This window comes from Scomber japonicus, chromosome 2, assembly GCF_027409825.1.
Source record: "Scomber japonicus isolate fScoJap1 chromosome 2, fScoJap1.pri, whole genome shotgun sequence".
Classification (NCBI taxonomy): Eukaryota; Metazoa; Chordata; class Actinopteri; order Scombriformes; family Scombridae; genus Scomber; species Scomber japonicus.
In genome coordinates, this window is record NC_070579.1 from 22,206,401 (window position 1) to 22,350,579 (window position 144,179).

General features: G+C 39.7%; 1 protein-coding gene across 1 annotated transcript; it reads right to left on the bottom strand.

Moving 5' to 3' along the window:
- Positions 1-28,695: 28,695 nt before the first annotated feature.
- On the bottom strand, positions 28,696-114,447 carry adgrl3.1 (adhesion G protein-coupled receptor L3.1). Its single transcript, XM_053326573.1, has 24 exons — positions 114,393-114,447; positions 108,010-108,223; positions 93,131-93,240; positions 84,280-84,294; positions 82,389-83,177; positions 67,126-67,545; positions 65,311-65,414; positions 64,044-64,229; positions 62,432-62,470; positions 56,732-56,915; positions 52,228-52,350; positions 51,824-52,029; positions 50,035-50,211; positions 48,854-49,063; positions 44,341-44,561; positions 41,495-41,561; positions 40,263-40,354; positions 37,338-37,506; positions 35,514-35,642; positions 34,783-34,876; positions 32,253-32,381; positions 31,465-31,482; positions 30,507-30,794; positions 28,696-29,297 (listed from the first exon to the last, which is right to left on the bottom strand). Exons 1-24 carry the CDS (start codon positions 114,445-114,447, stop codon positions 28,696-28,698), a joined length of 4,641 nt encoding a protein of 1,546 aa, XP_053182548.1.
- Between the last annotated feature and the right edge of the window lie 29,732 nt (positions 114,448-144,179).

Below are 144,179 nucleotides of genomic sequence, written 5' to 3' on the forward strand. Positions count from 1 at the left end.
TAGGCTACTACCTTACATTAACATAATTGCACGGAGCTTATTTGGGACCCTAGCAACTAGCTTGTGAACATAATCATGCATTTAGCATGTTAAAAAGCCCAATCCCTCAGCAGTCAGTAGAAACCAAAAACAGAGCTAAAAGAATATTGGACTCAGTCTATATTCATCAAATGGGTAACTGCCGTAACTGCTGGATGTGTAAATAAGCAATATAGTAGTTTCGATATATTAAATACTATTCTTCACACAAGTATTCCTGTCACTTTTCTTATGTACAATATCTTTTTCTTTTTGTAACATGGCGGCGCAGACATTTGTGGCGGCCTCTCCTAGCAAAAATTCAGTGCTGTCACATGTTCGTGGAATGAAAAGAAAGTGTAGTCCCTAGGAAATCCCGGCTGCATCTGGAGTAACACTGGTGAGGAAAAACTGAAAGTGGTGTGACAAGACTAGCAAGCGCAGAGGCTTTCATGCTAGGCTAACCCCTAATCCCAACATGCCGGCATTGCCTACACTCATGCTGGCAAATAATGACTCCCTTGGCCTTGACACCAACTTGGACAACATCAAAATGTGGAGAGCTACTCAATGCAGACTGTGGGACTGCTGTGTCTCTGTTTTCACGAAGACTTGGCTAAATGAGAATATTAGGACGCAGTGGTTCAACACAGTGGCTTCGCTGGCCGGCAAGCTAAGGTGATGTGACCTGGTCATGTAGATTGGCATAACGTGGTACCAGGATGCCGTGGTGGTTTCCACTCACTGCACACCACACGAAAAACTGATGACTGTAAGGTGCTGATCCTTCTACATGCTACCTCAACAGTGCTGGTCACTAGTCACAAGTACAAAAAAATGACAATAAACTCAATCTTAATCCTACATTTGGTGGACACATTTTACTGTTAGATGTAGGTGGATGACACTTTGCACCAACTAGTTAATTTCCAGCATACCTCCACTTTGACTCCCACTAGATCTTGTATGGAGGAAAAGCACTGCACTGATTCCTGTGGGCTGAAAGGTGTAGTCTGTTGAACCTCTGAACCTCTCATCACAGGTGGAACACTCACTGCTGTCGAAAGAGCATGTAATAAAGATTTTTGGTGGGCGTGCAGGTGGGCGAGTGGTTAAGAGCGCATGCCACATACACAGCAGACCCCGGTTCGAATCCCAGCCGGCGGACCTTTGCTGCATGTCTCTCTACACCTAATAAAGGTGTCTATGCCAGAAAAGAAAAAAAAGATAGTTGGTAGCACATGCAAGATTATTAGTCTAGGTGCAGTTTTACATGCAATATCTCTTCAGTTACTTAAAAACTACAAAATAGTTTTAATCAGTTTTAGAAGTCCCCCATACTACCTAGTGTTTTCATGTGCTAATAGGACATGATATAATCTATTTGTCCAGGTAAAGAAAAAAAGTTAAATGAACCTTTGGTGTATCTGATGGACCAGCAGGTGAAAGTAGCAACGCTTGTTAAACCCTAGCTAGTTAATTCTTTCTCTATATATAGAAATTAAACTTTCGATTTGTTTTTTTAAATGCACATGTGCCTGCTGAGATGCATGGTGTCTGTAGGCGTGTCTGTAGGCCTTAGGTGTTGTTTTGTAAGTGCTTGTGGACTGAATAAAGAATGAACGAATATGTGGGTAGGTGTTCGCAAAAAAAAATATATATATATTGAAAGGCCTTTTAGATTGTACTGGCCACCTGGGTCGATAGCCCACTTATGCTACACATGTAGTATAGATATAGCGACATGTTTGGTTACAGTGCTTAAACCTCCTGCTATGGTTTCAAGTATGTCAAAAGTGTAAATGCACAGTTTGCTTTTACAAAGTCGAAAAAATTGTTCTAATTTCATCCAGTACATTTTTCTTTATAGGCGTCAGTGTTTTGAGGCTAATCCTCAAACAATTTCCCTTTTAAGAGAGTAGGAGACCTGGCCCTATTTTACATGATTTCACTTCAGTCAAAGAAAAAAAAACCTTGTTTATTTTTGCTTGGCGTGTCTTTGATAGAGCATCTCCTCCATCCAAGGTCGTATCATTAAGTGGAATCAAGAAAATAACATTTCAGTATGTAAAGGGGTTAAGGTTAGTGGCAACAAGATAAAAGGATAACACACAATGCCATTAAAAGATGTAAGTAAATGAAATAATGACTTTTCCAGAAAAAGTATGTTATTTTTCAGATATGGAATGATGATAAGACAGCCAGCTGACCAGTGGCCAGATGGATGCTAGAGTATTAGTTTGGAGTGACACTTTCTTTGGCTCAAAGCTGCAACCAAGCTCAGACTGTGTTTTGAATTTTCAAATTCAAAATAGATTGAAACATTATTTTCCAAAGATGTTGTGCTTAATATAATCCTAAAGGAAACACAAAAGCCAACATTAAAAAAAATCATGTTTAAAATCTGTGCCTTCTGCTTGATTTGTACTTGTAAGAGCATACATTGCAAGCGCAAAAGGTGGCAGGGATCAAAAGAGTTTTGTTATTTCATATATATTTCTCACGTGATAGCTGTATATAGGGCTTGCCTACAATTTTACTTTTTACTATTCTAAGTGGTTTCCTTGACAGTTTTGTTGTAGCAAATGTAAATCTAGAGCAATGTCAAAAAGCACTGATAGCATTTACACTGAAGTACCTCTTTGAGTGTAGAAATCTTCTAATATTCATAGACAATTGACTCACATACACTCACCTGATGAACACTACAAGTGCTAGAGTTAAATAGACAAGTGCAAATTACCTGAACATTATTTTTATTTTTATTATTTATTTATTATTGTGTTACTTATCTGTGCATTATTTATTACTTTAACCTTTATTTATGCCCCCTTTTATGCTGATTTTTGGTGGTGCAAACAAAATTTCGTTGTGTTTTTATATGCAATTGACAATAAATATCTATCTAAAAAATTAAGAGCCATTAAAGCCCATCTACAAATACTTATTACATCCATTTGTTAGGTCATTTGCTCTCAGTAATTTTTGATGGAGTTTTTATTTTTAAATGCAATGCCCCACACCTATGATAACATTAGGAGAGCACATGTTCCGTATCCCCTAAGGGATAGGGATATGGGGAAGAAGAGATAAGGACAAGAGGAGTTGAGAAGAAGTGCAGGGGTGTGAGTGGATGGAAGATGAGAGAAGTTTGCTGGAGTGGGCTGCAAGTCTCTCAACAGCAGTGAGCAGATGTTGGGCCCACAGGCCTCCAACAGTATGGAGCCCCTAAAGCTGGTAATGTAGCAAACACACCAAATACATTAACACAGTACATACACTGTGTGTACAATTATTCTGCAAATTGTATTCCTCAGAATGAATTTGTATTGTTGAACAAATACAATGCTCTCAGTCAATGCTCTGTTAATGAACCTCAAACTTGAATGATTAAGTATAACACCAATTAGTAACATAAAATGATAAATAGCATTTTTGACCTTTCAAAAATATTCAGTGACTGGTATAGCCACCCTTCTTTTCCACAACTGTTGTGAGCCTTACACCTATGAAGTCTGTCAGTTTCTTGATCTTTTCATGAACAACTTTTGCTGAAGCAGCAACCATAGCCTCCCAAATGCTGTTTAAACGTTTGTCTGGTGGTCACACATCAATAGATTAGCTATTGCATTGTTGCATCTGTCTGAAAGGCGTTTTACAATGTTTGACTTTTCAGTGTCAGTTAAATTTTATTTTTTGGCCTGAGTTTTTTCACGAGTCCCTGACTTACTGCAGCAGTGTTGGAGTTTTACCTGCAGAATTAGAGGGTGGCCTTCTTGCAACTTCATGCTGCTGGGAGGAAGACTCTGACTGTTGTGTGTGCGCATGCACCAAAAAGTTCAGAGTATCCAGCCTTCTTGGACTCTCTGGATAGGGCCCTGGAGGGGGCACAGTCTGGCGAGTCCATAGTTCTGCAGAGGGACTTCAACGCCCATGTGGGCAATGACGGAGAAACCTGGAGAGGGGTGATTAGGAGGAATGGCCTGCCCAATCTGAACCTGGGTATTGTTATAGGACTTCTGTGCTAGCCATGGGCTGTGGTGAAGGCCCCCATCCACAAGATCTTCAATTCCCACTTCTGGAGGAATTTCTACTGCATCCAAGGGAAGGTTGGAAACATGGAATCCGAGTGGACCATGTTCAGGACCTCAGAGTTGCAGCCAGAAGGTCATTTCTGCCTGAAAACCCGCTGGTGGACACCAGCAGTCAAGGAGGCAGTCAAGCTGAAGAAGGAGGCCTTTAGTGCCTGGCTGGCTTAGGGGTCTCCTGAAGCAGCAGATGGGTACTGACGGGCCAAAAAGGCATCAGATGGTCGCCAAGAGTTCAGGGAGGCCATGGAGAAGGACTTTTGGTTGGCCTCAAGGAAGTTCTGGCAACTCAGGAAAGGGAAGCAGGGCTTTGCCCAGGCTGTTTTCAGCAGGGGTGAAGAACTGCTGACCTCGACTGGGGATATTTTCAGGCAGTGGAAGGTACATTTTGAAGAACTCCTTAACCTGGCCAACATGTCCTCCATGGAGGAGGCAGAGCTGGACGATTAGGGGGAATCTTCACCCATATCCTTGGCAAAGGTCTCTGGGGTAATTAAACAGCTCCTCAGTGGCAAGGTGCCAGATGTTGATGAGATTTACCCTGAGAGCCTAAAGACCACTGCATCGGACTGTTCTGGTGAAGAAATAGCTGAGCCTGAAGGTGAAGCTCTGTTTACGAGTTGATCTACGTTCATCATGAGCTTTGGGTAATGACCGAAAGAATGAGATTGTGGATACAAGGGGCTGAAATGAAATCTTTCAGAGAGTGTCTGGGCTTAACCTTAGAGATAGAGTTAGGAATTCAGACATTTTGGGGAGGCTAGGAGTAGAGTCACTGCTCCTTCACCTCGAAAAGGAGCCACCTGAGGTGGTTTGGGCTCCTGGTTAGGATGCCTTCTGGACGCCTCCCTTTAGGAGTGTTCTGGGCACGTCCAACTGGGAGGAGGCCCCGGGGAAGACCCAGAACATGCCTGGGAATGCAGGCATGTGGTCACTTGTCAATAATTGTGAATGCAGTGTATGTGTGCACATGCACACACTCCAGAGAACTGAACTATTTCTACACGACTATTGTTTAATAAGGTCATGGAGTTGGGTGAATGAGAAGTGAAGTGATAACAGTGGCAATTTTGATTCATACACAGTTTAGGTGAAGTGTATATCATTTTGTTTGTGAAATAACTATTTTAATGAGTGTGTTATTCCTTGTCCACCAGCCTTGATGGGAGTGATTCTGGATTATGATGAAACTGCAGTGCTTGTAATGACATTCTGCATTAATTGTTATATAAAACGAGTTTGTGTATTGAGCAATGATACAGTGCATGATATACTATAAAACAATCTTGCCATTTTCCTGCAAAATCCAATCCTGAAGCCGTATGAGATTCTCATCCCTCTTATTGATGACCTCATTTGTTTATCCTATGTCTAAGAATCAATCATTTATTGATGGTGAAATGCTACATGAGGATTAGATAAAATTGTTTTTTAAAAGATTGCAATGTCAGGCATAAGACAAAACAGCAACTTCAACTTCTACCTCAATGCCCACAAGAGCATGATGACAAAAGTTCACACACTAGCATGATAGCATGATTACCTGCTATAATGGATGTGCCCTATTGAAGGACTGTTAATTAATTTCCACAGCCCAAAAACACAGACAGACAGAACACACACACACACACACACATACATACACACACACACACACACACACACACACACACACACACACACACACACACACACACACACACACACACACACGTGAATGACAGCAGGGGCACTGGGTCGATGAACATGTGGCAGTAGATGAGAGACCACAAGAGTATACGATAAATATTTGAAACCTAGCACAGCAGATCTGTAAGCCATCAATCAATCTGTAGATACCATGGTGATAACTGTGCTTGTGAGGCGTGTGTGTGTGTGTTAGTTTTGTGGGAGCTTGTGAATGTGCACACATGAAAGTTTGTATGTGTACAAAATGAAGAACCCACTTGTAAGTGCACTTTTATATATGTCTATGTTCACTGACAGCGATTTTAGCCTGACATTTCAACATATTTTACATTTCAGCGACATTCTTCTTACTCACTTTTTTCAAGGCTTGAATAGATCACATCTGAGAGGTCTTACAGTATTTGTATTAATATACTAGTTGAGTGATTCTTGTTCCTTGTGTGAGAAGTGAAGACTGTGTGAAAATTTAGATCTTCAAAGGAAGGTCAAGAATGCCATTAGGTCAAAAGGTCACAAGGCTCACACACTGCTCTTTATTGGCTGTTTTTTATACAGTAAGCTCTTGCTATTGTCCACCTAGGCTAGTTCATTATAGACACACAATTGACAAAGTGATTCACATTCACAGACAGCAGTGACTACAGTAGCTCAGTGTGGTTGGTTTGTTTTTGTTGGTATTATCTATCAATATATCAAATTCTGATCCAGTCAAGTTTATTTTCTAATCGAATCTACAATAACTCAAGGGGCTTTAGAGACCCACAAGGTTGCCCACTCTGCTTTCTAAGAAAACAAGTACATCTCTCTAGAAAAAAACAAAACATCAACAGTATGTAAGGTAAAAATTGAAGAAACCTCAAGGACAGCAATTTTATTTCATTTGTAAAAGACGTCACAGCACAACAAGACTTAAGAGTCTACAGCCACTCTCGCAGAGCTGTAAGGTTGCACTTACTTGTGATTCACTCCAAAAACAGCCCTGCATTAAAACAACGAGGACTGCATTGACTTTTGTCAAGTTACCAGTGAGTTTTTACAGCAGCAACTATTTTATCTTTCATAACGGTTATCACAAGGTCAATAGTAAAATATGGCATTCATGTGACAAAGTAATCTATCAGGAATGAGCAACGCAGTGCCTTGCCGGATGTTGTTGTGTTGCCTTGCAGAAAAAGTTGAATCTAATTCAAGTTTTGGAGCCTGCAGTTTTGGACGACTGGAGCCTGCTGCTTTTGCACCCCTGCCGTGCTCACATACTGCCTTCATTCAAATACGTGAGAGGGCTTTTCACGCAGGTCTGAAGTCTGTCTACAGGCCTTAGTCAATGTGATGCTTTGAGGAAAATGTTAATGTCAGCATGCTCATAAGTTGACAATGACAATGCTAACACACCAGGCATTATGTTTACCATGTTTATATTAATCTCTAAGCATGCAACCATTCTAACATTAGCTATTTAGTTGAGGCTAAAGAGAATGTTATAGTTTTTGTGTATATTTGGTCATAAACTAAACTAGTCATAAATAAAATTTTCACCAGATAATGGTGCGAGGTGAACAGTGAGGGGATCACCATAGTCATTACAATTCATCATCAGGGGGACATGAATGTCTGTAGCCGATTTCATGGTAATCCATCCAAAACTGTCAAAGACATTTCAGTTTGAACCAAAAATGTCAAGTTGCTGGCAGAGCCAGGGGAAAAACAGGGCATCACTAAAGTCATTAGGATTAATAATTTTATATGTGTAGACAATTTTGTGTCAGTCCAGTAGAATGCCATGCTTTTTCACAGGATAAGTGACAAATTGGACTTGTTAGTGGTGCTCAAGGGGGAAAAATCAATGGATATATGTACCAAATGTCACAGCAATCCAATGAATATTAGTTGAAATATTTTAATCTGTACCAAAGCAGTGGACCAACCCAGGTAGTGGTGGGGCAGAAAGTGGAAGAAACCTCAATTCAAACAGACAGACAACCCACCCCACCACACCCCTACACCCCTGTACAGCAATAGAAGTTAAAAGGGATGATCATTTTACATTAATTTGGGAAAATTAATGTAAAATTGTAACAGACCTGAATTGCATGTTGTGTAGGATTATAGTAGAGGCTAATTTATTCTTATTTCAGCATCTATTCAATCCATAAACAGGAGACAGTCAAATAACCTGTTTCTTTCTTATTTTCATTCATTACAATCTAGTCAGAAGGATATGCAGGACGGCTACTAGTATTTTGCTCAGGAATGATTTCAGTGTATCACTACTCAGCCCAGCAGTCTGTCCCTGACCTAGTGAGCTCAAACGACTGTCTGTCCAGATGAATGATTGGATCCTTTGGGTTGGATTTGTTCTGATGATGGTGCAATCCCTGGATTGTCATTTTATGCCAGGATGAGGGACTGTGTGTGAACATACAGTACAGTATGTGTGGTTTGTGACTCTTCTTGTGTGTATGTGTGAGTTTATATGATCTGAAAGTAAAAAACTGACTCATATTTTCCTTCTTTTTTCTTAATTTTTCTTTTTCTGTTTCTATAACTGATTTCATTCAATCTTGCATCTCCCAAAGATAAGCTTGATCCGTAGAAGCAATTGAATAGAAAAGAATATTTTGGAATCACATTCAAACTCTATCATGGCCTCAGTTAAATATCCATGAGTTTAAAACACATGTAATCATATTAGGAAAACTAAATTTAAAACTAGAGGGGGTGGTGGTAATAGGTAAATAACAAGAACAGCTAAATGCCTATTTGTGCACAATCCAAAGTTAAATACAAATTAATTAAAACGTAATGATTGAACTTATTTTTTTAGTGGCTTAGCTCATGCCAGATAAATGCCTGGTTGCTGTTTTCATATTTAACAATACACAAATTCAAATACAGTTGATAATGTATCTCTATGTTTTTGTGTACTTCATTACTGTGAGCCATAAATAATAAAGATAAAATCTAGAATATTGGGAGCTACCAAAAGCACAGCAGTAAGCTGACAAACCAATTTGCATACCTTGAGGCTTATTGCTAGAAGCAAACTTTAAAAAATTAACCAATAATGTACTCCACTTAAACTGAATTCTGTTAGCCTGCCCTTTCCTCCACCTATAAAGGTTTATCTACAAGTGCAGTGACAAGATTTTTGGAGGTGCAGTCATGAACAAAGGAAGCATAAAGGAATTGTCTGCCAAGGCCGTTTGGAGTTTAACAGCAGCTGAAGGCTCTATTGTTAAGTACTGTAACCTGAAGCAGAATCTGATCTTATCAATATGCAGACCACTTGTCATTTCTTTTTTTTCTTTTGCAACAGTTTTCCAGTAAATCAGCCATTGTCACAGAGCCTTGAGAGCCTCTTCTCAGTCAAACAGCCAAGAGATCAGGTCCTCCATATCATCCCTTGACATACAGCTGTAGTATTTGTACAGAGCAATCCTCAATCAAAGGCTGAGATACCCTTGCAGATCTGAGGGTTAAGGGTGCATGTGTGCGTCTATGTGTGCATGAGAATGAAGGGTAATTGAGGTGCTTCATGCCTGAGTTTTGATAAAGGGACTAATGGTGCATGTGGTTGCTGTGGAAACCTTTGTTTGACCATAACAGTACAATGATCTTCATTCCACAACACACATACAGTATTCTCTCTCTCTCTGTCTCTCTCTCTCTCTCTCTCTCTCTCTCTCTCTCTCTCTCTCTCTCTCTCTCTCTCTCTCTCTCTCTCTCACACTCTCACTCGCTCGCTCTCTCTCTCTCTCTCTGTCTCTCTGTCTCTCTCTCTGTCATATGAAAGCATACTTCTTGCATCAGTGATTTGAAAAGAGGCAGAAGATACATAATGAAGAGTCCTTGGATACTACAGCAAACAGTCAGCTTTTTAATCCTTTTCCTGCCTGAGGGTTGAATATCTGCCAACACATAGTAGTGTCAGGGTGTTTGAATTTGGCCAGATCTCAGGAGGATGTTGAACAAATGCAAAAAAAAAAAAGAGAAAAAAAGAAACAAAGCTGCAGTTCATCAAAACACACACATATGCACACGTGTTGGGGCATATACAATATATAACCCCCACGACACAGGCGCACACAGACACACACCATCTCCCCAGGTGACCGACATTCATGCTGAGAGCGTGATGGTAAATTGTTAATATTGTGAGGTGCATTGCGGCTTAAACATTTGAATGGTTCTTAAATTACATTTTAAATTTAGATGAGCTGTTTCAGTTAGCTGACAAATGTGTTGGGGTATCCAGTACCTCCATAGGCTGTTCAGGAAGGACCAGACAGCCAAACAAAATGCATAAGGCTTCATTTTTGTTCACCACACCCATGCCAGGTTTTGATAATCAAACATCCTGTGTGTGTGTGTGTGTGTGTTTGTGTGTGTGTGTGTGTGTGTGTGTGTGTATCTGTGTTTTTGGGCTGGGGAAATTAATTAACAGTCCTTCAATCAGGCACATCCATTATAGCAGGTAATCACGCTAGCAGAAATTTAATCAAATCGAATGTTTGATGATGCTTCTGCAATTTCTTCTGTAAACTCCAACATTTACACAGCCCTTTCCCACACAAAATATCTATTGGTTATTGTCAATAGTCTACTGTACCAACCTGGATCACCCATTGACTCTATGCAAATATCTATGATCTAGGCAAATAATGCAGGTACATACAGGATGGTGATATAAGCCTGTAAATGTTTGCAGGATGGTGACATGAGCCTGTAAATGTTTGCACCCAATATTCAACCCACATACTTTACTTACACTGTTTCTCAAACTACTGAGCTAAACATTTTGTTTTCCAGAGTTTTGTGCACATATTACACACACACACACACACACACACACACACACACACACACACACACACACACACACACACATTTGGACAAGGTAGTGAGTGCTGACAGAGTAAAATAGCACTGGGACTTTTAGCTTACATGTATCACTCTGCTTTACAAGTGTTCAAATAACAGTCATTATCTAGCTTGGACTGTAAAAACCTTTGCAACACAAAAATGAACATTTTTGCACAAATAAAATTTGAGATAAATCATGAATGGTAATCAGAAGAGGACAAGGGAAGGAAAGAAGCCTGGATACTTCAGTACAAACTTCCAGGTGTGCTCATCTGACATCTACTGACCTAGACAAGTTAAAAAGAGCAATATGAAGCTAACACTGTATGGTAAACAACGTGGGCTTGGAACTGCTTTTAGACATGGCTAAGTCTCAAAAATATAAACATCAACATTCAGTCCATTAAGAAGACCAAGCTGAATAATATCTTGAGGCAGTTTATGGATCCATCCAGAAAACTAAAGGGGAGCTCTACAGCATTGGCAGCTATCTTGGGCTCTGGGCTGGTTTAATCATTATATCAACAAGCTTCCAGTTACCAGATCATTGAATTTACTGCAGAACCCTGAATTCATACCAACTAAAAAGGTTTTCAAAGGTTTTGTAAAAGAGTTTAGATGGACAGGAAAAGACAAAACAACACACAACCCCACCAATGTCACCCAATTTCCCACTCAATAAAGTTGAGTTGAGTGCACTTTAAACTATTCAAAAAAGGAAATCAGGATGTCAAACCTGACTCATTTATCCTAATACATGAAAATGGATCAAAGTATTTCACCATGAGATTCAACAAAGAAACAAAAAGACCAAGACCCACCTCAGAGAGGGGCGCTATGTGTGAGGAGTGAAGTAATCCCCTCTGCTCGGTAGCATCTCTTGAAAAATGCCTGAGCAAAATTCCACCCGGTGCAAAAGTCCTCTATCTGCAGCCAAGAGAGTAACAGCTCTGACAGACAGCTTCTGCTATACCGTCTTTCCCCAGGGAATAAACCAGCTGTCACAGATGCTTCTCAGGACACACACTTCTTACACCAACCACAGCCTGAGAGCTACCGCCATACAGAAACTGTCTAATATGCTTTATATAAACATACAGAGACTACAATGTGAATTGTGAATTATAATGAGTCACGGAAAACAAAAATATATACCAGTAAACAAAAAAGGTTGTTTGCTAAAAGTTACTGAAATGATGGAGCAACGTGCTGTCTGATCAAGCATCAGAACACACATGCCTCTAAAGTGACAGCCAACAGACTCTTACTGATTGCCCACAGATAAATATAGATGATACAAAGTAGCTGAAGAGTGGAAATATGTAGCACCAAGTAGACAGCTAGTGTGCAGGAAAATGTTTATGTACCGGCAACAGATGATAATTAATAGATAAATATATAGGCCCGATGTTCCCACAGGGTTAGGGTTATATTTTACAATTGCATCCATTGACTTATCTGCACTAATATAACAACCCAGGTATTTTATATTGTGTGTTTTTAATTTTAAATTGTTTAAATTTTCCCTATACATTTGTAGTTTTATTTATAACCATTAATTCTGTTTTTTCCTCATTCATTTTGTATCCTGAAAACCTGGAAAATTATTTTATAATTTCAAGTATACCTGGTATGGAAGTGCTTATATCACTTAAATAAAGCAATAAATCATCAGCAAATTAGCAAAATTTAAAATGTTTCTTACCAATTGTAATGACACTTATTTTTTCGGTTTGTCGAATTTTTTGCGCCAAAGTAGAACTGTGGGTTGTTCAAAGTTTGCTGCTCTTATGTTGAATAGCAGGATGGTATCAGACTCAATGTGACCGTCTGCTTGCTCTGTCAATGATTGATTGATCCAAGATTTGATTGGCTGTATCAAAATAAGGACTCCTGCTGTAAAACCGAAAATGAAAGGCCTTTTTATTGCAATAATGTAAAACTGAGGAGCACAGTCATTAAACCAAATAATTTTAAATATAAATATACATTTTTTCCTCATGGCTTCAGATTTTTTCTCAAAGGAGAGTACAGGAGAATTGATTTACATCATCACAATTGTTTAAAAGTATAACAATATAAAAAAATGGAAAATGTGACCTAGTCAACCTTGCATTTGAACCCCAATCGTTACAACACACCATCAATGTAACATAAGATTTATTCACAAGTCACTGCAAATGAGGCTATGGACCACCCAGAACAACATCAGTGACAGACAGAAAGACTGACAAAAGAAATAAGTCTTACTGGTCAAATTTATCTTGCAAGGTGTCTCTCTGAGCCACAATGTACTGTAGTCATAGCAACTGGCACCCAGCATCTCCTGAAGCGAATGAGAAAAGGATTCATGATTCATATCCAAACAACAACAGCCTGAGAATCCAAATATACTGAGGTAAACTGCCACCCCCAGACAGTCAAGCTGACAGCTGTGAGGAGGAGGGGCCACGCAGAAAACAAATAAACAAAAACAATCACATTCAACCTCCATTCGCTTTATTCTAACATCACTTGTGGTCATTGTGTTCTGTTAGCCTCTTGTGGTCTCAGACATGTTGACTTGTACAGACAAATTGTATGATGGGAAGAAGTAATAACTTTGTCATGCCAGAAGGAAGGAATAAAGTAAGACCAGCAGATTTGCAACTGAGTCAGCTCCTGCTGATACACACCAAGACCACTTTCAAATTAATCAGTTTAGGAAAAAGATAAATTAAGAGGATATGATTGTCAATTGTCTATCAGCCAGAGCTAATGGTATGTATAGCTACAATCCACAAGAATCGCTGTCAGCAATATTGTGATTCATAGTTTCATGTTCTCGTATGGAAAATGTGTCAATGCGACATGCAAATGTTTGAATCCACTTTCAGCACTGCATCAGTGCAACTTTCTATATTTGCCCTGAAACCATTATACAGAAAGAACAGCCTGCACAAAAAAGCCCACCAATTCACTGCCAATGAAAACATAATAAGCAGGCCAGAAATACTTGTGAACCATATTTAGTGGAGCTGAGAATACCGTTCTGAATCATAATAACCAAGATTGGGATCTCTTCATTACCAAAAGTCCTCCGTTCTTGCACTCACATTGCAATCCAGTCATCGTTGCCACATTTTGCCTGCTCAAGTAAGCGGCAGCAATCAAGACCCTGCCTGCTGGGCCCACTATAAGGCAGCTGTGCCTCATTACCAATCAGAAGAAAAAGGGAGATGAGGCCCCTGGGAGACACCAGTTTGGACTGCAGCGCCATGTGGAGATAAAACATGTAGGATGCTTCCCTGTCTCCTGCTTGTCTTGTGTTTTCTGTGTAACCGTTTGCACGTGATTCACACTTTACTTCTTTCACATCTCATACATAGCTTTGTTTCTTTTCATTCTTTGCTTTTTTGTTTCTAGTTTTTTTGTTTCCTGCTTTTCTGTATCCTTGTCTACTTGGTAATAAAAGATATTAAGATTTCGCTGTTTCCTCATAACACTAGCATACTTGTATTTTTCTCATTCCATCACAATTATTGCCCATGAAAACCTAAAAATGTATTATTTTCTTAAGCTAGGACTGTCGGCTATAGACCCAGTTATTGGATATACATGCAGGTATTCCCATTGGTTTTTCCAATACCTAGTAAATTAAAGATCATACTCAGACTAATTTTCCATCACATTTTGAATAATTTCTTAGAAGTCATTATTACACACATTTGATTACCTTTTGTCATGGTGACTCTGGCATCCCTCTCATGGTTTATCTTTGTTTCTTGTCTTGCTCATTTATTAACATTTCTCTCTATGTTTTGCAACAGTGCTGTGAAGAGAGCTATTTAAGCAGCTTATGTACCATGGATGTTTATTTGGCATGTCCACTCTTCAGTCCAGTGCCTTGAACCCAACGAGATACGAGCATATTTGACAATGGAAAGGAAAGTTAAAGTTAAATGCTAAACATGGCTCTCTCTCTACAGTATTACTTTATCAAACGCTGAACATTGAGCAAGTTCAGTTTTAATGATTTCTAATTTCCAAAACAAAAACATACAGGTTATCTTGATAACAGTGCCAGGTGTTTGTGCGTGCTGTTTCTCTGTAGCTACAATAGAGAATATGTGGAAACACATTTCCTTTTCTTTTACAAGACAAATATCATTCATAATTATTCATTTGGAAGGTACACAGCACTAGACAGTGCCTGTACTATCTATTTTTACAGTAAAACCTGAGCTATGAAAAATACCTTTTATGCCCACTGCACAATGTCATTATATTTTCAATTAATTAACTTTAGAATTTTGTATCATCAGCTTCAATGCTGCTATTACCTTGTATTGGAGGTTAAATGATACAGATGGTATTATATTTCAAAATCAATCAAGGCAAGGGTGGAACTAAAAGGCCACAGACTACAAGAGTTTGAAAATCAGATCCTGCTTTGGTAAGATATTCTGTTATCACAACTGGTGCACATGTTTCAAATGCACTTTGATATCAAGCTGCATGAAACTGGTCATGAAAGTCACAAGGCTTGACAGTACATCTTTTCATTTGCAATGGCTTTCCTCCTGTGTGACAATGATAAATTATTAATTGAAAGTGTTTCCCTTTTTTCAATTTTTGCTCCATTGTGCAGTTAGAAATATTTGCACATATGGGACAACAGGAACGGAATTTTGATTTCAGAGGTGGGGGGGACACAACTGGCTTGAGTACTGAGGGGGGCGACGAGGGGGGACTACTTGACTATAGTTAAACTCAGATGGATGGATTATCACAGACTGGTATAGTTTAGTCAGAAAAATAATGAAATCATTTCAAATGTTTGGATGTGTTGATTGTGCTAGAAAGCACAATAATGTCACTTTTTGTCATTTAACACCACCCTACTTACCAAACATACATACACACGCACACAGACACAGATTCAAATATTAATGTAAAATCCATCTAGCTGACGTGACCCAGGCAGAACAAACGTCATTCATTTCATTGGATCATTTGCTAGTGACGATAGAGCCTGTGGGCACGCGGGGTAGAAGCCGCTGATTGGCTGAGAAGCTTTCACTCAAAGTTTTCCTCAGGCTGCTTGATGGATGAACAGCTAGAATGAAAACTAATGCTGTGTCCGAAATATCCGAAATCACTCACTACTCACCCGGGCCCAATAGTAGCACCGCCGGTGATACCCACTTAGTGCCATGACTGAACTATTTACAACCAGATGGAGTCTGGTCCAATCACACGTTAGCAAGAGATGACAGAGCCAATCGATGAGCGATACAGTATAGACCAATGCGCCACCGTTCTTGCTTGTAGGTGGTCTAAAGGGAAACAGGCTTTAGCTTGAGCGGCCATTTTCCGCTTGGTCCTAGTGCTTGATGTGTCTCCGTTTAATATAGCGTAACAAGTCCCCTCCCAAAAAAATGATGTCTGTGTGGGACAATCTTATCAGTTAATTTACCAGATTGTCCCAAAAAGCAAAACAGGTAAAACACGACAGAGCCGGCATTGATGAAAAAGGGGCAAAACAATGAAGGGTGGCGGATTGTCGCGAAACTTGCTAAAATGAGCCAGGGGGCGGGCTAAATTAAGCACTGTAGGGGTGTTATCTGAAAATTGGGTACAAGGCCCCAAAATGGGTAAAACGTGACCAGGCCAACATGACGACGAAGGGTGGCAACCCACTTGATTTAAAAGTGGTAAAAAGCATCTCTTTCAAAAAGTAATTTGACATTGGTCTGGCCTACTGTACTATCTCAACAAGTACACTGGCAGTAACCTATCTGTCATATACACTAGTGGCCAGTCCTCTCCCTCTCCCAGCTTTCCCGGCGATAGTCTAAATGTCAGTGTTTTCTGGGCTCCTAATGTGTTCCTAAAATAGTATCTCCATTGCTGAGCCTTTGTGAAAAGGCATGCGCCAAAAAAGGCATAGTGAGTCTGACTCACATCACAGGCAGCAGAAACACCATGCTATCCCAAAGCCAATTAAACATGCATGGGGGTGTATGTGACCTCAAAAGAGCCAGCGGATGGATGGCCACTCTCTCCCTCAGCTTCCCCATGCTGTAGCTCACCCTCTGTCACTCTTTTTCTAAGGCCTGTCTTTTTTCCCTTTTTGCCAATTAGAGTGAATTATTCAGGGTGGCCTGTGTGTACCTGTTAAGTGTTTTTCTTCCAATGAGCACTCTCACGGAAAATTGAGGTGAGGATACGATGAGCAATAAGAGTGCATATGCTGTAGCACACAGGCTGGGCAGTGCAAGCTGATGAGTTGGCATAGACTTGGCTATGCATTTGCACACACACATGGATACACACACATAGGTCAATGGAGGGACCCCTGTGCATTTTGATGTGTTTCCAGAGGCCAGGGCAAGGCCAGCCATTCAGAAGATAATATGATGTGGCTTAGAGAAAGACTAATTAGTTTTCTCTCACTGCAAGCTTCTAATCAACTAAGGAATGGCTACATTATGATGGATGGAATTCCTGGACAATGCAATTAAAATTGCGTAATTTAATACAATAGATTCCAATGACAAGGAATTCTAGAATGTGAGGTCATGTGTTCCATTCCATCAGAACCAAAACTAGATTCCAGAATGTCTGGGAAATATGCACCCTGTGCTTTATAGTGCTTAACAGGGCAGAAGAAGGAAATGGGATGGAAATCTTGAAATGTCATACTGTATATGGATGGGCTGATTTTCCGCATTTAATCAAATTCAAACTTGGCTTTAAATGTCATAGTTGCCTTAATTAACAGAGACCACAATGTAATATAACAATGGGGACTGCTTGTTACCATGCCATTCATTCACATTCATCGCTAATGCTAGACTCTATTGGCACACTGGGTTGCATCCATCAAAAGGTTTTTTTGCTTCGTCTGTTTTTTAAACAATATTTTATTACATTTTTACATATAAGAAAAACATACAAATAACAGTGACTACAGCGATAGCAATAATGTATAAATGCACTATACAACAAAACAATCAAAAGAGAAATAAATAAATAATAATAATACAAATAAATAACTGAAAAAGCAGCAGCAGTAATTTGAAGACCTCAAGTTATTACAACATTCTCATCCTCCAAAAATTCCAAAATAGCAAATTCTATTGAATACTATCTTTAAGCCTGGTCAGAAAAAGGATGACGTCATTGGCATACAAAGATATCCTATGTTTTTGTTTACCTATCTGGATGCCCGCGGGTTGAACGCTGTAAGTTGAATGGTTTTGTGGCAACACTATTGGTCAGAATCTCTGCTACTGGGTTTGTATAGAGAACATGAATTGATCTAAGGAATCTCTCTCTAAATCTGAATCGTGGTAGCAATTTAAAAAGATTTAAAAAGAGAAGCTTTTTCATGTAATATATTAAGGACTCCTCTGATGTTATGGAAACCATGACGATTTCGTACAAACCCATTCTGATCATTATGTATAAATTTAGGAAGGTGTGGATCTAATGTTCTTGCTAGCATTTTCTAAAGTATTTTAGTGTCACTACACATCAGACTGATTGGCCTAAATGACGAGCACTCTGTGAGCTAGTGTCATAGTGGGTGGAAGAGTTCCTTCCTGGAAGCATTCTTTAAATATATTTAGAAGTGGCTCTACCAATTTAGTTTTAAATGTTTTATAAAATTCTATAGGCAACCCATCAGGCCCAGGTGCCTTAACATTATTCATATTTTGGATTGCTTCTGACAACTCCTCGGCTGTTATATTCCAATCCAATTCATTTTTTATGTCGTCAGATAATGACTGAAACTGAAGCTTATCCAGAAATGTTTCCTGCGCATCGAGTCTTGGTTGCATTCTGATCTATATAGGGATTCATGAAAATCTTTGAAACATGTATTTATCTCTCGCGGGTCTATTGTTAGAGTCCCTTGCGGTGTCCTAATACTATTTATTGCTCGGTCAGTCTGTTGATTTTTTATTCTAGAGGCTAAAAGTTTTCCAGGCTTCTCTCCTTGATCATGATAGCCTTGTTTCAACCACATTAAACTTTTGGCGCTTTCATCTGTGGACATTTTATTATATTTAGCTTTCAATATAATCAATTCCTTTTGTTTTAAAGGATCATCTTTTGCATATAGGTAATTTTCCAATATTTTGATTTGATTTTCAAATATTCCATTTTATAGTGTTTTGTTTTATAGCTGGTGTAACTAATAATCTCTCCCCTGATGAATGCATTAAATGCTTCCCATCTGATACAAGCACTAATTTCACCAGTATTTAGTTCAAATAAGCTATTAATTTTAGAGCCAATAGTGTCAACAAAAGCTTAATCTTGCAGCCATCTCACCTGGAATTTCCAATTAGGTGGGCTATGGACAATTTTGTCAATTTGGATTTTGGGTGATACAGCAGCATGGTCACTTATCACGATACCATTATACCAACATTTGCTAACCTTGGGTAAGAGTTCTCTGGAAATAATGAAATAATCAATGCGGGAATATGATTTATATGTACTTGAAAAACAGGAATAATGATTTATATCAGGATTCCGTTCTCGCCAAACATCCGCTAGATTAAGGTCTTCTATAAACTGTTTCAGTAATTCTCTAGTTTGAGTTTCACCTGTGACACGGCCCGTTGAACGATCTATTGTTGGATTTAAAGCACAATTGAAGTCCCCTCCTAAAATAAAAAATCTGTTCATGGTAGACAAGTCTAGAAAGATATTCCTAAAGAAACTGGGGTTATCTTCATTGGGACCATAAATACTCACTAGGTTCCATGTCAATGATAGGATATTGCATTGGACGATAACATATCTTCCACCTGTGTCTTGAATAGTTTTAACAATCTGCAATGGTATTGTCTGGTGAATAAGGATAAGCACTCCCCCTGCATAATTATTATAACATGTTACTTGGCCAGGCCATCTGCTCTGTACGAGCTTTAAATCTGCAATTGTCAGGTGAGTTTCCTCCAAATATATAATTTTAGATTTAAGATGTCTAGTCCTACTCCTATAACTTGTTTTAATTTTGTTATTTTCCAAAGCCCCCTGACATCCCAGCTCGTTATTTTTATATTAGAGGAGTTACAGTTACGCAACATATGTATTTATACAAAAGAAAAGAGAAAAAAGAGGCTGCTGTAAAAAAAAAAACCCCAAAAAACAAACGAACAAGCAAGACAAAAAAAAAACCTTACATATACACATACCTGGGAGACTTGAACAACATCCTCCCACAACAATGTGAACCCGTGAACCCTTCTAATCCCTCCCCCCTCTCCTTCATTTCCCCCCAAAACCTGTAACATTTGTAGGACTTAATGCTGATCCACATAACTGAGGAGCAACTTCACTGGTAAACCCATCCCAGGCAGACCATGAATGATGTCCACAAACCATGCAGGCAGAAAAACCACAGAACAGTACCCCTAACTGAACGTCTATTGCAACTAAACATGTCAAACTAAAAGAGCAGAGTAGCTTAATAATAATGATGATAACAGAAACCAAAAATGATTCTTTCTTAGTTCTGTAGTTAAAAGAAATTAACTAAAACTTTTCCCTTTACCTTAAACAAATAAATAATAAAATAATGGATTTAAAAGACAGAGAATTAATTCAAAACGTGCTTTCCTTTCAAGCACTGTGCCCAAAATATAATAAGTTGTCATGTATTTGTTGAACGATAAGCCTCAAGCAAGTAACGGTAAACATAAAACTTCTGGGCCCTTTATACATTATTTAAGGTAACATTGGGCAGAAAATACAGTCCAAACTTCTCTAGTCCTTTTCTCCAATATTTACGGTAATGACCTATTAAAAGACATCAGCTGATTGCCCCGACATGTAAACAAACCCATGTTATCTGTCTATGTTAGCGTCCATAGAGTTTAAAGTTAAGCCTTGGAAATAATTGGGTTAAATTAAATTATAGTACCCTCGTGCACCATATCTATCACCTCTTCATGGATACAAGAGTTGTCGGCTTCCCTGTTCTCGCTCTCTGAGGCCAAACATACGTAGATATGTCCTCCGAATCTGATTTTCCATGTCTTCAAACTTTGGATTCAATGTATGTGATCCGTCCTGAAGCTTTACAAAGTACTACTTTCTTCTGTTGACATGATGCGTGTTTCGGCTTCCTCCATCCGTGCAATATTGGATGCTACGTCTCGCTTCACCTCATTCATGTTATTTTCTAGAGCCTCAACGGAGTTTGTCCATCTTGCAGAGCCGTCCGTCTATTCCATCCAGTTTGGAGCCAAAACCACTGAACTCCGCACAAAGTGTCTGTAGCTCTGTTAATACGGCGGCTATGCTAGCTTGGGCCATGCTAGCCTGCTCCTCGTTCCCGATTGTTGGCTCATTTTGCTTGACATGGTTGCTGTTAAACTAGTAAATATAACTCAAGGATTTACAGTATATTAAATTCTGCAAGGTTGTGTGGAGCAATCAAATCACGCCGCCATCTTGGTCTAAGCCCACCGGAAGTCACCATATACAAATATTATACTTCTATTGCAGCCAAAGACTGTTGTGCAACTAACAGTGTCTATATTTTTGTACTCAACTACAAAAATGAAGCAGCATACATTCACTCTCACAGTGGACCAGTACGTTTTCCATGCTATTACAAAAAAAAAAGTATTCTCTCTCTACTGCAATACACAACCCCAACAAACAGATTTCTTCCTTTCCTTCCACTTCATAACTCGCTTTTGTCTGACTCAACAGCATAATCTTGTGACGGGAGCTATACAGCACATCCACAATCAATACTGCATAAAATAGAAAATCACAAACATTTTGGATCATAGATATTGCCTGCATAACAATAAGTTAACAGTAGGGAATCAGCTGCTCGATCAGCTTTGTTAAATATTTTCAAAAAGTATGAATGAACTTTAAAAGTTTAACAAAACTACTATTGTATGAAAGATGGTTAAAGTTTGATTGCGATATGAATCAGTAGATAAGGGTTGGAAATGCATAAAAAAGCAGTCAAAACAGTATGAATAGTTTGAATGGTAAATGGTAGATTTAGAGCAAGGACTTAAATGAGCTTAAGCATACGGAGAAGGAGTTTGTTTCCTTTAATTGTTTTTGTTGGAATAAGGATAAAACATCAGCTGAGGTCTAAACCCTGACATGAGTTAAACTAATACTATAATACTATAAGAACTTTTATTTTGAAAAACTAGGTTAATCCCTTGTGACCATTTTGGGCTTTTATTTTGAAAAAAACAAGCCTGATTCCAAGCTTACTGCTAAAATGCAGTTACTCTATGGGGCTTTTATTTTGGGGGGGGGGGTCCTGAATCGGCCAATCATAGACGTGTGTCACTTTCTGCCCAGAGATTTAGTCACAGATTGCTATGGTGACAGTGCCCCCCAGTAGCAGGGGTGAGACAAGAAACCACATTTATATCCATTTAAGAGTCCCACTGAAAAAGAAAAATCAGTTTGAGTGAATTGAGATCACTGGCAATACTAGTGTGTGGAATACTAATATCTGTGTCAGTAAGATTTACAGTAAAGGAGTAATAATGAATTATATATCGCCATCATCTCTGTTTCTTGACATGGAGTTTCAGAGCTCAGATAACATGTCAATCAATTACTTTCAGACAGCACTCTGTGTAATTTTAAGCAATATTTATTTTGAAAAAATAGCCTCATCCTGAGTTCTTAAGTTCATATTAAGTTACTTTATGTTTGTTAACATACAGTGGACATTGGGGGGCTTTTATTTTGAAAGGTCTAGGTCATCCTGACTTTCCTGTTATGATAAAGTTACAATCTTGGGTTTTAATTTTGATAATGGGAAATGACTGGTTATGTGTGTGCGTGTGTCTGTGTGTGTATCAGTATGTCTGTGTGTGTCTGTATGTATGTCAGTGTATGTGTGTGTGTTTAGATTATGTGTAGCTGCATGTGTATCAGTAAGTTTGTGTGTCAGTATGTTTGTCTGTAAGTGTGAGGCATAATCTGGTTTAATCAGTTAATCACAATCAGCTGTGTGTTACTATATGTCAAATAGAAGTGTGACAGCCCACAGAGAGCCCTGCTGACAAACAAGACAGCAAGACAGCAACAAGACAGAATCATTCAAAAACTGCAGGTGATATTGTTGAAATGTCTTCGCTTTCAGCATTGTAAGACCTTGCTGAAGATGTGTGTGATTGTGTGGATAAAACATGACCGAAAAATCACAGTGTCAAAAACCAGCATATTAGTGTTTTTGCCTAAGACAGTGAGAGGTAAAATAAAAGATGTAGGGCTCTCTTGTTGCTTTGAGGTAGAGAATTAAATAGGCACATTATCTAAAATATAACAAATGTGTTAATGTTTTGAAGTCTGACAACAAGCAGACAAGCAGAAGAGGGTTCAGTGGGTGACATCACGCGTTATGTGACACTGCACTACGCACCCATTATAAACTCGGAAAAGGATTTTAAAAACTTTAAATTGATAAGTCAACTGCTTACTTTCAAAAAGTTGAATCCCATATTAATAGTTGAAAGTCTTGAGACCCGTTTTAATGACACCTGTAGCTGAAAGTATGCAGAAGGCTGACATTTCAAAGTGAAGTAGGTTTGAAAAGGATTTAAAGATTGTTCCCAATTATATGTATTATATAAAATGTTGAAAGAAGTTTTATAGTTTGAAAAATAGAAAAAAAGCTGAATAGAAGCATACATTTTCTAAAGACTTGAACATTTTGATATTTGAATGATTTCTGTAGCTGAAAGTATAAAGAAGTAGTAATCAACTGAAAAAATATCTATGTAAGATGGAAAGAGAATAATATAGCTTAGAAGCACAAAAGTGTAAATGCTGATTAAATATTTCAAAGTTCCCTCTAGATATGTTTTAAGGAATATGCAAAACTAAAAATTGTTTATTTATTATTTCTTAGATGACTTACCCCTTATCTACTCCATCTCCCTCATTGAAAATATAGATTCTATGAATATGCAAAACTTAGCTGTTTTTAAATTTACTATTCATATTCACTCTTTATGTATTTCAGACCAGTTCGGTCCATAAAAACATACAACAAGAAACAACACACATACTAGACCAAGATATCCCTTACAAAGTTCTACTACATTCTCAGTACGTGTGCTAGATGCTTCCACATTACACTAGTTTAAGTTGTGTACATATGACCTATATTTTTATTTTATGAGACCCTAGCTTGCATGATTTGAGTGTTTCTTTTTTTCCAGCACAGTCTGAAAAATTGCTAGAATATTTTGTACATTTTCAACATCTCACAGCTATTTTAAGCTATGAGTGGCTTTCCAGGAAGGATTCATTATTGTGCATATCTTGTTCTGATCAGCTTTGTGTAGTTCCTGCATTACACTTGCCATAGTCATTAATTAATCATATACTATAAACTGATTGATTCCTTTTAATTTATACTCTCTGCTCATCCTTGCAGTCTTCTGCCTTTGGTCTGTGAGCTAAGTCTGAAAAACATGTCACCTTGTAAGACATACTGAATGCCTTCCCTTGAAGGAGGGAAACAGAGAGAGCGGGAAGATAACAGCCAGGCAGCACTAACCGATCAGAGCACTCCAGCAGAGATATGACCCACATAGACCAATGCTCGTTTAATCAGCCTGCTACTGGCAGCGTGGCAGGGAAAGAGGGAGTGGGAGGGAGGGAGGGACAGGGGGAGTGTAAGTGTTAGATGGCTCCAGTTAGTTTTAAAGAAAGCTAAAATACATTTATAAAAAATGCCATTTCTTTCCACACTTGCTTTTACTCCTCTCCTCACAGTATCATTCCTTTTTTGCTCCATTTTTTTTGCTGGTTTCCCTGCCTGTTCTCATTATTTTCCAACCCCCTTCACTCTATTATTTTCTTTTCTTTCTTTTCCCTAAACTGAATCTGTGATCAAAGCAGGTGTGAGATGGTGAAAGTCCTCAATAATACACAGATAATGTGCAAAAATAATACCCAACAGAGTCAAGAAAAATGTGTGGTGCCACTGCAACAAATAAAAGGGCATGGTGATTTCATGGGGTTTTCTATAATATATATCTATATATCTATATATATATATATATATATATATATATATATATATATATATATATATATATATATATATATCACATCATTGTCATTAACTTGCACATTTTTTTCCTAAAAGTATTTTGAAAAGATTTTTTTCAAGTTTTTAATACTCTTATTAACGTGGAAGTGGACACATACACATTCTTTATGTATGGTTATTATTATTGAAACAATCCAGAACAATAAAATACTGCATGCTCCAAAAATCTGCTGTCAGTTAGGGACTAGTTACATTCACTCACCCATACACAAACACACACACACACACATTCGCTTGCATGCTCACACACACGCTCACACACACCTTTGGCGAGGGGGAGGACATTTCTCTATATCAGCTTTACGTGTAGTATTGCAGACTCTGTTTGTTATCCAAAATGTTACTGCTCGTCACTTCCTTATTTCCAAACTGGCCGGGAGTGTGGGAGAGTTTAGGAGCTCTTTCAAAACATGCAGGGTCACAGGGGTTGAACCACTGAGAGGATGTACCCACTGTTCATTGCAAAATATCTTAGAAAATAGAATGTAACCACTATAGTGCTCTCTACTCTTTGCAGGAGGGATAGATAGAGAAAGGGGAGAAAAGGTGTACAACAAAGGTCAAGGCCTTTGATAGGCCAATGCTTTTTTTCCAAGTGGTTGGGTGTCCCTCCCTAGAGAAAGGAACAGGAAATAGTGGTCCATCCTTCAACTTTCATGGGCCGGAGCCTTCCTTGGACATTTGATCTGCAGCTGGAATGGTCATGTACATAGATCAGGTTTAAAAATCTGGGGTGTGTCTATATAGTCATAATTTCGGGGTGGACCTAGGCTATAATGCCTGTTGATGTTAGAAGCTTCATCCTGCCCATCCTCACCACACTATTTTGGTCTTGCAGGCAGAGAGGGAAATGGCACCAGGCTGGATGTACTGTCCTCATCTCTTGAACGTTGCTGCAGTCAAAGAAAAAAGTAAAGCATACATTTTCCTTTAGTATACAAAACCTTGTCTGTGGGGAGAATAGGTTATTCAAGTAGTACATTTTTATAGCCATACATTTGTGTCTCTGAAAGAATGAATTTGTACCCCAGGTAACCATAATGTACCAACCTATGAACCATATTTTTCCATTTCTCCTTCTTTTTAGGACAGGCACTTCACTATGTAACGGTTGCTTCTAACTACTTCTTTTGGAAACATTCTTGGATGTGGACAAACTAACCAGCAGAATTTTGCAGAATTTCCAATTCTGGAAGAGTGCTTTTCCCCTGCACCATCCAGGTACACAAACCATAATGTTATCTTGCTTCTGACTTTTGTAGCCTGCAGGTGACTGGAAAATTACAGAGAGAGAGAGAGAGAGAGAGAGAAATCATACCTACGCCAAAACAAACTTTAGACTAACCTTTTTCTTAATGTACAGGCAAACATAATCTTGTATTGTGATACCCCCATGTGTAGCTCTTCTTCTAGTATCCTACTTTTGTGGCATCAAGGTGAAAGTTACATTCAGTAAATAGGACATAGCTTATCACTTCTTATCACTTGACTCCTGTGGGTCAGTCTTCCATGCATATATGATATGTAAATAGGTTCAGAGCTAGTCTCAATACATTGGAGAACTATGGCATGCATATATGCCTGTCAGATAGTCAACATTAACAAGTGTTTACAGACAGATTCAAAAATGTTTACAGATTTGCAGAGAAAGATAGAATTTCACCAAAGACTGAAACAGAAATGCATTTAGCAAAATACTTTGTGGGCATACCTATGGTATGCAATCTCCCCAAATGCCCAGAAGTCCATATTTGTGAAAACATGGTTGGGTTTAACTCTGTTTGCATCTAATTTCAACTGATCAAACTCAAGAGGCGGAAAGAAACGCAAAGCTATGTCAGTAATTTATTTGTTGGCAAACAACTTTCACTGTTACAACAAATATTAGTTATGAGATCATTCAACTCGGAACCCATACAAAAAGAATAAATAATTAGCAATAATATTGTAATAATAATCATGATCATAATAATTTAAAAAAAGAAACAAAAAAGCCCAAGCCCAGTGCCACTTTATTTACTCCTGCCTAAAGTCAGCTTTCTTTCCTCCAAGCTTGTTTTGCTGTCTTTAAACCAATAAACAGATAAATAAATAATTTCTCTCTTGGGGACATGGAAGGGGCTTGTGGGATACATGTGCAAGCTACACTTCATACACTTATGAAATTTCCCTCCTAAATAAGTAAACATTTGCTTTCCACATTAGACAGTGCTGCTGTGTGCAGAGTTTTCACATCTTCAGTACACATATGTGGTGTAAAATCATGGCATTTCACAGGTGGGACCCACCCATACTCAAATAGCGGAAATCTTATTTTACTTTTTTTAGTTTAGAGAATGAAGTTTATTATTCTCAGCATTCTTCTTCTGTACAATAAGATCTCGACCAGCACAGCAAGGTAACGTCAATTGGTATAATATTTGGCAATAGAGAAGATATGCTTCATATACCATTCTTATGACTCAAAGTATCTGCCGTCTTTGTATGTTTTTTCACTCAGGCTCCTCCTTGTGCCTAAAGGAAGGATATGCTTTAATCAACAACAAATGAGATGAGACCCAGTTCCAGTAAAGGCCTAAACACAGCATTTCCATAGCAACCATCTCCTTCATATCTTAGCCACTTCGTTTTCCGATAAATTTAAATCTACACAGTGGTAAAGTATATAGTAACAATTAATTTGCAAAATGTAAGTGACAGTGGTGTTGCTATAAAAGGTCCAGAATGACGTGTGCATGGGGTATATGCGTAGTAATTAAGGAGTGCTAAACTGTCTCTGTATTTATGAAAGAGTGACATGAAAGATTGTTCCTTGCTCGTTCTGTAGTCTACATGTGACCAGAACATATCATGACAGTTCAGAACAGTTCCACAGACGTAAGATTTGCAACTTAAAATTAAAAAATAAAACTTGATCATATGCAACATTTGAATCTTTATCTGTATTCTGTACAATACATAGAAACTGTTTGTGATTTCTTTGTAATCCTTTGATAACTGAAAAGTTTGACAGAAGAAAGGAGAAGTAACAGAACCCATTCGTTTTTTTTGTTTTGTTTGTTTGTTTTGTTTTTTTAAAACTCAGTTTGTTGTAATATGATCTTCCTTATTTGTTTTCAGTGAAATACACAGTAGCTGCAGTCACTACAACTTGCAGGAATGTTACACCAGCCCAGACACAACTCCAGTTTAGCAGATACGAACAGGAAGAGAGTTCAGAACATCAGCGTGATATGGTTACAGTTCGGTTGCCCAGTAAAGTAGTTTTTGGGATTGGTAGTGAGGGCATATATCATACATCCTCCACTTGATTGGCAGGTAGTGGGGTGGGGCCTTGTTTAGGCAAGTTCATGTTGTGAACACCAGAATTTATCATCCTGCTCTACCATTTGGAGAAGTGGAAATGTTATCCCAGTACATGTCTTTAGAGTGAGACAGAGACAGACATACAGACAAACAAACTGCTCCTTTAACCAGCGCTGGGGGCCATACCCCTGTAGTAGTGGTAGTGGAAACTATATGCTATGTTCTGCTGGAGGTCCATATTGGGGAACTTGAAGGGCTATGCTCAATCCAAGATTCCAAATTAAAGTTAACAGGTGGGGTAAAATTACAGAATCCCTCCCCCTTCCTTTCCTTTCCAGGTTAGAAGTTCTATTCCTGTTTGATGTTCACAAAATGTCACTCAGAGCCGCCCTCTCAGTCTGCACCATATATGACAATACATTCAGTCCTTGCTTTCCTTTGACCAGTCATATCTCCATCATATTGTTATAAACCATAGTTAATGTTGCTCACAGCACATCAATCCAGGGGCAGGTCAGCTCAGTTTGTCAGTCAACAACACAGAATGATTTTCACTGGCAGGTTGGAAGTATGAGAGTAGGCTAGGGAGGGATAGAAGTCATTTGATTGGCTCTATAGACTTGTAACCAGGTGGGAAGGGTCTATGGGTGGCTCCTCAGGCGACGAATCAGACTCCTCCTTGTTGGCGGACACCATGTATCCATCGCTGCCACCACGGCCCATGTGGTAGTAGCTCTGTAGCTCATGAAGGTGGTTCCTGGAGCCCAAGTTTGGCATGCTCTTATAATAAACATCATCTAGCTCCGGAGCAGTGGCACTCTTACAGGGCTGCAGCTCCCCAGAACTGTCTTCCTCTCCATCTGTTAAACCGTTCATCTGCCCATCCGGGAGGTCCGTTAGCACTGGCATGCTGGTGTACAGCGAGTCTCTGTGGTTGGGTGAATGCGTATGCTCGTCAGTGTGCTCATTGGTCAGCAGGGGGAAGAAGCTCTCGCTGGTCTCCTGGGGAATGCGTCGGGGTCTGGAGAAGCTGTGAGGAGGAGGAGGAGGTGGTGGGTGACTGTCTGGTGGAGGGGGCCGTGGTGGCAGGAGAGGCGCATTGGACTCCTCTCTGATGATCTCCAAACCAAGGTTCTCCTCATGAGGGAAGGCTACAGGGTTATCCAGCACCATGGGAACACTGTCCTCTTTATTGCTGCCCACACACCCACCAACTCCACTGCTGCTGCTGCTGCTGCTTCCTGCCATGCTGCCTGAAAGTACCATGGTAAGAATATGTATTAGAACAGGGCGCAATAGTTGATCTTGAAAACAAAGTAGTGCTCTTGACAAAGTAGTGTTCTTGATTTTGGCAATTAATACTTCAGTGTCTATCAATTCTATACGGTACCAGTCAAAACTTTGGACACATTTTCTGAATCAAAGGAATAGGAAATTTGGGAATGGGAAAACTTGAAATACCCTTTTTTGAGCAGGACACCCTCACTGGGTTTGGCAAATTGACCACTGCCATCCCAAGATTTTAAAGATCCCATGAAATGGGCAACTTTTGGAGCCATTGCTGCACAGTGGGTGTAACTAACAGGTCCAACTAATAAAGTAATCAAACATTAATCAAAATCCCTCCTGTGTGCTCAGTCTTACCAAGCAAACTACATTTCTCTCTATAACTAAATTTGGTTGGTTGATTAAACAGGAAATAAATCACATGCAAGAAAGTAATGACACCATTTTAGTGACACCTTTGATGCCATCCGACCTAAATGGGTAAAAATGTTTTACATCCCCCAACTGGCAGAAGGTTGGATCAGCTTTTTACTTTTCACCGTGTTAGCAAGTGGGCACCAGTCTGTTGCAGATGGAGTGGACAACTCCAACCCCAAAGTTGTTTAGCCATGAGCAAACAGCAGTGATGTAAATAAGAGTGCTGATGTTATTTGTCCTGAAGCCAGAGCTTTGGGATGAACACACAAGTCACACTGGAGCTGTTTACTGGAAGGAGCAGCAACAGTGAGGAATCAGTCTGTCTCTATAGCTATTGACTAGGGGGGCCAGGGAGTTTTGTATTGGTTCATATGTAGAAATGTCATCATGCAGTTTTTAGAAGAAAGGAAAATGGCATTTTGACACTAAAACTGATGTACTTTGACAAAAATTGGGATTTTCAGATTTGAATACATATGGAATACTACTGGGAAGCTAGAGAATGACAAAACGACATCAGAATATTAAATACAATTGATTTTCACATGTGTATGAGGTGTGCACAGGCTGGAGGGCAGTGTTTCAATACTCATTTGGGGAACAGGGGCTCAAGATTCAGAGTTATACTCTTCACAAGTATTGTCCCTGTCTAGATATGAAATTACCATGTCATCTAACCATTAAATTATGAATCAAATTTTCACCTCCATTGGCCATACTGCTGTTGACCAGCTTGTTCATCAGGTTGTGATTGCGCTCCGTAGTGGCCCTCTCATGGTTGTTGAGGTAGGATGGGATATAGTTGGAGGTTAGCTCCTTGAGGATCTTCTTCTCCAAGGTTGTCTCCTTGTGGTTACTGTGGGTGCCGTAGCCACCACTACGATCTAAAATCTGGACGCAGTCACTCAAGTACTCACTGCTGGCCATGCTGTAGTTGTTGGCATGGTTACCATTAAGAGGGAGTGTATCCATAACACTGGAGTCTCTTGCATTGTTCAGGATGCCCTCTGAGGAACAAATAATTAAAAAATGTATAATTGTTAGAATCTTTAAATAAACTAAGTGGATTTATCTGAAGAATTATTTTAATTATTGTTTGATATCACAGTGTGTGATGTGAATTGAGGATTAAAAAGTAGCAATGATAATTTTTTTTAGAAGGAAAAATGCTTCGAGCTTCCATAATTCATTTAGGACAAATCTCAGAAGTACTTTCTTTTCTCAATTACTGCCAGCACTACCGCAACACAAAAAGAAGATACATGTTTTGAAATGATGCTTAAAGTAATTACATTACAAGTAATTTTAAGGCCAATCCCATTGCATCGTAATTTTAACAACTCATTCAGTTCTGTAAGCTCAGGTCTATTTGCACGTTGGATCCACATTATAATATAGACACTCAAAACAGTTTTAACAGTGTAGATATATTGCACTTGAGAGAGATAAAAAAAAAACTTTAAATAACATTTTCTTGAGAAGTAGAATCTAAAATTGTGTGATAAATCCAAATAAGACAACCTAATTTTTTTTAAAAAGGCTTTTGCATGGCTGACAGCCAAACAAAAGTACTGTTTGGCAGCAGACTGGACTGAAAATGTTTCTGTGCTTTGGAAGCAAAAAAGAGAGAAGAAAGTCAACGTTATTGAAGTAGTTGAGTATTAATTTAGCCCATACTTGTGTCTCGGTAAGGTGCTAATGGACAGCATGAGGGAGAAGAGAGAAACGAGACACAGATGTGAGTTCATACATCTAGAGAAACAACGTTCAGCAGCTACAAAATCAGCAGTTGCAGTTGTAATTGGATGGTAAAAAATGTTTGACAAAGAAACCTTGTCTTATTCCCAAAATCAAAGTGTGCTTTTCAGGGCCTGATTGTTTGCTGGCTGGTATCGTATGATTCATTATTTATTTAACACAGAAAAAAACATAAAAAACACACCTCACAAATCACATTTAAAACATATACAGTAGAAATGCAGTAACACAAGCAATACACAAGTCCCGACTGACACATACAAAATGAAATTCAAAATGAAGCACATAATGTATAAAATAGAACATTCACACAAAATAGTGCAAATATTTCATGGCTCCCAAGTAGCTTATGAAAGATATGGTGGATCTGCAACCAGTAACAAATAGTGTGGAACCACAGTGCAAAATAAATCAGCAAGTGAACTTGTTGTACTGTTGCGATAAATCATCAAAAAATTTTCATCTCTCCATTTATGTGCTGTGAGAACTGCCCAGTGGGTGTCTTTTGTGAAAGATTATTGCAGTGATTGATCGTCTCACTTGGGAGCCATAATAAGGCTAGATCAGAAATGCAGCCAAAGGTGTAAAACAGTAGCCTAGCGAACATTTCAAAATGAAATAACCATGCAAAATCAATTTGACGTAGTGAAAAAAAGAACTATATGTTTCCAAATGTTGAATATTTATAATAGAAACATCAGGCACACCTTGGGTGTTGTACATGCCCACGGCTGGGTTGTTATAGACTGCCGAGTCCCCCAGGAGAGTGTTATAAGGATTGTTAGTACCATGGGGACGAAGGAGAGCATTAGTTATAAGATGATTAGCCATGGCTCCTGGTACAGGCAGATAGAGAGGGAGAGAGAGAGAGAGAGAGAGAGAGAGAGAGAGAGAGAGAGAGGAAGAGCAGCAGCCAAGTCGAGAGAGGAAGAAAGAAGAGGAAAAGCAACAGCCAAGTCAAGAGAGAGAAAGAGAGAAGCACTCGAGAAAAAAAAGAGGTAGAATGAAGAGTTGAAGGAAAGAGTATGTACATATTGCAGAGTGGAAGTAAGCAAGAGGGGAAAAAGAGGAAAGGAGAGTGAGATGGAAAGTGAGTGTGTGGAAGAAAGAGGGAGAGAAGAGGACAAGTAAATCAAACAAGCAAACATAGTTTAAGGTGAAAGCCAAGAAAAAGCTTGACAAGTCATTCTTGCAGCCACTGCATACAGGCCGTGGGAGGGGAGGAGAGACACACAGAGAGAGAGAGAGAGAGAGTGAGAGAGAGTGTAGCATTGCTTGGGGAAGATTGTGCTGCAGTTCAATACGCTTGAGCAGAGAAGCATGACTACAGGATAGTTAATGGACAAAAGGGGCCACAAAAAAGTGTTCTCAGTGCATTTTCTTCCCTAGGTGGGAGACAGATCATGTACACATTAAGACACTGCAGAAAGACGGAAGGCGAATGACCATGACAGTTCCTATATATTCATCTTCATGTTGGATATCACGCTATATAAAACACAACGCCCCTACCACTACTCTTTGGCATAGTGGCAGGAGCAGCATCAATATAGTGGCTGTAGGGGAACAACTGAGACACTAGAACATCCCAGAGGCACAGTCTATAGGAACTAAGGTAGCTAAATGAAAATACCACTATACATTTGACATATACAACTCCTATGTTTTATGATAGCTCAGTTCCTATTTGTTCAGCATAATTACCATTTCTTTATCAGAAACAAGAATTTGGCTAGCAGTCTGGACTGGATCTATGAAATATAGTTCCAGGTAGAAAAAATGCAGAATAAATTAGAAAGATGCAACAGGATGCTGAATGATTCATGGGCATCTGTTTAATCCTATTTAGCTATCCTGATTTGACCTAAACTTAACATTATTTATTGGGGACGATGCACGTTAATCACTAGTAACATTATAAAAGCATCAGTGTAAATATGCCATGATTAGTAAACAGCTAATCTGTACCCTTAGTCCCAACATGACTAGAAAGACAAAGTAGATAAAAATATTGTACATTATAATTAACTTTAAAGTTAAAATGAACACATTCCTTCTTGATTCTACTCTTGTCTCATTTCAACAAGTCAATCTCTTATCAGAATATCCAATTTATTCTATCCTGTCCTTATTCACTAAGCCACAGTATGCAGTAATTTGAAATCTACTGGTTAAGTAGCTCTCTGCACCATACTTTAAAGAGTGAAGGAAGGAGGAGGTGGGGGTGTCTTAAGCCCTGCCTCACTAAGTGTGTGATAATTCAGGCGCTGACACACACCGTGTCTGCTTTAGCATCAATCTGTCATGCTAACAGCTTATTAGTGGCCTGAAGGAAGCAAGGGCCACACCTCGACTTGGAGACTAACAAATGGCAGTGTATGCGTGTGTGCGTTCCAGTGTTAGTGTGTGACTTCCAGTGTGTGTGTGTGTGTGTGTGTGTGTGTGTGTGTGTGTGAGAAACTGTCTAGCTATTTTGGTGTCTATGTCCTCATTACCCTAGCCCTCAGACAGCCACACTCATGAATTCCTTCTTTGCAGTCCATTACTGTGGTTTACTCTGGAGGGACAGTGACAGACATCTCTGAATACAGTGAACTAAGCCTGATACTTTGTATCTACAATAGCCGTCATACTTAAGATAAACTGGGACGAGCACATAGACTCTCAGGTGGAAAACACTGCAAAACTCTGCTCTCCTTTACCTTACATTTCAGATTCACATGTTAGAAGCAGCAATGTCACCTGGAGTGACACACAACTATACCCACCCTAATAACAGAGCATTAATTTAATGCAACTCTGCATAATTGAGACCACTGGAGTTCAGCTCAAGACTTTAACGCATGCTTGAACTTAAAAGATTTCTCGCCTACAATTCTTCAAAAGATGACTGTCCTTGGAAAAAGAAGTATAGCACCCCCCTGTAGCACAGTCAACTCTGCACTCTGTAGATTTATAATGGGACCTCAAACTGGTTGATGTTTCAGTTTTGATAAGAGTCTGCTCCTAAGTCTCCTTCCTGTAAAGTCATCCTTTGAAGCAGCAAAGACGTAGCAAGTGATATTTACACTCTGTTCTGCTAATCTTCCTCTCCAGAAGAAAACAGCACCATTATCAGAAGTTTGGACTCCTACCACTTTACTAAATGACAGCTTATGCTGTCTGAGCCTCCTGCTATTAATAAAGTAGATATGGTGACAGTGATGAGGATGCAAATAGTAAGTATCCTGTGGTTACCTCTGTTGAGCGTGGCAGAGCTGTTTATGTCTCCAGTGATGAAGGAAGACTCCTGCTTCCTCACAGTGTCATTCCACATCCGCCTGATACGACTCTATACACAGGGGAAAAGCAACGACAGAGAAAAAGAAAGACAGGAGGAAAGGGATAGAAAAGACACAGAGGAGCAGCAATAATGAAGGAAGGAGGAATAAAGGAAGAAAAAAGAGTAGGTCCAGGGAGGAAAGACATGACGACAACAGAGGAAAATAAATATGGTAAGAAACATAATATTTTAGGAAGGGGTGTGCAAAAGAAGGGCAAATTGCAGGAGAGGCCATAAAAAGAAAAAAAAAACAGCAAGAGGGAAACAGGTGGGGGGGAAAAAATCACCCATCAATGCCATTTACACTCCATCTGCCTATGTGTCAGCATCAATAAGGAAATGTATAATATAGGGTTTGGGCTATCACCAATTTCAACACAGTGTCCAAATAGCACTGAACACACATACACACACACACACACACACACACAATATGTAATATTTATATATATATGTATCCACAAGTGTAACTTTAAAAGAGTTGGTTTGAATCTTCCTAAAAGAATGTTGAAACTCTTCTACGCTCCTCAAAATTGATTCTAGTTGAAAGTTAATAGTGATAACCCAAAACCCTCATGGCATGCTCTGGCCTCACCTGAGAATCTGCTGTGCTGTAGCGTCCAGGTGTGCAGGCAGGTAAGCTCACCTGTGAGCCTGTGGAGTAGCGGCCTGGGGTCCGTGAGGTGGTGGTCTTACTGGAGGAGGAGATTGACGTCTCCACGCTTTTGCCGCTGCAGCAATGAGTACGCAGACATTTGCCGTACTCTTTACGCACCTGGGCAGAGGGAAGGTGGAAGGAGTTACACACAGACACACTTTGCACTTTTATTAAATTAAAAAAAACACATGTGGGAGGACGAATTGACTGATGTTCAACTTTTTGGATGAATGGAAAACATTCATTCCTGCAGAATGAACTATATTTTTAAGACGACACACAATGAAAATAATAATAATAAGAAGAAGAATAGGTGTGATTTATATTGCACCTTTCACAAACTCAAGGACTCTTTACAATGGATAAAACAAAAAAAACAAATAAACAAAACAAACACTTTACTGGACTTTAGGGGCTTAACTTGATATATTGCCCCTGTGAACATCTTTTGTTACTAAAATTCCTTGTACAAACATTAACTCCATAAAAATTGAGATATTGAAGGATTAACTTCATGAACTTTCCCCATCAACATCCGCCCCAATTTTATTACTGACACATATCCACCTGAAATAGACATATTCCTTAGGGAGCCATATGATGCACTTGTACATAGAGAACATCTGCATTTAGATCCCAATCAAGTTAGAACAAATAAGACTGTAATTGCTTTTTAACAAGCTTGTTGGACAGGCAGACGTGTGTTGCCACATGCTCTGTTTGAACAGCTGTGTGGTGAGTTGCTCCATGCATCTTGGGAGAAACCATGTTGGGCTGCAGCCAAAGAAAACCTCAGCACTGCTCTGAGGACATCTCTCTGGATGCCTGATCTTATGGCCTAACACATACCTGAGTACAGTGCACACATACACGCGCATACACACACACACACACACACACACACACACACACACACACACGCACACACGCACACACGCACACACGCACACTCTGTACTTGTTTACCGGTCACACACTTAAAACTAAAAACTCTCTGCGGACTGCAGCCAGTCGAGAGTATTAAGAATTTGATGAATTTTCTTTCCATATCCTACTCCAATTCTGTACTCCCAGGCACTGACAGTGTGTGGGAGACTCAGTAAAAATATCTCTGGATGTGTAGGCTCTTGCTGGAAACCACATATAATTCAAACATAAGAAGTGATACATATGTACTCACAAACGCCTCTAATCCTTAAGGCTATTCAAACCCAAAACATATATAAAGAAGGCTGTCTTTAAAAAAATGAAATGAATAAGGAGCTGTTTGCAAATGTCAGTGAGATCATTATATTAAATTGTGAAAACTATCAAACTTATCTGTGATCGTTAAGCCAATTAGACATCAAAACAGACACACATTTCCACCATTAGATAAAATAAATATTATCAGAGTTTTAATAAAGCTTTTCTAGTCTTTATAACCCTGTCTGATGATCAATAATATGTTTTCTGTTGGGAGGACACAGACACATCACAACACTAACAGCTCAGTTTGTTACCTGCTGCCAAAAGGAAAGACAGACAGAATAACAGTGAACAAGAGAGAGACAGAGAGTGAGAGAAAGAGAGAGAGAGAGAGCGAGAGAGAGAGAGAGAGAGAGAGATATGTAATGAGAGTGAAAAAGTGAGAGAATCGAGCTGCCAGTAGGGTTACTGAATGACCAATCAAACTTGTGACAGCTCTCAGAGTGTCTGCAGATATTTTTGGTGTGCCTGCTGATCAATGCTAACATGTGAGTGTTTATTTGTCTGCCTGTCATACTGTCTATCTATTTCTGTCCAGCTTAGTCCTTGTGTCTGCCTTGCTCACCTTCTTTTGCAGTATGCAGTGGAAGATGAAGATGAACATGCCCTGTAGAGAGTTGAAGATGGTGAAGAGGTACGCCATGATCACAGTGCTCTCGTTAATGTACATCAGGCCGAAAGCCCAGGTGAGGCCCAGTAGACACAGCAGGGCTATGGCCCCGATCACCCAAGACCTACAGAAGAGGGAGGACGGATTTGAAGAAGAAAGGTTAAGTTACTATATGTTAAACCCAATCCACTACATTCATGTGTCTACATAGAGGGAGCATTATCCTTAGCTAGCCTACTGTATAGCTAATGGACAGCATACTTGGCTTGCATTGCAAGTAGCATAACCAGAGAAATGAATGTCTTGTTCTGGATCAGAAAAGCCATTCAACCTAGTTTGATGCATGTGGGACCATGAGGGAGGAGTAAGGGGTTAGAAAGGGTTCATTCAGAGCCCCAACACTGCAGGAGTAGGATGGAAAAAGCCGTGGGAGGTGTTCCCTAAAAGAATTATACTCTTACAGAAAGGGGTAAGAGGACAGTGAGAGAGAGTGAATTTGCTCATCTAGATACCATCTCGAGAGAGGCGGGGGAGGTAACAAGCTAGCTGACATCAGCCACTATCGAGAAAGTTAAGACTTTTCCCAAGTTAGATACACACTCTATTTCTCAAAGTACATGTTTTCACAGTAAGCAGTATGCCCTGAACTCTGTTAGTGCAATTGTGACTATAACAATTTAATGGAATTAAATTGAATAAAAGTTTTTAAGGCTGTGAACCTTCATTTCAAATAAAGCCTATTGCATGAGTCATAAAAGGCCAAAAGTCGGAAATTTTGTCATGTCCAGGCATGTGTATGCATGGCAGGTCCTCGCCTGAGTGTGTGGCCATGTGAGTGGCTCCACTGGGCAGTAAGTAGAGGGACATTACAGCCATTATAAATGACATTTCCCACTAAAGGTCACAGTTTCTAGTCTGACACAGCCACGATGATGGCTGTTAATTTGATTGGCTGACTTGCCAGTGATCACCTCTCATGCGAGGCGATAGAGACAAAGCAAGGGGGGGTCAGGAGAGAAGATGTGGGGTAGGGGGAGGAGAGAGGGGAAAAGACAGAGGGGGAGATATTAGGAGAGTCAGGAGGAAGGAAAAGAGAGAGAGGAGGAGAGTAAGTGAGTGAGACTGAGGTGATTGATTCGATGTTGCCCTCTGTGGCACCATTCAGGCGAGACAGAACCTCCAATAAAGCTCGTCTGACGACCCTCTTCAATAAAGGGTACACTCATCCCTCTCTTTTCCATCCCTCCAACCCACCTCTCCCTCCAGCAGTCCCTTGAGCCATGCTTCTTCTCTCAGCTCTATTTCCCTCATTCACATCTCACCATTATAATATTTCAATAGCACATTAGTTCTATAGGTCAAAGAAGCAGCTCACAAATCACAAACGATCCATCTTACAAGGAAGGAGAAGAGTAGTCAAGTCTGGATAATTTAGGGATATGCAAAGAGTATGGGATGGTTCTACAGACAAATACGACAACAAGCAAACCAATCAACATGTCTCTAGGAAGATGACAGGCATCATGATTGGAGAGTGGCCTTACCAGAGCCAATCCACAACAAAGACAACTTATGATGGCTTGGAGTTAAAGAGACAAAGAAAACAAAATGAAGAAAAAAATTATAAGACAAAAAGGGCATGATTATGATTAACGAGTAAATGAATCAAAATAAGACATGACTAATGAAGTGAAATAGATTAAAATCTATTCTGCCATCAGTGTGCTCAGAGAGACTAAGGAAAGTCATTAAAAAAACAGGAAAGGAAAAAAAAGATCCAAAAGCATCATATTCTAAATTGTTCTTTGATTTTCATCTTTTATCAGGCTTCTTGATTACATTCCTCTGAACTGCACTGAAGCAAGATCAGCTGGCTTCTTCTTTATTCCTGAAACGCTTCCCACTTGAAATCCTGCTTAAAACTGCTGTCATGAAAGATACATTGGCAGTAATATTTGAATGATAAAACAAATGAGTAAGCCATTTCACGATTTACATTATAAATTCGGAGCTGTGCCTCAATAAGGCATTGAGCTCCGAGCCATGGCATATTGTTTGAATTAGACTGAGCCTTTTTGTCTTGGGCTGCATTGGAACGAGAAATAACACAATCCTGATTAGTTAGCTAAGCAGACAGAGTGCCAGTGTTCAGTGGATATTAAGTCATATTTCACTGACATTGTCTGAGGGTGATATGAGTAATGGTGACATGATGGAGAATAATAGTATGATAAGTTCAACGAGAAGCATCTTGGAATGATTTCAGACAAAAATGAAATGGGCTTCATGCAACATGCTAAGTGCCAAAAAGAGATGGATATGAGATGTTAAGGAATAGTTCAGCATTTTGGGAAATACCCTTATTTTCCATATAAATATTGTAAACAGCTTATCCAAAGCTAATAAAATCTAAAGCTCACTATTTAACATATAATATCTCTTTTGTTTAATCTGTACATGTACCTACTAAAGATATGTCAGTTGTTTTGCTATGTGCCAGAATATTTTTTGAAGCAGTGACTTCCTGGAGTCTCCACTGGTTGCCTGGCAACTGCATAACCTGTAAAAAACACAAGTTGTGTTTTTTTGTTGTTTTTTTCACAGGTAGTGAGCTATAGAATTGCTTGTAGGTGGATTTTGTTTCCTCTGGACTGAGCAAGCTGTTTCTCCCAGTCTTTATGCTAAGCTAAGTGCTAACCCGATCCAGGTTCCTATTTACCGTACAGAAGAAAATGTTATCAGTATTTTCATCTAACTCAGCAAAGCGTATACCAAGAATGTCAAACTATAGTGAATCCACGCAAGCATGTATAAGCACACCCGGTTTACATATCAGACGCACTGGTGTGGTGGCAGGTTGGTATGTACACATGTACTTACTTGATGTTGTCCAGACATCCAGAGTCTGGTTTGAGAATGGCTGTATGGTGGAACATCTTATACAGAGCAATACCGAGGAAGATTACATTCAGCTAAAACACACAGACACACACACACACGTGTTAATATTCTGCAGCAACAAGCCTAATTAAAGACAAAATGTCACCACAACAATTCACTCACACACAGTGCATATCATTTAATTTTCCCTTCCAGCAGTAATTGGCTTGGGGACACAGTATCAGCCCACAATCAACAACCCTTTATGTGCTCAAAATACGGCAGCTTGAGCATCAGGGAAAATTCAGCAGTCATTACATCCATTGAGGATCATTGTTACAATAGAAATCCAATTCTCACAGATGCTGTCTATTCTATTGGCCTGCTAATAATGACTGTCTAGGTTGGCATGCGGTGTCTCTGAAGCCGTATGTGATACCGATGGGTGTAGAGTCATATCAGAGCGGTCCCACCTGCACTGCTCCCACTTACAGCCCCAGTTAGATCAGTGATAGCCTGCCTGACATTTTTAAAATGAGTGCAGAGCATCAGTGTACATGCTGACATTCACCTAATTGGGAACATATCCCAATGCTTTCATTCTCTCTTTCTCAAAGACTCTTTTTAAAAAATATTTTTGTCTGTCTGTCTGCCTAGTTGTATATTTCTGCCTCTGTGTACTTGTTCAAGGTATGATGCATTTTTCTTCTTCTCATACCACTTTGCTGACTGATGATGAGGGCATCATTCATTGACACTGCTCTTAGAAAGGACAAAGAAAATGGTCACGAGCAGTCTGTGTTCCCCTCTTTATTGTGTAATTGGGTGGCACTGTAATAAAGTAGCTATGCCAGGAGGAAGCACAGTGCCTGGGCTCTGAGTATTGAATAGATTGTCAAATAAGTGCCTAGCAGAAACATAGCTTTGTTGAGTTCTTATCATAATCTGCACGGTTTACAGCAGTTTGTGCTATATATCCTTCCAAATATTTCCAACTTGTTAGAATATGTGCCCACTTTAGAGTTAATCCATGAGCAAGAGTTATTAAATTGACACATAAAGTTCCTTCTGCTTCCATTTCCAACGCTGAAGAGCTCAGGCAAACCTTGAAGGAGATTAACGAACACCTTAATGTAACCCATCGTTCCTGCATGAACGCGTGGCAGCCAGCCTACTCTGTACATGTAGTGCAAAGTCAAGAGTGTGTGAGCATGCATGTATGTGTATCTCACCATAATGATAAGTGTGGCAGGGCCTATGAAGCTCCAGATAAAGTATGTATCCAATCGCAGCCAGCACCTAGAGACAAAGAGAGAGAGGGAGCCAGAGAGAGAGAGAGAGAGAGAGAGAGTGAGTGAGTGAGGAAGAGGAAGAGAGACATCATGCATGAGAAACAGAGGAAAGAAGAACAGGAGAGGAAAGACACGTGGGGATTAAAAACATGCTCTAGTCTCAGATGGAAGTGGGGTAGCAAAGATTTACCATCAGAAGAGATGATATGCATCACAGTTACACAGACACACACACACATACACACACACACACACACACAAACACATTTAGAGCCAGGGGAGGTGGGGGCAGCACATTACATGACACATAGTACATCACATACATCATGATAGAGGGAGAACAAAAGGAATTTTGTGGGGATGAAAAAGTGAAAGACGAAGAACAGTGAAGAAAAATGTTGCACGAAGGGGTGAAGCACACCTCAAACATACATCACCCACATAGTGGGAGATGGCAAGGGATGAGCACCTGTGATAAATAAAGCTTTACTTCCCCCTTGGGGCATAGATATATGACATGGCCGCATCCAGTGATTGCAAAAATATGACATGACTGTGTTCATCTGAATACTGACTTATGGATGCAGCCCTCATGCTGCGCTATTTAGGGAATCTGGGGATGAATGTGATGAGGTTAAAAAAGAAGGGAGGGACATGTACACACAAACGCACAAATATATGTATATATATTTACACAAATAGGCATCTATACATTGACAAAGAGAAGACATGCATGAGCACACAAAAAAATGCATGCACTCATTCATTTCTGACCCCAAGGTTAGCGTTGGTAGTAAAAGATATACTGCTGTATGCTAAATTATACTGCCCCCAAACATCTTCACTCATCAACTGCAGCAAGTTAGGGAGGGGGAAAAAACAAAAAACAGATGTCCCAGAGTGCCCTCCACTGAGGTCAGACCCAATGGGCTGCAGAAAAAGGTGCCAGAGAAAAACCACTGGAGCAAAATGGCCGTCTGATTCATGACCAGCTGCTTTTGAATTATTAATCTTTCAATTTCCACCACATTAGAGAGCCCTCCATTATGGTTCCTGACTGTGTCACTGTATCCTCCATTAGGGCTCCTTTGCTAAGTCATAGCCACCTTCATTATACTGTAGGACGTGAATGAGACTTAGCGCCAATGGCAGAATGGAGGTGTGTTGTGTGACAAGGTGACACAGCAGGGATGGCAGATGATATTTTCAGAGGTTTTGTCTCAGTGTATTATGTCAAACATGATAAGCAGCACCATTTTCAAGGCTGAACTGATAAATGAGCCGTGTACTGTAACTCACTTTCTGCTTTTAATGAAAGGTACTTCGCTGTGAAGATGGTTGTTTCATTTCTTTTAAAATCCATCAGGCATTTCATTAAAAACAGAAAAAATGTGTGTTTGGGTGAAATATCATTTTACACTACAAGAAAATGTTTTTTGGTCAAATGACTCTTTTACACCCCCTATAATTTCTGATGAGATTAGCTTTACAGCACGTTAGTCTCACAAAATATATTACATTTTGTGTTTTTACTGTTAAACCACAGCTATTATCTCAATACAAGTCTCCTAGTCTTCTTCTGGCTAATGGCATGCAGTCTGATTATTCATCCAGAGCTTGGCATTCAGAGTCTCATGTTTTAATGATTATCCCACAATGAAATATTGATCTAAGTGGCATACGGATTGGTGTGGCTTGACGTTAAACACTGCTAAATTCAACCCTTTTCCAGTCTTCAAACTTCTGCAAGGTGATGTGTTGCTAGCAGGAGGCTGCGAGGTCTGATCTACAAAAGGCCCAGGGAGCAGCAAGGATGTGAGCATATGTGAATCATTTAACAGTGCTATAGTGTCCTGTCATTTTTCACTTTCTATATGGAGCCTCTCATTTATTAACAATTGAGGAAAGAGATTTTTTTAATACGATTTTTTAGACATCCATATCATTAACCTCCTCTTTAGACCTTGTGACTTTATAAAGTCACAGAATGGAGGACAGGTCATGGACATGTATAACGCATGATAGACATTATATGCACATTATACATATAATATGCATATGCACTGCATGAATAAAATGTTGGTCTCTTTTCAGAGTCACAGCATGAGTGGACAGGTCATGCATATAAAAATGTAAGTATGTTCACTCTTGTGTATTTGTGAGTATTATGCATAGATTTCATATGAATGAGATGCTTTTGCTTGGATTCACCCTGTGACTGGGGTTATACAAGTCAAGCGTGCATGAATATGCTACCATGTGCTCTTAATGTATGTCCTCATCTCTTTCACTACTTTGTACTTTCTCCAGGGAAGCCAGCTTTTTTTCTTTTTTAACACACACATGTGCAAGCCAGCCTGGACGTGTGCACATACTGACACACTATACTTCATCACTTCCTTCTCCATCCCTCCATTCTCACACTCTCACTTTTAAATCACTGCTTTTTTCCCTCAATCTGCTCCGCCATGCACCTCCTCCACCCTCCCAGCCCCCCTTCCTTCTATCCCACCCGTTAAATCCTTCCATATTCACACATTGTCGCTGCTGTGCTCATGCAGGCACTCTGTGGTGCATCCTTCTCTGCTTCTCTATCTCTCTCTGCCTCTCTCTCCCCTCTCAACCTCTCACTACTGACTCTTCAGAATTTCCACAGCTTGTAGAGTCCAGTGTGGCAGACGGAGCCAAAATGACAGCAGGCACTCCAGCCTCCCTCCCTCCCTCTCTCGCCCCATCAGCCAACCTTCCTTCACGCTACACTTTCTTTGTCACCCCTCTATCCTTACACTCGGTCGGTGCCATAGCTCCTGTAGTCCACTGCGGCGGAGACGGCTACTATGACAGCAGGCACGCCGTATCCTGCCAGGTAGAAGTACTTAGTCCTGGAGTGTTCGCTCTCAAACACCTCTACCAGCATGATGTAGAGCTGTACCCCTTCCAGGAACATCCAGGTGAAGGCTGCCAAGAAGAAGAAATGTAGCAGGGCCGCAAAAACTGCACAGGCAATCTGTTGAGGGAAAGGAGGAGAGGATTTAAAAATACAGTAACACTACACACAGTAATGCACAGAATGAGTTAGAAAGTGGGGAAAAATGATACAAACATTGCAAGCAATAAGACTATGAGTCAGAAAAAGTTGGCAACACTGTTGAAAATACAATTGATTTTTATCAATGACAAGAATGAACAAAATAAGTGGAACTGCTGCAAAAATGACTCTGCAGCTTGGTATAAAAGAGACAAAGCACACGTAAAATTTGAACATATTTTCAAGCTTGGAAAAAACCAGTAGTGAAATTCAGTATATATACTGAATAATTGGAAATCATTACAGTTGAGTGAGTTACAGAGTTGAACCACATGTTATAAGTGAACTATATTATCAAAATTCTGTACATGCTTGTTTCTTGTGAAATGGTAATTATCAAATATCAAATAAAAACTAAAACATCACACCTGTACCAACCAGTGGATTTTTTTACCTTCACATTGACAGTGAGTAAATGGATTTTAAAACATATTGTCAGTAGCCAGCGAATCATGGCGGATGAGAGGTATGTAAAAGGGTTAGAGAGACAGATGATAAAATGCTTAGAAAACCAAGCAAGAGTCCCCTGAATGTAAAAAAAGAGAAAAACAGAGCAGCAGAGGATGGAAAATTAAAGAGAAGTATCAAACCTAAAACCGGATTAACAATTTAGGCAATAAGATGGAAAGAAAAAAAGAGTGGTGCTTAAGAAAGGCGCAAATGATAGAATGAGCAGTGAGATTTGAGGCAATGTTCTAATCTGCTAGTTCCCAACTTGGGGGTCCTGACCCCCACTAGGGGTCACCCAAGCTTCCCTGGGGTCATTTAGGTGTTGTGTAAGAAAACTAAACAACACCTAAATGTAGCTGTTATTTTTAAAGTTTTGATTTAAAAAAAGATATAAATGAGGGTAAAGACATGTACACAAATTATATTCACTCATTGTTATATAGCCTTGTCCTGCATTAAAAAAATATGCAGCTATAATTTCTGAGGACATTTCAAAATTCATTCAAATTGCTTGTTTTGGCAGTTATTGCATTCACTATTTGGGTAATTGAACAGTTATCAGTTGTTCTGTGCTTATTATTATTACACATAGGATATATTATATTATATACATATTATATATCCATAAAATATGTCACTTTGTCAGGGGGCATCTCTTTACTCAATGGTAGAGTAAAATGTCTGGGAACCACTGTTTTATCTAAAGCATCACTTCTATATCACTGAATGGAAGAGTTAACAGACAGAATTTTATAATGGAATGGTTTACAGCGAGAGACAATTACCTAATGTCTGAGAGACAATGAGTTTAGGGGGCAAGGGAGTCACTCATTTCCATTTCTAATGATCTCATAGTGTAGCTTACACACAGAAAAAGATACACACACACGTGCACGCATACACACAGGTAAAAAAGAAAAAGAAAAGAAAAGTGTCTGCTTATGCAAAGTCATTTAGTTTTCCTGCTGGAATTACTGGCTTAAGCGGCTGCAAACTAAGTGATGCTGAAGATGTTAATGGAGGTCACAAATAGTCACCAGTAATTAACGGAGAATGGCACACAAAAATGCAGCAGCTCAAATGCATACAAAAAAACGTGATCCCTCCTACACAAACACAGACAAATACACACACACACAAAGAGAAGTACACAAACCTCAATATTAAAACACAATCTATCAAATTTGTTTTGTCTCCTCATTTGCAATAAGGAGGGTTTCTCAATGAGCACTCAGCGGGAGGCAATGGAGGAGATAAAGCATACAGCCCAGAGCACTTCCTCGCCCATAGACTTATACTCCATAATGATTCAAAATGCTCAGAGACAAAGAAGACGCAGGTTACCAATCACTAAAAAAGCCTATAAAGCAAGTAAGCTTATTTTCCTATATGTTGTTTATGTTTGAGGGACCTTGCCTTGAGGAATTAAAGGAGAATGTCTCATCTCTGAATCTGCCCCATGAAATGTTCTGAGAGTAAATGAGTAAATACGGGCATGAAAACATAATATATGTTTTTTTTATGGGTATCACTGTAGCTAATGATGCATTTGTTGTACTGAATATGCACTCTATGCTACATGTAAAAACACAACAGTAGAGGAACAACGGTACAGTGCATCTAATAAATTGCTATAGTAAAAAGTCTAAAATATCAACTTTTGTAAATTGTACTCTACATGGAACAAAGTTCTCTCATTGCTAACAGCTATGTAGCTAGTTGGCAAACAAGCTAAAATCTCAAACTTTAAACAAATTGGCTTGTCAATAGTAGAGGTCAAGGAGGTCTTTTCCTTTATGTTTTCTTAAGCTTTAGTTTTTCCTCTCCAGTTGTGAGCTGCAAAAGCTGAGTACACTTCTACTTGAGCAGTAAAGGTCATGCATCATTAAATAAATAGAAAGTCCCAATTTTGGTAATGTTTATCTAATGTGAGTGAGAAACAGAAAGTGACCATATTAGGTTGCGACTAGTTAAGTTACATTAAGCATACTTGAATTGAGGATTTTCAAAAGAGGGGACCACTGCTGTTGAAATAATAATGAATCTTCTGTATATGTTTGTATTTTGAGTCCACTTCAGCCAGACAACCTGCAGTAGAGGATTTGGAGAGGCTTGGTCATCATTAATAAACTGCTATGCACATAAAGCTGTAGAGTATGCTTCATACTCTACAGTATGTTTTTTTTGTTTTGTTACTGTACTTGAATGCATTGCTGACTCTGAAGAATAGGCATCATTGTGTGTTACTTCAGTTCAATTCAGGCTGACACTGTGACCCAGAAAAAACCCTGGGGTTGGTCTGAATGTTAACATGCATTATCTTATCTGGTTTATGAGCAAGTTTAGTGAACTACACATCATATTAATGTAATGTCATTATTTACACATCTGTAAACCCATCACACTAAATAATGGTGTTTTACATTAACACAATTTTTTATTTGATTATGACATTTGCACATAACATATAATGCTTATACTGTGAGTGTTTGCACATTCCCTGCACATATCATATAACGTATTTTTTTCAAACTCTAACAGCTCTTATCAAATACTTGGAATTTTTCTTTAACTTTTTTATTGGTAGTTGTATTTTATCTTACTTTGTATACATACTTATGTTTCAATACTAACAATAGAATTGAGCAAAATATATATCTAATTATTGCTATACTATAGCCTACATACTACATATTGGCACCAACTACATCACAAACATAAATTCAGCTCTTCTAAATCTCAAAAGATACTTGAAAATAATTGATTGGGCAGCATCAACTTTTTATAAGGAGACTGAAAGAAAAAGAACACAAATTTGCTAGCACTTTTATAATCAATACCCAGAGTAAATATTGCTAAATAACTTTACAAGAAATGGAAGTCCACAATTCAGTTTTTAGCACAAAGGCCTGGATTTACACAAGCTACAAACAACCTCCTTCGAGTCAATAACATTTCTGGGAAAAAAAGAGAAAGACTTCAGCTAGCCCGAGGGGGAAAATGACTAAGAAACGCGACTGGCAAGATGGAAGCTTAGCTTAAACATTGGCTAAGCTAATACATAGCTTATACATAAGCAATGGTTTATCTGGCCTATGTACAAGTCTGTGTAATATGCACTTTACATTTAAGGGTTTTTTTTACCATAGAGTTTACCATTAAAAAACTAAAAAGCTAAATGCACTAGTAGCCTAACATTGCAGCAATGTTTTTGTCTCCTCTCCTGCTGTGGTTGGCAGTGCTTTCTGAACTGGCCACAAACTGTAATGTGATTAATGTGAAGCATTGTCTTGTGTTTGGTATAGTAATGACTAAATAGAAAACAGAGCATGTGCTTTAAAATAATGCCAATGAGCTCCTTTTTTCTAGCTTGTTTTTCCACAGAATTTTCAGCAAAATGTTGCACAATCTAGGCTGTTTTAGAATTTTATTCCAGGGCGCTGCACGTACCAAATCTGTTTCTTATTCATGAAGCTGCAATGTGGTCAGCCTCTGACAGTTAGTTAGTAAACATTTCATGAGATCCTCTGCCAATAATGCAGTATGATGAGCAGCACTGGTCAGTGGACAAATATGCCAAGAATGCACTGGAACGGCGTGAATTAATTGAAATGCGGCCTGTGAGAGAATATTGTTTTTTTATTTTGTTATTTTGCCAGTCTTTCCTAACACAGTCAAAAGAATATGCACATAGACAGTGTATATTGTGCACACACACACACACACACACACACACAAACACACAACCCCACCCCATTTACCGGCTGATCGGCCCTGTTGATCCCGACCAGGAACAGTGACTCAGCAATGAAGAGGCTGATGCAGAGGTTCTTATGGATGGTGTTGCGGTCACTCTGCAGCCCACGGAAGAAGCAAAAGGTGAAGATGCAGATAAGCAGGCAAACCAGCGACAAGAGGATTCCCACCCACGTGATCACATCCAGGAGCAGGTCATGCATGCTGTCCTCTTTCTGTGAGTGTGAGAAAAGAGAGGAGTGGATTATTTAATAGCTTATTTATTCATCGCTACCTTATTAAGCTAGCCTCAGTGTGCTAAAAAAACATACATGAGTCATATTACAGTAACATAAAACATACTGCAGGTGTGCACACATACGCACACAGACACACACTCCCTTCCACAGACTGATGTGAGTGTGGCTGTGTGTCGCTGAGCGTTCAGGGCCACAGCGTTACGCTGCGTTGCACAGGTGTGCTGACTCTATCCATCAGTGTCCTGCAACCTGGCAGGCAGAGCAATGTTCAACATAGCACTGCTGTGATGGATCTACTGCTCAAACCCTCACACTGTGTTCACAAGGGGCTGCCAAGCTAGCTCTGACCATGACCCCTTTAGAAGTAACACACATCCTCTGGCCCAGAGGCAGAGACTGGGTGTCACACAATATCCAGACTTACAAGAGCCGATTTGTGAAAAGGAACTTAACGTAACAAAAGAGGGAGACAAAAAGCACTTATCCCACACATGGCAGGACAATAAGGTTTTTATCCACCCCCCACAGTGGCTCATGGACATCAAAATAAATGAGATACTTTTCCTTTCTGATTACTCAAACATATTTTTTAATATCAAATAGGACCTGCAGCTTTTGTCTCTTATGTCAGTTTCTTTGTTAATTCAAAGCTATCTGTTTGGTAATCTGCTCAATATGAATATTTGAAGTGCAGATTTTTTGTCAACCTAATGTCATCATCTGGCTTGACGAATCAATTGTAACATTTCCATTGCCAAGTATGATTACTCAGTACTGGAGAGTCTGGAGAGTTATAATCCATTTTCCAGATGTTGTGGATCAACCCCTTCCCTTCCCTCCTTCTTTTTTAAGATCTTTTTGCCAGCAACAGTTAATCAAATGATGAACAACTATCCCTTTGATCCTGCCTATGCCCTGCTGGCAGGCACTGCAAAATAAACACCTACCTTGACCTCCACATGGGCCATGAGAACGGCAAAGCTGGTGAGGTGTGTGCAGGAGCAGCTGGTGTGTGTGCGATTGGTAGCCAGCAGACGACAGTCCTGTGTAGACCAGAATCCCGTCATGGTGCGCTTGGAGTAGCTCCAGAACGAACAGTTGGGATTGAAGTTCTCTTCCGAATGCTAGGGACATGGGAGGAGGGGGAGGAAGCGAGAGAGTGAGAGAAACCAAGACATAGAGGAAGAAACTGAAAGAGAGGGACAAAAAGGAGAAGAGGCAGGAGTTGCAGGAAGTCAGAGAGCAGATACTTAGTCATGGGGAGGTGGGAGGTAGAAACATGGGATGGTGGGAGAGCCAGAAAAAAGTGCGAAAAACAGTGGGAGGAATTGGAGGAGAAAGGGATGGAGAAGACGAAACACAGAGAGGGAGTCAAACACACATGACAACAAAACAATAAACAGAAGGGACAGAATGCGAGAGCGCAGCAACAAATAAACATGGAGTCATGGCAGGAGGTGACAGTGCTGTGTCCGTGCTTGTTGTGTGAGATGCTGGAGTGTAGGAACTGCTTGTGTTATGTAAACTGAGGACGATGTGTGTGTAGGGTGTGTAAAGTTACTCTCGAAATGAGCAAGCGAAACACTGAGGAATTTTTCACTGCCAACAAGCTGGATCACCAACTGGATCAGCATTTGCTGGTTGGATGAGCAACACAAAAAATGTGGTGCTGACCACCCTAATTATACATTATGAAGCAATGTGGAATAAGGGTAGCTATATTCAGATATTAATACAGCTGTTTTGAGTCAAAGTCAATCAAGTCAAGTCTGAGTTAAGTCATGTTGTGTCAAAAGCTTTATCTTCAAATGCTGACTATTAAATGACATGGTTTAAAAAAAAAAAAGATTTCCTTACATAACTGAGACTAAGACCGTTCAATTCATAGGCACAATAAATACATATTTAAACTGTATGACTATAATCCTTTTTCACTTTCCTCTGCCTCTATTATTACAGAATCAGAATGTAATATTTCATATTTTTCATATTTTAAAGTTTTTTTCCGGCAAGTCCCAAGTCGAATCAAGCCTTAAAAATAGTCAACTCACAACAGTCAAGTCCTAATAAGATGCACCTTAAGACTCACTTTTATGCTCTGGAATTTAATCTGTTTTTATTTCTATCGATCTATCGTTTTATTAACAAATCCAATGAAAAGACCAAATGATTTCATTAATCTGTAAATACTTTCCAAGTTCCCTACCCTGTCTGTGGTTCTCAGCTCAAACCCTATTTATGTCTGCTGAGGATGAAAATATTTATATATATGTTTATTCAAATATAAATACATTTAGATTATTTTTTAAAAGACTAAATAATCTCCTTATTTACAGCGCTGCACTGTAGTTTTTAACAATCATGACTTAAGTGGGGTAAAAAGGGACTTTGTTGGGGACTAATTTCAACCATGGATTAAGAAACATTTGGTGAGTATTTAAGGCTGCAAGACTGTGTATTTGGAGCTGACTCAATAAAGTGTACTGCCTCATTGTAATAAGGAACATGTCTCCCAGTGCAACTTTGCAGCTGACTGATGTGTTTTTTTTTAATAGTTTTTGTATAATGATGGAACTCTATCACACAGAGGAATAAGCTAAATGAGGCTTTGGATCCTTTTCATGGGATTTCCTGACAGTAACAAAATACAAAATATCAGAAACTATATCCTTTAACCTCAGTGTGATATTTTTAATGATGTACAAAAAATAAGTCGTCACCTTGCACCTTACTAACCTGCAAGTGTTTGACGATGAAGACCACAGGCTCAGACAGGTAAACCTTATTGCTCTCCTTGTTAATGGATGCTGTGATGACCGGGGAGTTGACGATAACAGAGTAATTAGGGTAGACGGCCTCACTGCCCAGTCTAACGCTGGCATTCTCTGTGGACAGGTAAGAACCCAAGTTCCTGTACAGGACAAAGGCCATCCTGATCTCTCCTGTCGGAAAACACACAGAAGAAGTGCGCTTGTTAATTCTTGGCTTAACTAATGATGACAGAAATAGACAGTAGATGTAAGAAAAAGAGACATTGCAAGTGGGAAAAACATTGCGAATGGGTTAGCCAGAGCGAGTGAGGGGTCATAGACCTCATTGCAAGAGTGAGAGGAAGGGAGAATGTGAGATTTCTCTTCTACCGTTTTTTCCGTGCTGTTTGAGAGTGCTGGCTGACAGCTGGATGGAGTTTCCATGTAGCTCCGACTGAGGGAACGTCAAGTCTGCAAGGTTCCCTTCCGTGCTCAGCCTGGCCACTTCAAGCTCTGGAATACACACACACACAAACACACACGCACACACACACACCTTGATGTCAAAGTTACATCGGATTTGTTTTGCAGCCTCTTGTAATAACCATGTTTTCTCACTAAGTGCGTCATGGCAGAACACAGATACAAATCCTGAAGCAGTTACTAGCTTCTCCTAAACAAAGAAAAGCTGACACTCATCAAAGTGAAATCACTTCTTTATACACTAAAAAAAGGCAACAATGTCTCCAGGCAACTGGTCCACCACATCTAGGTAGATTATCCAGCTTCCCTCTTGCATTGTGGGAATCTAATTTCACAATCCAGGTTCGTTAGCACTTTCCTGATTACGGCTGTGTAACGTATTAGATAAAGTTTCTAATTAAGGACTAATTATACCTTTGGTGTATCGTTATCTTGTGCTTCATAGTGATTCGATGGTTTAGCCACCGTTTTCACAGTGAAAACAGCTCCCTGATCAAATAAACAACACAAGGACATGTTCAGATGGAAATTAGAGGAGAAGAGGAGCTGGAGCGGGAGAACAGGGTGAAAGTGAAGGGGGGAGGGGGGGTTGAGGAGGTCAGGGAGAAGTGCTTGGGAGAGGTTGAAAAAAAGAAAGGGGAGCAGAATGGATGAGAGATGGAGAGATGGGAAATGGGCAGATACGTTGAAAGCGGAAGGCTATAGTTGAGATAGGCAGAAGGGGAACTATTTTCTCTTACAGAGTATAATGGATAGCGCACAAAGCCTAAGACACTAACGTATGGGAGAGAGGAAATGGATGCAGAATGAGGCAGGCAGACACAGACAACGATATGCAAATACGGGCAAAAAGAAAGAGAAACACTAGTTAAGTGTCCCTCGCTTGCACCTAAGCCAAACTAAACATTCAATCTCTACACACACACACACACACACACACACACACACACACACACACAAACACAGCGATCCCACCCACACATATGCACACACATGTACACACGCATCTACACCCACACACAGCGGCGGGATATCAATACACGCTGAGTCTAATCTAATTAAAGCATCCTTGTCATGACAATCTTCCTCCTAAGAAACACACTTGTTCATTATCGTTATCACACACACACGCTGTTACCGCTGTGTTATCCCTTCAAATCACTGTTTTGCTTCTAATAATAACATTATTTATTCATCTGCCTAATACTGCGATGCGTAGTCAAACACACCATCTAACATAATAATAATATCACCTACAGTCAATTCTATGGCTTCTTAAAAATGCGTCACTTAAATAATTTATTCCTGTCACTCACTCCTCTGAAAAGGGGGCTTAAAAAGTCCAGGGAGGAGAGTAGAGAAGGAGGAGACAGAGAGAGGGGATGGAAGGAGAGAAAAGGAGAGATGAGAGGCGGTGTCGGGCCGGTTATGAATAAAACGGAGAGATAATCACGGTGGATCTGCCCACTGGATTAGCTAGGAGGGAAGATTAACGGCACAAAAAGAAGAGGGATGCGGAGACAACATTTTCCAGTAAAAAGAAGATTTCCTAGCTGTTTTAAGTTCTTCAGATATGTGGTAGCCTACATTTCGATGACTGTTTATGTAACCGTATTTATGTGGTGCGTTCAGGAGGAGGGAAAAAAATTGAAGGAGATACAAGTCTGAGATTATGTAAGGTGAAAGTGTGTAGGAAGGTGGTTGTGGGGAAATGTACTTAAACTCAAGTGAGAATTCATGTTGAGAGGACTTTGTGGAATCTGTCTAGTCTGTGATGAATGTTACCACCACATCATGTGACTAAATAGCTGTGATTTCATTGCTTACTGATGTGGAAGTGAACAAAAAAAAAACCTCAGAGCATCATCTGACATTCCACCACTGCCATCACCCTCAAGCACACATTCATCCAGTCTCTTCTTTACTCATCATCTTCAGCCTTATCTCTTCTCCTGTTCCTCCTTTTAATCTTTAACTGTGTGACACACAAGCCCAGTGAATGTTGGAGGGGTGGGAGAAGGATTTTTTGAAGCTTCAACTCAAAAAGGGGTAAACAGGAGGATAATCAATGGAAGCATAGGTGATTAACACCCGCTGGTCTGAGTGCAGATGAAATAATGATGGCTCACAAGACAAAACATCATGTGGAGACATGAAAAGCAAAGAAGGTTCTTTTTTCCCCCCTCTCCAGTACTTCTGCCTTATTCTGTGGCACAGTGATGAGAGGATCAGGGAGAGAAGATGAGAAGAGATGATGAGGAGGCGAAACAGAGGGGAGGAAAGTGATGTGCACCACTCCATAATAACAGCTTTGTTCTGCTTTGTCAAATGCAAGTGAAGTGAAGGGAAGAAAATAAAAAATAAAAAATATATACATATATATAAGAATAAAAATGATTGTCTCTGGCGAACAATTCATCCCTTTCTTAGAAGCCTCAAGGTCATTTTTTTCCTGCATTTTGTTAACCATGTATGGGTCTTTATGGATACAAGGACTTCAAAGCATCTCATGCAACAACCTGGCCCTCTTCATCATGATGTGCGTTAGACAGCTACACACCTGCTCAAAATAATAGAGCATATAGTCAACATGTAGTCCCTAACATCTACTTATTGCGCTGTTTATGTACATGCTATAAAAATGTAGAATTTTGGCACAGGCAGTTGATCATCTCTGTGAAATGCAATTAAATCTCCTCAATGAAGCAAGAAACAAACAACACTATATTATGTTTTACGTTTTCTTCTACTCAGGAGTTCATTGAACACACCAGATTTTTTTAAGATTACTTCAGATTTCTTCATATTAATGTGTTAACAAAATCTACATATCAACATTAAATAATATGACAAAAGAGATGCTTATGTTTAGGGTTTAGTATACATTAATGAATGCATCATCTTATTCACATCTTGTTCATCATCATGTCCACTCAACTTGCCCTATACACTCATATTATCATAATTTTGATAGTACTTTGAATGTTGTTTTAGCAGTCCGCTGTGTGTATACACACATGCTGTTTTGTGTTGCAGTGCAAAATAAATAGTTGCTTGCATGTCATGGGTAATCTAAATGGGCCCCTTGTGTTAAATACAGTTTTGTTTTAATTTTGGACTGAGATACATGGCTGTTTAACACAACCTGGTTATCCTTAACATCCCTTTAAGGCTTTTATGGGATAAAGCAGATGATTTATTATTCTCTTAACTCATCAACCATGACAAAGAGTCATTCAGTGCTTCAGAGAGAACACATAATGCTCAATAGTATATTGATGTTTAGTATGTTTGTTTGAAATATCCACATTTTTAACAGGGTATTGTTGACTACATGTCCAACAAATGTAATGCAACCTCTGCATTCTATTACTTCCCATTCAGCTCTGTGAAAAATATATTACAGTTGCAACTTCGATTATCGATTCATCTGCAAATTTTTTTTTCCATCTAGGAGTCTAAAAGTTATAAGACTGAGAAAAGCACCCTGTAACCCTGCTATGGATGGATGGATGGACGGATGGATGGATGGATGGATGGATGGATGGATGGATGGATGGAGGAATTGATGAATAATTGATAGATAAATAGATAAATAGTTGCTGATTAATTTTCCACTAATGGTCTAATTAATCATCTAAATGTTTCAGTTCCAAAAAAAATGTATTATGCTATTAGATGCTGACAAAGTGATCATGTAATAGAGATCATACAATATGATCCTGCAGTTGTTTAACTTGTGGCTTAGTTTCATGCACACAAACTATTCTTGCATATGTTTTACTACCATCCATCTAAGAAGTAGAACAATACCATTAGTCTGCCCCACTTCCATTTACTCTGTCCACTCACATGTATCCATTCACATATACGTGTGTTAGCGTAAAATTACTTACAAGAAAGGTTATGTTATTTTTTGATGCGCTGTTAAGTTAGATAGTATACTTTGTTTCTCGTTTGTATTATAAAACTTAGATCTGAGGCGGCGTGTTCAGTAATGCCTGCTGTCTATGTTGCCTCTTACTATGATATTACATCATATTCTTAGATCTTTAGCAGCATGAGCTATTTTATGTTGTTATAAGAAGAAGAAAGAAAAAAACTGAAATCTAAGAACCACGCTTCTGCCAAAAGTAAGGGCATATTTGAAAAATTCTGGTTTCTATTACTTTAGGTATGCAGGTGAAGTCAATGAAACATACAAATGCTTTTGCTCCAGCCAAACCATACTTTGTACCCCGATAGTTAAACACCTGTGATGTGCCCAGTGCAGCCTTCAACTCTTGACCATTGTGCAGCTTCAATAAAGATATTGAATGGTTAACTGTCAGGCATCTGGACAGGCCCTGTGTTAGTTGCAAGGCCCCACTGAGTTTACAAAATGGGAAGCATGTTGGAAAAATGTACTCACGAATGTTGTCAGTGGTCTCTTGCACAGTGTCAGTCTTGAGGAGGTTGTCAGCCAACATAAAAGCCCCCGTCTCCACGGTATCAAGGAGCAGAGTGGCCGAGTGCAGCTGCTCGCTGGTGGGCAGCTCTTTCCACGCTGCCTGGGCTCGTGGCTGCAGCAAATTATTCACCGTCTCCACCATCGCCTGGGGCAGCAGCAGAAACAAGAAGGTCACACGGAGGAAGCTAATACTTTTATCACTCTCAGTCAATGATGCCAAAGCAAGAATTAATGCAAATCCATTCATGGTACAGATAACATTGCTGTTCCATAACTACTGAAGACAGCAGTCAATGGGATGCAACAGTGAGAATGCAGTGGCTTGTCATTTATCATGTTGACAGACCATGACAAAAACAAATGTTAGCAATGCAAATGTAGCATTCCCATGCAGACATAACAAAGGCAAAAACACAGAAGCTATTAAACTTAAAGTTTTTAATGTTCGTAACTTTTTTCAAAATTCTCTTTATAAAAGGCTGTTGTGATAGAAAATCCATCACAGTTCTGAAAATCAAGCTAAGCTAATTAGCTGATTGCAATCACCATGTGTCTACACCCCCAAACCGACTTTTTTTTTAAAGCAACAGTCTTATCTTTGAGTTGGAAAACTTGTGCTTGAGGGTCTGCGAAGAAATTAGAGTTTCATCAGATAATGTCTGCTGGGTCATATCCAGCCATGCATAACATTTCTGGATCCAAAAATATTATCAGACTAAACGGAAAAGGGTTGGCTCACATAGATGAAATACTCCTCATGAAACAATACGTATTTTGTCTCGAGCTCACATTCCTTTATACTCTTAAGAATTCACCTCCTCATTTTCAGACATGAGCACCACACATAGGCAGGCACACACACACACTCACATACACACATCTTAAAAGACCCTGGAAGAGATAAAGAAATAGAAAAAAAGAGAGCTGTTGTAGAGGGAGAGAAGGGAAGAGAGCCTTGGGAGAGCGATAAAACAGTCCAGTGAGTCCATGGTGACAGGCGTCCACTGGGAACAAGGGAGGCAGAAAAGCGAATACAGGTGCTATCAAACACACACATCTCACACTCCTGTCTGTCTCTTTATTTTCTCTTTCTCTGACTGTAAATCACCCTTTCTGCAAACGCACTCCTCATCCCTCACTTATCTCTTGCTCTTTCAATGCTTCTCCCTCCTGAGGAGGGTGGAGAGGAAAGTGGCAAAAGGAACACAGGTGCCATTATACAAGCAAAGGTGGTCTCCAGCAGGGAATTGCAAGGCCAGGGAGGAAGAGTGTGAGACATCAGTTTATTGGCATTCGCACACCAACCATTTGACTTTCTCTCTGCCCCTTTCACTCAGAGTTAGGGAGAACTGAGAGACCAGGAACAGCAACAGTGACTGTAAAGAGGCACAGATGTTTTTGTGTGCAGTGGGTAGAGAGTGACAGCTTCCTAGATAGAAACACAGTGTAGAATGATGACTCACATGAGTGTTGACGGCATGTGTTACAAAACGTGCGGTTGGCCTCTGGAATTAGAGCTAATCCTACCTGTTTATTTTGGGCGTGTGATATCCACATGTTGATACAATATATCACACACGTGAAATGGATGCTCAGCCAACAAGCTAATGTGATCATATTATGTCCTCCTTTAGTGCTAGCAGCTAATTAGCTGGGATGCATATTGGATGAGTTTGGGAGGGCTACATGTAAACAAAAACTAATTAATCCACTGCTTTAGCAAACAACCATAAGTAGGAGCGAATATGAAGCACACACATGCAAATTTCTCTCTTTATTCCTTCTCTTCATTGACTGTGGTGGAATACTACAAGCTTCAATACTTCTTTAAGGGAAAACTCTGGTTTAATACTACTTGGGTTATGAAGTCTTGTTCATCATTGAAATCAATTATGACAGCACTGTCATCACTGTAAATGATTGAAATCTGGCAAAAACAGTGGCAACTCAGATCAGGGCAAAAAACATACATAATCAGATGATCACACTGAAACAGTGTTTACTTGATTTTTAGAGGCTAAATCATTTACTTTTAGTTGTAAAAAATCCAAAACAGATGACTTAATAATGAAAATACTCATTAGCTGCAGTCCCTACAACAAACCAACAGTTTTGTTTGGAGGTATAATAAAAACAAAATGAGCACACATGAAATGTCAGAGTATTCCTTTCATGCACAAGAAAACTGTGCTCACACACCTAAAGTAAGTCAAAGTTGAACTTCTGTAAATTGAGAAGATGGCTTCAAAGAATGTCAGACAATAATTTTACTGTGTGCTTTTTCGCTTTCCTTTATGATCATCTGAGCACTCATGTTTTTTGTACCAATGCTGCCGCATACCTAGAACTCGGCAGTTAATTAGGTGAGCACAATGTTATTATTGCGATAGAAATGAAAGCAAAATCTACAAAAAAACATACCCAAGATGCATGAAACTGAAATATGCTTTCACTGATTGTATTGTCGAGTTAAAAGGACTCAGAAGATTTCTCTGTGCTCCTAATTCTGGGTTGAATGTGTGTACAGTATTAGTGAGTCAATATGCACTGACATACAGTGAGTGGGTACATTTGTTGAACGTGCAAGTTTGGATAGTGTATAGAACTGGATGCATGTATGCTTGTATGTATGTTGGTATTAGAATTTCTGTGTATCTGTTTCTCTCCCTCTCCCTCTGTGTGTGTGTATGTGTGTACGTGTGTGTGCTTGAGGATGTGCACGAGGGGCTGGGAAAGGCATTGCAGTGCATCATTCTGCTCCACTTGCTGTACAGTAGCAGTCCAGGCAGCAGAGAAAGAAAGAGGAGAGGGTGCAGATATGACAGCAGTGGCACTGCTTTCCTATTCCTCATGCTGCTCCCAAACGCTCGCTTTGATGTGTTTCAGATAACCCCCCCCTTTTCTACTCTCATTAAACTTTTCATTGCTTTTTATTGAACTTTTGATTATCTTGCATTTTCAATTTCATATGATGTTTTCATAGAAAATTTAATTCACTAGTGCTGAGATTGCATCAGTAGAGGAGAGAGATAGGTAAGGAGAATAAGGGTTGTGATTTCCTTGAGGTCCAGACATCTCCACATAAGAAAAGTCATAGATGGAATATATGTGTTTATGTGTGTGTGTGTGTGTGTGTGTGTGTGCGTGCGTGTGTGCATGTGTGTGCCTGTAAGCACTGGTGCCATTGGTGACATTTCTATCCACACAAGTATAAGGACTTGAGGGCTAAAATGGAGACAGGTTTTTTTAGGGGTCTTCAAAGAGGGGGAGAGACTCTGCAGAGACAGATAAGGGTGTCGTTTATGTGTGTGTTACTGTGTGTTACTGTGTGTGTGTGTGTGTCTGCATGTGAGTGACTATTTATTACAGGGTAGGCATAGGCAAGTGCATGCGTGTGCGTGTGCATGTACATGAACACACACACACACACACACACACACACACACACACACACACACACACACACACACACACACACACACACACACACACACACACACACACACACACACACCAGTAAATGGGGCAGAAGTGAAATGCTTTGAAGCGTTGGGGTAATCCAGCGTAAACAGCAGCGGCAAGACAGGCTAGAGCTGGGTTGCTCTACTACTCCCAGCTACATAAGGGGAGCACAGGCACACGCACTAGCACATGGGTGCAAGAATGTACAGTATGTGTACACTCGTGCACAGTGATATACACTTTATAAAATGACGGATGTTAGAAGTATGGAAAAGGGGCAAGCGTAGAAGAATGGATTTTTTTTTCTTTTATTCGCTTGACTGAGCGCTGAGAAAGTGCATGTTTTGAAAATGTTTTCATCAGAGAAGCAGGCTTATCTGTCAGTTGTTGTTGGAGTTTGTCTGCCCTGACAGGATGAGTTTGCAGCTAAATCAGGCTTTAAATTCACAGCATGCCATGTTGTGACCCGCCATCCATAAATAGAGGGCAAATTAGACATTGCCATTGAGCATCACTGTCTCCTCTCTTTCTCTCACATTCCATTTCTGTTTCTCGTACTCTGTTTAATTTCTGCTCACCCCCCACTAACTCCTCCCCCTTCCTCTCTCTCTCAACCTACCTTGCAGACTCTACCTCCCTCCATCAATCCACCCTACAGCATCAAAGCCTCTCCACACCACCAACTTCATCATGAATAAATTGCCAATTTAGTATACATGAAACGAATCCCCAGTTCCCCAAACGAAGTGAGGGAGGAGGAGAGATGAAGTGTGAGAGGAGAGAGAAAGAGAAAGAGGAGAGGAGAGAGAGAGAGAATTCAATTATTTTTTGTCTCTATTAAGAACCCAAACCTCCTGCCCACTCTCTTCACTTGGTAATTAGTGCTGTAGATAATTAACGAGGAGAGGGCAGCACCACACCACATCCCTAATCACGCACATTTCTATCTGGCAGAGTAAGGGACTGTTGGTATAATTTTGTTTCACATTACTAAGGCTAATTATATAATCGATCACTCCCAGCCCCCTGCAGTACCCAAGGTGTGTGGTGGAATGTTTTGACGTTAACCTGTAACTAGCTGTCTGAATGCAGCATTTAGAGATGCATAAAAATGTCTGGCTGTTGTGATGTGACAGCATGACATCGTTGTTGAAGATATATTTCCATATTTGTAACGTGTGTGTGCACGCACACGTGTGTGTCAACTTGCATATAGACCTAAGCCATGTTCTATGATGTGACATTGCTGACTGGTGCTGACGTTAAGACTTTTCAGGGGAGAGTGGAAAAAAAGCCTGCATCAGGAGAAAAAGAGCTAGTGTGTGTGTGTGTGTGTGTGTGTGTGTGTGTGTGTGTGTGTGTGTGTGGTGGGGGTGTGGGAAGGGGGGGGCTGGTTGCAGTGAGAGAAAAAGAGAGACTCTGCAGTCTATCTACAGCACATGGATGAGGAAGGTGGGGTCCTTTGATGTTATGAATAGTGATTTTAGCTGACCAGAAACATGCCTAAAGGATGTTAGATTTTCTGTTCACGGTGCGAGCCCGTGGCATCAACACAAACAAACGTCAATACAAACAGACCAACAAGGACGCAAAATAAATTAATACTGAGCCACAAACAAAAGCCAGTATTATTCTTAAAGCACTGAGGCCATGATCAAGAAATATGCAACAGAATATCCTCTCTCTGATACAGCAGCAGAGAGGACATTTCATTGAATGGGGATGGATAGCGAGTCGTTTGCTTCCAGGCAGGCCTGTTTACAATTCTGCACATAGTGCTGCAAAATAGATGAGCTATTATTGATATTGATCATGGCCTCTCATCAGTGCAATTGATTCCAAATGCAAAAAAAAGTGAAATTGAAAACAAAAGAATGTCAGCAAACCCTTTGAGGAGACAAAAACTTTGTTAGCAGATACTGCTGGATGGTTATCAGTGATTCTGTACTTCATGACCAGTACAGACCTGTTAAATGACCCCCTCCTCAAAGGGTAGGGATGCAAGACATAAGACAACCACTGCAGCATAGAATTAAAATTCTACGTAAAGCGTTGTAATGTGTGATCACACACATACACACATACTTGCTGTGCAGATTACATGCTGAGTTTAAAAAAAAATAAATAAAATGAACATAGAGAAAACATGTGGGACTATACTGTGGCGAAATAATGAACGATACCAGGAGGCGGAAATACCTGTGTGAAAAACCTGCAGGACCTTTCTCTCTTCTGAAGCTGCAAATTCAAACAATTTAGCTGTTAGCAATATAACACCTTTCAATCATACAGTACACACACACACACACACACATACACGTTCACCCTAAGGAGCACAAAGGCAGTCACACCCACTTCATTAGCATTGCACAAAAAGATTTTTGCTTTAAAAATATTATTATTCTTCTCACTCATCTTACCTTTTTTCATTCCATTTTCCCATAACTGTCTTTCTTGCCTCTCGTTTCTACTCTCCTCTTCCTCAAGATTGTTTTCATAATTTCCTCTCTTCCTCCTTTCCTTTTTTCTACTCATTCTCTGCATTCACCGCCAAGTAAATTGATGGTATTAATTACTACGCAACTCGTGCGTGATTGGCCATATTTGATTTCCTACCGAAAATTAGCATAATAAGCCGGCATATTAATCAATTAGGTATATATAATTGGGTCATTATTGAAATCAGGGAAACTGCTTTTCTTTTCCTATTGAGGATTTTTTTCCACATACAAATTCAACCTTTAACAGGCCATTTGGTCAACAGCAAAACACAGATGAATTGATTCCACTTACACATGCTTTGTTATGTATTCATTTCACACGTGTAACCAAATTACTTAGAGAGAGCACAAGAGATGTAAAGATACCGAAGACAAAAAGGGCGGACAGAGAGAGTGAAAACAAAGGAGACCCAGTGACTCAGAAGCTAAAGCCAATAAAAGGCCAATGACTGTATAAGAGGTGGCAGCAGTTGTCAATCTTGCTATTAAACCCCGCCTATCACTGTTGACCTCAGTAGTGACAATAAAGAAAACAGTCCAAAATCCAGTCAGTCAATTAGCCAGCCAAGCCAGCCAGTCAGCCATTCCCCAATGATTTAACTCACTTTAATTGAATGCCCACAAGAACAAAGTGCAGATCTTGTCTAACACTGTAGTAAAACAGATATTTTCATCCTCAGGATCAAGTTTCCATTAATGTAATCCTGAAGTAAGCACTCAGGCCTCCTTGTCGACAGTATCTTTGTAGCTGTAGCTCAAAGACTGAAGTTCATTAAACACTGAGCTATGACGTGAAATGTGTCCCAAGCCCGTTTTCATCTCAAGTACTGTGTGTTTTAATGAGAGACTCCCAGAGTAAGACAGAGTTTTATTAAATTTCGGTTCTGATCTGAAAAAAGTTGGGGAACCCTGCCAAAGACTAAAAGCAGTAATCTATCAGCCATAATGTTGAGTAAAACTTGTTACGAAGACCCACACGCAGAAGAGAGTAAAATAATATCTAAAAGCAGTTATTTATCATCTGGAAATCTACAGTTTTATGTATGGTTCTTCATCAAGCTCTGACTTCTTTAAACTCTGAAGAATGAGTGTAAGACAACAACACTAACCACTGACTTCATTCATCTTGCTGTTAAATTAAAAGAGTTCATCTATCTGTTACCTTTTCTCTCCCTCATCCCTCTCTGTCTTAATTTCCAGTTATTCCCTTGCATCCTTCCACATACCAGAGGCTGCAAGAAAGACATTTATCCCATCTGGTCAATCACTATACTGTGTATCCTAAAACAGGTGTTCCCTGATTGCAGTACCTTAGTGAGGCTGCGTGCAGCACTGTCCTTGCCACCGGGGGTGAGGTTCCTAAGCTGGACGTCTAGCAGTTCGACCAGTTGGGCCATTGCCCGCACAGTAGATGGCACATCGCCAGGACGCAGGAGCCCTTTGGTCTGCTCTGCCAGGTCTCTGGCCACAAGCGCTGCTGTTTCGCCCGAACGGAGCTGGGAGCAACACAGGGTGACAAGGAGAGAGGAATAAAGTGAAAGACAGAGATGGATGGAAGTAAAGTCACATGAGGTGAAATGGGAAAGCAAAGTTAGTTGGAGGAGGAAAAGTTAGCGAGAAAGTGAAGAGAGATATCAATCGACAGGAGTGGAAGGACAGGGAGGAAAAGGACATGGAGTGAGAGAGATAAATGTGGAAGAATGGAGGTGAGGAAGACAATAACAAGGAAGGGATAAGAGAGCATAAAGACAAAGTTAGAATACAGGATGAGAAGTTTCCAGTATGTCCCAACAGAAGGGAGTAAAATGACATGAAACAGTAAACTTCACTGGGAATTAATTATAAATACCTATGAATGAAAAACAAACAAAAAAAATGTTAAAGTTGAATTAAGAAAAAGGATAAAATATTCTTAAAATGCTGTCTATATAACTTTTAAAAATAATAAAATATTGTTGCATATTTAAAAAAAAATACACCAAAGCCAATATATCTGTGGTAGGCCAATTTTGGCTTATAATATCAGTTGACCGATATATTGTTTAGACTCTAGTTTCCAGTAAAGTTGAATGTTACAATAAAGACATTTTAGACATTTCAAAACTTTACAGAAACAGCTTCTGCTTTAGCACAAAGTTTCAATGCTGATTTCATGTGAGAACAGACGCAAAATGATATGTTTAAAAAGTAAATGTAAATATGGCAGAAATGTTCAAGACAAAGGTATCTTGAAGTACAAAATAACAAAATAAGTAAAGTTTTCTATGCAAAAAAACCCCCCAAAAAACATTCTAATTCAAATTAGAATAATCATAATGCCTGTTAGCCTATTATATGATATTACAGTGTAAATGACTTTACTGGACATTTCCATTCCCCTACAGCTATATAAAATCTCTCAGTTTTCAGGCACAAGTTGGGATTAACAAATGAAGATGGATACATGGCCTAGATCGTCCCCTGTGGTATGTGTGTATTCAAGCAGGAGAAATTGCTCCAGGACAATATCCATAATACGCACCCTTAAACTAGGACTCATTGGGAGCCACAGGGGTCGGCAGCATCATTCAGACTTACTTTCTGCATAATTTGGTTGACCCAGGGTGATGTGCAGTTGCTGAGGTCAGGGCCTTGAGGATCCCAGTAGCCCAAGTGGGCCACGCACACGTGTGTAGCCACGCCTGCAAGATAAGCAAAACAAACAGGGTAAGACAGCACTGACATTCACAAGGGAGACGCAAAGACTCTTGAGGGGCCTGGTGTTCACTAAGCAGTTTGTGTGAACAGGGTGTGTGTACTGTATGTGTGTATGGGGTAGTTGTAGGATTGAAGAATGGTCTGTGTCACGTGAGCTAATTGATTAAAATGTTTTGCAATGGAAGTCTGTGTGCTATAAAAATGAGTATTACTACCCCACTACATCAGAGAAATATAAATGATTTATTGTGGAACATCCTATATTTCACTTCCAGACCCTCTCTGATCAATTACCTCTCTCTACATTCACAGTCAAAATCAAAGGGCTCACCCCTCATTGTCAGGTCTTCCTCATCTCTTTGTACTTTTAAATCACATCTTAAGATCATGTTTTTGTTGCTTTTGAGTGTATTGAGTTGTGTGCTGTATGTCACTTATTCTATTTTTAATCATTTATTGGGAAGGTCAAGTCTATTCATTTAGTGAATAAGCTGCATTACAAACCAACAGAGAAATCCAAACAATAACTGATTCATAACAATGAAAATTAATTGAAAATAATTACGTTTGTATGTTCTCTGTCAACTTTCATTGTTTTTAAATGTGCACTATAAAAAATATTAAATTCATCTAAGGATATAGTAGCTAGTTAATCTGATAAGGTAAGGTTTCACACAGACCAGCCACAGCAATAAAATACTCATCATAAAGTGATATTGTACCATAAAGGATGCGTTTTTTCCATGCTCATTAACACAGGGGTCATTTATTAGTTCTGCTTTAGAGAGAGAGAGAGAGAGAGGGAGAGAGAGAGAGAGAGAGAGAGAGAGAGTGAGCACCAGTGGTGAGAAGCTAGAGAATGAATGAGAAGGGCAAGTGGTGCTGGTTAGAGCAAAGCCTTGATTCAGATACATACAAAAATCTGATTGTTTCACAGCGCTCTAAAGCACTAATAAACACACCAACACCTCCGCACAACCCTGCAGAAAGGTGCTGCATTGTTGGATTTTGTGTGAATGCAAAGCTTCATCCTGTCCTCTGTAGCCTCTCTGCTCTGAGTGTGTGTAGCTGTGTGTCAAGCAGACACACAGACCTGCAGCTCTTTATACATCCATGACACAGAGACAGAGAGCAGAGCTAAGCAGAGGAAAGAGATGGAGACAGCGATGTAACCTCATTGCTACGCTGCGAGTCCAGAACTCACACTCTGCGCACTGTTATTGGCTGGGGACTACACACTCACTGCACAAAGGTTGATGCCCAGAAGCATCCCGAACACAGCAAAATAATATGAAGATAAAAAAATACAAGCAGATGACTGATTCTCCTGAGATAAATACACCACCACACACTTCTAATGGGTCATAAGTGATGACTGAGAGGGGTTATTTTTATATGAGTCTATACATTGTTTGTTTGGTTTTTGTATTTTCAATCCTGCACTTCAGAAAAACATTTAAATTTGAAATCTTTTCCACTGAAGCACATCTAATATGCTGTGGGTGCAGTTGTGTTTCAACAGCATTTTAACAAATGTTTTACACTAAAGAGCACTAATAGCAGAAAGAAGCAAAAGGCAACCATGCCAAAAAATGTTTAGCTATAGAGACACTTTGCATAAGGATAAAACGTTTACGCACAATACCAACCATTCTCTAGTTATCTAACCACACATCCTTCTTCCCGCTTCCTTACCAAGTGTCCCAACTGGACAGGGCTGCTTGGCTGTCTGGCCTTGCTGTGTCCGGGGCCACGATATTTCAGCTGTCATTTTTGGACTGCAAAAGTCCTGGGGAGGCAAGAGAGGGGGCTGCGGGGCCGCTGGAGGGACCTGCACTGGAGGAGAGCGTCCTCCAGCTTTCTGGTTGGTGTCTGGAATCTGATTGGTGTCAGAGGATGAGCCTCCCGCAGGAACCAGGATGGGCTGGCGGATTGTGGTGGTGGTTCGGTAACGTTGGCCGGGCAAGGTGGTGAGAAGAAGCCGTGGGGTGGTGTAAAAGGGAGGAGAACGAGTGGTGGTGGCGCGGCTTGTCGACGAAGAGGAGGAACCACCCCCACCGCCTGCACCTCCTCCTCCCCCTCCTCGGTTTGGAGGGATCATGGGAGGGCGGTAGTCTAAAGAAAAAAGAGAAAGAGAGGTGGATTCATATTCAGAAAAAGACACATTGTGCAGATTTGTGGATCCCAACATGGCAGCACAGATACTTTAATGAACTCTGCATCCCAGAACAAGTTCAGAATTTAAAAAAAAGCAAACCTGTGTTAACTGTGCGTAGTATAGTGACAGACACAAACACATTTACAGGCATTCATTTACACAGAGTTAAATAGCTTTGACAGGGATTATCAGGTTTCTGAGGACTTGTCAGTGTTTTAATGTAAACATATGTGTAATCAGGCCCGTCGCAACAGGACAGGCAAACCAAGCAATTGCCTGTGGCCCCGAACTGGCCGGGGGCCCCCAGACGACGACTGGTTTTGAATTGAATGCAACGACAAACTGTGTGCGCGTCCCTTTAATGCTGTGATGGTCAATGCAGGAAAGTGCAGCGACACTGTTATCGGAATCCCCCTCAAGGGGGCCCCCCACACTGTACCTATGTTCCCTGGGACCTATGTTCCTAGTTCGTAGTTGAAATATAAACAGCAGCAGTGTTCTTTTTAAACCAACAAAATATAACCTCTTAATACACGCCCCTATTTTTTATGTTTTTAGCCTAAACGACGTCATACACCGATGGAAACCTCAGACTATTGGCTAAAAGGTTATCAACTTCATTTCACCGAATATTTCCATAGGCTGGAACAGCTGTCAATCAAAGCCTAGTTGTTGTTGTCGTCGGTCACATGTCCTCATTGGCTTTGGAGGCATGTACTGCCTGAGCACTGATTGGCTTGTGAGTGGTGTCGTCAGAAGCAGAAGAGGCTCACGGTCGTAAACATCTAGTCACGTGTACTCTGAGATGGACGTGCAGGTCATGAAATGACATAAACGGACCGTATATGGTTTGTTATTTGTGTTATTACGTTACGTGTTGGACTAAATACATGTTGACATATTGAGGAAAGTATTTCGGTTTTATGGAAACGGATTTCATATTTCACAAGGATACTTGGTGAGCTGTACAGAAAGTGCTGAGTCATAAGATGATCGTTGTGGATAAAGGGAAGACTTTGAAGGTATGTAGCATTATAGCTGTTCTTACTTTAGCTGAGTGGCTAGCCGAGCTAATTGCTAATACTATTACGGCTGTGAGCAACCATACAATGTGTGAGTGGTCTTGAATGAATCAGGACAATCTAAGCTTTCTAACAATGCACGGCATGAATATATATGTTTAAGGGTTGCTGTTTAAAACATTCAGAAGAACGTGTCGCTACCTACTAACATCCGTCCCGTCCCGTAAGAGGAACAGCGTGCATTAAGAGGATAAACTGTTCTTCATTCATAGGAACATACACTCTGCCTTTTCACTCTAGAATACGGTGTGTAATATGTGTGTTTAATCCAAGACATGATGTAGTCATGCATTGATGTGGCAGCCAGGTACAGAATTACGAGTTGGTTTTTTACATTGATCAGAGTCAACTGACTCACTTGCGTTGCTGCTGCCTCTACCGCTACTCGTTTTTTGTTTTCAAACGACGCACAGTTTTTGCGTTAACGTTTTTTTTGCGTCAGCGTAATCGATTACGTCGACGCGTCGCCCCAGCCCTACTTTGAAGCTGATAAAGACATATATGAGGTCCACCATGAGCCAAGAGAGGCTCACAGGACTGGCCGTTATGTCAATTGAGCGTGATGTTCGCAGGTCTTTGGACATGGAGGACATTGTGGTTGCCTTTGCTGAAGCTAAGGTTTGCAAACAGCAGATGTAGATAATTTGCTTTTTTTTTAACGGTTAATCTTATATGTGTGTGTGTACTTTTATCTATGTTGGATTTTATATTTAATACCGAATTTGCACTTTGTTTATATGTTGATTGCAAATGTTCAAATAAAATAAGTAAACATACTATGTGTGTAGTAGCCTATATGCAACATTTGTAAGCAGTATTTGTAATGTTAAGAAATATTGTATTGATATAATGTGTGGTTGAACTTCAACAGTGTGTCTATGCTGTGGTTCCTGTAGGCTTTGGGCGGGCGGGGCGTAGGTTTTTTTTGCTGTGGTCCAGGGGGTGTCGGCGTCGGTGGGCGGTGGTGGTGGGGGGGCCTCCAAGTTCATTTTGCTTGGGGCCCCCAAATTCCTTGAAACGGCCCTGTGTGTAATCTCTGTGTTTTTGTACCAGTTTAACTCAAAAGTTCAGATCATCTTTCCAAAAAATTCATCCAATAATAGTTTTAACAGGACTACAGAAATATGTGTACTATAAGTATGTTATTTCTTATTGTTACAATAATGTTAGATATGTGCAAGATCCCTGACCCGATGCAAGACCAACAATTGGTTGGTGGTTGTGTATACTTGCACTAGGTCTTTCCAATGGGACCTGTCCACAGTAGGGATTCTTGCTGCCTAACCTGGCAGAAAGAAACATTCTTTCAGGGTCATGCATGATTTATAACACCATGACATCACGGGAAGCAGCAAGGCCACTTAAATGAATATGGCACAGTCCTTTATTGTCAATATTTTATTGTAAAAAGGCTCAATTATTCACATTGACCCTGTTCAAAGAAGTAAAGAATGAATGGATGATGGGAAGAGAAAGGAATAGAGCGTGTGTTTGTGAAGGCTTACAGTGTCCCCCTGTGAATATACTATCCCAGTGTCTCTCATTCTATCTGCTATTCTGTCATTGCTTCCAGCTTCATGTGGTGCAAATCAATATTGCAAGATCGAAAGTTGGGTAAAGGGAAACAATTATTTGCAGTTTTCACTCACTTTATGTGTAATACTATTTACATATGGAGCCCATTTTCTAAACCTGCATCTTTAATTCAAAACCTTATTTAACAAAGCAGAGAACAGCTTTGTTTGTCTCTTTTATTATACAGATGTGATTGCCTAAAATCTTTTCCAAAAAATGTTCAAAATATACTCAAGACCATTTTCTGGAATTTGGAAATGCAAATAGATTCACAGATATGTGAATAAGTTTGGACAGTTTTGTGTTCTGTACATGTTTGTTTCAATATACCCTTTTTAACTGATGATTAGGACAGTAGACTGAGCCCTTTGCTTAAGCCTACAAAGCCTATACAGTTGATAGCAATAGTGTTTTGACTTATCTTCCTGGTAATAAGAAGGCTGGGTCTGAAACCACACCCTATTTACCATTGAGCAATTCTGAGTTAGACTTTTTCAAGTGCTGAATTTGATAGATGCAAAAATTCCCACAGCTGTGAGTGATGATGCAAAATGACAATAATTAATAAGTTTCCGAAATCACTAAAATTCCTCAGCTTATGTGTGCGGACACAGCAAAGAGCCTACAGCCATGCTGGGACATTACATTAAAGCAAGTAAACAAATAGACAATCAAACAGTCAAAACCTAAACCTAAGAGTGAAATACTCTAGAGAAAGCTGAATCTGGCTGAATTTGATAAACTGATTTTCCCACCATCTCCACGCCTAACAGCAACTATGAATAAGATTTCTATTTTGTGAGGAATATGCCATATTGGCTAATCACATCTCACTATATGACTTCTGGGTAATGAAGTCCTTCAAGCTCTAAAACATTCAGTTATCACTTGCTATCAGTAACAAAAGTATGAAGGTTTTGTGCTGTAATGTGATATTAAAATTCAAGATTTTATGATTTTCAGCAAAAAATGGAAAGCACATGCAAAATAGTTCTTCTCTGTCTGAGGGGTTGATGTGTCTTACGCCACAATATGTTCTTCAGGCTGGTCACTGCCATTGAAGGGTTACAGATTCTGTCGTCTCTTACTGAGGCTGCATGTTTTACTTGGAAAGGGATGTACAGGCTGGTGTAATGGGTTTGTAGTGTACTGTATATAGACTGCATAGTGTTAGGTGTATCATCACCATATGCTTGATCTGAAGGGATTAGACTTCTGTGAGGTTATGTGGGGTGTAATGTGCATAAAATGTGATTCTTTTTACTGCAGTGTTTGGTAATTGTCATTTTGTGATGTGTGTGTTCCTTTGGTGGTTAATAGAAGGTGTGACAGCAGGGAATGAATGTGAGTGTGCAGATGTGTGGGTGATAGGATATAGTAGAGGGGGTGGGGTTATATTATTAACTGTGAGCTGAAGTTGTCCCTTCCTGTGGATTTTAAGTTTAATTAAATACATCTCACTTCTATCTCTGTCTGTCTTTCCCTCTCGCACCTCTCTCCGTTGACTGACAGCCATGCAACATCCCACTCCTCCTGTACATTCTGTTCTCTTCCTCCACAACTCAATGAAGTGTTTCTGTACCTAAACTGTGCTGCTCCCCGTTCCTGAATCACTGCCGCCCTGCCTCATGCATTCTCCATGGAACATTGCCATCAATCATGCGTGGCAGCAGTGGCCTAGGGACTAACTGTCAACCTGCTTGTATGCATGTGTGTGTGTGTGTGTACTTATGAAAGAGAAAGTGAGCATGTGTGTGTCTATCTACACTCAAACGGGAAGCTCCATTAGGAGCCCTGCCACAACAATAGAAGAGTAATGGTGTGTGTGTGTGTGTGTGTGTGTGTGTGTGTGTGTGTGTGTTGATATCTGTCGTCATTTGAGTACAGGGTAGAAAACACAGGGGCTGGCAGCTTAGGGTGAGGTAATACAAAATCCAGCAAGCATCACAGGCAAGGGGCAACAGCACTTCACTACCCATGCATCTCTATCTCTCTTCCTTCCTTTGCTGATCCTGAGATGATTGCTCTCTTTAATTTTCTTTTACTTTATTTCCATATCCATATCCCAACAGACTCTCTTCCATGTGTGCTCTTCTCTGTCTTCATTTATCTCTGACACTTGCTTTTTTGCAGCATTTGGATGAGGGAAAAAAAAGATCTTGTAATGTGATTAATTCATTACTGGCATCACTAAAGATCCTGTGAAAGATGTCATAGGGAAGTACAGGAACAGCTTCATGAAACATTTATAAACAAAAAGGCTAGAGGTTGTATTCTGACATACAGTATCACCCCACGTTTAAGGCTTAGGAAGCATTGAGTAAATGCACTATGACAACTTCATGATGTCAGCTAACCTAAACGTCGTGCTCTTCGCCAAGACAGATGCCACAGGAACATGTACAAAACACAAAGTAAAAAAGGTCACAAATTCAGTACAAGCTGCTCACTTAAAGATTTTGCACTATACTGTGTGGCCTGCACATGCATCTGGCCGACATATTTTGACAGATGTGATTTAGGAAAGCCCTTTCTTTTCTTCCAGTAGTAGAATGATAAACGTAGCTCTACAACAACCACATTCCACTGCAGACATGTAAGAAATTGTACATTTTTTTTTACATTCTCACTGGGCTGTTGCTGCATTGCCTCTCTACCCTGGAGACCATTTCCTATTGCAGCATTAACTATTCAATTTAGCAGTGGGCAATATGCTTGAAATTAATATTACCATAATATGAATGTCAATATATTACAATATGCCATATGTATGCAAAATCGAAGGAGTGTAATTATATGTATATTACATGTGGGTGCATGACTATATGGAAACAGTGATGAACATCAATGAAATGATGGCTACAGTAACCATCTTTCTAGACTCCCACCAGACGTATTTTAACACATAGAATATTCTTTTAAAATTACATCAACTCCTTCTTTGGTTTAAAGAATCAGAATCTACACATAATAAACGTTTTTCATTTCAAAAGTTTAACTTCTGGACGCAAAATTCCTCCTATATCACTGTAAAGTCCACTGTCAGTGCACTGGGAGATTCAAGTTTCCACCTCAAACTTATGTTACTGGACCAGGACTGGCTGCATGCGAATTGTGATATCACAAATCATGCGTGTAAGTTCACCCCTTAAACTCAGATTTAAGGTGAGCGCAGAGAAACTTTCCCTTTTTCAGCAGATGAATGTGAAAACAGCCTTCTAGTGTCAAACTGCACATACATTATTCTACACAGTGAAGCTCAAATATCCAACTGAAGAATATAAAGAATGTGAAGGAAAACACAGAGTAAAGGGGGGATATATTGATATGACAAAAATGCAATTAAATTATAGTTTGCTTGGAATCATTAATGTTAGACAATAAAATCTTGTATGCTATCATAATGATGCAATATAACTTAAAGCTTTTCATGCAGCCCTAATTTTATTCTATTCCACTGGGTAAACTACATCTGCCGGAGAGGACTGAGTGATATAAGTGAAAGCTCCAGAACAAAATGGACATTGAGGGGAAATTATTTTGCCATATGCTGTTTCCCAGTTTAATCCTAAACATTCAGTCACAACGTTTAAGCTACCATGGAAGAGAAGTCATTTAAGTCCCTAGCAAAAAGGAAATTTGAGCATGTATAATCCCATGACAACTGCTGATGAAGTTGCAGAACAGTTACTAATGAAGCTTGTGGCAAGATTGTTTAGTCTATTCTATTCTATTCTATTCTATTGTCTCTTTGTGTTTGTCATGACCTGCAGGGAGCCAAGGGGAAGGTGAGACAATGGCAGGCTGGCAGTAAACTTGTTCCTGGAGTTGTCTTTCTGTCACCACATTGGGAAGGGCCATAGAGATGCTGTCAGACAGCCTGGGATGATCATCTAACATGCAGACCGACATTGTGTGTGTGTGTGTGTATGTGTGCATGTGTGTGGTGATGTTTTTTTGTGCGGATATGACTGCCTCTCTCTCTGCCTGTGCTTTCTTTTTCCGGGAATGCTCTTGTTGACTTCTCACTCAGTAAACAGAGAGATCGTAAATCCACAGCACAAAAGGTAGAAGGCAAGGAGGAGAGAGAAGAGGGAAAACCAACTTCCCCTGGCAATTTTCCCACGTCGTCAGAAAAGTGGCAGACAGGCAGCAAGTCAGAATGAAACAGACGCAAAGAGAAGGGGGATTTGAATTAAGTATCACAGAACTGAAATGTCTGTCATACTGATATAGTCTTCTTAATATGCGAGATGATTGCTTTCTTTTTTTTTGCAGTTTCCTTAAAAGTTCCTGCCTCCTTGCCTTCTTAAACGCGCACACATACACACACACACACACACACACACTGTCCTGAACAGTTGGGAAGGATGGATCCAGAGGGGTAACAGCAAAATGCTAATCTGGCTGTAGGGCACAAAGCTTTCTAGGCTGGATAGTAGCACAGACACTGAATAAGGCTGCATACTGTGATAACGCACTGCCCCTATGGCTGGAATGTTAACACACACACACACACACACACACACACACACACACACACGTACTAACTCACTTGTACAGACACTTACTTTTTGCTCACTTCAATTGTGCACCAAACCACGCACGCACACACACACACACACACACACATGTACTTTTCACTCACTTATGTGCAAAGGCAATGTACACACTCGTATGCTCACAGAGCTTGTGGCGAGTGGCTCGAGCTTGCTGATAAGACAGAATGGAGCACTTCAAAGCAGTGATACTTGGAGATAGAAAACAACCTCAACTAATAGAACTTCCCTCAAAATGGCTGCCAGGCACCACGTTCCACAGCTAAAGTTTCACATACAGACACATCAGCGCTCCACTCTGTTGGTTAACCAGTTGCATAATCCCACAGCTGAGGCTGCAGACACCTGCAGCAACTTTGCCAATTACATGCTTCATTCTTATTAATCAGGGGAAGTTCCCTTGTTCAAAGCAAAAAGCTAATGGGACAGACAGAATTTTATTTATTTATTTCTGGTTGTTTTTCTGTTTAATGATGGAAGGAATCATCTTTTCTTCAATAAAGCGGAGAGGTCCACATTGTGTCCTCTGCCATTTCTTAGAATTTATGACAATTCTATGAGAACAACATGTATGAATATGTAGCAGGCATCCTGAAAAATCATATTACAGTGAGTCAGCTGTAGTGTATAGCCTCCAGCAAGTGACCCTGTGGCTATTCAATTTCTTGCTCCCCATAATTTATCACCATGGCTCATCATTTAGAGATTAAGACTGTATCCACTTTGATACCCTCCTGCATTTTTCATATATTTAAAAAATAACATCTGGATCTTGCACAGCTATGGTGACATGCTCCTCTCGCTATTCTCTCTCTGTGTATTTACTTCCCACAAGGCTGTGGGTTTCCCATCTACCCTGTTGTCCTGGCTAGGCCTTCTTAATTTGGCATCTGCTGTTTGGCACAGGAGAAGCGGTGTAGAGGCCAAATGCACGCAGAGGGCCTGGCTGGGGCAATCCAATCGATAAGGACACACTGCAGGCAAGGAACAGGTGCACCAGACTCTCTAAAGTAGAGTTCAGTCTCTGCTGAGACGGCTGTGTCGTAATCTATTTGGGAATGAGGGAGATAGACAGGGAGGGAGGAGGTGGAGGAACTGATGGATGTAGTTGGAAAGACAAACATAAAGAGGAGGAGTACAGGCTAGGGTGTGCTGGACATTACGTTATGTTGCTTTGTGTTACATTACACTCACTGTAGAAAATAGATTAAACATAACACACATACTATGTTCTGTTACTGGGATTACACACACACACCCACCCCGACACACACACACACACACACACACACACACACACACACACACACACACACACACACACACACACACACACACACACACACACACACACACACACACACACACACACACACACACACACACACACACACAAACACACACAGACCTTGGTGTGACAAGCTTGGGGCTAGGGTTAGTCTAATCAGTGATCTGGTGAAAGACGGCCTCCACTCCAACCATTAACTCTTGTTATCCCCTCCACTTTAGTTTGTTTTTAACACTTGCTGCATTACTTAGCCCTGCTGCTTGATTGCAATCTAGTGGAAGGAAGAGAGGAGTGGAGAGGAGAGGAGAGGAGAGGAGAGGAGAGGAGAGGAGAGGAGGAAGTAGTAAATAAGCGCAGAGAGGTAAAGACAATAGATACTCCATGCCTGACTTCCTTAGGAACACTGTGATTCCAGCCATTAAGAGTTCAAAGGTGAACCTTTACATTTCCGTAAACTGACAGAGCGTCAAGAGTGGCAAGCAGAGGTCATCACTGTATAGCTGTGTATTAAATAGTCTAGAATAAAATGCCAGCATCTGATTACTCTCTAATTAAGATTGGGGATATCACTTTTGACACATTACATATTTGACTGAAGCAAGCAATGGGTTAGTATTGATTGAGTTTTTGTTTATGGTTAGATGAAGCTCTTACTGAGTTCACTTTTCAATAATCTTTATAATTGTCAACAATGAAAAGTGGCTTGACCAAATTATTAATTTATAACTGCAAAATGCATACACATTTTCAAACCAATAAAACCATATCAGAAAATTGAGTGTGTGTACACAATCAATTGTACACACACTGACAAGTCAAAATGTATGCTGCAATTATATCTCTGAATTTTTATTTTGTTTCACATTCTTCATATGCTTGTGTAACTGCTGTCATCACTGATTTTACTTTTACACAACATATTAACAGATAGGAAAATTCTGCTTTATCAAAATTAAATTAGCTATGGTCAAAATTGAATGAAACATACGTAGATGTAGTTAAATAATCTTGCACAGCGTGACTGCTCTTGTATGAGGTGCTTTGATCAAAAGTAAGGTTATTATTGTAAAATGTTTGAAACCAATTGTGAAACAGTGTTACTTTTGACTCACTTATGAAATTCTTGAAGACTGAAAGAAATATACCTACAGGGTTGCACAGCAAACCTCTCAGAATGATGTACTTTACATTTTATAGAAATTTCTATGAGCTGGTTCTATAAGGTTAGGTTGCAGTTAGGTTGTCTCACCTGAAGTGAAGTGAAAATTATCACCTTAAAGAGAAGACGTGTGACAAATTGCACAAAACAGCATACAACAATTATACAGGGAGTGAAACAAAGATGGAAACTTGGTGTGTACATGCTCGGATCTGTTCAGTTTTAGCCCTGTTTGCCCCTCCCTTCACAAAGATGCAGATAACATGAATAATTTTGCGACTTTGTTGGGAAAACTTTCTAAAGTGTGGCAAGGCAGACTGGAGGTAATAAATTATTCAAATGTTTCATCGGAGCCATGCCGCTTGCGTAGGGCAGGCCTCTATAATATGCATGTAAGAAGACATGATGAAACAACTCCATAAACAGTAGAGAGTGAGAGACTGTTTGGGGAGTGTGAGGGGGGTTGGTGAGAGAGGGGTGATAGGGAGACAAGTGACTTTGACTCTGACTTTAGGCATTCATGTGCTGGGCCTCTATAATATATACATCTAAGGACACTCCATGAAATAGCCTTGTGTGATCTGGGAAAGAGCTGGGAAAAGAAAAGGAGGGCAGATTAAGCGGGAGATAAGGACGACAGAGAGAAAAACACCACTCTAAAAAGAAAGGCATATGTGAAGGAGAAATTGTGAGATTCCTGCCATTGTGACTGTGTGTGCCTGTGTGAGAGACAGGACGGGAGAGAATGGGGATTTAACAGACAAAGACGAAACACAAACAGGCATGGGAAACAATAGTGAGGCAGTTCACTTTCTTCTTAAGTACCGAGAGAGGAAAAAATATGCATTTCAAAAAGATCCAGTCTGATGGAATACATGAGAGTAAACTCTTATATTATCTGTTGGCCCAAGGTTAACTAAACCTTGCTTTATTTATTTCTTCTTTATGATGTTTAAATTCTGATCCTTAAAGCAAACCTCATGATATATGGCTGAGCTGAACATTTTCAATAAAGCAGTCAATAAATACTTCTTCAATACTACTTCAAATAATACGTTTTTCAACTACTTAATTTGAGCAATATGAACAATTTTTCCATTAAAACAATACATAATTTATTTAAGTTCATGAAACAAAAAAGCCAAACTGCTACTGCCACAATATAAGAACTAGAGACTGAAATGTAATAGTGTACAATTAGCAAAGTGATGATTTGGATAGGAAATGATCTGATCAAACAGTATGTTATCAAGATCTGCTAAAACACTCCATGCTTACTTACAGTATATTTGACAGTGTTTGATAGTCAGTGCTATTGAAGCACAACAACAAGCTCTATCATAGCAAAAGATAGGCAAGATTTAACAGTATGCACGTGTGTCTGGAAAATATGTGAGTGTGTCTGAGTAAGTGTTTATATTTAGAGATGTGTCTTCAAAAACTGCCTGGTCCAGAAAGTGCAAATGTCTCAGACTGACCTCTCTTAAATTGTCCAATGAGCTGTCTTTGTTAGTTGGACAGACACAACACAGTAATTGGTGCTCTTTGTGTGTACCCCAATTACAACTCAGTCCTCAGTGGCCTTCGTCTGCCTTCTTTTACTCCCTGGCCTATTTCCTGTCTCATTTTATATCTTTAAGAAGTCCATATGAGCTGAAACAAAAGCAGTGCCAGCATTAAGCCACATCAGTAATGAGTGGAAACCCTCAGCATGGCCCCTTTCCTTGGCCTGTTTCCTGCACTGACTAAGGAAAAGTAAAAATATACTAGAGCTGGAACATTGTAAGCTCACTTATAGAATGCGATTAAAATATCTGAAGTTAATCTAAACATAAAAAACTGCTTTCTTAGAGAAGTCTGGAGGGAATGAAGGGCAAAAAAGAGAATCTAGATACAACAAAATAAAACTTCAATTAATCGACTTGTCGCCTCATTTTCCGAAGAATGGGAAAATCATGCAGTTGAGGTAGTTAATTTATTCCTTGTCTTCATTGAGTGAGGGGGCTGGGGAAGGGGGGGAGTAAGGGAGCAGGGCAGCATTGATTGTATGCAGGGTGTGATTTGCTGGGGGGGATGGTGGGGATTTCCTTTGCAGAGTTATTTTTATCCCAAGTGGGGACAAAATGTATCCCCCTCATAGTGATTTATGTTGCTTCACCCATAGACTATTTAACAGAATCTAGGTAAAGTGCTACAATATGAATAAAGTCTATGGTGCAAACAGCAATACAATCAGAAATGGACTTTCACTGTCAATGTTCATATGGCAATAGAGAGTGTTCAGGCTAAGTGATGACATGGTAGATGGACCAGAGGTTGCCACTTTCCCTGCTCAGGGCTTTGTAGAAGGAGTTAAAAGAGGGGTGACACACTGCAGAAAATTAAGACAGAAGTCTATCATCAGAGCAGACTGTTTTCTTGGTCTAACAAGTTGGCACATTTTGTAGCCTATATATTTCTTTGATGAAAGCATGTTGTGCTGTTCTGATTATTTTCCATTCAATAATGAAGTTTGCTGGGTTGAGCATAGCTCAGTGGGTAGAGCACCCGCCCATATGTTGAAGCTATAGTCCTCGCTGCAGGCAACCCCGGTTTGAATCCCGCACCGAGTGGTCCTATCCTGCATGTCACTCCCCCTCTCTGCCTCCAGTTTCCTGTCTTTCTCTACTACATTAAAGGCAAAAAGCCCCCCCCAAAAAAAAACTTTAAAAAAAATAATGAAGTTTGCTGGGTGCTGTGCATGACATTAAGTGTATTGGTAGCTCCAGCCCAGGGGTGCCACACACTACTGAAAGTAGTGTTGGGAGTTGTAATTCTGGCATGTTAAATTACCATTTAACCTTTTGTTTTGTTGTATGTGATCACATGAGTAAAGAACAAAGCATGAACTTAACATAGCTTGATGAATTCATTTTTTAAAAATGGATTAAAGTATTCCTGCAAATAACCTAATATGCTTCACAGTCTGTACAGACTTACTGTGGTTCTGATTCATTTACATGAATAAAAATGTTTCAAATACACCCCTCGCCCACTGATTTTTTCATAAATCACACCCTGATCGTATGTATTTATCTCCCGCTGGTCAGCAGTCTGGCTTGTTGCTGTGCACTGGAGGTCATTCTCTACATTGAATCCCCATTGATCTCCTCTTTAGAGCCTCCTGAGACACTCCAAGCTCCATTATGAGAGTGATCACACTCTCAAGTGTACACCAATAAACCCATGTGCACACTCATGAATAGAGAAACACAAACTCATACTGTAAGCACATTACCCCACACACACACACACACAGGCATGCACATCATCACGCATGCATAAACACACATACACATTTTTACAGCATGGCTTCTCTTCACACGCGCACACACTGATCGGTAGAAACCAAGTTTAATGCTGCCTCTCTCTATAATTCCTTGTACTGCGCCTCCTAATTGTATGTAAGAGCATGCGTTAATTCAGACATCATTTAATAAGACACGCAGCCAGACTGCCTTGACCACTCCATAGAAAGGTGCTGAAAGGCAATTATGCTGGGCAAATAGCCCTTCAGGCTCCAGGGGCCTAAGCCCTTCCATCCAGAGGAAAGAAAGAAGGGAGGGTGGACTCTAATCTCACACCGGAGTTGGAAGTGAGTCAATCTGAGTTAGACAGTGTTTCTTCACCTTTCAGACTGACAAAATGACCTGCTTAATCTAAATGAGTCATCCAGCAACCTGGATTCATGACCTTCCTTCAGTCTTTATCAGCAGTATTCAGCTTAGAGAAGTAGGCCTGTAGATGTTTCAGAGAGGATATCTGCATATGCATTTCTGTTGTTAATCTCGACTAGCGTCATTTCTACACAGAAAGTGTTTCAGCAACATTTTTCAGCCACATATCTAACACAATATTTGCTGCTCTATTTTAATGAATACACAGGTCACAGCTCACATTTCTTTGTACCTGTGTAAACACAACCCAAAGCGTATTTTTTAAAGCTTCAAGTTAATTTTACAGATTGTGTATTGGGTTCTCAGTGCCTTCAAAACACGGATGACCTACACGCAACACTGTACCTGAATGCCAGCATGTGGATATTTAGCAGGTAATGTACAATGTTTATCATTTTCACCGTGTTGGTATAGCAACCTTTTGCTTATTAGCACCAAACACAAAGTTTAGCTGAGGCTGATGAGAATGTCATTAATTTTTTTAGGTAAAATTACATTCTGACAAGATGCTAGTGCTAGATGAAAAGTCATGTGTGTACCAAATATCACAGCAATATATCTTATAGTAAAGTTTTAACTGTAGTCTTACATGAATGCTTAAAAACAGGTTGGCATTACATAGGATTGTCATCATACAATATGCAGATGTCTTGTATGAAAGCAGTATCACTGCATTATTCCACACATTCCTGGCTTCATTCAAGAAGAATGCATTATGATATGTAGCTACTCCAGAGAAGGACAGCAAGTGATACAGCAAAAGGCAAATAGCATTTACAGTTTGTAAAGCTCAGTATAACTTCTTCTGATATAGTCTTTTAAAGATCAAGGTAGTCTTTATGATGCCCATGAATCTTTCTTTGGTTAACTGGAAAAAGTACTAAAAAAAACAAATATTTCCACAAATAGCTACTGTGTTGACATCAGCTGACAATGTCAATGGTGCTGGTATATGTACAGTACCAGATTTTAATACAGCCTTAAAAGTAAACTCAAGGTTTTCTGACTTCCAAAAACACAGAGCGATACCATGGTTGGGGTGGGAGGGGGAATCATAATTGAGAACTGTGACAGGACAGATGGTGCTTTTCTTTTTCTTCCTTTTAATGTTATTTTGCAGAATTATTGGAGGAAGATTAGTGGCTGTAAATATCCCTTATGTCACAACAAAAATCATTTATCATTAAAATGAATATTAAAAGCATTAACTTACATATATGCCTAGGTATTTGATGAAAGGGTTTTAAAAAAAAGAAGCACATCAAAACCTGTCCAATAAATTTAGGGAGGGAAAGTAATCAACTCAGCATACTTTCCTTATTACACATGATGGTGCTAAGCCAAAAACTGGTCATTCAAAGTAAAAGAATGACCGGGCGGAGGAGCGGAAATGGAGAAACTGGGATGTTGGTGAAACCTACCGTTGTTGCCAAAATCCAATGAGTACTTGACCACGTGATAGTTATTCCACACATACAGCAGGTTGTCTCTAGGGTTGTAATCCACTGCTGCAATGTACTGGTAAGAATTAGGGAATGGTATGTTAACAGTCATCTCCTTGCTCTTGTCAGTGTTGTACATGTAATCGATCTTGTTCCCCGTTCCTTCGTTGTCGTCGTCTTCATAGACAGTTTTCACCACATACAGGACACCGCAGATCATGAAGGCATTAGATGCAGAGCGTTTGTCATAGCTGGTGTCCCAGGAGCCTTCGATCCGTAGGGTGTAGGGGTTGAGCTGGCTCACCACAATGCGCCCATTATTCTGTTCTGTTGCATAGATCACCCACAGTCCGTTCTCATCTACCGCTAAGTCGATGTCTGACTTGCCTCCCCAGCGGTATGGTGAGGTGTCATGGTAGTTGGCATTGGCAATAATGGCCTCACCACTCTTGATGCGCGTGCGTAGGTCAAACTTTACAATGTTGCGGGTGCGCTCCTTATTGAAAAAGAGTGCCCCATCGTAGACAACAAAGCCAGTCCCATCCACACGATGTGGGAGTTTGTAGGTGGTGGTGGGACGGCCAGCAATAAAGTCCTCCTTTGATGAGTACTCTGTCAAGGTGTCTGTGCGGTATGGAGTCCAGGGCATATAATAGATTTTGTCTGAGGCCTGTAGGGGGTCTTTGCACCAGGCACCGGATTGGTGGTCTGACTCAAAGAGATGCTCGCTTTGGTACACTCCTCGCAGAATGCCAGGACAAAGAAACACTGAGGAACAAATGGGAAAAAAATCACATTAGATGCATTTTTATGCAGTCACTGTAACATGTCAACTAGTCTCTTTAGATTTTCTGACAGTGCTTGTGAGATGTTTTGTTTCTTTTCATTAATTTTACATTGTGATGTAACTTAACCTTAACTATGAGTGAGTGACGATGACATGATAGGCTTACTGTGTTGTGATTTGGTTGTTGTATAGTCACTGTCATTCTTAAGCACAGCAACAGCATGCCTCCTATTCAACAGATAATACCCTGCTCTCACAGCTAAGAGAAAATGGCACATTTTGTTCTACTTCCCCCTTTTCCTCTATTCCAGTTTATCCCTCCCACCCTGGCTCCTCATTAGTCTCATAGCTCTTTCTTCCTGTCTCTCCCTTTCTATTTCTGTCAGAAACAACCAACCGTAGAGCCAAACACCTCTTTTATCGCCTGCTGTTTCTGCAATTGTTACAATAATTAATTTCCCACTCTGTGCTTGGTATTCCCATCTTGGAATACTGGGGTCATGTTTTATGAGTGATGTGGGAGACGTAGTAAATTCTGGGAAGCCAGTGCGACCGGAGTCATGGGGACCTTTGTAATTTAACTGGAATGCTGTCACACACACACACATAGACACACCAGATGCATATGAAAGGCCAGATGCACACTGTGGTTTTCCTGTTCTTCTAAATAATATAATTCCAGATCCAACGAAAAGGGCTGGGAATATTGATTTAATTTTTATTGCCTATTCAAAGCGCTATCATAATTTTCATATCATGGGGAAGCATGCTAAATATGAGATGTCAATGTAATTCTCTGTTCATTGGCTCATCATAAAAATGTGCTCGACCCATGGAGAGTTTGTTAAGTGACATTGTACATGATACCATGGAATAATATGAGCCTAGACTGTGTCTAATGAGAACCAGTGTTCCTAAATTGCTTCTATATGCAGAGATCAAGCTGTCTTAATATAACTGCAGTGACTTTGAGAGAGATGTCAGTCTGCCATGAGGTACAAACCGATGCAGGCATTGCCATCAAACAGTAACACCCAACCCCAGATTTGAACATGCGTGCATGTGTGAGTGTGTTTCACTTACCTTTTTGTTCTACTTCTGCAAGAGACAAGGAAAACGATATGGAGAAAAAGAGGAGAGAAAGAAAGAAAGAAAGAGACAAGAGACAAAAATAGATTAATGATGCAATAATAAAGAAATCATGATAATACAATCTTGGATCTCCATAATCGTTCTCATATTTCATCCTAACCTTGTGAGAGTGCCAGGATGCTCTCCATGTGTGATTGGTAATAACATTACGTAAGCGTCTGAGGAGACTGCACTGCAACGGGTAAGCTATCTGACAGTAATGCATCTCACATATGTCACACATACACACATATGCAGAGACAGACACACACGTGCCTTGCAGGCACAGAGATAGGGAGAGAGATACTGAGATCAAACACACAAGAGCACAAACACACACATATTCATAGTATCCATGGTGGTCCTAGCCACAGTGCAGGGCGAAATACAGCAATACAAATGACCTGAGATAATGAGCTCTTTAATGTATGCTAATAGCAACAGAGCAATGAAAACCAGAGAACAGATTTGATTACTGGAATTGCATTTCAGTGGACCAGCCAAAACTGCCACATTAAAATGCTTTCTGATGCACAGTGGGTGAGCTGATGTTTTGTATATGTAACCTACTCTGTGTATGAGTGTGCAAACACTCATACACATGTGGAGGTGAAAGCACACTGAATATACTGGTTTGCTTCAATCCCAATACCAATTCCCTCTCTATTATAGTCAAAGCGTTATCCTTAGAGCTTCAGCGGAGGGTTGTTCATGTCGCCCTGCAATGAAATGTGCACACTTGCTCAGAGCCTCTTAAACATATGAATTCCATTCCACCTTGCTCCCCGGGGGACTGAGTGGAATGTGAACATGGCAGAAACCTAATCCTGCAGGCAGTGCCCTTGTGTCTTTCAAGACCGTTAGCGACCTGCTGAATGGAACTGGTCCCCCGAGAGAAGGAACGAGGAGAGGAGAGGAGAAGAGTAGGGAGGAGAGGAGGGGAGAGGAGAGAAGTAGGGAGGAGAGGAGGGGAGAGGAGAGGAGTAGGGAGGAGAGGAGGGGAGAGGAGAGGAGAGGAGAGGAGACCACAAAGGAATAAACATTTGGAAGGACCTCCGGATGCTACATGTTTATATATAGCACAAATGCACTACATATTGCACTGTACATGCATAAATTCTTTAACACATTAAAGCCAAACCTCATCAGCAACCACAAGATATATACAAACATATGACACACAGAAACACACAGAAACACACACACACACACACACACACACACACACACACACACACAAGCAACCATTAAATCCTTGGCTCATGAAAAATGCATGGTAACTGGTGCGGCTTAGCACAACTCCCGATAAATAAGCAATCTCTGGAAGGAGATCGTGTTAAACCTAAAACAAGTGTGTATATGCTTGTGTGAGAGTGTTTGTGTGTGTGTGCGTGTGCGTGTGTGTGTGTGTGTGTGAGTGTGAGTGTGAGTGTGCCATTACAAGTTAAGATATAAAATGGTTCACCACAAGGAAGCAGTTCCCTTGTGAGAAAAGCTGGGAGAGAAAGCAGATAGTGTGTCTATGCAGAGGGGTGTGTGAGATGGAGCGACAGATATCGATGTACCAAATGCACACACACACACAAACATTCTTGCACACACCCATACACACATATAAACAATAAGAGACACAATGTGGTAGAGAAGACGGGGATTAATGACACTGAACAACAAGGACTTCACCTGAGGCTGTTATACAGGCTCGCAGACACAAAGGAAAAATACACAGAGTTCAAGGTTGCCTGCAACTAATAGATTTCAAATGAAAAAGTGTGGCAACAACAGGTATACCAAATGACGCACAAAATGTCAACAAAATGTCATTCAATTTGTATTGCAGCTCGTTGTTTTCACTAGATTAGCAGACGCTTCTGTTGGTGAGCTCATTGCAGCATTTTTTAGGCATCTCTGTTTTTAATCTCCATGAGGGATAAGAAATGAATGTTTTCCAAAAGTCACAGTCATTCATCTTTCAGTGCACATGATTGTAAACTCAGGTTGGTGAGACATATATTGAAACCTTAAGGTTTTCTCAAGGTTAGTTCAAGTATGCTAGATAATGCAAGTGTAGGGCCTTTGCTCCTGAAACTCAGTTTTCAAGAAATTCTTAAGTCTTAACTTCGCCCATGAAAATTGTCCAGCTATGACATCACCGTATCAATAAAAGAGGATAACACGCACTCCCTTCGCCTCTATGTTGCTGCTCCTTGCATGGCTAAAGCAGATCCCCTTCTGATCAGGACAAAAGGACAAAGAACAAAGATACCAAATGTTCTTACTTTTACCATGTGGCCATGGTTTAGAGTAAGATTCAACGTAAGCTTTATTCAACACTCAAGTAACTATTTGTCTACAACTGTCTACGACTTTGTCTACAGACTGCAAACCACACAGTTGTTTCTTTAACCCTGTAAGGCCCACACTTGCAATATTACATACATCACTTTAAGCAATCCTTAAAAAACCAGACAACATTTACATATTCAGTGAGTCCCATTGTTTGTCCTCGAAATGCTATTGGATCGTAAATGTGTTTATAGGTCTGGCCAAGTAAAGGACAATCAATTTCCTTATTACTTTTACGAAGTTGACATTTCTGATCTTCACTCCACCATGTGGAGCGGACTCGGAAAGAGATGTGATCCAGACATAACTGTGTATTAGGGTGACTATCAAGTAAGAGCTGACATCTGGGCAGACTTAGTCATGAAACTGTGTGTGATTTGATGCTAACCGCTGATGCTTTGATGTTAGATGCTTATATTTGATGCTACATATGGTTTTATGCTACATGCTTATGTTGTGATGTGAAGTGTTCTGTGAGAACTCCACTTTGCTAAACAGTGTTATTTCGGTCAAAATGACTGCTGACTCAGCTGTTCTCTGGTGGTGATTTCACCCAGTTACTCTTGCATGCATTTCTCTCTCTTGCTCTCTTACTGTAATACACACACGCACAGAATGAGCACCCACGGCTCACGCTTGATTCAGGCCGGGGTTTTCAATTTTCCTGTCTGTTTTGCCGGTCCCTTTGTGTGTCTCCTCATTCCTACACACACGTGATTTCACCCATTCCACGTGGTCAGGGCAGCCATATTGCTTTATAGCTCCTTTTCTGTGCTCCCCTTCTCCCACACATGACTTCACCCACTCCACGTGGTGGAGTCGACCATATTGTTTGTAGTCCTCCCTTTATCTTGGCTGTACAGTTACTTCTGTTAAAGTAACATAAACCCTGTTATATTTTAAAAATAAGTTGTACTGGTGGTTTTTGCCAGGATATTGCTGAAGTCAACCTCTCACGCATAGTACTCTAAACTGCCTTCACTGTGTTATTATTTCATAGATGCTACAAACTCAGCTACAACAATGTTATGACTGAATTTGGTTATTAATCATCCAACCAGATTTAACAATGTATTTTCATAATCTAATTATTATTTAGGATACCAAGATTTAGGGTGAATTATTTATGAGACTATCAGTGAATTGGTTATCATTTCCCTATCTCCCATGGTGGTGCCCCTGAGGTGGATTTAATGTGAATTAAATAATCAATTATTAATTATTTCTGATAACCAAATGAATCTGAGTAACCCCTGTAATCCCTACATAAGAGATGAGAGGTCTTCTGTGCCAGCCACCGAGGATAGCTATAAGAGAGTGATTAAAAATAATTTGTTCAATGACAACTGGCTGGAAAACGTCCTTGTTTCCAAGAAAACGTCAACAAGAAAGTATCTTCTCTCAATCTTTTTCTTAGTGTTATTCTCAATTTAATTCTGCAGAGGTGCAGCATGTTTTTATCTATCTAGCATCTTTGACTGATCACTTGCAAATCCACTTAGATTGCACTACTGAATAGTTAGTTTTGCAGCAACAGAAAAAAAAAGGATTCCTGCTCATTTATTCCAAGCTAGACTTTGAATAAGTATTAGAAAGCAATTGCAGAACAATAACACTTAGAGCAATGAGGAAAAGCAATGTGAGAATCTCTCGCCTGTCTAGTTTCACATTCATTAAAAATAATCAAAATATTCATTAAAATATGAGTCTGTATCTTCTCAATTTTTCAAAACTTCTGTAATCACATGAAAACCTCTGTTACTGTTTCTTGGATGCTCTCTTTGTCTCTTTCCATTTCTCTTTCTCCTTCTTGTGTGCAATCACACACACTCACACACATACAGAGGCTGTGTTAACCTGACTGTGCTGCGGTGTAAAGATAATTAGCATTTTTATTGAAAACGTATGGTTTATTAAGGAGGTATTCATCTAGGAGGAAAGAGAGTGTGTGTGCTCATGAGTATATGTAATAGGTGTGTAAGCATGTTGCACAGGCACACTTCCGTGCATGTCTCTGCAGACAAAGAGTGGCGACAGCAGCCTTACCACTATTATCTCTGATCTCCAATCAGCTCGGCCAGCTAAAGCCCAAGGTCATTTATGGACACAGACAGTTTTTTTTTTTTTTTCAAATCTTTCTCTCCTCATTATTCTATTCTTTCTCTCTGTCCTCTCATCCTCACTGGCCATTCTCTCTCGTCATTTCATGCTGTGTCTTTCTCCTCGTTCATTCTCTCTATTACGTCCCCTGAATTTCTGCCACTTCCCCCTAGCCCCAACCCTGTCCATCTCACACTGTGTCTTTTATCAGTTAATTCATTCTTTCTGTTCCTCGTCTGCTGGCCTCGTCTAACCTATTTCTCTCTATCTGTGTTTCGGCTGTCGCTCTTTCCTCTCTCACTCCCTCACTCTGTCTCTCTCCTTCTGTCCCTTTGGTTCCTTTCCATCTTCTCTTGCTCGCTCTGGGAAACACAAAAAACCCTTGCATATGTGTACACACACACACACACACACACACACACACACACACACACACACACACACACACACAAACACACAAACACACACACACACACACACACACACACACACACACGGTACATGCATGTAGCCTACATGTATATTCACACATACTGTACACTTACAGGCAAGGACAGACACCTAACTGAGCAATCGTTTCCACAACAACATACATGCTAGCACACACACACAGACGCATACAGCTCCTCTCATGTCATCATGATGAAGTTATTCCAAGGGTCCAATCTGACAGAAGTCTTTAATTGGACAGACAAGAAGGTGATTTTATCTTTTAATTAGCTTTCCTACTGAGCCAAGTTCTATTGTCTAAAATAGACTGCATGGGTATTGCATAACATATCACTGGGTTTTCTGATTAATACACTAAATGTGGTAGTAGGCTAATTGCTTCATAACACCAGTTGGAGAGCCAGGGTCTACTACATGTAGTTGAGAAAACAGATAGACATAATCCTGGGTGTTTAAATAGATGAACATGAATGAAATAATACATATAATCAAATATCTTCTTCCGCAACATTTGTAGAGATTAAATATATCCATGTATGAGAGCTGCCTTGGAGAAGTAGTTTATAGTGGTGTGTTAATGTATGGATATTTATAGTCTGCCTGCAATGCTATGAGCAAGTATACACAGGTGGCTAATTACTGCCAAAGCTAGCTGGCTAGTTTGGCACACGACTGCAACATACTCATACCACAGAGCGCTAGAGAGAGGAAGCGGGAGAGCACTTGAATTTAGCTTTGGAAAACAGCCAAAAACCTGCAGTGCAGGGAGGAGAGATGAAGAGTTGTGGTACTTCAAGCCAAAAATCCTCAAGAAAAAAGAAAAGGAGAGGAGAAGAGGAGGAGTGGGGGCAAAATTTCCCTGAAAACTGAACCGTACATAATTTAATTACCTGTTTTACAACCCACTTTGAGATTTGTTTACAATATCTAGTAGTGGGAAACATACCAGCTCGGCTTTAACGCCAGTGCCCAGGGAAACCTCAGCTCATTTTCTGTCCATGTAATCAATTTCTGATTAGCAACACCTGACATCAGAGGTGATCACTATGTCAGGTGTTTCTGCAACCAGCACCTATCTGTGTTTAATGAAGGGGAGGCCTATACTTTTTTTATACTTTATTTATGGATGTCCCTTGATGTTATAGTCATTTGAATGCACCGAAGCCAACCAAACCTTTGTACGTGAATATGACAATTTGTTAAAGTTGGAGCTTGTGAGTGTTTTAGGGATGTGACAGTTTGCATTGTCATATATTTCAGAAAATGAGCCTTCTTTATTGATTCGTTTTGATTTATGGCAACATTTTGGAGATATTTTACCACTTAATGTCTTAGGAAATGGATCTTTCAAAACAACGCAGCTGACAGCATTGATTTGATATGTCAAGCCTGCTGGTTTGATCGTAGACAGCTGGATCTCCAGCCTGAATGTCAGCGGACAGGAGTATCTTCTTTACACCAGACATTATTACACCTTTCAAAGAAAATTGATTTTATAAATATTTGAACGATGCAATATGAGGGCTCTGTGAATTGGGTTGTGTCACGTAAGGCTTGAGGTACACTCAGACAAAACAATGTGAAGTGTAGAGTCATGGTATTCAAGGAGTTGTATCACATTTATATAACATATTTCTCTCTGCAACGTTGTGCAACATTTCTCATGACTAAACACACCCACAGGAGGCAGGTAGTGTATCACAGAGCCACCTGATCCAGCCTGAACACTTAGTCAGTACATGGAAACTGCTAATGTACTGTCAAAGGCTCTCTCTCTACAACACACCATCTCTCTCTTCCTCTCTATCTTTTTCTCCAGTGCTTCATCTCTCCCTCCCTCGCTCTGTTAGCTGAGCTCTCTAATGACTTTGGTTTCAGATGCTGTCTATTTTTTGCGAGGGGGGGGGGGGGTCATTACCCTGACGGACTCATTGTTTATCAGATCAACATGCAACTCATCTCCCTTTACACTTCTGTGTGATGTATCTATGAAATAAGCAGTGATGTATTTTTCCAAGCTGGCCTGCAGTTAGTTATAATAAATATAAAGACAGCACATGCAGACAAGTTTCAAATGAATGGGTGAGAGAAGAGTGAAAACACACACTGAGACACACTCAGTTTTGATGCCTGAGTGTGTTGTGTGAGTGTGTGCCGGCGCTTCTTGGGGCATTAAGCAGGTATCAGGTTGTGTTTCCATATGCTCCAGAGAGGGCTCTGATAGTCCTATTATTTAATCTGCTGGCCATTCTAGACGCCAGGCAAGAGCCGTTTAGCCAGACATAATTGAATGCTTCAGTGTGGGAGATCACCTTGGCCGTCTGTATAGACTGTGGTGCCAAGGCTGAATACTCAGAAAAAGACTCAAAATAAATGTCTGCCACTTCTGCATTACTTGAGGAAGGATTCTACACATACACACAAACAAACAAAAAATCAACATCGAGACTTTCTCCGATCAATCACTACTAGTTCATATCTGGCGCACACATTTCTTTTGTCAGTACACTTCAAACAAAGTGACATTTCTTCCGTACTCATGAAACTAAGTCTGCATAAGGATTAAGCTATTTTTTAAACGTGTTTTCAAAAAGCTGATAATTACTAAAAAAAAAAAAACGTGTCAGTTTACTCAAAACAAGTGAAGCTCAAGTGACTTAATCAACTGCTTTTATGTGTGAAAGTCAGATTTTGAGACTAAATGGACTTTTTGAGACAAAGTTTTAGCAGTGAATAAATCTAATCTGTATCTCAATTATGTCTTTTATGGGATGTTGTATCCCAGAGGTGTTTTAAGTGCAAAGAAAATGTGTCAACAAAATACGTACAGCAGATGTACAAAGACACATTCTCATTTCACAACAGTCACATTATTTTTTTTATATTTACATTTGTGTGAGCTTGACAAAGGGGGCAATACTCATCAAAGACATGTAATACAATTTAAGAAATGTAATTTATGATGTAACGAACAATGCATATTGTCTATTTACATCTGCATGTTAGGTGCATTGTCCGTGCAGTAGATCTATAACTGGATTGGAAAGAAATCATATCATATCTTCAATAACACGTATATTCAACTCAGATCAGTGTCTGTATTCTAACTTCTGGTCTTCTCTCAGTGAATTTGAGGTGTACTGTAATTTAGATTTTTTTTCTTGTCATAAGAACTATTGCATTTTTAGCTGTTTTGCTGTTATCTGGTTGGGTTTTACACCCATGTGAACAAACCTAATCTTAACACCTCTTGCACTAGAAAGTAACAGCAGTGATGAAACAACTTGAGATTTGTATATTTTGCTATAACAGGCACAGGTGTTGTGCTTTAGCTTTGCCTTTGGACAAACCCTCTAAGTCAGAATGTAATGTACAATAAACATCAAGGACAAACAGATCTCTTTAATCCAAGAAGTCTACACTCTGAACCCATATGCATTTATTATGTAGTGAGCTGTAAACCATATTTTCAAGAAAACTATGCAAAAAACAAACCAAAAAAAAAAGAAACCGTTTTTGGCATATACTGCTATTCCCAGACTGTTATCACACGGGTAAAGGTCATATAGCCATCTGTCATCTTTTGAGGCCATTCGTCTTTCTCTTCCTTCCTCCCTTGGACTTTCCCCGGTGAGCACTGATGTATCATAACTTCCCATATAAACTTACTCTGGCACTCACATTCCCCATTAGAAACGCCACTTGGGTACAAACTGAATGTTTGTCTGTTGAGAAATCAGTAAGAAACACTACAGTTTGGGCCTTTGCAGTCTGATTTTTAAAAAGCTACAAGTGTGTATCAAGATAATTAAATGAGATTACCTAAATTTCACTGGCATTTAAAATACAGTGTGTGGATTAACATTTTATGTATGGCTAGTTCTAAAAAGAAGTGTACAGTACTTACTGTAAGGAACACACTCATACTGGACCTCCAGGTATTTATATGTGCCAGGGCAAGGATCAGGGAAGACGTCAGGGCCGGCCACCACAGCACACTGGGTCCGGTTGTTGCATCTGGACAGAGAAGATAAGCGAAAGAAGCAGATATGTTAGATATGTATGAAGATACATGTGACGAACACACACACAAAAGAAGAAGAAGTCCGAAGCACTTACTCATAGAGCTATGCAGACCCTGACATATATTGCATGTAATGTAATATATACTGAGATGCATTATAACCACTTACATAATACAATGCCTTCACCCTGACACACACTCAAGAGTCCTCTGTGTTACGACCCTTTAGATTGACAAGAGAGCAGATAATATGCCCTTACCGACACACCTGTTACACTAATGGAATCACTGAGTTAAGTCGCAATGGTCCACAATGGCTGCTGAAGAGCTGCTACACAAGGACACTTCTGATGTGTGAATGTGTGTATGTGTGTGTGTGTGTGTGTGTGTGTCTGTGTGTGTGTGTGTGTGTGTGTGTGTGTGCGTGTCTGAGTGTATGTGTGTGTGTGTGTGTGTGTGTGTGTGTGTGTGTGTGTGTGTGTGTGTGTGTGTGTGTGTTGTATGTGTGTGTGTGTAGCCATTACAATAACCTATGGCTGTAAGAGTATTTTGCCCCAGACTCCAGATAATTAATTGTAATTATCAGGGGGGCTCTCTCTTCTGACACACTAAAAGTAAGTATTTCTCACTCTTATTAACACAGGTTATGTAAGGCATACCTGTGAGGGTTTGTGTTTGCATGCCTGCATGTGTGTGGCTATAAAAATGCATGCATTACATGTACGTGTAACTGCTTGTAATCAAACACGCCAAGGCCAGTTCATACAACAAAAGATGATTTGTAGGGGGACAGTTGGAGCCCATATATAATCATGATAGAAACATATAATAATGTAAAATGCTACCCCGCAATGAAGTGCCACTGCATCTCAATGGCACTTCCTGGTTTGAATAAAGTATTAAATCACATGCAAGAACAGGGACAAAGGACACATGAGGAGGAAAGGCCTATTTTAAGGTGGCTGATGAGCCACATCTCCTCTCATCTGAATATTTTCTTTCAATTAGAACAACTGTTCTGTCTCTCCGTCTTTTCCTCTCTGCACACCTGTCAAACAGGCGACATTTACATTAAAACATTCAGATTCTCCCATTGAGATATTTTTAATGAGCATGTCAAACCCCTAAAGTCACTTTTCTTACAGTATCATTCAGCACTTTGCATAATGAAATATGCATGAGGGCTAATTTAATTTTTTGTTCAATATTCACATATAACACACAGAAATTAATGTAGGCTACAGACATCCACTTATGACATATATCAGTGTCTATTGCTGACCAGTGCGTCTGTGGTCAAGTGAAAAGTTATTGCAGTTTAAAAGGTTTAAAACTCCATTTGTTGCAATGTCTGTCATATTCTAATAACAATACCCACCAGTCTTCTCCCCCTCTCTCCATCCCTCCTTTTTTCTCGCCTCTGTGCTTTTTAATTTCTTGCCCCGGTGCCTTCATCATCGGTCACCTGTCATCAGTGCAAATTGTGGACTGGAGGGGACACAAACTGACACGCTACCACAACTTTGCTCAGAACACCCACTGATGGACACGACTGGCTGGAGTGTACAGCCACATTTAATGACCTCACAAATTTGGTAGTTTAAAAATTGGTCAAATAATTCTGATGTCATCACAACAAGAGATGAAGACATGAGATTACAGCTACCAGTTTCACTCTGAAGTCTACCTTTGTGCTCAAAAAAGGGATTAATTATTTCCACACATACAGTACACATTTAAAGTTGAAAAAGCCTGACACTGGTAAGACCAGGAAACTCAGGAGATGTAATAAAAATGTAACATCCCTAAAGAAAAAATGGAAAAAAATATTGTAATTGACATGAAAAGATGCTAGTAAACTGGGCAGTGAAACCACATGACTGTACAAAAGACAGATGCATGAATAACTGAAATACATTTTTTTAAAATACCAATGCCAGGAACAAAAGAAAAGAGAAGATGCAAATGTGTTGGCAGAAGGGAGAATATGCAGGTTTGTTACTAGGTGTAGGTATGTGTGCGTTTTTACTTTATGACACTGCAAAAAAGGCTCAGCTCTAGGAACTTTCACAGCTGACTCATAAAGCACTGGAGGTTATTCACTGGTATTTTAAATAGAGGGTATAGAGCAAAGATTTGACATAATCTCTCTTGCGCACTCTATCTCTCTGCTATCAACTCTTCTTTCTCTGTCTATTTTTGTCTGCACAACCTTTTCTTTTTCTTTTCCACACACTCTCTAAGCCAAGATAATAAACCAATTTCTTTCTCAGCTTTTGTCTTTCTCCTTTGCGCCAAGGAATTATTCTCCTCCGTTTCCTCTTCTTTGTCTCTCATTTTGACTGTCTGTTTTTTTTTCTCTCTGTTTATCTGTCTTAAACCCACTTAGCTGCAGTTTCCGAAGTCACACCCAGATATATGTGGTAGGCCTCTTATTGCTGGCTTCCCTCTCTCTCTCTCGGTCTATCCTCTCTCCCTCCCTCCTTAATATCTTTCTCATCCCTATACCTCCCTCAGGGCGTCATCTCCAGCCTCCCTCTGTTTTTCCCTCGATCCCTCCATCCTTAGTAAAGCCTATGCTGACGTCACCGTTCTGTCTGAGCCAGTAGTCTGAGTCAGATCCAAAAAAGACTCCCTTATGTCCCCAGCACATCATCTCCTTCTCTTCATCTCCTTTCACTCTCTCTCAGTCGCTCTCACTTCGCTAATGTGTTTATCCAGCAGCCTTACAAAACATAAAAACATCAGCAAAAATTCACAATTCACATTCTCTCTGCTTACTGCCCTTAATGTAGATGCAGAAACATGCACATACCCCCCACAAACACACCTCTGCAACCTACTGCTTTTTTTCGTGAAATGGCTCTATCTTTTTCCTGTGTGTTTCCCTTAGTGTTGGCAGAAAAGCTCCTTTTTTAATTAGCATGACCACATCAAAACAAGGCAGTGGCCTGGATACCGCCTTGCCTGCTGGCTTTCTTCCCTGCAACGTGCAACATACCACACACACACACACACACAAACACACACACAAATACACACACAAACACACACACACACACACACAAACTATTCACTAACAAAGCCGAGCTGTGGCAGGCAGGGAAAGAGAAAGCTGCGATGCTGCAGTGGGTGCTGCTGTTGTTATTGTCTCTGATGTTTTTCACTTCTTCTTTGGCAGACCTCCCTTCACTCTGACGCTGTCTCTGTTCCTCATATAAACATAACTGACTGACTGATGATTTGATGAGGTTGACGCTGGCTGGCTGGCTGGCTGGCTGGCTGGCTGGCTGTGTACATACATATGTGCAAGCACATGCATGTGACTGTGAGCAGATGTAAAACGGAATAAATATTTTTGTGTGTGTGTGTGTGTGTGTGTGTGTGTGTGTGTGGCTGCCTGCTTGTGTGTATGTGCTCGAGTGCAGATGTGTTGAATCCTCAAGTGTTGAAAGAGGTGTTTGAGAGTGAGTGACGCACAAAGCCTCGGCACAGTCCTCGGGAATCATCATTCGGATAGTCAAACCATTCCTCAACACTGTCTGAGTAATCTACAACACTGTGTGAACATGCTTAACACATTCAAACTTTCTGGAATATTACACACACATTCAGTCCCTTGTTCACTACTCCCTCAACAGTTTGAACCAACTGCATTGTATTGCATGTGACACATTGCATTGTGAGATTGTTAATAAAATGTAGTTTACATGCCAAAGACAATACTTGTTTCCTTCCTTTACAAGAATTATTAAGGCAATGATATCCTGTTGTTTGTATCGTGATTCCGTTTTTTGTTTTTTTGCCGTTTGAACCTGAATTTAAAAGCCTTCTTATAAACATTACATCTGTTGCACTGCTTCCCCTTACATAACAGTGTATGCTCCCAGTTAAAAAACAACAACTAACTAATATAATAAAATATATAGTGCATACAAATTTGACACTAAAAATCTGGACACTCAAATAAAATGCAGTAAAGTGCACCTTGATTAACATGTAAACACAACATTCTATCAACAATATATACTAACACAAACAGGACGTGACAAACAATTTTTATAGGAGAGCCAATTTAAAACTGGTTCAGGTTCTGTTACAGAAGTAAAAAATAAAAATAAAAATCATTCAAAATCCCACTGACATTTGTTTCTAGCTTAACAACTAAAAATCCAGTCAGTGTGTCATGTGGCTCTCTTCATATGTTTATTAAGGATTGTACTTTAAAACAATATTGGCTTTTAACAAACACAATTTCCCATAATCCCTAGATGTTCATGGGTGAAAATTTACAGTTTGATGGAAGAAGCGAGTCCAAGGGCGGGTCTAGGGGTCACGGCTAGTTGAGGCATATCTGTGATAACAGCCCGGCAGAGAGGAAGTTTTTAGACAATAGAGATTAGAACTACTAAATTGAAGGAACTACTGTAGAAGAAAGTGTTTTATGAATAGACAAAACCAAGTCATGAAGTGTTGCAGGTACCCACAATGCAATTGTTTGTGGGCTTTTCTTGGCAGTTGTACTTTTTTTCTGTGCCCACAAATTAATTGCAGTTTAATGTTGTTAGCATGACTGAGGTTTAAGTTTCTTATTGTAGTTGCTGCAGTGGGTGATGGGCTGTCTAAAATATGAAAACATCAATGAAAGAAATGTTGAATGAGAGATTGAATTGAGTAGCAGAAGTTAGAGGAGCAGAGGCTAGCCCAGATGTGATGTCATGACTCCAGCTCTCTATTAACATATATAAACACTCTATGAGCAACATACATGCAACATTGTAGAATGCTGCAGTAACGTTCCAGAACACCATTATAGACATTATTGCTGCCTTTTATCAAACTGCTATTATATGTAAAATGGCATAATGTTTCCAATACTGACTCGAATAGCTGGATCAGTAACAGTGACAATGGAACTGATGTCAGTCAGTTTTATACCTAGAAAGGAAGAAACATTGTGGTGCTAGATTACTGCTGTTCATAGACAGTATATAATGTACGCTAACATTATGTGAAGTTGTTTTTGTTACTATTTTTAGTAAACAGCAGTTATATGCAACATATAACTAAACTAAATCCCCCGACTATTTACTTTATAATCACAGTGGTTATGTCAAAGCAAGCGACTGATAAAAGTCGAGTTTCCATTTAATTATTTAGCAATGGCTGGCAGTTAGCATTAGCTCTGCTCCTTAGGCTCACTTCGGGCGCTGTCTCCTTTGGGATTACTTTCCTCTCTCGGTCGAAAGCAATGTTAGGAAAGCAAAGTCAAGTCTGATTTTGCCTTACACATACAGTAAAGGCTGGTCTCAGTCTCTTCAACACAGTGAGGCATACAGCCTATTAATTAAACACTGTTATCAGATCAATACTCGATATTGGCTGATATACAAATCCAAGTATTGGTATCAGGACTAAGAACGTCTGATAGGTGCATCCCTGTATAACCCATCAGTGTTGTACACACTTCAACATGTGAACATATTGTTGATTATACCGAACTCCATACAGTAAATGTATAGTTTGGTAAAATTCAGATTTTTGCAAAATGTAGCTTTTACTTTTATAGTGAAAGTACAATTCACAGTTAACATTCAGTGTTTCAAACAAAGAGATAGTTGTGTACACTTCCCTTCCAACTGTATATTCAGGCCAGGAGTAGGACAACAAAAGAAATCAGTGTCTACACACTGCACAAATTCAATAGACATTTGCATTTCTCCGCCGTAGAATTACATTAACAAATTAAATGTTGTTAATGTAAATTTTGTCTAGAAAGAATTGTATCTATCTGCTCTTTTACTGTAAATTCTGCAGTCTTGCCTTGTTATACTATAACTCTTATTTCTCTCAATAATATATATTTTACAACACATCATTTCTTAGATATATTTTGTGGGAGCTCTGGCTTTCTTCTGAAGCTTTCAGGTGCTGATAATGTATTTGGTCTTGAGTCCTACCATGAATTATACATATAATGATGTCAACATGATGTAACTCATTTGGTGTTTATATATATAGTACCTTGCTTTTCATCATGTTGCCCGAAGTAGATCCGGCCGGGTTAAAAGATTGTATTTTTCAGTCAAATAAACATTCTGGGAGCTAATATCTAGTGTGTGGACACTCTATTATTCTGTATTTCCTCAAATTATACTGCATTTAGGTCACAGGGAATATTCTAGAAATTACACTGAACATTGAAAATGATCATGAACTTTGCTATTATTATTTCTAAATACTGTAATACACATAGAAGAATAATGCAGAACATTCTAGCACGTTGTCTGAAAATTCCTATTACAGATTTATTCATAACCATACTGTGCCAAAAGTTTTTCTCTTTTATCATTATTTTTCCAAAATGTATTTCTTAATATTGAAGAACATTCTCCATTCCTGAACTTCCTTGCAACATGTTTTATAACTGTATTACTGAGTACCGTTTGGCTTCTCTTTTCACAGCAGAAGGAACATTGATGGTTCAGAATATTGAGAAATCTCCTGGTAGAGCTCCCTCAGGGAGTTGTGCAATGGTCAGAACATGCAATATGGACTCATGGCGTGCATAATGTCACTATCTTATTTTTCTCAGCTTGTTCTCCCACACTGTGAGGTAACTTGCAGAAAACAGACTGGAGAAAAACATTTTCTGCTTTTGACAGTTGGACTCATTCATAAAGCCAAAATTAGGCTGTCTATGGAGGCGGTTTTTGGGTTAGCTCCACACTGTCTAAAATAATTTGAAACAAAAGTATAAAGAAGGCAACATAAAGGAGTAGATGTCAAACGACATAGAGATATTCAATTATGTATCACATAAATGTGTTTGACTTTTCTTTAATCAAGAATATGTTTTGTTCATCCCCTGTCTTGTCTAAATGTAGTGAACATTAGCAATTAAATAAACTAAATCCCAGATGTTTCCTCCACTGTTTAGTCATTTAATTCTGCTGCAGGAAAGGAATAATACGTTTCACCAGGATTAGGTTCCACAACAACCTGACAAGAATTATTGCTAGTTAATAAAACTACAAGTTACACTATATGAGTAGCCCAAATTATCCATAAAAACTGTAATGTATACTGTTTTGGAAAATGTTTCTTTCGTGAAGCCTAAAAACATTTCCCAAGGTAAAAATGATTGGTTGTAACACATTCGGGGAAAAAATTGAAACAATTAAGCAGATGGAATAGAGCAACTGGAAAAACATAAAATAAAAGACAATTTGTGAAAATAACAGAAGGAAGGGGGAGAGGAGATTTAACAGGGCTCTATGGCTCCTGTGGGAGTTCAGGAAACCCATTTGACAGCAGACAGAGGATAGTTACTGTATCTCGCTACAGGATATAAGCTGTTAGGCTAGCCATACTCTCTCTCTCACTCTATCTCTCATACATACACACCACATATGAGATTCCACTGCTACTGGCCTCGTTCCTGCTTTATAGGTCCCTGATGTGGTTATACACACATATACAATAGTGCTGCATGGAGATGGACAAATGGAGTGATGAGAATGGTTGTCGAACTGGAGGAGAAAGAAAGGGTGGATCGGTAGATGGATGCCTAGGAACTGGCATGTTGTAAGTAATTGAACAGTGATAGGTGTATTGTGATTGACAGGGGTAAGAAAAAGAGAGCAAAAGACAGATGTGTGTTTGTTTGTGTGTATGTGTCTACCATGGGGTATAGTGAAGCAGACGCATCACATCATGTGCCAGCACCAACCACGCCATACTAAAGAAATGACAGATACACACACACGCACGCACGCACGCACACACACACACACACACACACACACACACACACACACACACACACACACACACACACACACACACACACACACACACACACACACACACACACACACACACACACACACACACACTGTGTGGTCCCTGAATGCATTTCTGTCAGCTCTAGAACAGCCTGTCAGACAGGCCACAGGTAAAATAATGTTGTTTTCCCTACTGGGAAAAAGCTTTGAAGTGTGTTACATTATTAGTGTTTGGCTGGAGGATGTCACTCTCTCCCATTTCTCACCCATTCTTTCTGAGTATGTCAAGTGTCATTTTTGACATACAACATGCAATATACACTATGTATACCATGAATACTTTATATTTTGTATACCAAGTATGCAATATGTCAACAGACTGTTCCTTCCTACTGTATATATTCTCATGCACTTAAATTGTATCCTGAAAGAAAATATAAATGAAAGATGATCTGAAACCTCTCAAATTGAACAGTAAATGGAATTTTGATTCTGACTCAACAAATTGTAGGCATGTCAATGAAAGCAGCTGCATGCATTGACAAAAACAGATATGAGATTTTTTTTTCAAACCATACATTTGCAGACTACCTGCTGCAATTGCAAATAATGCATATATGTCTGCAGCTTGCAAAATGCCTGTGATAGTGTTAAGACAACAAATGATATGAAAAAATGTGAAATGTGTAAGAAAAGTTATCAGGGAAGACCAATCTGATTTCAATATGGCTACTGTATAGATGCTTTTTTAATACCAGGTGAAAATGAAATGAATATAAATCCTAATTGGATATGATGCATGTTAACTCAGTCTTTAAAAGGAATCTATTTTGTTGGTGATAGCTAACTCATATTTAAGCATTAATTTTCCTTTGCAGAAATAACCTTTTGGAATAATTAACTGTGGTGTAACAAAAATGATTAATAATATCATATGTCTATTCGCAAATGGAGGCACACAAATAATGCGCACACAAACACATTATGGTCTCTATCTTATTAAGTAGGCTGACGGCCAAGTACAGTTTCTGAGCTCCGACATCTCTCCTCTCCTCTCCTCCTTTCTCCTCTTCCACTGGTAACCATGGCAACTTTCACGTCGTCCGATTCCAGGACACACTCAGGGAGTCTTCCTCCTCATTCCACCTAGCAACATTCCTGTGCTGACATTTCTCTCAACCTTATATCTGTGCATGCGTGTGTGCATTTTTCTGTGTGACACCTTTTTCTCCTCAGTTTAATCCAAGACCACCTGCTTCCACAAGCTCTAAATCCTCCTAAAAGCTAAAAGATGAGCAGTGTTTCAGACAGCTGGGCTGTCTCTCCAGATTGGTAGAAAGCAGAGGAGCGTCTAAGACAGAAATGCCGTCAAGATGACGGAGCCACGCCACAATATGAAAATGTCTCAGGAATTAGTCAACTTGGTGCACCAAAAATGCATGTTGTTGTGTATGTTGTTGTGTGTATACATGTATGTGCATGTGCAGGGGGAGGAGTGCTGTTCCTTGTGCATTGGGCCGGTTTTGCTCTTACATGTCAATGTCAAAGTATCAAGTCAGTCAGAAAGTCAGTCACTGTATACATGCCAGCCTGTCTGAGGCACTGACTAACTCTGGATGTGTCAGACTGTGTGTGTGTGTGGAGGAGAGAGAGAGAGAGAGAGGGAGGGAGAGAGGGAGAGAGAGAGAGAGGGAGAGAGAGAGAGAGAGGAGAGAGAGAGAGAGAGAGAGAGAGAGAGAGAGAGAGAGAGAGAGAGAGAGAGAGAGAGAGAGAGAGAGAGGGAGAGAGAGAGTCTAGACCATTCTCAAACCATTCTCAGGCAGCCATGTAGCTTAGGTGCTTGGTGAAGCATGATAACTAAGGTTAGCAGAGCTGTGGCGACAGGAGGAAAGGGTCAGACTTTGACATGTGGAAATACAGAGGTTTTAGGAGAGCAGCACTACTGTCAGCCAGGATGAATGTATATATGTGCATGCATGTTTGTGATGAGAGAATGGAAGAGGACGTGGCTACAGTGTAGGCAACAGTGACATTATGTGACAATGATATTATAAAGCAACATTTGTATTCATTTCTGTCACATATGTGAAGGAAAGTTTCTGTATATGTTTCAGGGATGACTGTGTGTCAGAATCTGTCATTCTTTATGTTTATCTTCAGCGTTTTCTGTATAGTGTTCTCTCTACTGTGTGTGCATGTGTGTACATACAGTATGTATGTGTGTGGGCCCTAATTACCGCACTGAGCAAGGGTGACAGTTGGGCCCCCAGGGTGCCGCAGGGCATCTCCTGTAACCGTATGAGGGTGGCAGCACACAAACACACACACACACACATTAAGTAGGACATTTCCAGATATGACCTCATTCAGTGGGAAGAAGGATAGTTAATGGAGGGAGGAGAGAATAAAAGTGAACGGATAGAGGCAGAAGTCCATGATAGATATAATAACAAGATGTAATTGTTAATATCCTGCCATCTATACAAGACATCACACACACAAAAACACAGTAGTCACAGCCTTAGAGCAAATATTATCTGCAAAAAATTTAGCAGATAATATTGTTTTTGTGCTTAGAGTCACTGGACTGGAATGATGATCAAAAGTGTAAGATTTATGTAAGGTTTAGAGGATTTATTTATCTGGGTCTCTGTCATTATCTGTTCTGCCCCTCTTCTTCTCCTTCTGTGTTTACAGAAATGGATTAGACTCGAGTGGAGAAGACAGATGAAGTGCAGGTATGCCTAGAAAAAAAGTGCCAGACTGTACGACATAGTTCAATGGCTACATAGTCCTGGACTGCAGCACATGGCTAGCGCTAGATTGCAGTCTATGATTCAAGTGGTTTTCTATAATTCAGCGAGTCAAAGGAAAAGAACTTCAGAGGTTTCTTTGCAGTCTCCCGCGTGAATGGTTCAAACATGCGGGTGCACATTTGCTAACACACACACACACATACACGCACAAAACCATACAACTATAGATGTAGGCAGTCACACATGTGCGGACACAGGCATACACACACAAACCCTTCCACACACTAGCCTGGTGCTTTGAAGGCTTAGCCTCAGTTCTGAAGAGACAGGCTGCCAGAAGAAGTTGACCAAGCTGGGGAACTGATGAGCAACTCTATATTTCCCTCTGTGTTTGTGTGTGTGAGTAAGAGAGTGTGTGAGCATGCATGCATGAACGAGCAAGCAAGCATGTTCATGCATATGTATTCACTGGTGTGTGTGCACACAGGGCTGGTGCACTTTTGTGTGTTTACAAAGATAGTGCACCTAGGTTCCCCAGGGCCACTTCAATTTGGGGTTTAGTTCAGGGACTGGGCATATCTCTCTCTAACTTTCAACCCTGGCATGTTTGGTCACGATAGGGCCAAAAAAAAATATAGAAAACATACTGCACCCTATAAGTCCCTGCACTTCAGCTTCAAGCTCACCTTTCCCCCTGAGCTGCAGAAGGAAAAAAGTGAATGGAAAAACAGGACAGGGCGCTATGAAAACTAAAACAGATGGCGAGGGAGAAAAGGAAAACTGACAGAGAGGGTGAGAAGTAATTACCTTGTGAGGCAGCTGGATTTGCAAGATCATGACACTACAAGATCACTCTAGAATCCACCTTGTAAAGCTTGAAGTTATGTGCTTGTGTTCGAACCAGCGACGATTCAGACCAAACAGCATCCTATGAGGATCCTCACGTGAATCCAGCTGCCTCACAAGGTAAGAAGGTGATAGATGGTAGTAGACAGATGGTTCATCCAATCACCTGCCAAGTATCTTTTGAAAATGCCTGCCCTTTTCCAAACAGTTTCCAAGGACGACTTCTCAGATGGTTCTGTGTAACAAACCATCTGGCGCGTCAGGTTAGAGAAGTACGGGGGTGAGAAGCAATTTGAGGATTGAGAAAAGAGAAGAAAAAACTGGAAATGGAGTGACAAAAATGAAGATATCAAGAGAGTGACAGATAGGAGAATAATAAATGAAGCATGTTGTTATTTAACACTTTCTAAAGCAAGAAAAAGAGGGGGAGCGGTAGAGAAGGGCGAACAACTCCCTACCCTTGTCTTTCTTGTCAAAGTGGTTTTCCTTTGTGTTGAGGGACTTCTTCAAGATGGGAAGGGAGAGGAAATGGGAATAGAAGAAAGAGAAGAGAGGAAAAGAAAGAGAGAAGGGCAAACAAGGTGACAAGGTGGGAGAGGCGGTGTAGAGGTGTCAGGGGAAAGTCTGTTTGAAGTCCAGAAGTAATTTTCTAACATGGTAGCTGAGGTAGAGGCAGCAAAGCAGAGCTCGTGTGCCTGCGTGCGCGGTCTACACATTCTTTAGTGTCCACACTCGCTGCCTCAAATGCCTGAATGCATGTGTGCTAGATCGAGAGAGAGAGAGAGAGAGAGAGGGTGTGTGTGCTGAAAGGTGCTCGGCCCATCAAGTATCAGGAAGGGACAAGTAGTGCATTGTGAAGCATCTCTGTAGAAGCCATCAAGTCACTTTTATATCAATAGGTCGCTATAACTAGCAGACATTCCACCATTTTGGCAAGAGGCACTCTCCCTGTGCACAATTGAACACAAACCTTCAAATGCTGCTGTTGCCATGATATAACTCTCCAGTGACACTTTAATGTATACCCAACTTAACCACACCCAGCTGTAACCAACATGGCTGCTTTGAAAAGTACAATGGAGTTGATTTTTAGGAACACATATGTGGAGCAGACTTGTGACCCTGGTAAAACATTTGATAAAATTGGAATCATACAAGTATGTACATACTCAAAATCAAATAATAAGTTGTGACTTATCTATAAAATAAAGAATGCTCAGCAGCCATTTTGAATTAGAGAATCTTCAGCTCAAAACCTGATAAAACGGGGTGGGTCATTGAACTGAGGCCAGTATATCGCTAAAACAGATTAAGCGTAACTTTCATGGCCATGGCTTCGTTTCCCCTTCAACCCAGTGTATCCCAATGGGGAGATAATCTGGGAAATGCTGCGATATCAGGTCCTCTCTAGGTTGCCTGAGAAGCCTTGTGAGACCCTCTGGAGATATGAGGCTTTGATATCAAGACCAATTATGTGGTATGGGTGCACGCACACACACACACACACACACACACACACACACACAAACTCACACACACCCACACCCACACACACACACACACACACACATAAAAACACACACACACCCTCCCTGGCCTTGGAGAGTGGTAGAGAGGAAAACAAAGAGGGAATGTGATACTGAGGAAACACTGGGCAGGCGGAACATGCTCTGATTTTATCAGTCAGTTGAGCTGGGCTTGAAAGCCAGAAACGATGCAGACATAGAAGGAATGAGAGAGTGGAAACCAAGCAGGCTGAAACAGACTAAAGAAGAGGGGAGCGGGAGTATGAGAAAGAGCTAAATGCGCAAACACGAACACACATAAACCCACTGTAATGTGTGCAAAAGCCACAATGCAGACTTTAACATGCATTAACAAGGGCACAAACACATACATACTTCACTCATTGTGTGCATGAGGATATCTGAGGTTTGTTCCTAGTCTGTGCGCATACAGTAATATGTGCATATACACACACATACAAAGGCTCACTCATAGCCTCATGCAATGCACACACACACTCACTCACTCACAAGCAGAATATATATGTGATAAACCGTTATTTCCGGTCTGAGTCACCTCCACAGAGAATCCCTCAAGATTAAGTTTGGCCTCTGGCTCTGCTAATTGGAGCTTAAAGTCTGGTGTAGCCCCTGGGCAGTGTATACTGTGTGTGGCACATGCTGTGTGTATGTGTGCATGTGTATAAATTATGGATGGCTTAGGCTGTAGGAGAGTGGCCACACAAACTGCAGCTGCCAGAACGAGTGGAGAGACCAAGCCAGGCCAAAGCAATCGCAATCAGAGCACCGCCACATGACACAGACAGGTGGTCTGACAGAGAGACAAAGGCGACAGCAATATTGAGACAAAAAAAATAAAAAAAAGATGAGAAAGAAAATAATGGGACAGCAGGACAGAGTTGTAACACGTGATCTGAAAAATGAAGTTACTCTTGGTGACAGTAATGAATTATTTATATCCAGCCCTTCTATAACACAGCTCTCCCCTCCAGGATATTTTTGTTCAGCTATTATTTTCCAGTTTGAGACCCTCATCTTAATGTTTTTGGTGCCATTTCACAGCAGAAAAGTGAACATATCAAGGATTGTTATATTATTAAAGCAAATAAATAAGAGTGCATTGTCACCATTCAATGGATGTTCATGTTAAGTTAGAAACTGAAAATATTCTTGTTGTGCTACAAACATCACTATCAATAGAGGAAGCAATGACACTGTCCAGCAGTTACCTGGGTCATTGCCATTGTCTGATAACAGTTCATTGTATTTATACAATCTGAGAACAGCAGAGCTGCATGGGTCGGTCTCACTGGTAACACTTATTTCTACACTTCCATCACCTGTCTCGTGTTTTACAGCAAGGGTGACAGGTGTGTTGGTTGTGTGTTGTTGTTTTCTGTCAACTTTGTGAAAGTGGGTTAGTGCAGTGAGTAGTGCAGAACTTGACACTGATTATTTTACAAGGATGAATACTAAATGAGCAGTTGACACCGCACACCTAGTGTGTAGCTTGGATCTCTGTGACTGAGAGACATCTGTCTGCTTCTGTATTCAAATAAGAAAGCAATTATAAGTGTTTTCTGTGTTGGCTAAAGCTCTTTGTGACATGAGTCAGCCTTGCACCAAAGCATACCGTGGGACCAATGGAATTAACAAAGTGATAATCAGAATCAATTACTTTCACTGTGGTTATCTAATATTGGTTTATAGTCCTCAGCAAATATGAGACTTGAGCTAAAGTTTCTACATGATGAACATTGCTCTACACACACATGGTTCACTCACTCACATGCTGTTGTACTTCTCACATCACACAGTCACTTAAACACATATACACATGTACTAACCTTAGTGACATGATCTTGTATGCATCAGGCAAGTAGCATCTAGTGTTCTCCATCTGGGCGGGGTCTGAATCACAGATTTTGTCATCAGTGCGGCCATAGTTGGCACTCTCGATCATGATGACATCTGTGCCTGGGCAGCGAAGCTCGATGGGATAGGACTCACAGGACAGCTCCCTGCGCACCACTGCCATGGGGATAGGGGCACGGCTGGAGGCTGGACACACACAAACACACACATTGGTATAAATATGACTGTGATATAGTGATAACTGTTTTTACTAGATTTCATAGGGTTGTCTTTAAAATGTGTACACTGGAGGCCCAAATTATACAAACAGAGATAGTGTTCAACTACATTAGTACTCTTGTCATATGGACCAATTATTCACACTATATGAAAACAATTGTATCGTAGAAGAATTTTTAGGACATGTCCACTGTCGCAAGTAAACCGTAATTACTGTTTTGCAGTTAGCAGTTTTAGACATCAAGTCTAGATAAAGAGTAATTGCCTGGCAATTTCAACAGAAATTTACTGCTGTGGAGATTATTCAAAGATGGTAATGCCTAATTATTATCGGAGGTTGCAAATCCGATGCATATATCCACTCTTTCTGTACTGAAATAGGAAACATGTCATTAATTCCATTGAGATTGAAGATGATCTGTCCCAGTTTTTGTTTTTTTTTGTTTTTTTTAACTGCCGTTGCTTGACTTCCTTGCTTATTTAATGAATATATCTGCCTCTTGGATGATGAAACATCTGCAGCGAGACCAAACAGCAATCAAGTTGCCATTGAGTGATTCTGTCTAGATACACAGTGTACTGTGTACAGCTTCTGCACTACAGATGAAAGCTTGATAGAGAAGCATGGAGTTTGATGGGCCATGTGCTCAATATAGTCTCATCAAAGTCAACATACAGACTACAATTTCAAAAATACAATAAGATGAGCTTGAAGAGGATATAAGCTTGCATATAAGCAGCGGCTTCTGTGATGTGAGCATTGTGCTGCTAATCACACTTGTAGTTTCAGGATCAAACATATGTTTCATTGGTTTTTGCTTTATATGTGATACTTTACATTCTATTTACATTATTAGAATATGTGTCCTTATCTTATGTAAGCTTTTTCATGTAACAGAATATATTATAGGTGTTCGGGGAAAATATTATGTTTGCACTGTTTTTGAAAGATAATTGACTTATTCTATTTTATCTACGTATGTTAGTTTAGCTTATACCCCTGAGCCATGTAACTACACTGACAAAGCAAAAAAAAAAACATTTTACCACCCCTGGCCATGTCCAATATATGAAATATGAAATGCCACACACATTCTAGCTCTCCTTTCTGTATGTCTTTACTTATATGCTGTCTTGTCACATAGGATACACACTGTATTGTCTTGTGATAAGAGATGGGTGTTGTGATATTGATGGTGTGGGGCTGAATGTTTCAAGGGACTTTGGTTGTTGTGGTGTAACTTGGATGTTGTTATTCTTTTTCTGTGAGTGCAGCGATCCCTGGGAGCATCAGTGATCATCCCATGATAGATAGGCTGCTGAGGTGTTCACTTGTGTTGTTCAGCTTTGTCTATATCATCTAACCTTATTTGTAATTTAGATTTGATTGCTGAATTGTACACAACTTCAAAATGCATGTCACCGGCTACATCAGCACAAGGACCACAGTTGAGAATTTTAATATGCAACCTACATACTGAATGTAATATACATTATGTGCATCGCCCCAGCCGAATAAACAAATAAAATATATTAAATCTGTGAAAAACTAATCTATGCAGTTATAAGCCCAGTCACCATGACTGCTTGTTGTTCAATGTCACTTTTTGCTTTTATTTTAGAGGATTATTTCTTATAAGGACATGCACAGATACACACATGCACATACTGTATACACAGGCGCATGTATGAACACACACAGTGAACATTTGACTACCCGCGCTCCAAACACAGAACTACAACCTCTCTGAAAAGCTAGCTGCAGCACCACCTTCCTTGCTCTCTCTGTCATGGTAACCACAGCAACCCTGTCCTCCCTCCCTTGGCTCTCTCATTGGCTGGAGGAGCGTCATGGTTACACGAATGCAGCAAAGAATCTGAATGAGCTCAATGACACTCTGCCCGAGCTCTACTTAATACTGCCCTTCACCACATCACACACAGGCACGCATACCACACACACACACACACAGAAAACACACACACACACACACACACACACACAGAAAACACACACACACAGAAAACACGCACACACGCAAATGCTTTGAGTTATGGCATGTACAGGAAATTCAGTGTAGCCAATCTCTATGTGGCACTTGAGGGCACTACATTGATAATGGCAGGCCTTAGCTCAGAGATAAGACTGATATATAAGTGACATTTACTGAAAATGTCCTCTATAATGAAAACACACACACATATATACACACACACACACATATCACAGCAGGCTATAATAAGACCTTAAGCATACAGTCAGATACTGTGTGGGTCTCAGCAGTGGCTAAGAATATATGGGATTTCATGCATTTATTTGCGGACGCGTGTAAGAGGGGAGAGCTGACGGCAGTGGGTCATTATGGTTTTAATATGAGTGTTAGTTTATTAGTTTTTCAATAGCTGCATCATGTCTGCCTTTGTGGGCATGAATGTAAATTTTGCAGAGAGTTAATTGAAGCATGCAGGAATCAATACATCGTATTGTAAGGCAGCTGTCTAGACTGGCTTTGGATCAGATGTCTTACAGTGTTGCCTTACAGGGTCCCTGCTGGGCATAAAGAGAGCATTATGACACAAACACACGCACACACACTCACTCACTCACTCACACACACACAATTCAAATGAGGGGTCTATCTGTATTCCTATTAAAAGCCACTTTGCCTTCATAAGTAGCAGTAAATGCTCGGACTTGCACACACTGTCCTGTCTCGCCTGTCACCTTTGAATTCATCTACAGTATTTTTATCAGCGGCCTCATCCATAAAACTGCACTGTGTTTAACCTGCCTCCAAAGGACTCACTCCACACATATTCCTGTCTTTTTTATTTTTCCAAATAAGCATGGGCAGTCACACAGCACCTCTTGATACAGACATATACACCCACACACATATAGCACACGCCAATATTTAGCTCTCTGTCTTTGCACACATGCTATAATGTACGAGTTGGCAAGTGCATGTTAATGTGTCTCTCATTAGTTGTGTAAGTGGTGACAGGAACTTGGCAGCGACGGACAGTACAGACAATCTTATTCAGACACTCTCATTGCCTCAGGGGCCTGAAACAAAAGGATATCGATTTTTACATTTGGGCCAAGAACAAGAGAGTGGCGAAAGAGGTGGATGGATGGAAAAGAGGAGAAGGAAAGTGTGAGAGAGGAGAGAGATTTAAAAGGTGATCTCTCACTTGAATTGCTAAAGCGTTTGGCCATTGCTAGTGTCAGAAATGTGGGTCCTCCAAGTTACAGCATAAGCAACACATTTTCAAAGTGCAAAATATATATTAAAATATAAGGCCGGCAATATTCTGTTTTTTTTTTTGTTGTTGTTGTTTTGGGCTTTTTTTTTGGTCAATATATCACATGAAAACTGTTGTCCAAAAACAATTTATGCTCAATTTACAAAGATCACTGCTCAATAACTGAAAGGAGAAAATGACTGGAGCTGAGAATCAATGTTTGATAGGGGAACCATCCCCACACTCCGAGCTGTGCGATTTTATTGAGGTGAGATTTAGGTCAGGGACTCGTCGCTTGGGACCAATGAAGACCATCCATGAAGAGTTGCCTCAATAAATTAATATTGTGTACTGGAGTGTACAGATGTTTTTACTCTTACTGTCCAAAAACTATTACATACCACATGAATGAACTGCACCGCGGTGACGAGATCCTTCAATACAATGATCATAGACATTTTAGTTTATATTATTGTAAATCAATCCTATGTTCCACCTTCCTAGTGCCGAAAATACTTACAGCACACCAAATTTGTTTTACTCATGTTTTTTCTTTTGTTCAAATAACATTATATATTTGTGACCCTTTTATGTTTTCTAATACATTACTGGTTTTGATCTTCTGGTTTTGGTCTTTTTAAAAAGCATTTATTGACAAGAACAAAAAGCATAATAGAACTTACAAGTGATTTATCCTTTAACACTTCATATGCGAAATGTATATGTATTTGCCATTCAAATTTTTCAAGCTCCAACATGATCAACAAGTCCACTCCATCAGGTTTAACACTGCTTATAGCAGAAATATACTGAAAACCATAGAAAAAACTACATTTTCTGTGATTTCTTCTCAAAAATTCATGCTTTCCACATAACCCTGAAATAATGACAAGACACGGCTCAGTGGAGAAGATGGAGTGCTTGCTGCTGTGTGTCCTCAAGCTAAACTGTCTTTGTTTCAACTAATCCTTGCTAAGTATAAACAGCATGATTTGCATATGTCGACTTATTCTTTAGACATTGATGCAAATACCTTTGACTGAAACTCATCTCTTGGTGTTAAAGAAAAGCCCTTGGTGTGTGTGTTTAAGCAGCTGTCTGTGAGCACTTCCTGTGTGTGCTTGAGTGTTTTTAATGCATGTGTGTATGTGTTTTAAGGAGGATCTGTGTCCATGTGGGTGTACAGTATTTCAGAATTTAAAGTATATCATCTGGATACACGCATGTCAGTGGGCATGTGAACAAGTGCAGACTTGAGCGCGTGTGTGCATGTGTCTGCACGTGTGCGGCAGTTTTTCCTCACAACAGTGTGATTGACAGCAGCCATTAATAGGATTAAGTCCAAGTGGGCCAGAGCTCCCTCTAGAAGTCTTCAAAGCCCATCGTCACAGGGGAGAGGAGGAAACACACAGACAACCTACTGGGGCTGCATCTGTGTGTGTGTGTGTGTGTGTGTGTGTGTGTGTGTGTGTGTGTGTGTGTGTGTGTGTGTGTGTGTGTGTGTGTGTAAGATAGACAGAGAGAGAGAGAGAGAGAGAGAGAGAGAGAGAGAGAGAGAGAGAGAGAGAGAGAGAGAGAGAGAGAGAGAGAAAGTGAGAAAAATATATAAATGTGAACTGCAGTAAGGAGGATCTGTGTAAACTAATATGAGTAAGTGAGTGTATAATTCCTTGGTATTTCAGCTGCAGTGTTTCTACAGCTTCATGCACAGTATTAGAAAGTGCTTGGGTGTGTGTGGGGGTGGATAAGGAGTCAAAGCTGTACAGTCATTACTTCAGTTTGTAGTTGTGGGCATATATATATATTTCTTACATTTGTATTAAATCACTACATGTAAAAAGGAGCACCATGGGAAAATGTTGCAACAAATACCACCACCACCTAACTTCTAACTAAATCTATTTCTACTACTGAAATAGTTTGTCTTGTTGACTTATATAGTGTGTTTTGAGGCTGTAAAGTGTGTTGGTAGTGTGCTGGGTTTACATACTATATTAAGAGGTTCTAACACATTATCAATCAATCTATCATCATATATTTATGTAGCACCTTTCAAACAAATCACATGCGATGCAAAGTGCTTTACAAGAGATTGACAAAATGTAGGGATTTAAAAATGTAATTTTTAAAGATAAAAATGTTATGTAATAAATGAATAAATCATAATAATTAACAGTAAAATATTGATTAAACAAAATAGAATAAAATTAATAATAAGGATGATGATAAATAAAATATGTATCAATAATAAAATCATAAAATTATCAATTATACAGTATGATAAAGACATAAAAAGCATACCATACAATGCAACACTACCAGTAACCGTGCAGGTCAGGAAATGACGTAAACGGACCATATGTGGTTTGTTATTTGTGTTATTACGTTACGTGTTGGACTAAATACATGGACATATTGAGGAAAGTATTTCGGTTTTATGGAAACGGATTTCATATTTCACAAGAATTGATACTTGGCGAGCTGTACAGAAAGTGCTGAGTCATAAGATGATCGTTGTGGATAAAGGGAAGACTTTGAAGGTATGTAGGCATTATAGCTTTTCTTACTTAGCTCAGGGGCTAGCCGAGCTAATCGCTAATACTATTACGGCTGTGAGCAACCATATAAGTCGTGAGTGGTCTTGAATGAATCAGGACAATCTAAGCTTTCCAACGATGTACGGCATGAATATGTATGTTTACGGGTTGGTGTTTAAAACATTCAGAAGAACGTGTGGCTACCTCCTAACATCCGTCCCGTCCCGTGAACGGAACAGCGTGCGTTAAGTGGTTAATCAACACCACTTAGAAACAGTCTAGGTCTGCTTTGTTTTGGTCACAAATTGATTATGTATATTTAATCATGTGCTGTGTGTGACGTTATATCTTACCAATGGCAATGGGAGCAAACAAGATTGAGACGAAGAGCAGGCATCTGGTCCACATGACGTCTGAGGTTGACCTGGAAGTAGATAGGGAGGTACTTCCTGCTGAGCCCCAACGATGGTGTTGTGGTAAACTGTTTCTCTCACAATTCAGTGTTCCTTTCACCATACAGGCCTACAAATTGAGACACAGAGAGGATTTGATTATTTGGATGCCATATTTTAACAAGATAAGATGCGTTAAACATGTCTGTATAATGATTGAACATCATTACATTCATCCATACTTTCTGTATTACACAAAACTTTATTCATTCCTTAAAAAGTAAATATGATGAAAGTCTGGGCTGAGAAACAGTGAGCAGTTCTGGCCATCTACTATTTTTATTTAGTTTTACAACATTGAAGAAATCACAACCACAGATTTATTAACAATTTACCAATCCCTTGGTACAGATATGTTTACAGAGCATGTTTCTATTTTCCAATAACAAATACATTTCCTAATTATTACTGAGTAACTGTTAAAACAAACAGCTTTTACACCTATAAAGTTTATGCAGGAAGAAGAGCTGAGACCTTTTTACTTTGTTTACTTACAACAGACTCCTGCTTTATTAGAGGTCTGCTGTAAGGTCAATACAGCTTCCTGTAGACACATGTGACTAGACAGTGATCAATAATAATCTTAGGTAATATACAACACAGAGCTTAAAATAACTGCTAAACATTATAGTAACTGAAATGACTATTATTATGGAAACTCTATTATTACTAAAGAGTAATATAATTGCAAAAATGAATATGTAGAATATCAGGAGAAATGTATAAATGCATTGACATATATATATATATAGGCATGAAAACGTATTCTAATTATACATGTTGGCTAAATGGGAAAGCATTGGCAATATGTATATTATGTCATTTTTGCTAATAGAAGAACTATTTCTAATTAGTTTGAGACACGACTAAGTGCATCATCCATCATTAATTGTTCTCAAATGGTCTGTTTTATTGTCAGACTATCTTACATTGTGTTATAACTGTTTCCAAAGGAATCAAAAGCTCTACTGATTTTGGTGGCATTTACAGCTCCAATACAGCTGGAATAAATTTAATGATACTGAATATGAAACACTAATGACAGCAGGAAACTCTGTACAAATGCATACCGCATTCCACAAGCCAACAGACCATATGCCAAATAATTCATAAACAACAAATCTGTGAAGGAAATGCAAGACTAAATGCTACGTGTTGACCTTGTAGAAAAACAAAATAAAACGGAGCTTAATGTTTGCATAATGATGCTTAAGTCTGTATTAGGATTCACTTCATTTGGTATTCCGCATCAGCGTCAAAGTGTGAAATGTATTGATGTTCCAATCTAATTGTTCATTTCATGGTCTATCAGTGATAAACAATTAATAAGAGGATGGTCTGTGAGATTTTATTGTAGCAGTGACAAACTGGTAAGCATAAATTCTTCTTTTTTTTCCCCCCTAAACTGACCAGCAATGTTCAGTCACTTACTCATTTACCCACTCACTCAACTAATCACAAAATTGTTTTCTCTCTGCACTCCCAATTTTTAAAAATAAATTATGACAATATATTAAAGGGATATTTACCCTTTTCCTACTGTCATGGCTGCTAGTGGTGTGTTTCCATTATATATTCTAACTCTGCAGAGAGGTTATTGCATCACTCAGTCATTATGCAATCATTCTTTTTGCTGTCAAATAAACATCATTTTTCATGGGGGTAGTTCAAAGGTAACAGCTGCCCTATTGGGTGCAGAAATCTGCGACAGCCAGTGACAGACGGAGTAAAGCAGACAGCAAGAGCCATGGGAAATATGTCATGTGTAACAGAGACTATTGATCAGTGTGACCATATCATTTTGGCCCAGCAGAAACTAAGACAATAGCCAGCCATCTCCGTCATGCCATGCTGTGAAGGCAAATAGCTGCCATGGCACAATCTGTCCTTTAGATGTTATAAGAATACCAGATTTTTTTGTTTTTTATTTATAGAAACTGTCAGAATAACACAGATCCTTCTATAACCACCAGAGACATTCTACATATGCATAACGCATCATCTGAACATCTACAATGACAAAAAGCTCCATGCTGCAGACAGGACAGATACACCCAGAGGCACATGAACACTGCAGAATCTGGATCTGTGGCAACAGACTCATACCAGACACATACAGAAAGATAAGAGCTGTGTAGTCATCTGGGATTTTTATTGACTCTGTTCTTTTGAGGATGTCAAAATAAATCCTTGAAATTTAAAATTCATTTAAAATAATCATATTAAAAAAAGGATCAAATTTGATTTCAGCAAAGTCAGAGGAATGATTGTAGACAAAAATTATATTTGCATTCCATCATAAAATAGTCAAGCATTTTGTCTAGCCAGTACATTTTTTCCTCAAGCCTTGATTATATTTTTTACTTCTGAAATATGGAAAAGTTATCTTTGTGATTCACCTTCAAAATAGAAACTCTGAAATCTATCCATTTGATAACCCTGTAAAGACTTGCCATCCCCTGGAAGGGATGAACACAAGTTAAAACCACAATATCATTACATGATTTATATATATGATAACAATTAACAATTGAGACCAGGCTGGTCTCTTGATATCAAAGCCTCTTTTGCAATTAAGTGTTGGTCAAAATGGCAGCTTAATTCGCTGTGTTAAACAAACCAATGTAGAACCAACAAAAGGAAAAGGAGTAACAGTAAGAGTAGGTTTTCAGTGCTACTACTCATGTTATTAATTATCTCAGGCTTTATGCAGCCCTTTCCATTGACTCATCAAAGGCTTTTGATACTCATACAATCATACAATATTGAAGCAAAGTGTAGGACTGTTAGAACAAACTGTCTATTGGTTTGAAAATGATATAGGTCTCAATGTGTGCACGTAGAAGGTATGACTTTCAGCTCCCTTAGTGTATTCAAAGGCGTGCCTGGGACCACTCCTATACATTATGTCAACAGTCTTGATCAAAATGTTTCCAATACAAATGTCCACGTTCCTACCGATAATACTGTGAAATACTTCTCTATGTTTACACCAAACCATGCTCTTTGTCATCTATGACATGCTTTTAATACTGTACAATGAACCTTGTGTGATTTAAAACTTGTTTTGAATACTGATAAAAAACAAAACTCATGATGTTTCCAAAAAATCAAAGCCACTGAACAGTCCATCTATCAACTCTTTACAGGGCTTTGAAATTGAGTCTGCACCTCAATACAAATATCAATGAACTGTGATTGATAATTCTCTCTCTTTTAGGCTTCACAGTCTGCAACTGATGAAAAAACTGATGATGAAGTTGTGTTTTAATTTAGAAACAAGTCTTGCTTTACCTCCTTTGTTGCTTCCTCCTTTATGTCTGTGCTACACAGTGATTTCATGTTTAAATACATGCATGTATCTTTACAACTTATGTGTTTTTAATGTCTGCAACAATGTTAATTGTGCTGCTGCCTGTCTCTGCCAGGACACTCCTTTAAAAGGGATTTTTAATCTCAATGAGACTTCTATCGGTTAAATATATGTTTAATAAAATGTTAAATTTATTTTTCCATTTCCACTGGAGAATGATTTCATATCTGCTAACAATTCTTGACAAAATCCCTAATGGCACCAAAGTGATAGAATCACAATAGACACCCGTGCTTTATTCTCCCCCCGCTTAAACAACTCAACAATCTGCCCCATTTCTGATTGATTGGTCCCTAACTCGGTTGAACATGAGCAATCTGACCAGCTGTCCCCAGCTAGACACAGGAGGCATAAACTGACATATGGCTGGACGCCACCAGCCACAGCATTCCACTGTTCCATAATTCAAAAGCTATTCCATCACCCCGTATGCTGCGCCACCATCTCACTCATCAGTTAATTAACCCTCTCATTTCCACCATGCTCACGGTTGTGCCTTTACAGACAATGGTTGCATGACAGCCTCGAGCAGTCCAGGATTTATCCAAACTCAAATCACCCAAGTTACCTTCATAATTCATCAGAGCTGCATACTCCCATATGCTCCAATAATGTAAAAATATGTTCTGTCTACAGTGTCTACAATGCATATACAATGGTGATCGCCCCAAGCACTGACCTGTTTTTCGAACCTGTTTCCTTTCATTATCTTAATGTGTTGATTGGTTAATACATTATGAATAAATAGGCAGTAATTATCAGAACATATGTGACGTGTTTACACCCTGCATTCATCAGTTTATCACACAATAAAGTTTCACAAACATATGCTCACAGTTAAAATGATGAAATAATGGAGCCATATATTTTAGACGAACACAATATTTTCTATCCTAGCAAGTTATATCTCACAGGAGACACTCCCAGGCAGATAAGCAGCATAAGAAGCATCTGCATAAAACTGAGCAAAACATCGGCTAATAAGCAGGATCCGATCAAAACAAATAACTGTCCCTGGATCCAAGTCCTTTGATTTACCTGCTGTTTCTATCCATCTCTGCCCCAGTTATATATACCTGGTAGACGTCAATTGAATTATTCCAGAGATATAACCATACATTATAAAAGTATTCCTTCCAGACAAGTTTGACACAAATGTTTGGTATATAAAATGATAGAAACAATGTGTTTTGAATTACAATACCTGAAGCAAACAAGACTACTGTGATCTAATTAAAAAGAGTTCATAATTTCTCAACAACAACCTTTGATTTGGTGTACCACTAGGACAATCTGCTCCTCAATATTTTGTACGCATAAATGACTCGGCCTCAATGTCCTATATTTTCCTGCCCCGAATGTGTGTGTGTGTGTGTGTGTGTACGTGCAGGTGTATAGTCCCCTAACAAGATTCCTGCCTGTCACAGCACTCCTCATTCGGGATTCTCTCTTTCACTAATAAGTGCTGACCGGATTGGGCTACCTTGTCAATGCACGTCACACACACACACACCCTCTCACAAAAACACACACACGCTTATCACTAGGAGACCAGATTCCCTACTCCCTTGTGACAGTTTTGAGAGGGAAAAAAAGCTAATAATGAATTTGTTGAAATACTTTTTGATGAAGTGGAGAAAGAAAAGTAATTTGATGTGTCTGTTAAAATGATAATAATACACAAATGCATATCTTCCAATGTTCTATTATATGCATATATTTATTTATATGTGCAGTAATTAAGACTGTGTGTACTGTATATACATAATATACTTGTTGCTAAGGAGGTAGAGTGGGTCATCCATTAATCTAGTTGGTGCACTCACTGGTAAATAGCTTTCTGCTTTAGGGTAAAAAAATGCTATATAAATTCAGTCAATTTACTGTATACAGGGCTTTATATTTAGACATAATAATTCTCTGTGTAGTGGATTTTAATTGCACATCAAGAAGCTTGACAGCATACACATTCTTTTTTTCCTTTGCAATTTTCCTTCATTTAGTTTTCCTTCACCTGTTCTTGCCTCTCTTTAGTCTTTTCAGTTGTTCATTCGTGCTTTGTTGGAGAGAAGTCTGAGTGGAACAAAGCTCAGGGGGCCATGCACCGTGTTCAGTAAAATGGCATGTGTCCGCCAAGCTACGGTAAATTACCTCCAGTTGGCTTGCTAGGGTAGGTTTAACCACCGTGGACCATTTCTGTGTGTGTGTGTGTGTGTGTGTGTGTGTGTGTGTGTGTGTGTGTGTGCTTGTGCTTGTGTGTGTGATGGAGAGGTGCTGGAATGAGGTTGTGTGGGTGACAGTGTGAGTAGATATGGATAGTGTTGCAAATTATCATCAGCGCAGGTAGACAGGCTGGGAGAATTTTGATTAGCCTGGCCACACACACACGCACACACACACACACTCACTTACAAATTCAGGTAGCTAATTTGGCAGTGTGGAGCTGAAGAGATGACTAATCAGGATAGGAGCTGGTCAGAGTCTGGCCTGTGGCCTATAATGAGAGACATAAGACCACAAGCACACACATGCTCCCACAAATAAGCACATACACACACATTCAAGTGTGCATAATGCAAACAAAGACACACACATACACCACATACACCACACACACCCTCATACCACCATGAGTGATTTTGAATGGAAAGCCCGCCCTCATAATTGCCCTGTGCTGATGAAGCCTAAGATACTGATTAGCGGAGAGTGGCCCCTCAGTGTGACTAGAGGCTCAGGGAAAACTGTCAGCTCCTAACCATATGAATGGCTTGACATGTCAGCCACAACATGTATCCATACTGTTGCATGTGTTGGGGTGTTTTGGGAAGAGGGGAGTTCACATACAGGCCCCCTCGGACCACATTAAAATCATAATTAATAATGAGTCAATGTCACATGTTTGTGCTGGCCAAAGCTTAACTCAACAAGACAAACAGTCATGTCAGCTTGTTTCTCTCATTTTGAATCTATACATTTGACTAGTACCGCCAGATGTGTTATGGCTGCTGCCACTGGCTATTTTCTAACATGTATGGTATACAAGCAAGTGCACACACATGTGTGTCTGAGTAGGTGGGTGAGGGGCTGGTTCACCATAGGAATGTGCACAATTGTCATTGTGCCCTGAAGACAAGTGGCCTGGCCGGCAATTTATTTCATACAGCTCTGGTTGTAAATCCTTTGTGTGGCTTCACAGCAAAGAACTGCAGAGTGCTCTAGTGTAGCCTTAAAGGTATAGGTCACCCCACATCAGTGTGACATGTTCTGGTCAATTTAAAGTCCTCAGATGAAAAATGATGGCAGCAGTTTAAGACTATCATGTCATGAAGTATAAAGGTTGATTTTTTGTTGTCCCCCTCTTCGGTGCGATTAAATTTTCATCCTCATTTGCTCTTTTTCATATATATTTTTTAATTCAACCAAAACATTTATTCTATTTTAACATGTTATGATCAGTTTTTATGGCCTGAGACAGAGCAGTGCCAAGAGCTTGCCACTCTTGCATTTAGAATGAGGACAACTCTTGAACATTTCTATATTAAAAAGATCTTTTCCTTTAAAATCATTTTCACTCTAAAATAGTTCAAAGCTTTGGGCTGAGCACCTCATCCTCTCCCTCCATGTTTGACATTCTATGCCCGTCAGAAAATTGCGTCTGGGGATGCTCCGGCTTTGACCAGACCACTGCAGTTTCCGCATGGCTGCCTCTAGCTGCTCTGAGGATGCTCCAAGAAATCCGATGCACCGAAAACCACCCTGAAAATCCACCGCCGACGACCTCGTCTGTAAGGCACTGCTGTTTTGATTCCTCACTGCCTGACGGCCAGACACCACGCTCTGTTCTGCTCTGCTCTGAAATTTCTAATGCTCCAGTCTAATCAACTCTACACGCCCTCCCTCCCTCATGAGACAAGACGGCGAAGGCAGAGATGTGCAAGGAAGAATGGAGGGAGGTGGAGAACTAGAGAGGTGGGGAGGAGTGGGGAGAGAAGAGGAGATGAAGGATATGAGAGGGGGAGAAAGATGAAGGAGGAGACACTGAGGTCAGGCAGGAAAACGGCTAAGGAAGATAGAGATGGAAGGATGGGATTAAGGAGGAGTGACAGAGGGATGGAGACGGAGAGGATGGAGAGAGGCATTGGGAGAAAGGGAGTGCCAAAAGCAATCAGAGTGAGCCAAGCAGATTCTTAAAGCAAGTTAATAACCTTAGGCATTTATCTTTTCATCTTTGTCCATCTGAACTCTCAAATATGTGAACATAGATTCATAAAACAAATCCTTGAGACCCTTCAGATAGTGGTCTAGAAAGTTCAACTGTTAAATATAACAGGAGAAATATGTATATTAAAATAAATTGGCACAACTTGAAAGTGGACTTAACATTGTTCATCAATTATATATTAATTCATTATAAAACTGTTCGTCAACGTGACCCAAGTTTGAGGCAAAGTCAGAGCAAGCTACATTAGGAGTTACAAGAACAGACCAAGTAAAAACCAAGTTACTTCAATGATAAAATAAATAACACAAAACAATAACTTTCAATAACATTCAAAATTGCAGAGCTCCCATCCGCTGTCAAAAACACAACAAACCGCTGCACAACCTCCAGCTCCAATAGAAGATCAGACTACGGACTACTATGTATTGGACAGATCTAACAATGAACAGTTAATAAAAATTGCTGTAGCCTTCAACAGTGAATCATTTGCAATGTTATTGATATTATTGTTACCCCAATCTCCCCACAACAAACTTCAGTCTGGCTGGTTTAATATAAACTAATATGTAGACTCGATCTACATAATGGAGTGATGTGTGTTGTTCACTGTAGCTAATGCTAGTCCAGCTGCTGAAAACAGCTGCTTAGCAACAACAGACACCGTCACCCATTTACTGCCATTGCTAAAATGTATTCAATGCAGGGGATTGTCACACATACTGATCATCACTTTTGTGTTGATTTTGTTGGAAGTATGTTGCTGTGTGCTGTCTGACACTCATCTCTCAGCCTACGTTAACCAAGCAGCTCTTCTGTTTAAGGTGCTAGTTTAGTGCTAACATGAGCCTCAAATAGCAAAAGTGGACACTTGCCAAACAGCAACTCTGTGGAATTATTTTACAACTTTATGCTTTGGTGTTCATTAACAGGACACAGTGCACAGATTGAGACACATTATGACATTTTCCTTCCTTCAGTGCAGGGAGGTGTGTTTGTTTCCCAATTACATATTGCAAACATGTAGCTTCTACAAAACAAAACCCTTGATATTTCACTCCCTATTTTACAGCACACACTTCAGTGCTGCAAATTTGTTTTGGCAAAAACAATAATTAAGCTACTATCATTAATTACTATGGGGAATTCTGAAGCTATAAGTTTTTTGCAGATTTATATAAGTTACAGTGTTGTATGGTCTAAACAGAGGTGGCATGTGCCCCTGAAGTGTAATGGGCACAATACCGCTGTAGGAGTATGAGGTATATTTCATTGTGTATACCAAATTACTCATCACCCCTATTTGTGCTTGGTCAATATTCATCTTTGTAAGATAGTTTGATTCATGCAAGTATTCAGGGGACTAATGACAAAGCAAGGAAAACAAAACAAAAACAAATAAATGAATGCACAATACAAATTACTGTGTCACACACAAATACAAATAGTCATACTGTACTTATCCACACACACTCGCATGTACAGCCTTTCTACATGGCAGTGCAGCTGTGTAACCCATAAGCGGGAAGTTAATGGTTACAAAACTGCCTCTGATACAATCAATTATGTCAACGAGAGATGCAGTGATGCTGATTCCACTGCCACTGCTGTTGTTTTCCTCCCTTTGATTAATCTGTCTCCTTCATACCACCATTTCTCTTCCCCATCGCCATCTTTCTCTCTTCCTCTCTGTCACTGTGCTCTAAACCCAGTACTGTCACAATGGATCTGTCAAAGCCATGCCCTAAAGCCAGCGGCAGAGAGAGGCAAAGTTTGTGTGTGTGTGTGTGATTGTGTTTGCGAGGGAAGGAGAGATAGAGGGAGAAAGTTGTCCTGTACAGTATAGAGAACAGCCACCTCAGCAGTGAATGATGCAGCATGAAAGAGGAGTCAGACAAACAGCCAGGATACGACACTCGTGGCCTAGATTTAAACCCTCACGAAAGGGGGAGACTACACTGTAATGTTCACATGTACTCGTTTTCTGAGCTTTTTCTCCATTTCTTTTACCATCTTTTTTTTTTTAGTTCCCCTCTTTTCCTCCATTTCTTTTCATCCCCATTGTTATTCTCCATCCAGCCTTGTTTACTTCTCTGCTTTTAACCATCCTTCCCTCTCGCTGCCTTTTTTTCTCTTCATCCCTCTCATGCTGTCTCCTCCGTCCCTTCTATCATCCGCCCTGTCAATCCAGCTTCCTCTGTTGCTCTGTAAAGAAGATTAGAAATGTTTGCCGTCTTCAGGTCCTCTACACCCATTGTTCTCCATTTCATATAAAAGACAAAAGAAGATTCTCAGGACCTAGATAATGAGATTCCTCCAAGCGTTTTCAAATACTGGATCCTAATACTCAAGTACCAACTTTCTACAATTGGTACAGAATCAGCAAATGAAAGTTCAGTAATCCTGAATGTGTATTCCACTGATTGAAAAGGAGAAACAATGTTATTTTTGCATCAGATATTAGAACCGAACCTTTGCCTTGTGCATTACAGAGCAAATATGAACTGTGTATATCAGAGTGTTGAAATATTTATTCAAAAAGGCCTTTCTGGAGCGCTTACTGGGCCCTGTTCATAATTTAATAATGCATAAGCACCACCACTGGTATATAAATATAAAAGGAGGCACTTAACGCTGGATTGTCTAACTGCTGAGGAAATGGCATTGGATATACAGAGAAATCTACCTAACAGGAGAGTACATTCATTTGCAGACTGTCACCTTGGCTCCGGCATATGACAATGCACCAGTGGACATAAAAAGAAACATTTCCTCCACACATCAAGTGGAGCAACATTAATACCACAATCTTTTTGTTGAGGTGCTCTGATGCTCTGTGCTGCTCAAAGCAATGATGTGCATAAAATGTCTCCTGACAGATGTCCACAGCGATATGGGAATATTTGTCAGCAAACACTTTAGTTAGATATTACATTTTCACCTCTCTTTGGAAACAAAATCGAATATCTAAACTACAGAGAAAAGATTTTCTTCAAAGTTTACTGGGACTGAAGAGACACAGTGGTGGTTATTCAGTGCAAGAAATGTACCTGGAACATTAATACATAAAAATCGAGATTTATTACTCGTCCCTGCTGGGCTGCGGCGGAGTTTTGGTTTCAGCTTGCAGAGTAAAAAAGGTTGGCATATTATTCAAGATTTAAATTTAAATCCTCATCAGTCTCATGGAGTAAGCTATAAATATAAATCCTGTGCTATCAAACATATGTTAAAGACCTATTTTAGAATAATTTGCCCCCCATGTGCATCGTATCCACTATCTTGATAATAATATTCAATGGTGTTTGAAATGCAAGCCTGTAAGAACCACTGTTCCATGATTGCGAGGCAATGTGGTTATTTTCTGCACCAGCACAGACCACAACTGTTGCATTTTTGATAAGGTAGTATCCATCACTTTCCTGAAAAAGTGTAAAACCGATGATACAATGAGCTCCAGCAGGATGTATGGGTGGTGATTTTGAAGCAATCAATGGAGACAGCAAAGGTAAACACAGAGCTAAATGTCAGCTATGGTGATTGCGCTGCCACAATACCACCTCGGGGCAGGAGACCCAAATAACCAAAATCAATAATCTAATCATTTCATATTCAAATCACGCAAGGGAGAGGTCTGGATCTTATTGCAGTTTCATGTCCCTGGTGTGCTGATGTATTCCAATCACAACAAACCGGAGCAGGCAGATGCATTGAAAATAAAGTAATTCAAAAGGAGCAGCGGGTAGACCACAACTGTTCCTGTGTTTCTCCTTTCTATAATAGATTTCTCAGTGTGTCCTGTATGAGATGCTGGCATACATAGAATATATCATACTTCATACACATTTCATGTTATCGTTGCAACTGCAATAATACCTAAAAGAGCTTTCTGTGCCGTTGTATACACATAGGTATATTCGTTTTATATTGTCATGGCACAATTCTACAATTCAATTCGAATGTGTTCTGAAATGAACACACTTTAAAATGACAAATACAACGTTTTATATTACATTAAGTAAAAAAACACACACAGTGGGAGAACACTGATTATTTTCATGAAGTTACAAAGCCAAAATAAAATAAAAAGCCTCTGCAACACTATGTACCCCCTTGTTTCATCAATGCTTAATTGTGCCAGTGAGAAACATTTGATCAAAAATTCATCTTACGCTGCTCAGATCTCATATTCAAGCTGTAGCTAGAGGTCTTGAACATTGATTCCTAGTCAAAATGTAGTAAATCTGGATATATTCAAGTTCCTAAAACACAAGTTGAATGTGAAGATCTGTAGCTTTCCTTATGTCTGAAAACAGATGCAGAGATCCTGTTTATGGGACTTATTTATTTACATATTCATTTACTGAAACATGAAAATCTGAACCTCAATGTCATCTGTAAAAGTAAAAAACAGATGTACTTTCATGGCATTTACCATAACAGTTAGACTACAATCTTTGACCAAGTCAGGCATAATGTGCACTCTGTGGTGTTCCTAACTTATTCCACATCCAAGTCCTAGTGAGCACAGCATTAACACAGGGTTGTAATACTTCACTAACTAGTGTTTTTGTTGGAATCTAATCCGAAACGCCCAAATGGAACAACAAATCTCTATAGTATGCACTAGGGATAATTGAACTGGTAAACAGACACATGGAGGGAAAACATCTGTGAATGCATCTGCTCATCATCGCACCGAGCCCGTTGAAAATCTACATTGACAATGTACTCAACTTTGCACAATTACCAGCAGCTCAGAAGCAGAACACCACAAACAGGAGAAGACACGGTAGGGAAGAGAGAGTGATAGTCACTGCCATAACTTGTTTTGTTTCACACAGGCTCTTCACACAAATAAGATGGCTTATCCTTCCAGGAATACAGTGGCCCTAAATAGATGCTTTCTTCCAAGTTGTTGACAATGAGCATCTCTGTAGGCTATTCCCTCTTGTAAAGTGTGTGCGTATGTGTGTGTGTGTTGCAGAGGGTGTGTGTAGAGGGTTGTATCACTGCACTCAGGTGGCAGTGTATTTGTGTTTGTAAGTGATGTACGTGTGAGTCTTTGTTCCTGCCTTTACGTCAGTGTGCGTGTGTGTTTGATTAGGGCCTGTGTAGGTCTGCAGGTTGGTGTGTGTTTGCTCCCCTGGTGCCCTGTCTCCATCCAAGGAGGGAAAAAAGAGTGCATAGGGAACGGACTGGTATCTTTAGCACTGTCAACAGGATACTTAGCCATGCATGCAGCAGACATCAACAATAAACAGCAAAACTAAGATTGATAGAATTTAGCCTGACTGCCACTGATGCTGCACACCAAATTAGGAATGAAATTGTTACCACTCAAAGCTGGAATAATAAGGGAAAATGCCACACATTTGTAAGCTATCAAGTCACAAGCCTCATTTACTCCGCCTCATTGACTAAGAGAGAACACATTCATGTGTGCATGAATGGCTGAGGGGGAGTAGCTGAGAGGAAGGAAGGCCGGACCACATTCACACATTAACACAGTCACACCTGGGAGCTGCACAGCACAACCAAACAGTCTTGCACTATTGGGCACTGAGCTACTCCACTGGAACAGTTAAAGGTTAAGTGCCCAGAGGTCGCAGCCCTGATGGTAGTTGTTGAGGGATTTCAACTGCCAGGATTTTCACAGCTACTGTACTACTCAGATTTTAAACAGTGACCTTTCAGTCACAAGCTCATTTCCTCTGAGCCTATCTGTTACTGCGGGTCAATATATGACTGGTGAGGATAAATGTGGAGATGGTGGACTGAGATACTCAGATGGCATTGTACTTCTTTACACTCGGAGGTTTGTAACTATTTAAGTGGGATGGATGGATGGATGGATGGATGGATGGATGGATGGATAGATGGATAGATAGATAGATAGATAGATAGATAGATAGATAGATAGATAGACAGACACAGTATGTTCACATATTTCCTTAGATGACACAAATTAAGGCAGAATGAAGGTAAAATCATGTTCAAAGCACTTTTAATGCAAAACACACATATAAATGTATTAGTTTTTAATTATAACTTGTTCAGGATAATGAACAACAGAATATGTTCATATCGTTATGACAGTATTCTTTTTGAAGTCAGTACATGAAAGTATTGATGCTGGCCGCATGGTAACATCCCACGTCTACAGACAATCTCTCTTTCAAGGATGTGGTGATCAGGTAATTGTAATGGGCTTGCCAATATGGTGAAAAGACCTAAAAAAAATTACTTGGCTGAATGACAAAAAAGGAGTTTGATATAATATGTCTGTAAGAGACACATTCTATTGCAGAAGAGGAAGGGAGGTGGATATGAGGATCATTTTAAATCATCTTGCAATTCTGTTAAGAGAACACATCTGGACTATTATTTACATAAAATAGAAAACAATATGGATGGTCGTATAATTATTACAGATGTTGCAACTAAGAATTTAAGCTTATATTTAGTTAATAAATCAATTTCAAGTAGTAATAGCAGAAAGAGTCCATTCTGATCATCATGTTATTATATCAGGTTTAATCTTGCTGAAATTAGCAGGGGAAGAGATTATTGGAGATTATTATGTAATTAATCATTACTGGAAGACAAGACCTTTATCTTAATAACATGGCAATTTATTGTGGATTGTCTTTCTATTAATAGTGGTATAGTAATAGTCACAAAGCCACACATTGTGTGGGATTCTTTTATGTGTCCATTCCAGGGTCCTGCTGTAAAGTGTTATCTTGGAAACCCGAACAAATGTATAACAAAGAAAATAAATTATTGAATGAATTACAAAATATTAGAACCTGTTTCAGGGGGAAATAGATTTCGATATTGATGATTGTCTGGATGTGAAACAAAAAGAGTTAAAGAAGCTCTTTCAGAATCAGATTAAAAATGGATTATTATTATTATTATATTAGAAGTAAAGTGACATGGATGGAATATGGTTTTTAAAAAATGCACTAAACATTTCTTGCAAATTCAAACTAGAAAAAAACATTGTGAAACGTTTAAATGGAGATGAAACAGCTGCTACATCTACGAAAGACATCCCTAAAACCTTAATGGATTATTACACAAATATATTCAAAGAGGAAGAATTTCAATCAACTTTTTTTATGAGATCTTGCCCTCGTCCTAAGCTTACAGATGAGCAGCAGGTATTATGTGAAGGTCCTATGAATGAGAGTTATATGATGCCATATGTTCTCTAGTCTCCTGGATTAGATGGGATACCTGTGGTGCTTTATAGAACCTTCTTTGTTGAAATTAAGGAGGCTTTATTAGCCTGCTATAATTTCTCTTTTGAATTTGGGCAGTAATCTAAGTCTCATAAAGAGCTGCTGATTCCCTATTGATTCATATGACCAGGCAAAATATACTGTGAAATTAAACAAATGGAGACTACTGACACTCTCATACTGACGCCCATATTCTGGGCATTAGTTTAAAGCAAGTCATTCAACATTTAATACATTTTGATGAAACAGGCTTCTTAAAAGGTCATTACATCAGGTGTAACCTTGAAATCATTGATTATTATGATTAGGATCATTTTCCTAGAGATTCTGAGATTGTTAAGTGGAAGATTGTATAGCAATGTTTGCAGCACTATACCTGTAGTGATTGTTTCACCACATGGGTTCATGTCCTTTTAGCAGAATTATAAAAATGAATATATTACTGATAGAATGAAACTCTCTAGAGGGGGTAGAAAAGGCTGTGTTCCTTCAGCTTATTTATTTATTCTTGTTATAGAAACACCTGGTAAAATAAGAAATTATGTTGACATTAAAAGTTTGGTGATTGATAGTTTGGAATCCAAAACTTATTTTTATGCAGGTGATGCTTCCTTCCATGTAAAAGCTGAAGTACTCTCTTTAGAAACACTTATTCTAGAGTTGATTTGTTTGCATCTTTATTAGGTTTGAAGCCGAATTATGAAAAATGTTGTATTCTTAGAATTGGATAATTGAAAAGTTCAAAATTTCAGGTATACTACACCAGGGCCCTATTAAATTAAATTAATTTTTGATAAAGTTGATAGTTTCACAATTGACTTATTGTCTTTTGTCTTTGCCTTCTCCTGGTGTCACCTTTTTTAAAGTGTATGACAATAAAATCTTTAGATTCATTTGGAATGATAAACCAGAAAAATGTGATTAATATTTAGTTTCAGTGCTTGATTATAGTTTGAAAGCTTCATGGATACAAATATTTTATAACAACCCTTATTGAATTTCATCCAGTTTATTTATGTCTCTAAGTAGTTCATTTGTGGAAAATGTGATCCTTTTTTCTCTATTTTGCTAATTTCTCCCCATTTTTTTTATAAATTCAATATGAATATAAAGTCCTTTTGGTTTCAATCTCAGGCTCTTGCACCAAAAAGTTCAGTAGAGGCCAGACAACAGTTACCGTGGCTAAATGAAAATATTTGTATAGAGAGTAAACCTGTATGATGGTCTCCATTTTTATTTAATCTTATCTATTTTGTGAATAGGACTGTTTAATTTCAAAATATGGGGATATACTGAATTAATTATTGTCCATTGCAGTCTACGGATATTTTAGGTGTTTGCACTAGAAAAGATAAATGTTTGGTGAAATATAAAATCAACTCTGACATGTAGCATTTCTCTGGGTGCTTAGAGAAAACAACTTAATATAACTCATTCATATTATTTTCAAACATTGTGGAAAAATGTGTTTTATACACATCTTCCTTGGTTCAAAATGTTCAGGTGTTTTTACCCATCATCTTGCTCTACTTATTTATAGGCTTGCCAGTTAAACATTGTGATATGGAAAATAACTAAGGACAATATCTGTAGATTTCGTGGTGATGAGGAGGATATTATGCATTTATTTTGGTATTGCCCAATTGTTGCATCCTTTTGGCTGCAGGTGGTATATTGGTTATCTGAAAAAGCAATCCTGTTAGCTTTATCCCCTCTCAGTATTATTTGGGGTTATCAAGGTGATCAAAATACATTATTGAACATTGTTGTATTGCTTGGCAAAGTTAATATATTTGATACTAAAGCTGGTTTTAAGCTCCTTCATATTATTTATTACTTGCAGGAAAATAAGATTATGAAATGTAGTGCAAAAAGCTCAATTATAAATTAATGTGAGATCCTGACAATATCAGATACTGAGTTGTGATTTTACTATATCATAACTTAATATTATCTGTTTTTTTCACTTAGTCCCATTCAATCGAATGGGAAAGTAGTCTCAGACTTTTGGACAAATACCATATGCATGGTATGTCTGATGTAAATAGTATAGTTATGGTTCTGTTAGTGATGTAAGATATATATGCATGTATTCTTTGTTCTAAGTATTGCTGTATCACACAGCCATATATATTACCAAGGAAGATAGACTGATAAAAGCAGACAGGTAGCCTAGGTAAACCCATGCTCTCATTCCAGTGACATTCTACTTCGCTCAGAAAGTAAGCATGGCCACCAAGACAAAATGTTCGCCTGAGATAGGGGAACCAATCACAGAACGGGGAGGTGGGTTCAAGGCGATGACGATAACCGTTTGAAGCAGCAGTAGATTGTGTGCTAAATAAATTGGAAGGCAAGTTCATTTTGAAAATAGAACAAAAATGTACGCTACATGATTTTCCCTTCATAAAAAGGATGTGTTCGTGCAGCTCCCTACAGGCTCTGAATACGTCATCGTCTATCGTTGATATGATTGGCTGTAAGTTTGTCCAGTAACGTACAGAAGCATTTGATCGACATTCATTGATCCCGCCTTAAATAAGAGGAAATGAACAGCTCCTCACCAGACCCTACCTCAATCTCACATGAGATTGAGACGCAGCCTGATGTTAGCCAGGCTAGCAGATACGTAGATAAACGTCTTGACTAATGCTTAACAGTTGCTCCAGAAACTCTATTCTTATTCCTCAGTTTCCTCCTCCATTACAGTATCCGTCAGGTCTAGTGTTTCAGAGACATCTGCTTCATGCCCAGCCATGTGTGTGTGTGTGTGTGTGTGTGTGTGTGTGTGTGTGTGTGTGTGTGTGTGTGTGTGTGTGTGTGTGTCTGTGTGTGTGTGTGTGTGTGTGTGTGTGTGTGCATACATGTGTGCACACAAGGGAAGAAGGCTGAGTCTAATTGCGCTGGCCCATCTGCTGATTCTGGAAAACAGGCTTGCATCTCACAGACACAAATAACGCAGACAAAAATACACAAGCACAGACAAACGCACTACACACACGCCACAAGTGCTTGCCTCAAAGCCTTCAACTTGGACCCTGGACAATCTGCACCCATTCTCTGGCAGCTGTGTGGACGGCATTGACTGGCATGGTTTACAATATGGACTCCATTGTCTTAAAACAAAGGCCTTTCCACTCAAAGCAAAGGTCACATTATAGGACAATACACTTGTATTCATGGGGGGTGGTGACAGGGGGCAAAGGAGGGCTTGTTTGCGAGATCAAGTAAAATTTGTATAAGGGCTGCTAGAATTGGTAATTGAATTACTTTAATATTTTGATACAATTATTTTATTTATTGAAATGACTTGAAAAGAATACTATCTCTTGTTTTTATCCTGGACTTTATTAAAGGGAGCAAAAGCATTCGTCACCACCAGTTTCTCACCTAGTTTTCAGTTACATTTACGTCCACATGTGTCCACATCTGCTCGTGTCTCCCTGCATATGTGTACCGTACTGTACTACCGAGTGACTCACATTTCATGTAATCATTGTTTAACCAATGAAACTCATACAGATTGTATTTCAGTCTGCAGCCTCATTGGTAATGTAGCAAATTAAGGTTATGTGTTTGTGCGTGCAAAGCGGGAAACACCTGTTTCACAGAGAGAGAGGGGAAAAAAACACATCCTCCATGTGAAGACTGATATATCCCCTTTCCTGTTGTTCTTTCTTTTCTTTCATTGTTTCAGTGAAATAAAGACGAAATACAGCCTTGATATCACAGAATTAGATTTCAAAGCAAGCATTCATAGTCATACTGTATGAGAGTCAAGGAAGGAAAGCATGTGGTGTGACACTCACTGGACAGGAAATGCATTAAAATGGACACACAAACTCACATACACCACACACACACACATATCAGACCATGGTCACTTCTGGGGGACATTACATAGACTTACATTCATTTCCTAGAGACCTATCCTACCCCTAACCTTAACCATTGACTCAGAAATCAGTTTTTTCCCAATCAGGAACACAGCTGTTCTCCCCAGTAGGACAAACCGTCCTTGGTTTCCTGGTCCTAAGTCTGAAATTTGTCCCCAAACATAGCCTATGACATCCTATGAGGTTATATCATTGTGTAAATAAATTAAGAAAATACAAATAATGTATGAATAAGTAGTAAAACCTAAAATTGTAAAAACTAAAAACATAATAAATCACACTGACACAACCTCTATTGCAAAAACAATAAAAAAATTAAAAAATTCCAAACAAGTCAACCTGATATTTTGAAATGATTTGTCCAATGCGTCCTTGTGTATTTCTTTCACCATTTTACTCAAGTGTTACGAGACATCAGTAAAATAACCTTGGCTAATAAATAGATAAAACTAAGCTAACAACATAGCAACCCACACAGACACAGAGAGAAAGAGAGAGAGAGAGAGAGAGAGAGAGAGAGAGAGAGAGAGAGAGAGAGAGAGAGAGAGAGAGAGAGAGAGAGAGAGAGAGAGAGAGAGAGAGAGAGAGAGAGAGAGAGAGAGAGAGAGAGAGAGAGAGAGAGAGAGAGCACCCTTTTTCACATTACCCTCAGCCAATTCAATCAATAAAGAATAGGATACCACATGAAAACATGGCCTCAGGGTTTTTATACAGCAAAGATGCAACATATTTCTCCTCCTGGTGAAAAACTGATATCAGCTGAGATACTCTGAATAGCTGTCAATACCCGGGAACTACGCCCTCCTTTATCGTCAATAAATTGAATGTGCAATTCATCAGCCCAACTCTAGGAGACAGTATTTCTAATTAAAAAGGAGCTCGTAAATTTGACATTTTACAGGCCCGGCTCAGCTTGTAAATACTCTGTAAATAAGTAACAGTGAGTGGCTTCATGGGCAGATGAAGGTCTGGGTTTGTGCTTTAACTCCTGTTGATGCCTTCAAGGAACAGCAGGCTGATTGAAATTAATTCAATATCTGTGTTGCTTGGTACTCTGTTTTATTCTCCCCAGGGCTGCCAGAACACATTGGGTATGTTTATATGCACATTAGTATCCTGGCTTTTGAGTCTGGTCATGGTTTTGATCATATTCGGGGTGTAGCATTTTCATGGAACGTGAGAAAACTGATCATTCATATCCCCTGTACACATCATCATAACACTGTCCAGGTTTCTGATCATCTGAGTACCGCTGTGACTTTGTTCTTTAACACCTCTGCCACTCACTTCTCTACAGACAGAGTTACCCCTAACAGTTGACAATGAACACACTGAATTTGGTCTCTGGATGTCGGAGCTCTACGGGATTCAGCCTCTCTATGTATCACCACTGGTGATTCACCAGTAATGGAGAACAAGAGCAACAGAACAATTTATGATCTGCATTATATTACTGAAGTCAGACATTTCACCTTGCTGATCATTATACCATAATATTCCATCATATTTCTACTTTGGTAGACAGACTACTAAGTAACTTAAGTTAATAACTAGGGCTGTCAAAGTTAATGTTAATAACGTGTTAAGGGAATGTGCCCGTTAATCATGCGTTAGAAAAATTAACGCACGATTAACGGGCACATTCTGTTAGACCCTTGTCCTAGCCTGTAGTTTGGAAATAAGACAGCGATGCAGCAGTAACGTTCTGGATAACAAGCAGAGTCTCAAATACCACTCCAACATACAGCTGATACAGAGAGACGTCCTGCCACTCGCCAAAGGTGTGTGCATGAGCGTGTGTGTGTGTGCGTGTGTGTGCGTGTGTGTGTGTGTGTGTGTGTGTGTTTGTGTGTGAATGGGTGAGTGAATGTAACTAGTTCCTAACTGATATCATAACTGACAGCATGCATTGAAGCATGCAGTATTTCATTATTCTGGATTGTTTCAATAATAATAAACATACATTTGCATAAAGCCAGCATATGTATCCACTTAATAGCAGTTTTAAAAACATGTGCGATTAATTGTAATTAATTAAGAGTTAACTCATGACAATCATTAATAGCGATTAAATATTTTAATCGATTGACAGATCTATCGATAATAAAACCTAAACACATAGTAGAGAATGACTATAAACCTGAATAAGGTGTTTACATGCCAATGTTTCCTGTTAAGAGAGCTTATCCAGGTTTCCTGAAACAAGGATAGTGCTTACATGCCCAAGATACTCTTAAAACCTGTTTATGGTTAGAATATTTGTGCAGATGTAAACACACTCGCTGTCTTTACACTACCTATTCTATTCTATTCTATTCTATTCTACTCTCACATGTTGCAATCATTGCATATTGCATGATATTTCGTATTCTTTTTGAAGCTCGCTGGGTCATATCTGATTGGATTAGCAGTTTGAGAGGACACATTTGTTGGGCCAATTAATTACTTTGTGGCACAGATGGAACCCTGAGATCTCCAGGGAGAAAGATGGGTCATATTTGGGTTCTAAAAAACAATGTGTACTGTATAGTCTGCAAAAAAAAACCCAAAAAACACACCAGGTGTGTGTATATATTTGCACGACTATCCCCCAGGCATGTGCTGTAAATAAAACACCAGGGTCAATCGTAAGGTTAGTGTGTGTATTGATGGCATTCTGAGTCAACATCCACATTAAAATATTTTAAAATGATCATGGGGTGAAATGCTGTGTGTTTAAATATACAAGCACACGTATACAGGCATATTCTTACCTGTTTATGGTGTACTTTGCTTTGTCAAAGTGAAATGAAGCCCCAGAGAATCACATCTCAATGGCAGCTGGACATCCTGGTCCTGGAGGGACGGAGAGAGGGAGAGAAAGAGAGAGGGGATACAGCGAGAAAGGGAGGCAGAAAGGCAAACAGAGAGAGAGAGAGAGAGAGAGAGAGAGAGAGAGGAGGAGAAAAAGCAAAAAGAGAGGGGGAGAGTGGGGGGTTATTGAAGCTCACTGAACTGAAGTCTCTGTCATTTTTCACAATAGAGACAGATAGCCATAATATGTAGTGAATGTGGGGTGCAATGTGGATAATGGCCCCCCTCCAGATTGTGTGAACAGCCGTAACCCACTCAAACACAAGAACCAGACAGTGCACAAGCCACTTTTGCTCGTGATTGCTTGTTTAGTGTTTGTGTGTGCATGTGTGCGTGCGCACGTGCATGCTCTGCCACATAACGACCTCTTAAGTGTCAGAGTATCAAAGTCTATAATGGTCTATCTTTGTGCTCTCTGGCAGTTTACAGCTAAAGCTCTCTCATGCCATGATAACTGGTTTATATGGGTGCCATTTCACTGCCAAATGCCAGAGACACTTTTCAGAAAGGGAAATTGTTAGCTCTGTTACTAGAATACAGTGGCAGTTATTCACAGTTAGAATGTCTCATATCTTTTTTCTATCTGTGCCTTGTCTCCATTCCCCATCTCCCTCTGCATCTTCCCCTGTTTTCCATCACTATGTACTTTTTTACAGTATTGCAACCTCTCTCTCTCTTTCTCTCCTTGGCTATCTTTTCTGTTTTCTGTTTTTGAAAGACCATCTCTGTCTCCCTTTTTCTCTTTCTCCTGTTCTCTCTTTACCCCCACTCTTTCCCCCCAACCAGCCTCATCTAACCAGGGTCAATCTTAATGTGAGTGTGGGTACTGTGTCTGACATTACGTGTGGGTTTGTGTGTGCTCCTGTTGGCATGAAAACTGCTGGAGTAGGTGTGCGTGCGTGTGTGTGTGTGTGTGTGTGTGTGTGTGTGTGTGTGTGTGTGTGCAGTGTTTTTTTTTTTGCTGTTTACTTGGAGGGCTGATGATGCCTTGAATGATCTCTTCCAGAATCTCTGTCTGCGTGCCATGCAAGATTTTCTCACACACACACACACACACACACACACACACACACACACACACACACACAAACATATCCATACAGAGTGTCAGGGCCTGGACCTTTGTGGAGCTCTTCGACAGAGCTGTGCAGTAATTGGGTCTATTAGCCAGTACAGGAGGCCGTGAGCAATATCTCTATGGCTGGATGGGCAGATACTGCAACAAAAGATGGATACACTGTACAGTGTTTGTGTACATGTGTGTGCTTGCATGTATTTGTGTGCATGCATGTGATTAAGTGTATACCCCCGATGATATGTCTGTATGCATGCACTAAAATGCATGAATAAATTGCCAGAGGCAACAGATCATTGGCAAGAAGTTAGGCACTATAAGCTCTCCCACCTACAGAACCTTCATTCATGTCTCGTCTGCTTCCCTCAGAACACAGTATACATTGTTCACACTGAACTGGTCAACAATGGAGGTATCAATGAATGGGGAATGGAGGAAGAGAGCTGGAAAAGAAACAGGTTTAGATTGAAAAGTGGTGAAGGAACAGGTTTGTATAAGGAGTGGAACAAGGTGTGGAATTAGGACTCATTTATGTAAACAAGTGAAAAACAAGAAAGGGGAGATTAAAGATGCAGCCATTACAAATGTTCATGCATATATTGCTTTGTTCCATCCTCGAAGAGGATTTCTTCATTAAATCCTAATTTTGTTCTCTTTGCTACTGTCAGAAGGCACAGGTTAACGTTAGGGAACCATGCAGGGCCAGGGACAGCTTTTGGATAAAACAATTATTTTGTTTGACAAGGTTCAGTGCCAATGCAAGAAGTAGTGTGTCATATGAGTAGTATGTGGCAAGACAGAAATACAGATTGGGGGATGGACTCAAGGTATATCTTGCCAAAGACTGTTTACATGCGCCACCGCATTTAATCAGAACAGATGTTTTGCAGCTGTGTGACATGCTCAGATTGATGTAAACATCATGGATTGTCCAAAGATTGAGATCTGTCAACTGATTAGCACAGTAGTTGCTGTTGTTTATGGTCTACCCCAGTTTTGTTCATTTTTTCATGGACTTTTTTGAACAGTTCAGTATTGATTTTCTTCCATCTTAACGTGCGATTATGTTTAAGTCTTTTAGAGTTTGAATTAGAAACTAGCTCTCCTCTGTGGACCAGTTGCTCTACTTGGAAGTCGCTATTTCTACAAGTGAGGAAACGTCATTGCGCATTTAGGCTACGTCAAGGTGGAGCATGCACAGAAAGAACACAGTGAGACAACTTTCCGTTGATCCTTTACCTTTGATCAGTTTGGGAAAAGGAATATTCTACCCCTCTGAAATAGAATGAAATTCCATTCGGTTTGGTCTGTTTATTCCGATTGAGGTGTTTACATGGAGCATTTTCATTCGGTTTGTGCTTTTAAACCAATTCTAATCCAAATATTAGGCTCCATGTAAACCCAATTTATGTCAGAAAATCTATTCTGAATTTTTGCATTATCATCCAATGTCATCGTTCTTGTGTGGTGATAGGGTTTGGGCGAGGAGTAGCTAAGCTGTACAGTTCTTCCTGTCTTCTGTTTTACTGCAGCCATTCACACTTCATTAACCATGTCAACTTTAAAATAATGTCTGTATTGATATCAACAGATACAGTGAGTCAGTTGCATCTGCATTAGCCAACTGCATCCTTCCTTACAGTCTGTGTAGCAATAATAAATATGTTCTGAGTTTTTCACACCACAGAAAAATGTGTTATTAAGCACCCAGCCAAATTTGACTGATTAAAAAAACAAAAAAAAACAAGCAGTATTTAGAGCCCTGCAACACTGGGGGCGTGTCCGCTGAAGGCGCTGAAACCCACCCCCAGCTGAGCCTTTGAACATTACAAAACTCATGCCTCTCTTAAAAACTATATACACAATTTAAAATAGGCCTTGCTTGTGGGTGTAAACCAAGCAACATAGATAATATTTCAAAAAAGTAATGTAAAGTAATTCTAGGAGACACTGTTTAGGTTGGCACCTATTTTGTAGGCAAAAGTTCACTTGATACAGAAAAAAAATTAACTTCAATTAGTAGTTATCAAGCGATCTATCACCAATCACCATTATGTTAAATCATCAAAAGTTGGTGTCAACGTTACTCACTTGTTTATAAAGCATGGGGCTGGATGTTGAAGATGCAGGAGTATGTCTGTAGTGACGGAGAAGACACCGTGTAGCCTCTGTGACACAGCCTGAGGCAGCAAGGTTAAGACTGAAGAGGGAGGCTAAGGGGGCCGCTACATAGGTGCAGCTTCCCAGGTATATCTTCTCAGTGGACTAGAGCTTTAACACCGACTCTAACCATCAACAGACGCTTCAGTTGAGTTTAAAATAACTTCTTGAGCGCCATAATTGACAAAAATGGCCCCATTCACCAGTAACAACTAATATTATGACACCTGGCTGTTACATCTTCGGTGGATACAATGGCTACTTGGTAAGACCAGAGTGGCATGGAGGGACTGTGCATTTATATTGACAAAGCTTGGTGCATGGACAATGCCATGATCTAGAGGCTCTGCTCTGCTAACCTAGAATATGTCATAGTTAAGTGTAGTTTATATCTATTGTTGTGACTGCAGCACACATCAAGACGTTAATACTTAACTGAAAGTAGTGTAGGCTGCCTCCAGCAAACAATAGATCATACAACCAGCCAGTCAGTGGCAATTTTTGACTTTTTAAATTTGATCTAAGCACCCCTAAAAATAAGTGAAAATGATTTTAAACAACTTTAATTATTTTTGTGAGCCTGTCTGTCAGAGATGGGACAAACACTTATTCTACAGGTTCAAATGGTTTTATTTTAACAGGTCTAATGTACTTTGGATAGTTCTGTCATTAATATTGTCTTTCCCTCAGGGTTCATTAACTATCTTAAGGTCCTCTCTGTAGAAATCTGATTGATTCTGAACCATTATTATTATACATTATAGTAGACCACTCTACTATGTATTGATGTAATTCACGTTATCTGGTGAAATTAATTATTTAGCAGGGGGTTTGAACACTTGCGAGGCATTGTATGCCAAATTCTTATTAGGAGCTGAACCCCCCTAAAGGTCTGATCCTAGAATCGCCCCTTTAGCCAGTGCCAAGAGGGTGTAGTGGAGGAGTTATTGCTAGTCACCTCTGTACATCATGATGCAGCTGTTTCAGCCGTCCAAAAAATCCTTAACACAGAAATGGTGAAAACCAGTTGAATGGTCTAACTCCACAATTCAAGGTAGAATATGTAGAATGAGCAGAACAACGCCATCTAATGTCTCGAGATCGTAGTCGCAACAACCAAAAAGTAATTCCAGCAGTCGGGTTGACAGGTCCGGTGCCGGATTTTATTTTAGCTCTAACTCTGTAAATATACCACTTTATCCACATGTCTAACCTTTTTAGGTGAGAAAGTAGCCATTTAGATCCACAATGTGACGCTAATTTGTCCAAATAACATCTGCTTAAAGTTTTGTTCCTGCGAATTCGGAGCCACTCAAGTTAGCCGTAGCGAGTAACGCACTTCCGGTCATTTTCACAAAATAAAACACCCGTTTCCTTTTATTATTAAGAAAACCATAACGATAGAGTTGGTGCTTTTATTTTGAAAACAGGAAGCGAACATACCCTCGCTGTAACTGACTTGAAACCACCGAGGTACATTCATAGACTGTATATAAGAAACATTGTAACGCCAGTGGGAGTAGCAGCAATGTCTCTGCGTGTACTGCCTAATCCTAAACACCGATTGGCTTGTGTGTGGTGTCGTCAGAAGCAGAAGAGGCTCACGGTCGTAAACATCTAGTCACGTGTACTCTGAAATGGACGTGCAAGTCCGGAAATGACGTAAACGGACCGTATATGGTTTGTTATTTGTGTTATTACATTAAGTGTTGGACTAAATACATGGACATATTGAGGAAAGTATTCCGGTTTTATGAAAACGGATTTCATATTTCACAAGAATGGATACTTGGCGAGCTGTACAGAAAGTCCTGTGTCATAAGATGATCGTTGTGGATAAAGGGAAGACTTTGAAGGTATGTAGGCATTATAGCTTTTCTCACTTAGCTGAGTGGCTAGCCGAGCTAATCGCTAATACTATTACGGCTGTGAGCAACCATATAAGTCGTGAGTGGTCTTGAATGAATCAGAACAATCTAAGCTTTCCAACAATGTACGGCATGAGTATATATGTTTAAGGGTTGGTGTTTAAAACATTCAGAAGAACTTGTGGCTACCTCCTAACATCCGTCCCGTCCCGTGAACGGAACAGCGTGCGTTAAGAGGTTAATGATCAAATATCAAAATCCGAATAGCGTCAGAAAGTCAACCCACTCTCCACATTTCCATTGCTACCGTTTTGATACTTCATGGTACACAAACAAATAGCATCTCATATGAAAGCTAAGACCCTGGCGAGTTCAACAGTACCACTATTATTGCGCTAAAAACTCAGTGAACCAGCAGCATACAAAGGTAAACAACCACTTATTTACAGCGACTAACAGATATTCTGTCTTACCTTCGAAGTTTTGTGATGAAAAGTTGTACTTGAGAGCAAAAAACGCTGGTTTTAGTGAGTCCAACACGGCTCTGCTTGTTTACAACTCCATTTCACCCAGTGCCAGCCTACAGTAGCTGCACCGGAACAACAGGCAACCCTGGCAACCCGCAATTCCGGCCGCTAATTGGCTGGTACAATGTACACAGAACGTGTCAAAACGTCATTGTCGAACCCGTCAAAAAATGTTAAAAATATTAATTCAGACTAATTTTTTTTTTTTATGGAAAAGCAAGACTTTCATTCTGTACCCCTCAGAACGCCCCGTGGCTGTATTATTTTTAAAAGATATATAGCTTTTAATAAATATTCTACATATTCAACCTTTAAGTCTTTTCACATGTTTTTAGCCATTTTCCACGTGTGAAATCTCTGATTTTCCATTACACTGACTTTACTATTGTACATTTTTCATCAACCACAGTAGCTGAACACTATTTTGAGAGCAGGTCGAGATTTACGACTGGCTGAAAACATAAGAAGAGATGAAAGCAAGATTTGGATCAAATGAAGGGGAGGGCTCTTTCTGAGAAAAGAAAAAAAATGTAGCTGATTTCACATGATGGATGCCAACCATTTTCTCACAGTAAAACAATGGTGTTTTCTATTATGAGAGGCAGTGGTTGTATTGATATCCCATGTCACCTCCACTACTCATAAGCTCGCTGTATGTAATTAGGATGACTACACAGTATGCTTTCATGATGGCTTTTCATGTATTACCTTTTGTAATTACAACTTAGACAACGCCTTGTGCCATAAGACACCAGAAATTGTGTTAATGCCTGTTGGTGGAGATTTATAGCACTTCCAAACGAAGCAGTGTGTTGCGTCCCTCCTTTATAGGGTGGGGTCTCCTATCTTCATTGTAAAAACCACAATTCTCCCCCTGGGCTTCGACAGATATAAGCATGAGGAATATGGAGCAACAGTGTATGTGGTCTAGCCAGGCGTAAAATTAAAGACTCTTGTCTATGTGGCCCACATAAATCTTTGAAAGAAAGAAAGAGAGACCATGAGGATGAGGAAGGGAGGTGTGCATGAACAATCAAAAAACAGGTTGATTTGTCCGCCGATTGTGAATCGCTGAACTGTAATCAACTGTACTCAACCCCGGACAATGAGATGTTTCAATACATGGGTACAAAAACACACTCAGACACACAATCACAAAAAAAGACACACCGTAACATATATCAATCTAACCATAAAAATAGTTTATAGTAATTGCTTGACTTGGGTTTTACACAAAGATTGGTTTTAAAAGGCTAAAGATCATTTATCAAAGGTTCCAGCGCACCCTTACTCTACACTAAAGCTCCTGGTCCAATTCCCTCTCACTCTCATTTTGATACATGTGATGTATGCCGTCTCATCTATCATACATATACTGCCGGAGTAAGAGCCAATCAGATGGTTCAAAACGTACGTAAGCACACGGCTGGAAAACATGCATACAATTTCTCACATGGTTAGAAAACAGACACACGGTCCGTGTAAGTTATTGCTTCAGGCTCACAGGCCAGAGTGGTACTCATCTGTCTTGGTATGACACTATCAGGCTCCCTTGCAAAATACAGAGGTGGTAAAATGGTTTTATTGCAAAATGTGACAGATACACCAGGGACAAATTTGACGTGTGCTGATACACACCAAAAGGGGCATGGTGCTTCTCAAATGAGTTGTCCTCAGCAGAGACCAAATCACACTGTTTATTTTAGAGTCACACGTTGTGAATGTGCTAAATGTAACCTTGAAGATTTGAGCACAGTTCTCACACAGAATTATTCACTAGCCAGTCAAAGGGGATTTAACCTTAGGCAGAGTGATGTGCTATATTTACACTTAAGACAAGGCGAGTCAGTTTGATACATTGCCAGGGAAAAATACAGAACAGCACAAATGATGTAAACGTGATACATTATCAAGCCATTGATCACTACTAGCCCATATCTGTTCATATTTTTGCTCCATCAAGCATGACCATCCTCACCCTCCTTCAGCCTATCATACTGCACCATCACCTAAGCTCCAAAATCAATACTCCCTGGCACATATTCTCACCCTCAAAGACTTGGAATGAAAACGCTATTCAGTATCAATCAAGATCACAGCTGTGCCACTGAACAGGCACAATAAATGACAACATTTTTTTTTTTTAAATTTACCATCAAACGACTAGTCCCATCAAAGCAGCTTGAGTTAGATCTTTCAGACTGGTTTACGCTGAAAGGAACCAGATGAACAGAGAGTGGAAGATGTATGTAATGCAGTTAAAGTAAAAGCCCAGTAAGCAGGAAATTTAAGAGGGGCCTGGGGATGATGGTATTACAGCAGACGCTGATTGTGGACAATTTGCTGAAGAAGGAAAAGATATGGAAAATATCATTGGATGCAGCAGGCCTATGGTGTGCGAACACTTGAAAAGCAGGGAAAAGGGGCGGGGGACTGCAACAGTTTAACAGTTTGCAAGTAACAAAAT

Coding starts and splice junctions, on each gene's coding strand:
- adgrl3.1 (XM_053326573.1), bottom strand. CDS start 114,447: ATGTGGACCAGATGCCTGCTCTTCGTCTCAATCTTGTTTGCTCCCATT. Junction 41,562..44,340: donor AGCTATGGCACCGACCGAGT/GTAAGGATAGAG, acceptor CTTTGTCTCTAG/GTGCTGGCTGCGATTGGATA. Junction 40,355..41,494: donor CTGCCACACTTATCATTATG/GTGAGATACACA, acceptor TGTGTGTTTTAG/CTGAATGTAATCTTCCTCGG.